We start from the raw sequence: 121,896 nt of genomic DNA, 5'->3' as shown, positions 1-121,896 counted from the left end.
CAAATGATTGCCGTCACCATACAGCACCGCACGAACAAAAGAGAGGCTGCGAGAGAAACAGAGAGAGAGTATGCTGCTTGAGTGCCGAGCTTGAATTCGTTTGTTTCAACTTCGTGTGCGTTCACTGGCGGTCGCTTTGTGTGAGCATTCACTTGTCGTTGTCGAGGATGAATGCTCAGTAACCATTCACCGTCCAAGCCATGACTCTAAAAATAGTAAAAGGGTGTTTCTGCTAGTTGTAACAACGCATGGATTTTCTTCATAACCCAGTCAGTTTTTCAAAATGGCATTTTTTGATAATTCATAAACAAAATATATTATTATTATTATTTAAATCACTTCTGCTCGGGGCCGCTCCGACGCAAATTACAAAATTCTAGATATTTTTTGCTTTCTCTCTCAATAGATTCAACGTCGCAACGTACCACGTGCATACTATTCAACTTGTATGCGTGAATGTGTACAGTTTGTTGAGTTGATAATTCAGTTGTTATAGCTAGAGTATTTCTAACGCTAAAGTAACAAACGTTGATTGCAAATTGGTGGCCTCTTTTCTTGTAAAAGCCAATCTTTGTTTTATTTTTTCATAATCAGCTACACTTTTGTTAGCGAGAGCTTGCATTTTTCTAGCCTTTGATAAGAAATAATATCTACTACGAGATCGCGAAATAGTGTTGCAGTAAGTTATCCGTTTGTATTACATTCTACTAAAAAAAACAACAGGAGTCGAACAATTAGTAGTGGTAAAATAGCGTTCTGCCACATGTTGACCCTGGCAGAATAGTTTTAAGTATAAAATTCATGCACTAACATCCGGTTTGCATCACGGAATCCGAAACAAAACGAAAAAAAGAAACCAAAAACAATTTCGCGACCTCACGCGGCAATTTGCCACAGGTTGAGAATGGTTTTAGCACTGCTTTTCAACTGGTTAAAATCACAGGAATGGCTGAGGCAGCGCAGCGTGCCGAGATAAAGCTCCTGCAGCAGCTGCAACCGCTGAAGGATGCGGGCGGCCCGGACCGGTCGCTGGCCGGTGGCCACCCGGTACAGGCGCAGGTTCAGCGAAATGCTGTCGCTGAGTTCACGCTTCAGCGCCCCCAGGCAGTCGTCCCGGGCCTGAGGGGAAGAACTTACCTGCTGCTGCTGCTCGCAGACGATGGCGGTGGCATGCAGACGTTCCGGTGGGCTCAGGTTGGACAGGATGAACCCGAGCACGTTCGGAACCGTCATCTGGAGCTGGCGGGAAAAGACGCGACTGTCGGATTTTCTGGAAAATGGAAGGAAATTACAATATACTTAATTATACACATAAAAAAAATTGGGGGTAAGAAATAAGTATCAATAGAGCAATTCTCTATGTGTAAGTCGGATTTTCATTGTATTTTATTATTCGGATGAAACTTTGTCCATCGATTCCTTAAATATCTAAAATAAAAAAGGTTTATTGCTTCATTGCTCATAAAAGTTTCCATACAAATTTGAGGCTTGAGAAACCATTTCCTGATCGATTTGTTGTCTTCGACAAAGTTGTCTAGGACTGGGACTTTTCAGAAAACGAGTACGTGGAGAAAAAAAAATCCCGTTTTTTTTCAATTTTACCTTTTAACAAAAAAAAATATTTTGACAAACTTTTTCCCCTCATTTTTTTTTTTGGTTTTGTTACGTACGTTTTTATTTTGACCAAATTATACGTTTTTGATAAAAAGTAACTGTTCGAAAGTGAAAAAATATCGAAAAAAATACAAAAATAGTTTTTGGATGCAATATTGAATTTTAAATTAGAAAAGTGCTTTTGTGAAATTTTGATAAAGCAAACCGTTCGCGAGTTATAACCATTTTTTGGTTAAATTTTGCTATAAAAAATCTAATTCTATAGAAATTTAAAACTGTGTTAATTCTTGTCCATCTCTGAGAAAATATTTTCTAATAGCTGAGCTATTTGAAAATCTGTATCTTTCGAAATATTTTTCTAATCAATTTTGTGTCTTCGGCAAAGTTTGCGAGGACTATTCAGGAAAAATGGGTGAACGGAACCTGTTTCGAGCTAGATTTCTTTTCACAAAAAAATAATTTCTTAAAATCCATATTTTTTATTTTTTTTAATGTGTTTTTTTTGTGTTTTCGAGCTAAAAATTTCATTAGGGCACAAAACCAAAAACCGCGGTTTTAGAAAATCGCATGGCAAAAAGTTGACAACTTGTTTAAATTCCTTGAAGCTTGACTAATGGTATTTTTACTGATCATTCTATAAACACATCATTATCCTCAACTCTGCTCTAATGCTTCTTAATTTATGTTGTTTCTCGCAATAAAACTCATAATTTAAAAAAAAAAATCTCGTTCTTAGGCCCTTTTAATTTTCCAACTGTTGTTTTAGGCTATATTTATTGGGCCCTTTCTAAATGCAATTTCGAAGAGAGCTGAAGGGGAACTAAAGCGCTGTCACCTGGTTGCTGTTTTGAATGATGTTTATGGGCCCTTTCATTTAGGTAGAAATAATGAGGAATTCAGTTGTAATTTTGATAATTGGTAAAGTTTTGTGATAGAATGGTGTAATTTTTTTTGCAGAAATCCTTAGTGAAAAGTAATCCAAACTTTGTTTTGAAGTGAATTCGTGTTAAGAATGTATAAAAAGTTCACTTTATAACGCAAAAAGATCCTCAACTACTTGTTTGCTATCATGTAACTAATTGTTTGCTATCAATCTGATTCTTGGAGGGCATGTAGGGAGGACTAATGAATGAAATAGTGGAATAATACCGAATGTTTACGTTTTGCAGCAAATTTGCTCTCAGTTCTTCGAGATTTTACTTTGCTACCCGGTGTTCAGCCTGTTTGCTACCGCAGCAAATGGAATTATGCACGGAAAAATCGAATCAAGTACGAAAAAATATTAAAAATTCAGAAAAAAAATGATAAATAATAAAAAATAACAAAATAAAAAAACTAACAAAATAAAAAAAATAAAAAAAAAATAAAAAATAAAAAATCAAAAATTAAAAAAAACAAAAGTTTAAAAAATACATAAGTCTAAAAAAATAAAAAGATTGAAAAAAAATATTTTAAAACCAAACTATTTAAAAAATTGGTATACATCTAGAGTTTTTTTTTTTTTTTTTGAAAAGGTCCTATAAATGGGATAGCCACAATAGGCGATAACTCAATAGGCGAGATCTCGAAAGGCGAAAATTCAAAAGGCGAAAAAGTAGACCCACCACGTTAGGCGAAATAGCTCAAAAGGCGAAATGGCTCAAATGGCGAAAAAGTATTATTTGATTAGGATTCTTCCCTTCTTTACGATAATGGAGTACAAACAATCCATCCTGCTCGTTCGTTATATTAACAGGATGGATTCAGGATTTCAGGACATTTTCCCCAACTTCTGCCACCACTGCCTGTTTGTTTACGCATTGTCTTTGTATCTTTTACATGGTTTGATTGATCTGAAGTTTTATTGTGCACGCAGAAAAATATTTTGTAGAATCAGCCTGTACGAGGTTTGATTCAACAAAATGTTTTTTGAATATAATCAACGCCGATTTTGCGTGGAAACAAACCTTGATTTTCTCAACTCCACAAAAATCTTTTGCTGTTTTGAAAAAGTTGCTTTGACGTTTAGCGTTGATTCAACAAAAATCTTGATTTTCAAATCAACAAAACGTTTTGTTGATTCAAATATGCCTTATTTTTCAGCGTGTGTGACGTTTTTGCATTTTTAATTCTCAATCTTTATCATCCGTGTATGGGCCTCGAACACACGACCTCTGGATTGGATGTCCAGTACGCTGCTAGCCGAAACTCCACTTTGCTCTTTGCTGCAAATCTATTACTGTAAAATGTGCTAAACAAAAAGTGATTTGTATCAAAAGTGAATAGAAAGAAATAATCTTCAATAACTTATTGAAAAAAAGAACGGATATATTTGAAGAAATGATTTATAAAATACATTTGACAAAAAAATACCCAAAAATTTAGAGCTTGAAAAAAATTTTAAAATTGAGAAAATATAAAATAATAAATTAAAATCTAGGCTTTATTATTACGTTCTATAATTAAATACAAATATTTAGTGTATCCCGCTTATTCCGATCGATAGGGGGAGGGTCACACTCAATGTTTACATTTGTTTAAAGGACCTTATCAAAAGAAGTCTAGAAATCAATAAATTAAAAAAAAAACAAAACAAAAATTAAGAAACTTTAAAAAAATAAAAACGACAAAACCAAAATTCAAAATGAGTCAAAACTAAAACAGATAAAAATCAATCTATTTTAAAACCATAATTTTAAATTGTAAAATTTTTGAATTTTTGAACACTTTTTCCACTATGACAGCCATCAATTGTTGATTCTCCACTTTTTTTTTAAAGGGATAAGGGAAAATCTCCATGGCATAACTTTCGCTTGGAGTTGGACGGTTTTTGGGGAGGTATATGTTCTAGGATACGCTCTAAGCAAGCGTTGCGCTCAATGGCATGATATTTTTAAGTTGTGAGATTTTGTTCATAAGACAAGCAATAGGAAGCTGCTGTAGAGATTTTTCCCGTTTATTTCAAATGAAATGTTAGTTTTTTATAAGAGTAAACTAATATTCTCTAGACGAAAAAGCCTTAAAATAACGTTATACTATGCACTCTTTACAGCTTACAATCGATTGTACATTTTTTTTTAAATTTGATCAATAATTTTTTTACCCCTAATTCTTTGTGGAAGTAGAGGAGGATACACAACAACTTTAAATAAAATGTTGCAATTTCTTTTCCATAATATCGCTGCCGGTAAGCGGGCATTGAATGGGAAGCACACACACATTGGATTGAACACTCAATTGTGGTGTCCAAATTCGGGTTCTCCTTGAAATCAAAGATTAACCAATCACTAGGCTAAATTCTAAATTTGAGCCTGATCTGACCAATGAAATCCTTTCTTTTAGCCCTTGTTATTTGCATGGGAAAAATATAAAAAAATATGAAGAAAAGCAAGTGATTCAGATCCTTCCAATTTTTAACAGAAAGATTCAAGCATTCAAGCACAACAAAGTGAAACCGGGCCACCTACCTCTGGTTCGGGAAGATGATCAGCGTCGGGAACGCGTCCATGCTGTACTCCCACCGCAGATCGTTCCGGTCGCCGTCGACGCGCACAAACTCGAGCCGGGGCAGGGCGCGCAGCAGCCGCGACACCGTCAACAGCTGCTGCGAGAGCACCCCGCAGAAGGCACAGTGCGCCGAGTAGAAGTGAACGACGACAGTCTGCGGGAGAAATTTGCATTGTTAGCTGCTTTTCTTACTTGATATTTCCAGCGTGACTTACCTTATTGGAGTTCACCACGACGTGGTGAAAGTTGTGAGCATTGATTTCCCGCACCGAATGGTGCTGATGGTGCTGAACTTGCACGCTGTCGTTAGACTGCTTGGCATCCTGCTGCTGCTGCTGCTCCTTGGAAGCCGATTCCTCGTTCGATGCCTCCCTCTGCTGTTGAGCCATCAGCTCAAGTTCGGACCGTTTGGAGTCCACCATGCGGCGGCTTTCCCGGCGCAGTTCGTGCATGCTGAACGAGTGCGTGTTGGCGAAGGAGACGTTGCTCGAGCGCCGGAAGCGGCCGTACGTCCGGTTGTAGAAGCCGTGCACCAGCTTGGCCATCGAGGCCAGGTTGATGTTGCGCCGCAGCAGGTATGAAGATTCGTCCTGGAAGAGAGTCGTGGTTGGGTTGTGTTCAAAAGGGGATTTGGTTGACCTACCTCATGATCCACAATGATGGCCACCGATTGGTTGGGCTCGTTGAGCACGTCCACGCCGAGTCGCTCGGCGAAGGCATGGTACAGGGAGCTGTCCATGCCCAGGAAGGTCAACGTTTTGTTGTACTTGCAGGATAGTCCCTTCACCAGGTCGAGATAGACTCCCGCGTTGTCTTCGCTTTCGTGGAAGAACACTTCACTATTGTCCAGCTCGTTGAGCCTCAGCAGTTCGCACTGGCGCCGCGAGTTGAACCTGCGCAGCAGCTTTGGACCGCGATAGTCCTGTTCGGCGTCCAGCATCGAACTCACTGGCTTCGAGCCTTCCTCGTCGTCGTTGTTTCGCGCACCTTCACCGTACAACCCGGAATGTTTTCGTTTTGCCCTCGCGGCAGCGCACCCTCCCCGATCTTCCCCAACTCCACCACACTCGAAGAACTTCGCATCGCACTCAATATCACAATAGCCGTTCTGGTCCGCGACGTTCTGCTTCTGCTTTCCCTCGGCAAACTTGGAAGAGTTGAGCACACTCACGAACGACACCGAAATCGCCGACGACTTGCTGCAGCCGTCCTTGGCCGCCACCGCGTCCTCCTCTTCCTGGGCCGGATGTCGCTTCAGCAGGGCGTTGCATTCCTCGCGCAACTCGCTATACAACTGCGCGCTGACGCGGCGCTGCTCGGCGATGTACTTGGTGGCCATCTCCTGAACCCAGAGGTCGCCCCGGCAGTTGTAGTACTGCATGCCCAGCTGGCGCAGCATCATGTACGCGTCCGACGAAGATGGGCCGTACAGCGAACGAGGACTGAACAGCAGCAGGACTGGGCCTTGGGCAAAATACGGCGCCAGCGAGGAAGATTTGGACGAGCCCGGTGGGGCGATCCACATCGACACCACCTGGATGTGCTTGTTGATCCAGGCGGTGACCTCGGGCGTGGTCCACGAGGTGTTCCCGTGGTATTGCTGGAAAGTAAGCAAAATTAGCAAATTTCCTTCATTCCACAGGACAACCCACTCACAATAGTTTCATTCCACAGGTACAGCTGAATCGTCGGCACTAACTCAACCCCAAACGCGTCCACCGACTCCCCGGTCACCACCCCAAACGCCACCTCCTGAAATGGATCCTTCTCCAGCCACTTGAGCGCCGTCTGATAAAATCTACTATACTGCCTCCGGTCCAAATCCGCGTCCAAAAACGCCACCACCACCGCATCCTTCCCGGTCATAAAACTCATCAAATCCCCCGGCCCCGTCATCCGATGCACCGGCTCGATCAACGACTGCACAAAGCGCGCAAGCGCCGAGTTCGTCCACGCGCCGTGAAACTGCACGGCCATCCCGTTCGGCTGGTACGCCATCAGCACCGGCCACGTTTGCACCTTGGAGTACTGCAGTCGGCACTCGCCGCCCGGTTGCCAGCAGTTGATGGCGGCAAAGTGAGCCTCGCGGTAGTATAGGCGGGCCACGTGGTCGTACACCGAGCGGGCATGCTGGCTTTCGGCGCACCACGGGGCGTAGTAAAAGACGAGCGAGAGCTCCGACTGGGAGACGCGCGTCTGGGTGGGACCGAGCGCACCCGAGGGCCAGTCGTGGACGAGGGAGCCCCGGGAGAAGAATGGTGCGGGTGGGGGGGCTTTGGAGATGCGAGGGGGGCTGTTGGAGAGGGGAGAGAGAGAAAAGTTTGTGGTTAGAATCATATTATTTAGATGATGGTATTTCGTCAAAATGCCTTTTATGTATGATGTAAAATATGCCCATTCCCATCATACTGAGCGGACCGCTCTGAGTGATGCTGGATAATCTGGAGTGTTCCTTGAAAACTACTAAAGCGAAGTACACCAACCTGTCGAGCAGCTTTTTGTGAACATTTCTGTTGAATTTGAATTTTACCAAAAGTTATTCATACTCCTTTTACAAGTATTTAAAAAAAATATTTTCCTAGTCTATTATGGTCTGACGAGAATGCACTGGTTCCATTCAATTTATATTATCGGCTGAGCTCTTTTTTCTATCAGCGCTCTTTTGTTTGTGCTGCCATTTGTGACGAAATTTTAAGCGAACATTCACGAAAAGTGGCATTTATAAGGACAGTTTCCTGGCATCACTGACTCGCCTTTACACGTTCTGCTGGTGGTGTTGGTGTCCAGTATCTTTCTTTATTTGCCTTCGCTTCTCGCTCGGTTTTCGTCAGCCTTCGACGAGAATAGGTACACTCAAACCCCGATGGTTTGACACCAACTGTTGTCAAACGAACGGGGTCACTTTTTAGTTTGACACCCCTTTTACACGGAGTTCACGCACACTATCAAACGTTTGTTTTGATAGTGTGCGTGAGCGCCATGTAAAAAGTGACAGTTAGTCACTTTTTAGTTTGACTTTGACCAACCAGCGGGGTACAAACTAAAAAAGTGTCAAACGAAAAAGTGACCAACTACCGGGGGTTGAGTGTATTGTCTGTTTCTCTCTAATCCTGTCACGACGTTCTAGCAATATTCTAGCAGAGTTCTAACAAAGGTGGATATTCTTACAGCATTCTAACAGAAATGTTTCATCGTTCTAGTAGGATTCTGGCAGAACCAGCTCCGCTAGAAAATTTCGTGCCTGGGAAGGTACGCGGCATTTCAGAATATGTCGTGGCCTTGTTGCCAGCAATTTTCTACGCTTTTAGTGCAATAGACAACCTATCTGGCAACAATGCCACGCGAATCGAAGAAGAAGATCAACAAAAAACAAAAAGCGCCGTATGACTTGCCTAGTTACATTTTTAAAAACATTAGCAAAATCACAAAAAAAAACAAGTCAAAGAGATAATGATTTACGTAGATTAACCTGCTACCACAAACCTTGATATTTTTTGGCGAATTAGCCTGGATTTAACTAAGAAACAACGAGAGTTTTATTTATTATTTATTGAAACCATTCAATCGTAGTATTTCTTAGCTTTTTTAGATAAGTGAACATACAAATTATTTCAAGGTAGCCATCAGAGATTTCGATTTTCAAATACCCTGTTTTTCCCGAGCTCAAACATTGTTTTCCGGATAGTTTTTTCATCAAAATACAATGTTTTTTTTTAATCAATGCGTACTTTTGGTATATATATTATGTTTAAGATTTCAATTTCTTATTTGTTGTAAACGAAGCCGTTTTAGATGGTTTTAAAACTAAAACCCTAATTTCTCCAGACCCTTAATTTTTTCCAAACTCAAAATCAATAAACTTTGTTTTGTTTTAGAATTCTTTGAAAAAATTCTTTGAAAATTATTTTCATTCCAAATATTTGAACATCAAAATTTAAAATTTGGGATAGAAGATAAAACAAATACCGGCATAGTTTCCAACATTTATGCATATACCCTTTAATGATTATGCAATAGGGCGACAATAAAAAAAAATCGTCATCAGGGATACCCCTTAGCTCGATTTTTGTAGCCGTTGAAATTGGTGAAAAAAAAATCTTTCCATACAAAACGTCTTCTTTAAATCGCTCATACCTCTTCAGGGTGAACTCGGATCGTTTTGCGATCTTCGATAAAGTTGTTTATCATAAAATTTGACATAAGAATCTCACACTTGACAGTGATCCGACACATTTAACGCCACCTTTTGATGGAATTTTTCTTTTCCCCATACATTTTTTCCTTTAACCGATTTGGCTCAAAATTAGCGCAGTTACTTATTTTTACCTAAAGAATCGAGGCAAACATTTTAATTTTTCTTGTCACAGTATTATTATTATTTTTTTTTTTTTGGAGGGTTGCCCTCGTCCTGTCACGTCCGTCAGTAGTCTTGTCGTACATTACAAATAGAATCAGATCTGCCAATGAATTAGTACACTTCGACCAAATAAACACTGACGCTGTATGGATCTGACTCTAGAATAAATGCAAAGTTGTGTGTTATTCATACGTCCAAAATGTTCAATTATTCATATAAGTCCAAATATTCATATGCGGATAGCTACCTAACTTGAATTGAATACAAGATTTAAAGTAACCTATCCAAAAGCTACTCTTATCTCAAATCCCCGAAATTTTAATTAATAGCCAAAAAATCTAGAACGTTTCTTTTAAAACCTGTCTGGCTTCTTTTAAAAAACAAAAAAATAGATTAACAGTTCATATTTTACAAGTCGTGAATTGAAAAAGAGACGACCATTTGATCGTCAGAATTCCAGTAGATCCTCGATTCGCAACAATGGTCGATACAATCATAATCCGACAACCGTTAGTTCAACAGATCAACGAATTTAGTCCGATATCATTTCACTATTGATTGATCGAGACTCTACGAAAATTTTGACAAATCAGAATGGTTGTTATGCTACTTGAATGAAAATCACCGATTCTGATAGAATTACTAAATTCACTGTTACTAATTTTGTCCCTAAATAACTAAATACAAAGTATAAAAAGTTGATATTTATAGTTAAAATCCTTAATTCTACAAAAACTAAATTAAAAAAAAAACCGCCTCCTAACCTGACACCCACATTAAGATAGGGAAAAATCACATATGTAGCGGTTCATTGTACAAATGTAATATTTCCACTATCGGAGAACCTCCTTGTCTCGATGACAGCTTACCGGCCATCGATTAAGCCCTGAGACTGCGTCAAAGTGGGTTCTCGTAGCATGAAGTGGTGTCCATGTGTAAAAATGGAAGCTTCAGCAATATACTGAAAACTTCGATTTTAATTCCACATCGGATCAAATCATACTCCTTGCCAAACAAGCATCAAACCTATGATACTCATTATGACAAAGCCCAGGGTGAATATCACTAAATTTTCTTCAAATTTAAAATTAAAATTTGTCAACAAAGTAACTATAAAGAGGAGGAACAAATTTTTACTATGCAAGGTTTTTTTTACTTCGAAATCCAAATACTAAACATGTTTTGTTAGGTATTTTACTGTTGAATAATAAAAAGAATGAATTCGTTCGGTATTGTAATAAGTTTACTGAATTCAAAAATCATGTGGCTAAGTAAATTTTGTAAATTTGAATCCAACTATTGATGCAAACAATTTATGGGAAAACTGCCATCTGAATAAAAATTTATTTTGAAACTTTAAAAACAAGTTCACTAGAGATAATAATGTCATAACGTAATCACTACTACTCACTCAACAGAAAAAAAAAATCCAGGGCCAAGTAGGGGAAATTCTCGTATGTTTGGCAGGTTAAGCGCTCACTCTTAACTCCATCCAATTAGCTGATTTTCACTTTGGCCAAACTATTGATAGCAACTTGCTTGCTCACTTCTTATTACTCGATTTCAGTTGAAAACGCTTTTTATGAGCTGTAATTGAATGTCAAAGTGCTGATATGGCAACATTAGAGGCACGCTGGAATTAGACTCTGTGCCCCTACCCAGTCACGAAATATTCTAGCTGGTCTGGAGCTGGTTCTGTCAGAATCCTGCAGGAATGGTGGAACATTTCTGCTAGAATGCTGTGAGAATATCCAGCTCTGTAAGAACTCTACTAGAATCCTACTACTGGGTAGCTTTAATCCATTACACAATTTCAAATTTTCCCGGATTGTTCATTTAGAACAATTAGCATGTGATATTCTTTTCAGGAATATAATATTCTTTTGGTGAAAAAAAGGCATACTGAATTAATTTAAGAGAAGTTATTCAAATTTAAACTAAACTTGTACTATTTTCCCGGTTTGGCACTCACACTCCTGAGATTCTCCTGTTTTTTTTTTTTCTCGAGGTGGCACCCATGAAATCATTTTTCTTAATAACCAAGTCAATTCAATTCGAATTCTGAAACGGAATCTACATAGAATCGTAAACGAATTCCGTTTCAAACGCAGCAACAGGGTTCGAACACGGAACCAAATCTGCAAATCTTTATTTACTTCCAAAACTACTGAATTACCGAATGGCAGAATTCTTCAAGTTGGTTGTTCTAAAAATCTGCATCTTTTTTGTCATATTTACTCTAAATACTGTCCACACTCGATTTTCCGAAGCCTCGAATATCCAATGTTTCGATTATCCGATAGTTTGTATGGTTCTCGGGAAATCGAATCATGATTTGTTTCGCTTTATTTTTGTTTTCTTACTTAAACATCAAATTTGCCCTCTGCGTCCCAATTTTTGTCAACTTTAAATAGCCATTGCATTTTTTCAGCTTTTCATCAAATTCCAAATTACATTAGCAAGTTCTTAAGCTTGCAGTTTGCAGATTTTACCTACCACACGATGTATTTTGCCTAAAAAACGCATCGCAATCACATCATCCCATGTTTACCTGACACCATGCGAAAGGTACATTTTGATCACATTTCCACTCAAAATGCAACTGCTAACTTAAAAATTCTTTATCGCAGAAGATTTCAATTTGCCCAACAAGAAAACAGTTGATTTTTGTGTAAAATCGTCCGGGGAACACGATGGTAACATTTAATTTAAAAATAAATTGCATGTATATTGAGAAAATTGCATGTAATGTTTTCAATTTCATAAAATGCACCAAAGTTTGATTCCAGTTAGAAATATGATGACACCATTCAATTTAGCGTCCAATTTACTTTAAAAATAGCTGTCGAGATTTGCTCTATAATTTTTTGTTTCCAAGATATGACCAATTGAAAATAGAGTTTTTTTTTTTTGAAAAAAAAAAACTTAAATCGCAAAACTTTGGGGCGATGCCAATTTTGGTGAAATTTGGGATACTTGCATGTTTCAAAAGTATAAACAGCTCCACAAAATTTTAGTATGATCAGAAAAGTTTATTTCGAATTGCGTGCAACCTGAGTTTACCAAATGTTTACATAATAAATATGGAAGTTGCAGAATATTCTTTTAATTTTACAAAAAAAAGTTGACAACAATCCAGCATTAATTCTCAAAAATAATTCAGTAGCCAACATTACGTCGCACACCGCCAAAGCTACCAAAATGATACGAATTGCCAGCAAAACTACCACTTGCTAGCGGTAAAAATTCTAATCAGCAGCTTACACGTAACCGAGTTAAGTCAGCAAGAAGCCAAACGAATTGCTGCACGAAACCAACACCAAAAAAAACAGGCACAATCTACTCCCCGCACCACACTCACCTGTTCTGGATGGACGCGTACGTGGTCAAAATAAGTGCCAGCACGCACAGTGCCTCCCGACCGTAGAAAATGATCATGCTAATCCGGTTGTAGCGCCGCTGATTTGGCAGAATCGGCTGACTTGGCAGCTGCTGCTGATTCTGGTCTAAATTCTCAATGTTTTGCCGCAGGTCGACCGCGTCTGGTTGCAGTCGTCGTTCCACGTTGCCTGACTCTGGCTTACTATCGACGTCGTCGTCGTCGTTGCCGGTTCGCAGGTCGTCGTCGAGTTTTGCATTATTCTGCACCTCTTTATCATCCGAAGCAGCGGCAATTTTCGTCACTTTCCGGGCTGCATTGCCAAGCTGGGGCCGGACACGAGCTGCTACTGGTGGTGCTGGACAGTAATCGGAACCGATGCTACTAAATTTGGACAAGGAACCTGTTTGCTGCTGCTGCTCTAGCCTGGTGCTGGCGGCTGATGTTTGTGTACTCATAAGGAACCGCTAGCTGCTTCTGCTGCCGTCGCTGCTGCTGCTTTTTTTGCTGATCCGTCCAGAAACAACACGTCATTACCCCCGCCGCCGCCTCCTCTGCCGTGCCACTCCAGTTCCCTCCGCGGTCAAAGTCGCGAAAACATCCACCAACACAATAATAACCCGAGGAAGCCCCCGAAATCAAAACATTGATCTTCTCCTTTTGGATGACTCTCACCGCAAATCGCTGCTTTCGCTGCACCCGGAATCAACCTAACTGCATACGGAACACGCACCAGAATTATGCACGAACGGCCATCCGGGTTTCACTTGGCCGCGATAGGTCCTAATTTAATTAAAACTGCAGTTCTAATTTCGAGAAAAAATTTCGTCCGAAAGGGGCCCAGTCAAATCAATCCGAATTCTGAAACGGAATCTAATTAGAATCGTATACAAATTCCGTTTCAAACGCAACAACCGGTTCCGTGTTCGAACCGGTTGTTGCGTTTGAATCGGAATTTGTATACGATTCTAATTAGATTTCGTTTCAGAATTCGGATTGCTTTGACTGGGGGATCGCGGAACAGGAATAAAAGTTTTTGACAGTTCGTTCAACTTGACAGGCAGAGGCCAGTGGCGTACAGACAAAAGTTGGGGCACGCAACGAAAACAGCTGATTTGCGAACCGGTTCGAAAAAGGATGGTATGCAGTGTAGCAAATTAAACTAAAATTATGTTTTGCCTGGACTCTTAAAATATAAAATTCTGGAGTTTTTTTTTGAAAATGTCCAATAAACCAAATTTTCAGTTTTTGCTTTATGGCAAAAGCAAAAAATGGAAATTTGGTTAATTGGACCTCTTAAAAAAAAAAAAAACTCCAGAATTCTACCTAAAATTCTAAATTTTCTACATTGGTCCTATAAACTATAAGACTATCTATGTTTATAAGACGTTTCCTATTAAAACTCTAGAATTTTAATATGCTGCTAAAATTTGTAAATTTAAAATTCTATACAAATAGAAAATGTTAATCCTAATTTCTTATGTTTCGAAAATTTTTACATTCAAAAATACTAAAATAACAAAATTATTATTTTCAAAAATTCTGAAATTCTAAAAAAAAGCTGAAGTTCTAAAATTTCAAAATTCTACGAGAATATTAAATTTTACAATTCTAGAGTTTTTTTGAAAAGTCATATCAACATATGAAAGACAATAGTTTATAGGACAATAAAAAAACTCTAGAATTCTGAAAATATAAAATTTTAAGACTCTACAAATCTAGAGTATTTTTTTGAAAAGGACCTCTAAGCTATTGCGTTCATACGTTTATAGGTCCTTTAAAAAAAACTCTGGAAATGTTCTACAAAGATTCTAAAATTTTGAAATTCTAATTATATAAAAACCCTGAATTCAAAAGTTCTTAATTTCTTAGTTTCAATAAAAATCAAATTAAAAAAAAACAAACTATTCAATCATTGACAAAATGTAAGAAAAACTAATACTCTGAAATTCAATCATTCTAACAATTCGACGCCAACATTTCAAAAAGCATCATGTACAAACCATGCGTTTTGAGAAAAACGCATTTGAATGTTGAGCATCCATTTTCAATTGGGTACTAAAGCCCTATGTCAATTTTTATGTGCAACGATAAAAAACACGATTAAAAACCATTTCTGATCACTTTTTTTTCATTTTAACGCAAAAATTTTTTTTGACGAGGCAACATTTTTTCGATGGATCAACTATGGTCCCCTTGGAACGAGCTGTCAAGTAGGAGCTTTTCTGTCAAGAAGGACCGCGAGGTTAATTTTTCAAAATTGATTTAAAAATCTATTTTAAACTCTTTGTGGTCGTACAAAGGGTCATTGTACTCAGAAAAATAAGCTTTATCGCTGTAAACAATAATATCAGCAATCTAAGCTTCATTTTAGGACCCAATTCCCATTTTAATATAAAAGCAAAATAAGATGTTCTAATAATAACAAACGATGAAAAACGTTGCTTTTATTCATACTTGATCATTCAAATTCAATAAAACATCATTTCCGTAATTTTATTTGAGAAAAAAAACATAACTTCTTTTGAAATCACCAACGTCTATATCACCCTGCTGTCATTGAGGAGGACGCTTTGTTATGATTCGTTTTTCTTCGCCGAATGTACATGGCGCTTTGTTCATGTTGCTTTTTTTTCGTCACGAGGTTCATGTAGTCTTTTGTTTGACAGGTTGACAGGGCTATATAAACAGGGACTGCTGATGGCAGAGATTTTGTTTATGTTACTTTATTTAAAATCATGATTAAACAGACTTTACTGAAGTAACATTTGCTCATTTTTGGTGGAGAGGTAGCTTATTAGGAGTACTTTCAGAATATGCAATAACCCAGAAAGTGTCAAAATGTACATGATGCCTTTTGAAATGTTACCGTCGAATTAAAACTCTAAAATCATAAAATTCTTGATAAAATTATAAACTTCTCAAATTCCACTAAAATAAAATTCTAAAAATGCAAGATTGAAACATTATAAAATTATTTTTTATTTTTTCTTTTTCCCCTGTCCAGGATGTCATTTTGAGTATTTTGTGTTCTACGAAAATCTTTACTTCTCTTGTTTTATGTTTTTCTTGTTTCATTTTAGTATTTTAATTTGCATTAATCTTGTTTAGTTTATGTTTGTTTCTGATTTGGTATTTGGCTTATTTTACCACCTTTTATCATAAACTTTTCCCAGTCTAGTTGGGTCATAGTCAAAAAAAAATACTGCATACCGTAAACCGGGGTGACTTTGATAGGATTTCAATTTATTTTTGGAATATTTTCCAACAGGTAAGGTTTTTCTCAAGATTATTATTTTTAAAACATGTACTGGGGTAGGCCACACAATGTCCATGCACTATTTTGGAAAAAAAAGTTTTTTCAATAGTTACGTTAAAAATTCTTAGTTTTAAATCCGGGGTGACTTTGATAGTCATAGTTTTTCTTGTTAAAATCATATTTAAGATGTTCAAACTTTATGTGTACGTTAAATGTACCATCACTAAACTGCCGTTTTACGGCGATATGATGTATACGCCATTTTGGACATTTTCAATTTTATTGTACAGTCAGATAAAGAATCTTAAAAGCTACCTCCTGACGAAAGAATTTTTCAAAAAACTGCTCTGGGGCCCATTTTATTAAGCAAACAAACAATGATGTATACGCCAATTTTACTCATCATGATGTATGTATACATTGAGAATTGATAGAAGTCAAATTCAATACTGTTTGAATGTTGATTTGTGGTTTTTGGGACCAAATCAAGACATGGCCATATTTTATTACATTATTTCGATTTAATTCTTGAGGGGACGTCCATTACGCGTCATCCATAAAGTACGTCATGTTCTGTGGGAAGAGGGGGGTTTTGAGCAAGAGTGACATTGCGTGTTAAAAGCATAGGGAAATCGTGACAAAGGGGGGTGGAGTAAATTTTGGCTGATTTTAATGTGACGTACTTAATGGATGACACCTTATCCACATCCACGTAGCCACTTTTTTGAAAATTATAGACCCACCCACCTCCCTTGCGGACAATTGTTCATGAAAAAAATGTGTTTATGGAGCGTAGACAATCGCTAAGGGAGCGTTCTTTCATTACGTAACGCAAAAAATCGGATTTTTAGACCCCCTCCTCGTAACAAAATTTCCATACAAATTTTGAATAATTTGTATGGAGCGTAACACGGCCTCTGACCCCCTCCCCCCAACTGCGTTACGTAATAAAAGAACGCTCCCTAATACCCTCCCACGTGGACAATGCATTAAGGGATCCGCTCAACTGTCAAAATAGCTGGCACAAAAAATATAGCTTGCTTTGATCGAGCAATGTATACATACATCATTGGGAAGTAAAAGTAGTGATTTTTTATTGCTATTTTTTCGGCTAAATGATGTTTGTGGTTTAAAATCGTAGAGAATAGGAAAAAACAAGAAATTTTGTAGGGGCCCCATTTTTATTGTACTTTTTAACAGTTTCTACAGAGCAGACCTTAAATTAGTCATTTTAAATTGAAAAAATGAACAAAAACAGAAAATCGTGTCTACAGCAAAATCACCTCAATGGCGTATACATCATATCGCCGTAAAACGGCAGTAAAGTAGCTGATATAGTTTCTAAGAAAAAAAATCAATGTTTTTATTTAGTTAACTAAGTTTATAAGCTTTTTAACAAAAGACATAAATTTTAGGTACAATTGTTAAAAAGTAGGAATTTTGCCTGAAATTTGTTAAAACTAGTTTTGTTTATAAAATAATCGATTTATATTGCATTTTATATTGAATTTGAAGCACGAATCACAAGTTTTCACATTTTACATGAAATTTGTCCAACTTAAATTGCCTATAAATTTGAAGATTTTTTAAAATTGTGTTTCAAAAACACATATTATTTATTATTTACAAACTTATTTAACCTTCTCCTAGTGGAAAATTAACCAAAGAATCCGAAAGTGCATTCCGTTTTCCTATTTGAAATCATTTTCATTGAGAAAATCATGACACTTTGAGAAGTTTAAAATAATGACTTTCATCAACATTTTCTTAACTATAGTTAACTAACTTTTTAAACTTTTCAAAATTTTATGAAAGGTTCTTTTTGAGGTACTTTGAACACTTCTCTACCAAGGTCAGTATGATTCTAAACCATTCCTATATCCTAAAAACGAGGAAACTAATTTTTTCGTGTTCCAAAACATGTTTTTAAAAGAAAAAGGGCACCAATTTTTGCGCGCCCAAAAAAAGATGTTCATTATTTCAAAGCAAAAAATTTTTCTCGTCTTTTGCAACCAGTTTCATTAAGATTGATGCAGGGAACCATGAGAAATAAGCGATTTTGTTCTTGAATCCAGCAGAAAGAAATACGATTTTTGGCAAGTAACCTCATTTTGGCGCCACCTACATTTGAAACACAGGCGCGCTGCAAAACCTCAATCCTTTTTAAAGATCAAAAATTGGTGGAAAAATGTTTTTTGGCAAAATTTTAGATTGAAACCCGCCTAGCGGCACAGTTGGGTTGTAGAGGGTTAAAGCTCTTAAATTCTAAAATTTTATAATCCTAAATTTCTAAGATTCTAATGTTCTTAATTACTGAAATTATATCATCCTAATGATATAATTTGGAGCAACACGAGAGAAGAGCGGATAAGCATTTTAACAATTTGAAGTGTTTTGCAAAATTTCATTTGGCTTGTGATTCGAATTCAGTTTTTTTTAATATTAGACTTTTTGTCCCCCTCTCCCTCGATTTTGACCTGAGCCGAGAAACAAAATTTTAAAACTAAAGTTTTTTTTTAAGTCCAAAGTACATGATTTTATTTTTTTGCTTTTTGGGTTTTTTTTTTAAATCGCCTTGAGCTAGGGGTATTCAAAAACTCACAAAAAAAATCTAAAGAAAATTTTGTTTATTTGACCTTTTCAAAACAAAAAAAACTCTAGAAATAAATAATGTACCAGCCTAATGTAATTGTAATGCAATATCGCTACGCCACCTGCATGTGAAAATTAAATTCTGCCTTCACCTGCTGGAACCGGTTCAACACAGCCCTGCCAACGTTTTGTCGCGTCCCGCCAACCGGTTTAGAGCAAAATGCTTCAAACTGTCAAAAAGTGTCAACAACTCGGAGGCAGCGGACGGTTCTGCTAAATTTTCCATTTAAATCAAGTTTTTGCCGTAAAATTCACTACAAATTCAACCAAAAATGTCTTATGAAACACCTCACGACGATGGCCCAGGATTTGTCGGCATTCGTTTCTGCCAGGAATGGTAAATAGAGAGTAGAAACTCGTTTCAATTTACACCCACTAAAATGGCTTTAATTTTGTACTTTCAGCAACAACATGCTTTACCCGAAGGAGGACAAAGAAAATAAGGTCCTGCTGTACGCGTGCCGGAACTGCGACTACAAACAGGAAGCGGACTCCAACTGCATTTACGTGAACAAAATTATGCACGAAATTGAGTAAGCTTTGTACAATTTTGGTTGCGAGACTTCCGGTCTAACTTTTGCTCTCCCCCTCCCTTTCAGCGAGCTGACCCACATCGTGCCGGACGTTATATCGGATCCGACGTTACCGCGAACCGAGGAGCATGCCTGCCCTAAGTGTGCCCACCGGGAGGCGGTCTTCTTCCAGGCGCAGACCCGGCGAGCCGAAGAGGAGATGAGACTGTACTACGTGTGTACGAATCCGAACTGTTGCCATCGTTGGACCGAGTAGAAAATTTGGTTGATTTTGGCAGTTGGCAGGAAAAAAACATTGGACGTGGATCATATGATAATGATCTTTATGCTTTTGTATTGATAATTGAATAAACGTTCAATAAATAACGGATTTCTTTGTAAGTGCTGAACATTATTTGTTTTTCTTTTCTTTCTGGAAATAAACACTAGCTTGATATTAAATATAAATATAAATTTTATGTCCAGTAGGTTCCTAAAGCCCGATTAAAAAAATATCCGATCACTTGTGCTTAACACATTTTGTTTAACATAATTTTACGCTACTAGGGGAAATTCTATGTGGCAGGTTAAGCACTCGCTCCTAACTCCATCCAATTTGCTGATTAAATCAAATTAAAATTATTTTCACTATTTAAACAACTTATTTTGGAAAACTTTTTAAAGAAACTTGCTTGCTCACTTTCTATTGAGCTATTTATCATTCGATTTCAGTTGAAAACGCTTTTTTTGAGCTGTAATTTAACGTTAAAGTGCTGATATGGTAACATTAGAGGCACGCTGAAAATAGATGCTGTTCCCAACAACAATGTTTAGAAACAAAAAAAAATATTTGAAAAGCCAATCAGCATAAAAATACATAAACAAATATGTTTTTAGACGTACTTTACATTTGTTTGAATGATGAATGTCAAATAAAATTGAATTGTGAAGAAATTAATGTTTAAAAATGAAAAAAATATAATAACTTACTTTCTATTCAAAAATTCGAGATCTGCTACCCCATTTTAGTTTAAGGGGTTACATACATGTATATCGGCAAAAAAGTCAGAGATAATGAGGAGCACACACTTTTACTTTTTTAAATTCTTTTTTCAGGGCATTATAATATACATTTTCAACTACTAACAAAACAAATTTGAAGATATTTGGTTGCATCATTGCCGAGATATAGCAATTTCAAGTTAGCAGTTTCTAAAAACGGGTGCCACGATATCTCAACACTGTCTTGACCAAATCGGCTCAAAATTTTGGTGAAACTCTCAAAATGTATCCCGTGTGTTTTTGATTTTTGTATTTTTTTTAAAAAGCAAATTTTAAAAATTGGCCTTCGTCATGCACACGGGATACATCTTGAGAGTCTTCACCTCAAATTTCTGCCAATTTGGTCCTTCTCATCTCGAGATATCGTGGCACCCGTAAATCAACTCGGGGTTTAGAGAAAAACGCCAACAAAGTTTGACAGCCCGCTTTGCGCATGGCAAAATTTTGAGCTTAAATCGTCTCTTACTCAGTTTAATCAAGATCATCTTTTGAGTGGATTTAACAAATATTCTGTAATATAAAATTTTGTGATTTTCTACATGTATGTAACCCCTTAATTTGAATACACTCAATACCCGGTGGTTGGTCACTTTATCGTTTTACACTTTTTTAGTTTGTACCCCGTTGGTTGGCCAAAGTCAAACTAAAAGTAACGAACTGTCACTTTTTACACGGCGCTCACGCACACTATCAAAACAAACGTTTGGTAGTGTGTGTGAACTCCGTGTAAAACAAACGTTTGGTAGTGTGTGTGAACTCCGTGTAAAAAGGGTGTCAAACTAAAAAGTGACCCCGTTCGTTTGACAACAGTTGGTGTCAAACCATCGGGGTTTGAGTGTAGTTGATTGCCTATTTAATCATAAAATGCATTTTATCAATATTTCGTCACCGCCATTTTAGATTTAAACATTTTAAATCACTTTCGCCTTGCTCTTAAGCACGACAATTAAAAATTAGACAGTGAAATTTTTTTTCGTGGTTCGATTATCCGAAGTGAGATTTCACCGAAGCCTTCGGAGAATCGAGTCTGGACTGTAACAAACCCTAACCAGTTATTTGGTTTGGTTGCATAAGAAATCAACATTTAAATTTAAATGAAACAACACACAAATTTTTTTTACTGTAATGACAAAAGTAACTTACTTTTGAATTAAAAAGTTGCCGAAATTTGCTGAAGGGAAAGTTTATTTCTTGTTTAAAAAATGAAAACTTTTACTGCTACAGTTTTTGAAAATCTCCTTACTGACTGATTTAAAAGTCTTAACTTTTAATACGACTTTCATTTACTTTTTATTTTACTTTTTCTTTCATTTTGACGTTCTCGTGCAACCGTGTACGCCTATGTTCCAAATGTAAACAAATATTTTGGTGGGTCCGGTGGTGCCTGGTGAGTCCAGAACGCGAATCAAAGCCGACCGCGGCAGCAGCCAGGACTCGGGTGCGGACACCTTCGTAAGTCAAACAGCAGCAGCAAAACGCCGGCGAAGGAGGGTGGTGCTTTGGTGGTGCTTGTGCGGGACGAGGTCGAGGGTTCGAAAAGGCCATGTCTGCAGCTTCCTGCAGGACCTGCAGCTGTTTCACGACCGGAATGGGTTAGAAGGAAGTTTGGGTGTTTTGTGATTGATTTTGTTTGTTTATGTAGGATGGGAGGTAGGAATGTGGATTCGAACCGGTTGTATTCGGTGATAGTGACCCGGGGATGGTGGTTGAAGGTCGATTCCCGCGAGGACTGGGACGAGATCATCGAGGAGATGGCGCTGCCGACGCGTTGCGTGAACAGTGAGATTGCGTTGAAGAAGAATAACATCCGATTTTTGGACAAGTACGAGAAAGGATCCGACGAAGAGGAGGACGGCAAGAAGCGGCATAATCGGAGGTGGTCAGCGCGGATGTTGCACTCGATGTCGGCGGTTCACAACACCGGTGAGTATTGAGAATGTGTGCAGTGGCTAGCCAACTTCCCTTACTTTCCATCTCTTTTAGCAACTTCCCGCCCACAAACGCTCACATCGCGACGGCGCAGCTTCAGCTGGGGACAGCGAGCATGAAAAATCTGTGTCATTGTGGAAGGAGGATGAAGTGCTCGAAATCAAATTCCGTTCCGAGGGCCGCCTCATCAACCCCGTGTTCCGGATGCGCTTCCAGGTTCTGGAACTCCCTGTCCAGGCACTTCACTTCTCAGCCGGGAAACGTCGACCACCCTTCCCGAATCAACAGCCAACTTCTCCAAACCTGTCCTGATGAAGGCCGGCAATGGACCATCCTGTTCGCTACTTTGCTGTCGCGCGTCGAAACGTCCATCCGGAACCGTCCAGCTTGGGGTCTTTGGAAGTTACCGTTAACGTACCATAATAATCGGTACAGCTTGGACTCGGATGTTAGCCAGAAGCGTTATTGTCCGTCTCTCGAAGGTACACGCCACGCGGCATTTCAGAATGTGCCGCAGACACTGTTGCCAGCGATTTTCTGCACTTTTACTGCCGTTCTACGCATAATTGTCCCATGTTCAAAAAAGTGCAACTGAGAAAAACGCGATTGAATTTTTTCGACCGATTTCTGTGTTTCTACGCATAATTGTCCCGTGGGTTCCTATTCGCCCTATGTGTCCCTAATTGCCCCAGTTAGCAGTGTATCACTCTTATTTGTGATCCTCTTGCTAAACAACAGGTAAACACGACATAATGCTACATAAAACTAATGATTCCGTATAAGAAAATACTTGGTGGGACAATTATGCGTAGAAGTTCAACGATGGGACAAACAGACTTGGTGTTGTTTTTAATGAATTTCCGAACAAAGTACCAGATTTTATGTGTTTTTCTTAAAGTACACATCAAACTAAACTTTAAAATGTCATAAAGTCAAAATCGTCCAAAACTGACATGGGACAATTATGCGTAGAACGGCAGTTTAGTGCAGTAAAAAACATACCCGGCAACAATGCCATGCAATTCGAAGAAGAAGATCAACAAAAACAAAACGCGCAGTATGGGATTTGACAGCGCGCATTTGCCGAAAGTGCGGCGCGTCGTTTCGAAGCTGGTATGCCGCGTGTCTTTTTCGGGAATACGCGCAATAAATACAATAACAACATGTTTTTTTTTAACTTACTTTTTAAAACTTTTAAAAATAAATATAAAATAAAGCACATTTTTTCTGAAATTAACACTGTATTATTAAATGTTGTTTATTCTTGCCATAAAAGGTTTCTTTTCCAATTAAAAGTAAAACACTTTTACCGATACAACGATTTTGTTCCATAAATGCATGGTAGTATCAAAAACTTTTCAACTTTTAAATTAAAAAGTTTGAACTTTCTACGAATATTCACCAACGCGAACTTTTAATCCAACGAACGATCTTTTTAAATTTAGAGTATTTTTTCTTTGTGTGAAGGATTGTAGCATTATAAATAAGTAAAGGTGTCTTGCAATATATTTCATAACATTAAATTTTAAGCAATACAAAATTTCAGGGCGAAAATAAAATACCATGGTCATTCTAAATATTATGAAGCAAGCCTGCTTTTTAAATGGTTTCCCATTGATTGCACTTTTTCTTTTTAATTTCCAACAGTGTATAAAATTACTGTTACAACTACATCAAGCAAAATCGAAGGGAGGATTTAAAAAGGCAGCGGTCAAAATTTATTTATGTCTCACATTCATTAAAAATTGTTATAAAATAAATCCGACTCCTTAGTCTTAAACTGAACTAAATTTGAATATTTGAAGCAAAAAGCTATTATTTTTTCCCAAATCTTTTCAAGTTCTGATTAAAATAATTGGAACTTCGAAATGTTAAACATTCATTTTGATTTTTTAAAGATAACATATTTAAACAAATATTTTTGCAGCATTCACCAATTTCGTTGAACCATTCTTTCTTTCGCGCGTCCTTGAACCATCGCTTCCAACGTTCTCCTCGAATCCATCGAACCTGGCCTGAAGGCCTCCCTCAACAACGACGCCGCCGTGGCATCAACCGGTCGACAAAGCGGAAGTCGTACGTTTACCCGCGACAAAAGTTGCGCCATTCTCGTCTTGCAAGTAAACCAAGCCAGCAGCGACGTTTTCCGTGGAAATCCACCATGGTGATAAACAAAAGCAAAAACCGGGTCGATAGAAGCGTCGCGACGCTGCGCGGAAGACAAATTTGGTCCAAAGTGCGCGAGACGCAGAAACCTCGATTGAAAATGCTGTTTTTTTTTCTCAAAAGAAAACAAGTTTATTATATGGCATGATTTCACCTGTTTATTTGCTGCAATTGTGAAATACATTATTTTGAGAAAAATGCCGGCATGTTTGAAATTTTTGACGAGTATTGAAACAAAAAACACATAAAATTGTTTGAAAATCTAACAACTACGTTTTTACGCCTAATAAAACCAAATCGAAAACACTTTTGTTTTCATTTTCACGTTGTCGCAGCAGCCAAACGGGCGCGCAAACCCTGTTCCCACCTTATTCCCACCCTTTTTCTCCCCCTCCTGACACTTTCACTTGGCCAACTTTGACGCGCCACGTGATTTCGTTTGAAATCCGCCTTCCCTGGGGTGGCGTGTTTTTTTCTAACGAATTTTCACAATATTTACTATTTACACGTTTGGCTCGCCAGAGGGGGAAATTCGCGTGACGACATGTGCGCGATTGTCGTCGCGGATTTGGCCCAATTTCGTTTGTTTTCGGACGAGAAAAAAAGGTGGCAATGATTAAAAGGCCAAACCCCGAAACACGATTCACGACTTAAGGCGCGACACATGACGATGCAATGGTTGCGATGGAAAAAGTGTGCAACGTCTGCAACTCTGTTTGAGGTTGCCAAAATATTAATCGCGAAAAAAAAAGGCGAATGTGTGTCTTTGTGGTGGTAATGGATAACAGTGTATTGGAACAAATACACAGTTTAGTTCTGGGAGCGTAAAATCCTCAAAACGGAACTGTTTTTAAAGGACGTAAGAAGGTTTGTAGAGGAATTGGACAACTTATGTTAAAGACTTGTTCAGCTTTGGCAGCTGAATCTTCAATATAAATATAAGCATTTAAAAAAAGTTCAATCAATGTGCAGTGACAAAACCAACATTTTCGGCACCCTCCGGAAACGACAAACCAGTTCAAAGTTGCTGCCGGATCTTTTTTCCGGTTCTCTCCCGGAAAAGATCCGGCAACAAATGTGTTTGTTTTGTCGTTTGCGGAGTGTGCTGAAAAATGTCAACAATCACTTGATGCATTCCAATATAAAACAAATTGGAACGACTGACAGCTGTCCAAAGATTGAAACTATACGTGCTCGGAAATCGTCGAACAATAGAGTTATCTACGTGCGCATGTATTGCGTGTTTGTACACGAAGGATTTTTAGGTTAAAATTTGTACCCGCCAACAAAAACAAATGGTAAGCTAGTGTGCATGAGATCCTGCATTTTTCGTGAGTCTTTTTGTAACATTTTAGGCTATTTTCTCAAAAATTTTGAACAAAACAAAAATCGTGACTTCATCACCCAACCGGCGGTCGCATGATTGTGATGCATTACGGCATGAAAGTATATCAGAATCTGCATGAAAACTGTCCTCATGCATTTTTTGCGATATAGGGGTATGACATTTTTGCCCGTTACCGACAATTATCGACATTACCGACGGCTTTTTGGTTGTATTTCACAAAAAAAACCTTAACAGAACGAGGATTGAACCACTAACTTCTTGGTTATTGATCCGACACGCTACCACCGCGCCATGGACGCTTGATGAAAAGTGAGTGAAAGAGCACCAACATATGCCTCTCTTTGGAGTGTTGCTCGGGGACGGGCCAGCGTTATATGTGTTGGTGAGAACTGCAGATCGCTGAAATGTTTACACGCGGGCAAAAATGATCTAGGGGCTTGCTGCAAAAAATGTTATAAAATATGACATTTTCTGCAGCAAATCAACTGCTGCAGATTTTGAGATATATTTTTCCTTTGGGTGCACCTTAAAATTTAATTTTTAAACATAAAAATTGAAAAATCCCATAGAAGTGGCGTGTATTTATTTTTTATATTTGAGATGGAATTGCTCTTCGCGTACGCACACTAGCGCACCATTTGGTTTTGCTGGCTGACAAAATGTAACCTCACTTTATTTTTGTCAGGGATGCCACATTTGAAGATTTTCGAGCACAGGCTCAATGCTCAAACGTTTTGTTTTGCCATGTTATTCGATGATTTTTAATTAAATGAATTACTCACGAAAAAGATAACAATGTTTTGCTTTTTTGCCAAAAACAGATTTGTAAAATATTATTTTGCCATCAAGTTAAACTCATTTGCGTTTTTGTGATGTGCCCGAAAATCTTCAAAATCTGGCATGCCTGATTTTTGTGTACGTATACGCAATACATGCGCACGTAGATTGCTCTATTGGATTGAAATGTCAACATTAGTTTGACAACTGATTTTGATGTTTGAGTGCTATTTAATTCGAACACGTTCGAAGTTGCGAGCAGTCAAATTAGCGGACATTCGAATTAACGAATCCGCGCTATAGGGACGTATAGTAGGATCAATGGTGGATTTTTAAATTATATTTGATAAAAAGATGATGTTAGAATGATAAACACATTAACCAAATTGCTTTAAAACTGAGATAAGACCCATTATCATAATATTTGAACGTTAATTAGCTTTTACAATATTTTAGATAACATCTGAAACCATGTTACACGCATTTTTACAGCTGGAAAGAATATAAATGCTTAGGCTACAGATACTGTAACACATTAGGATCCTAAATAACATTGTAATTTTTTATGCAAAACGATTTCAAAACGCCTAAAAAATATTTCTTTTTTTTTGTTTCAAAGCAAAAAAATTATAAGACGATAAAAAAAATAGCTTAATCGTTGTGAACAACAAAATCAGCAATTTAAACTTGTACGAGGTTTCCAAATGTTACTCCAGACGTTCCTTACAAAGACTCAGACTTTGATTTATCCATTAGTAACTGTATAATTTTCATAAAACCGACTACAAAGTTGCAGACTCCCTTAATGCATTTCGCATCTGAGACTGAGACTTCATTTATTGTTCACCAAGAGGCACAAACGAACGCAATGAAATCGGTTGCACTTCTCGCGATCGCGGTACTCAACGTTGCGTTGGGTGAAATCCGGGTTATTGAAGAATCGCTTGATCCACGAGCCATATGGATTCTTGAACTCCTTCAGGACATTCACCAATCAACGGAAGGAATATTGGATGTTGTTCTAAGTGAACCGTTCGACGCAACGATCGCGAAGATTTTCGGCCAGCTCCGGATCGCACTCGATCAGCTACCGATGGCGAAACATGAATCTAGGATTGGTAAAGGTGCACATTTCAAAATTCTCTTCGTTTTCGATGGGACGAACGCAAATCAACTGGCGAAAAAGTTCCGTCCGAGTCAAACAATCAAATCGGACGAGTACTTTGTGATCGTTGTTAATTCGGAGATCACCAAAACGCATCTGCTGACGATTCAAAAAACACGCTTCACCATGCTTCTGTTTGTGGACATTTCACGCGATCCTCCTCAAGTTCAGCGAGTATCACCAGTAGACCACAAGTCGACGATCTTCCCGGAGAACGCAACCTTTGCGACGATCTTCGATGATCGCGATGATTGGAGATCGCGAGAGGTTCACATCATGTTCAACCCACTGGATCCTCCGTACACCATGGAGATGGGAGGATCGCTGACCGGGCTGGACATCGAGGTGTGTCGGGCGGTGTTCAATCATGCCGGAATTCGCTACCGATTCGTGGAACGTCCTCCGATCACTTCTTCGAACTATGCCGAGTACAGATCTTCGGTGTTGAAGTACCTGGAGACCGAGCACATCGAGTTGATGGTGTCCAGTTTGGTGTTCCAAAGTCCGTTCGACGTCGAGTTGCGTGTCTTCGACAAGAAGGGGTTCTGTCTGATACTGCCGAAGAACCTGCAACGGAACGTGATCTACCACCTGGTGCATCCTTTTGAGTACAGCGTTTGGATATTGATCGTGATGATTCTTTTCTTGGATCTCCTACTGATCCGCTTCTTTCCTCTAGCGTTCCCTCACAACTTGGTCATGATCCTGCTGTTCGGAGATTCCTGTGCCGATCATCAGCAGACCCGCCCCACCCGGTACTACTGCTTCGCCTGTACCGTTCTGCTATTCCTGCTATCCGAGGCGTACCTGGCAAAGGCCATCATCTACATGACCGTAACGCGGTACACTCCGGACATGAAGACCCTGGTGGAAGTCATCGCAAGCGAGATCCAGTTCAAGCTACCGCCAGGGGGCAAACAACCGTTTGATCGCCAAAATTACGTGCACGATCGCCTCTGGCAGCAGTCGTTCGAAGTTGCGGACTTTCGTTACGACATGGTCGACAATCGGTACGGGTACATGGCTTCGTGCCGTTACGGCGAATATCTGATCGAGCGGCACGTCCGGCAGGAGATTTTGGACTTTGGCCATCGGGCTGCCAAGCGAAGGTTCTACCTGCTGGACGAGATGGTCGACTGGGAGTTTCGGTACTACGTTGCGGCGAACCATTTCACCTTCTACCGCAGGATGGAACTTGCGGTTAATTGGTTGTACGAAGCCGGACTATGGGACAGGTGGATGACGCAGTTCCGATATAATTGGGGTTACGGTGGGTTCAACCACCATTTGTGGGACGAGGACGATATATTGGCACTGGAGGATATTTTGGCGATTTGGTACCTGATGGCGATCGGGTTAGGGGTTGCCGCTGTCGTGTTTTTGTTGGAGAAGATTTGTTTCAGGGTGAAGAAGTGTGCCAGCTGCAAGGCTTGCTTTCGAAAGTAAATGTCAACTCAATGTAGAGTTGATGCAAACAAAGTTATTTATCCTCAAATTAACTATTTACTTTGGCTTTTAGTGTTGTTTGTTTTCAGGATTTAATTATAGAGCAATTATCAACGTATTTGCACATGGATTTTTCATTCCATCTATTCCAAATGTCCAAAGAAGTCATTTTGACGTATAGGCTCAAAAATACTCTGAAGCAGTGTTTTAATTGAGTGACAGAAAAAAAAAACTATCATTTGATGATTCTTGCAACAAAACATCAGAAAGTAAAGCGACCATCACTATAGCTTGAGAGATCTCTTCCAGGGTCTCGTGATTGCCAGCATGAGCATTCTTTTTCTATTACTCTGTCTCTTTTCTTCGTTCACGAACACTCGCCGAAGATTCTTTTGATTTTCAACAAATCGCAATGAAAGAACGCGAGAGGGGGATTGCAGAAACGGCCACGCATTACATCCCGTTAAACTGCGTTTGTAAATTTTGTTTTGCGGCGGCTTTTGTGGCTACGTTCTGTTGAGGGGGGATGATTGTGTTTGTGGGAATGAGAGAAAAAAAGAAAATGTCACAAGGGATTGAGTAAACATGAGATAGAGAACGATAATTCTGGAGCTTTTTTTTTTAAGTCCTATGAAGAAAATTTTATTTTTTTGCTTTTGAATAGCCCTGACTCAAGGCGGTTCTGAAGCACTCAAAAAGCAAAAAAATAAAATTTGGTTTATAGGACCATTAAAAAAACTCTAGAATTCTTTATTCTAAGAATTTCGCGACCAAAAAAAAGGGCAGTGAAAATTGGGAGATGAGATCGAAAGTTTGATATTTTTACATACCTGCTCTGAAGTAAAATGAAAATATGTAATTCGTAAAAATAGGTAATATGTAGTGGACATGAACTAGACTTACTTGGGATTGCTAAACATAAATTTAAAAAAATAAAAAAAAAATAAAAATAAATCGTAATTCGATTATCCGAATGTTTTATGAGGAGCTTCATGATTATGGGTTCAATTGGGTCCTAAAATGAAGCTTAGATTGCTGATATTATTGTTTACAGCGATAAAGCTTATTTTTCTGAGTACAATGACCCTTTGTACGTCCACAAAGAGTTTAAAATGGATTTTTAAATCAATTTGGAAAAATTAACCTCGTGGTCCTTCTTGACAGAAAAGCTCCTACTTGACAGCTCGTTCCAAGGGGACCATAGTTGATCCATCGAAAAAATGTTGTCTTGTCAATATTTTTTTTTTGCATTAAAATGAAAAAAAGTGATCAGAAATGGTTTTTAATCGTGTTTTTTACCGTTGTACATAAAAATTTACATAGGGCTTTAGTACCCAATTCCCATCTGCTTCAACCTTCCATCGGATGGGGAATTAAAACGTCGGTCCTGGCTTGGCTGTTGTTAGGCCGTTAAATCAATCCAGGTGGCGTAGATAGGTGTTTGATTAAAATAGGTATATTTCCCCTAAAACTGGGTATTTGGTACGGAACCACTAAACCCAAAAGAAGCTAAACAGAAAAAAAAATTATGACAATATTTTTACCTTTTTTTTAAAGCGATGATCAAATTTCATATTACGTGAGGAAAATTGGAAAAAAATAGTATAAATTTTAAAAATATATAAAAATATTTAAACATCTTGACAGAAAATTTAATTAGTTTTTTTCAATGTTTGACAAAATGTTCTGGAATAATCAATATCAAATGTAAAAATATTGCTATAAATGGAGATTTGCCTAAACTTTTTGCGATACTCAAATTTCCCTTTTGCTGAAAACCATAACAACAAAAAAAATTGTATCTTACTTATTTTATTAATTCTCGGATTAGTTTTCAAAAAGACGTAAGAGCCATTGGTAAACATACCCCTTTTAACACCGGTAAGCGAAGTACTTACGAAAAATCATTTTCAAAAATGCTTGAGATTGTTCATCTACACGTCCTTCAAGTGTCCTAAACTTAAAACAAATGAAATATAGTTTAAATTTGGAGAAAAACGAAAATTAGTGTCGGAGGTCACGGTGGCTCTTACGGCTCACCCGAGAATTGTACTTTTGGTGAATCCTTTGTTTAACCCTCTACTGCCCAAAGTTTTTTTTTCGAAAATTTTTATTTTTCCTGTGACCTCCTGCATTTTGAGCAACTTTTGTTCTACGAAAAACTTCACTTCTCTTGTTTAATGTTTTTCTTGTTTCATTTTTAGTATTTTAATTTGCATTTATCTTGTTTAGTTTATGTTTGTTTTTGGTAGTATTTGGCCTACTCTACCACCTCCTATCATTACATTTTGCCTATCTAATTTTTTCATGTTTTTACAGTCACATTTTCATTTTTTGCATGTTTTTCACATTTTCTGCTTTAAAATGAAACCATTATCATTTAAATTGTAAATAAATGCGTAGAGGCATAGTCTGGGGCACTAGAAAAATTACTGCATACTTCTTTTTACTTAAAATAAAGGAAATGTTAGTAAAAAACACTGCCAAAGTTGACCCCTAAAAAAATTACATTTTTAAAAACATTGGCAAAGTCACATAAAACAAGTCAAACTTCCAACCCTAAAATTTTCCAAAATTTTAAAAGTTCTTCATTCCACTGCTTTTTGAAGATCAAAATTGGTTGAAATATAGATTTTTGGCGATTTTTTAAATCGAAGCCCGTCTAGAGGCGGGGTTGGGTTGTAGAGGGTTAAAATGTGCTTTGTTTTGGAGATGTTTTAGCTAATTTAATCTCTTAAAATCTAAATATAAATGAAAGTACTGTGAAATTCCAGTGTTTTGCAATGGCATGCCACGATTTTTTATTTCGTGGTGATTATTCATTTTTATAACCTTTTTTGGGGGAATCCTGGATAAAAATTTCTTTAAAACGAACTCTTTATTTTAGCAATTTTCATGTTTATCCTTGAATTTATACTGAAATTGTTGAATCATCATTCACCGAACTTCCCTGTAGACTGAAAAATTATAAAATTCTATATCTTTTTTTTCAATTTAGACGACATAACAACGATCAAAACAAAATTTGTATAAAAACTTTCATTAGGATTCTTTAAAAAAATAGCTCATATTTCTAACAATTTATGTATATTTAATACATATTTGTGCAACAAAAATTAAATACACAGCTAAAAAAGTAGTAATCCAGCTGCTTGTAAAAGGCCTGGGTGTAATATAAATGTTGCATTATTTTATGCAATTTTATGTAATTGTACACCCTGAAATATGTAGCCCATCAGTATGGGAAACCTACTTGACCGAAATGCCAAGCTCATATCTGCGTTTATCCTTTCAGCTTTTCATCGGTCTGATGGCCGAGTGGGCTAAGGCGCCAGTACTTACTATTGATGCTGGGTTTGAATTCCGTCGGTTGCAACTTTTTTTGTGTTTGAAAATACAGTCGACTCTCTGGCTGTCGTTCTTCTCGATATCAATATTGCTCCAGCTGTCAATAAATTTTTCAGTCCCTTCAAGAAGATTGCTTTGATTTTTCATTCTATAATTTGATAACTCCCGCTCTCGACGGTCCCTTCAATATTGACAACGAGAGAGTCCACTGTATTGTACATGCAGGGTGTAATATTAAGTGTTTATTTTGACAAAGGTGATGTGCATGCTTTTGCATGCGATTTTACCATTTGATTTTTTGCTGTGTATGTTTTGAAACAGTTGGTTCAAATTGTTGATTTGACCATCTGTTTTACGGGAAATATTTGATAAAAACCGAGTTTGTTTTGTCAAATGTCGGACTGACTCTGGAGAAAAGTACTCTAGACTTCATCCTGAATCATTCAGATGCACTACATTTTATAAAAAAAATAATTTATTTGCAAATACTTTGTCATGTTTTCAACTTTGGGAAAAACTGCGATTTTTTTAAATCTAGGGATCCAGGAAATCACAATTTCTCACACTATTTCTCTTCATAATTTTTATGGCAATATAAAATGTTTAGTCAAATTCAACATGTTCCCAACGACACCCTACAGCCTGGCAAATGCGCGTCGCGACGCTCGCTTTTCCGCAAAACAAGGAACTAACCGAGAATAGCGTCCATACGGGGATGGAAATGGATTGGAGGGAGTGGGGAGACACAGCTTAAGCTGATCACGTCCTCGTAGTATTGGTGCAGCTGGGAAAAGTGGCGTCTTTTCGCGAACCTGGTTAGTTAGTTAGCGCTTGTTTTGTTGTTATTTACTTTGGCAGCGGCTTATTCAAAGTTGTTTTTTGCTTCTTTTATGGCGTTCTCCCATCATCACTCGACTTAAGTTGAGCCAATATCTGATTGTGTGAGTGTGGAAAGGGATTTTCCGATTTTCCCGCTTTTTCTTTGTATTGCAATCTGACACAGGCCAGGCCAATCGACCGGAGCCTGCTGAACAGCAGTCAGTTCACGTCGATCCTCCGAAGAGGAAAGTGAAAACTTGAAAAAGTCCTTAAGAAAAAGCGACAAAAGTCCGGAAAAGTTGTTCAACACTGCTGTCCGGGGAAGTTTTGACCCGCTTGCCAATCGAGAAGAAAAACTAGTGTGTGCGATTCTTTGTCTTACACTTGGGAATAGTTGAAAACAAAAGTGATCTTGATTAAAACGCAATTGAATTCTGAGTGACGAAATAAAAGTGATAACTGCGTGCAAATAAGTGCAGTGAAACCAAACTTAAGTGAGACTTTTTATCCAAAGTTTTGTGTTTTTAAGGCATTTTCGAGTAAGTACATTCGGTTTGTGTTGTTGGTGTTTCAATAGTTGTTTTTTATTTCACAAATCATATGTAACTAACGTATGGCTTACGAGAAAAGCGAAGATTGACAGTTCACAACAATAAAAAAAAAACGTTTGAAGACTCAACCAATCTCGCACTGCGCATTCAAATGTGGACAATTTCGGTGGTTTTTGAAAGTGTGCAGTACTTAGATCATTGGGGCAACGATTGGCTGTTTAGCCTGCGCTACGTAAGCCGAGGTAATTTAGGTTACTTATTTTAAAAAAACCGTAAACTTTCCAAATAAAAATATGTAATTTAATGGTTTGAATTTTACAATAATTTTGGAAGTATAGTGAATTTTAGAAGATTTGCCAATTTTTGTTTGTTCTAAGTATCGACAGATCCTCCAAACGCAGATATTTGACAATTAGCTTTAATGATGAAAAATCCATGCAATTTTAAAATAAAATTAAAATAAAACGCAATTTATAACATGCCAAAGTTTGAACAGTTACACAGAATGACTATCAAACTAAATAGAACAATTTTTTGTACTGTTCCCAATTTTTGTTTACTTTTAAATCGAAGCAGATTAACCTTTAATTATGTAGTCCACCTTTAAACAATATGGTCAAGAAATAGCGATTAATAGAGAAATCAAAGAATCTAAAATTGTGAAAAATCAAAACATGAAATATTGAAAAATTAGTTCAAATATCTAGAAAAATAATACATTCAATAAAATTCTAAACTTAAATTCAAAAATTTGAACAAAGTCCGTACTCGATTATCAAACAGTTCACTTCGGGTAATCGAAACATGATTTTTTTTAATTTTAATTAAAATTTGGCTCAACTATGATAAAGATTTACTAATATCCGAAGTCTCTGTAAAATCCAATCTAATCATAGAATTTTTGATAAAATTTAACATTTTTTGAATTATAGTAAAATTTTTATTTGGAACTTTAAAATTTTAGAATTTCTAAATCTTGAAACTTTGAAACATTATAAAGCCATATTTTCAAAATTTTAGAAAATTTGTTAGGATTTTAAAAATTTAGAATATTTAAATATTAGATTTTATTAATTTAAGATTTTTATAATTTTAGAATTTTGAAATTTGAGACATTTTACATGTATTAGTTGATTTTTTAATTTAAGTATTCATAAAATATAAAATCTGTTAATTTCAGAATTTTTTAATTTTTAATTTTGGAAAAAAATGATTTAAAAAAATCAATTTAAGAATTTTTCAATTTCAGAATTAAAAAATTTCAGAACTTTCAAATTTAAGAATTTCTGATTATTTTTATTGAAAATTTTAGAATTTCTAAATCTTGAAACTTTGAAATTGTAAAGACCTTTATTTTAGGTTTTTTTTAATTTTAGAATACTTAAATATTAGATTTTATTAATTTAAGAATTTTTAAAATTTAGAATTTTGAAATTTGAGACATATTACATTTTACATGTTTTTGCTGATATTTTTTTAATTCAAGTATTCAAAAATTATAAAATCTGGTAAAAATTCAGATTTTGGGATCACATTTTTTTTAAATTTTGTTATTTTTTAATTATTGAATCTTATGATTTCAGAATGTTGAAATTTATAGTTTTTGAAACCTTAGAATTTTTAAGAAGCATTTTTTTCAACTTTGGGAAACTTTAAATATAAGAAATTTTGAATTTCTGAACTATTAAATTTAAGAACTTTTAAATTTGAGAACTATTAAATTTTAGAACCTTAAATTTATAATTTTTGATTTCTTGGTTTTTTATTTTTTTTAATATTAGAATTTCTGATTTTGGAAAATTAAGGATTTTTTTAATTTTTAAATGTTAGAATTAGTAAATAATAGGAATTTAAAATTTTAAAAATTTTCAATTTTAGAATTTTTCAATTTCAGAATTTTGAAATTTTAGAATCTTTTTGAGTCCCGCCTGTGTGGATCAATGGGACCGCGCACTGGCTCACAATCCAGAGGTTGCTGGTTCGAATCCCGCGGCGGGCGCTCTGAAATTCTTTGTGTAAATATGGGTATTCGGCGCCGTCGCTCCGTGCCATACTCTAGTACACTTAGGAGCCCAGGGCGGCGAAGTCCTTGTAGTTTAAAAGGAAGACACTAGTGGTTGGTACTAGCAATGGTGACCGACAGCTATAAAGTCAACTTCGTTGCGTCGAATCGTTTTGTTTGAGAATTTTTTATTTAATAATGTTTCATTTTTAATTCATTTTTTGATGTTTTAAATTACAGACTTTTGACATTTTTTTTAATTTTTAGAATTTTAAAAGTATTGAATTTTTAAATTCAAGAAATTTTCTATTCTATATTTTTTGAATTCCATTTTCTTTTCGAATTTTTATTTTTTTCAGATTTTGGAATCAATTTTTTAAAATTTTGTAATTTTGTTATTATTGATTTTTTTAATTTCAGGATGTTGAAATTTTTAATTTTTGAAACTTTACAATTTTATAAATTCTTATTTAATTTCAAAAAATTAAAAAAAATTTAGATCTTAAATTTCTGAACTTTTAAATAAAAGAACTATTAAATTTTAGAACTATTAATTTTCGAATTTTTGATTTATTAATTCTTAAAATTTTAATTTTTTGGTTTAATAAATAATCTTAGAATTATTTTTTTCAATTTCAGAATTCTTAATTTTTCTAATTTTTATGTTTTAGAATTTTAAATTTTTCAAATTAACACTGGAACGCCCAACGCATGTCCAACTTACACGGACGCCCAAGCCTCCCAAAAAAGGTGGAACGGTAACTTCAACTCGCTGGTTCTCGGGCATAACTCAACCAATTGGGGTGATTCTTGTTTCCAGCGATTTGTAAGTTCTGCAAAGTTCTAGAATCATCTAGACATCCTAAAAAATCACTGGAAAGAAGAATCATCTTGATTGTTTGAGTTATGCCCGAGAACCATTGAGTTGAAGTTACCGTTCCAACTTTTGTGGAGCCTTGGGCGTTGGAATGTTAAAAAAATCAGAATTTTAAAAATGATTTTTATGTTTAGGAACTTTTTAGATTCAGAAATTTTAAATTTTTGAGTATTCAAATTTAAGAATTTAATTTTTTATCCTAAATTGTTTGTTGAATAATAAAATTATAGAATTCAAAATTTTAAAACATCCGAATTATTGTTTTCTAGAATTTTTTAAATTTTCCGATTTCTTCTTTAATTTGTTAGAGATTTTGTTTTTATAACTGTCAGATAATCGAATTTTGAATGAACGAATATAAAAAAAAATGATAAAATAGCATTGACTTCAAACTTAAGCTTTTTTTTATTTTAAACATAAACTTTGAAAATATTTTACAACGGCCTTATTTATAATGATAAGAATTTTTTAGCATACTTTTTTCAAAAGGTCTCTTGAAAAGATGCTCCAATTTTGACGTTTTGACCAACGGAAAAATGATTCAAAAAGTGTCAAACTAAAAAACGTCAAACGATCAGAGTTCTACTGTACGGAATCGGAATCGCGCTACACTTAACTCTCAAAAGGTCATTTCCAGGTCGACACTTCCGGGTTTATATATAACCAGACGGAGCCATTCCATCGTCTGGAGCACATCGAGACTGCAGTTATTAATCTCGCGGCTTAATTTCTCTCACTATTTTAGTGCAGTGGCACGTGATATTAGATTTTCCTCCTTTTCCCCTTCTTGCGATGGAAAACTACGGCGAAATACTGCGTTTCAGCACGCCATTTCGCACGGCGAATGGTCATTAATTTCCACCCCGCGCGCGAGGGCCACATTGTTTTCGTCAATATTGTGACAGGTTCCTGGGGTGGGACGACAATTGCGCGAGAAATTTACAAATATTATTGTTGCTTTGTGCAAGGTTTTCCTGTACAATAAGATCCCATTTGCAATTCCTGAAGAAGGTACATAAGAAACAAAAAAAAACTTAATTTATTGCGAATGTTAATCATCGGTGCTGTGAGGAAAGACTAACTGCGCACACGGCGATACCCTTTTAGGGGGGAAATAGAATTGGCCAGCGGACTTTTGTTGGCTCCTTTCCCAAAAGTCGGTGATGTTCTCTTGATATGCGATGTCAGTTCGGGACGGTCGATTTGGCAGCACATTTGTTTTGTTTTTAAAAATATCGCCGCGACAAGCTGTCTGTCCGGCTTAGAAGCGTTTGTAACAAGTTGATGAATTTGTGTTTAGCTTGACTAGTTATCTTCAGCAAATTCTAGGAACTTCTTCAAAATGTAAAAGCATCTCAGTCGACACTAGAGGTGGGCACTAAAAGAGCGAGCCATTCAAAGAGCCGATTCTTTAGAAAGAGCGAACGAGCCATGGCTCACAAAAAAGAGCCGCGGTTATTTTTGAAACTCTGGTCTTTTTGAAAGAACATTTCAATGCTTATAAACAATTAATCCCAAAATTGTCGCAAGGTTTTGTACTTCAGGATTAAAAAAACGGCAGGTTATAGATGGGATATTTTCCGAAATGTTGAGAGCTGAATCGTCATAATCGCTCATCAACATATCGTCGCCATCGTGCTAACTTGTTGTACGTGCATTTTGGGCCAAATTGAGTTAAGAACGCCATTTTGTGTAGCTCACAATGCCTCATCTTTTGACCTTCACAGATCCCCGAAATTCGATTTCAATCCTGAGATATTCAATGAAAACCAAAAAAGCTCCGAAAATTTTTGTCACTCTACGTATAAAAGAAGTTTCAATCCTGTCGTGCTATCTTGTCACTCTCTGAAAATTGATGTAAGTGCGACAAAGGGCAAAGGGATTTCAGGTCAGGATGCGTTTGACGCACGTACAAGTTAGACTACCGTAAACATTTTGAATTATAACTCGGGACACCAGCAACCAACTTCAACCAAACTTCGGGACAATGCACAGAATGGTCAGCCAAACAAAACGTGTTTGTTATTGTTTACATTGCGTGCTTTCGTTTTTGTTTATTCAAGGTCAAACATTAAAACGCGTTTTTCTCGGAACGTCAAAATGGCGGGTGCGACATGATAGCACGACGACGTCGATATATTAAAAGACTCTAAATAGCCCATATCTGAACACCACTTCAACGTTATTAAACTCATATTTTTCAGTTTGGTGTTTTTTTTTAATTCCAAGGTGAATGATTTTCTAAACAAAGTAAAAAAAACTATTCATTAACTGACTGATCGTTAATTAATCCGAATATAAATTAAAGCACTTCAAGTTGCTTAATTTGGAGAATTTTACCAAAGTATGATAAATAGCCTCAAGATGTTGGAAAATAAAATCAAATCCTCCTTCCCGATTAAACTTTAACATTTCGTCAGCTGTGTGCTATCTTGTGACATAGACCATTTTGGTCGAAAATGAATTAGTGATGACGTTTTGCTATACTTAACAAACACTACAAGATGCTTTAACCCGATTTTGGAAACTCGCTTCCGTTTCCCGGATATCGCAATACACACTTGTGACATAGACCAATTTATCATCAAAATGATTGTGCACACTTGTGACACGTCATACATGTTGTTGGAAAATGTGGAAATTTTTTCTTGTTTTTCACAAATTTATGTACACACATACTTTCTAAAGGCAATGCAACCTTTTGTTTATAAAAATATACTGATTAAGTCGATTAAACCATTGATTTGAGCTTATTTTAGTTTGTATGGGAATTCTGTGCACACTTGTGACACGTAGTACAATTTTACTTTCGAAACACACTTGTGACACGTGCTTTTCAGATTTTTGTTTACATTATTTACTGTATCTTTTAACTGGTGTAACCAAATTAGTTGAAACTTGGAGCGTTTGATAAGCGATAGTAAACGAACCGATTGCTTCAAAAAGTTTGGCTCTACCATTCATAGTTTTGAAAATATTTATCATCAAACTTTGAAAATCGATTTTCTCGAATAGTACTAAATGGTCGTTGTCACAAGATAGCACACAGCTGACGATTTGTCGAATTTATCGATTTAATCAAAATGAAGAAAAGAATTCGCAGAATATTATCTCCAAATATCTGCATTTGTTCAAGTTTGGCACAAATAAACGCAATTTCATAGAATTAAGAACAATTTTCTAATAAAATCTAGATTGAAGTTTGGGTGCCATTCAATTATTCAAACGTTTAGATATCATGACATATTGACCGTAAAGACTTATGGTTTACTAACGCATTTTCACGTTTTTAGTTTTTTTTTAATTTGATTTATACAAGTCAAATGAAAAAAACCTTGAAAAACCAAAAAATTCCATTTTTACCAAAATTTTGAAAAAGAGCGAAAAAGCCGTTCCAAAGAGCCGCTCTTTTTAATGCGCTAACGAAAATGAGCGGCTCATAAAAAAGAGCGGTTTTGCCCACCTCTAGTCGACACTATAATTGTCGTTCTCCGCTATCTCAATATTGTTCCATTTGTCAATGGTTACTTCATTCCCGTTAACTCCCGTTGAGTTGACTAATCGGAATTCTAAAACGGAATTCTATTCGAATCGTTTACGAATCCGTTTCAAACGCATCAACTAGTTCCGTGTTGAGTTGACTGGGGAATTACATATTTTGTAGCTTTCTTTTTCTGAAAATCTTATTCAGCTCGAAGGTGAATTTAATGTTTAGGTCTAGATGACTTAAAAACAAATATCTACTATAAGACTGAGCAATACTTTAGAATTTCGCAATTTTTTTCAAGTTCTTTCAACTTTTTTGATTTTTTTTGTATGTAACTTTGTTGAGGGAATCTTTGTAAAAAACCACAGGGGTGCCCTAATTTTGAATGGCGGGTCAAATTTTAAGCTCACATGAGCTTGCGGGCCAAAAGTGAAAAAGTGTTTATTAAAATGATATTAAATTAAGTTATCATGATCTATAAAACTAAAAAATACATTGATTCGCTGATTTTTTTTAGTTTCATGATCATTTTTTTTAATTTTTGGCATTTAATATTAGAGAACAGAAAATTGCATTTTTTGAGCAGTTTTGTTTAAAAAAGTGTCTAATCAATTTGATCAAATTTATAAGAATAAACAAAACCAAATGAAATCTGAAAAATATTATCCATAAGCTTTTTATTGCCTCACAAACATTTAAAATCAGGTTAGCCGCTGAAAATATGTTTTAAAGATTTTAATTACCACGAACTTGTCAAGGGGAGGGGAAGAAAATCCTAATGTCATGAATATAATTAAAATGGAAATAGGGAGCCTAATTGAATGCTCTTGTATTTTCATTAAACTTTTAATTATTATTTTGAAAAAATCAATCGTGTGACGCAAACTATGAAAATCTGTATAATTTTATATATTAACAAAGTGCAACTTTAATGATAAATCGGATTTTTCGACAATTAATCCTTCAATTTTATAAAATTTTAATCAATATTTGGTCTGCCTGAATCGGATGTTAGTCAATTAGATAATTCAGATTCCAAATGTCAATTTATATAAATGTCCACACGGAGAAAAAACAGTTCCCAAAATCGTGAACAAGCGTTCATGAAAATGGGAACCTTGAACAAAGTGTTCAAATCCCATGGTACGATTTTGTAAATCTTTTTTCTCCGTGCAACTGAGTACGATTTGCAAGGGGAAGGTTTCTAAGTGTAAAATAAGTGTGAGGTCCAGCACATAAGAAAATGGGGCGCTATTACTTTTAAATTAGTTTTAGCTATTTTATCAGTTTTCTTTTTTAGTCAAATTTGAACGTATCACAACTCATTTCCATAAATGTTTGATGAAAATTTTGAGGAATTTACATTTTCAAATACATTTAAACTTAATAATAATATCAATAATATAGATTTTTCATCAAAATATTTGTGCAGTATAATCGGGATCCAAGCATGAATAAACCATTACTTTTATATTAACAGACAATGAAAAAGTTTCACCCTCTTCAAAAAAAGTTTCACCCTCTTCAACCTAACTAAATTTAAAAAAAAATCACTTTTAGTCAAGTTTGGCACGCGGGCCATACTTTGGTCACCCCTGATTTTGCATCATTATTTTTTCAAAAAATTGTATCTTGAGAAGGGATTTTCTGATTGATTTGATATCTTCAGAAAAATTGAAGGTTATGATTAGGATTTTTTTTTGTTTTAGGGGACCAAAAAATTTTTTACGCTTAAGTTTTGGATTTTTCTTCAAACAAAATTTTAAAAATTGTTTACGGCTTTTCTGCCCACCATTGAAAAAACGGCTAATATCCACTTTTGGCAAAAACGAGATATTAGCACCAGGTGGTAGAGGATTTTCCAAAGCATCTCCTGAATCTTGAATTTCACTAAAATAATGTTTAGATTTGGCTGCCGATGCGAAAAACCAAACGGCTAATATTGCCTTAACGGAGATTTATAGACAAACACTAAAACGCGTTTTTCTCGGAATACTTGATTTGCCATAATAGCCGAATTTTCAATTATGGGCAGTTTTGCTATAAAATAACAAATATTGTAGAAGGGTCAGATTGACAAAGGTTTCATCAAATAAAATAAATTGCAAAATTTACGACGCCATATGACATCGACCAGAACCCGGCATTCGATTTTGTTTGACAACAAAGAAAAACGAGCCGAGAAAATGAGAGAAAGAGAGTAAACTTTTCCACACTACTACCGTTTGGACTTAAATCTCCATTCACACATTCAAAGCTGCTAATTTTCCTGCCCGACAAAGCCGGCTTAAATATAGATTCGCGATTTCCACAACACACACACATAGAAACACATAATGGCGTAAAGTCGACACCGATCAGATGTTCGGAAAAGCGACGAGAGTAATTCACATAATTGTTGTTGATTTTTTCTATTGTGTTTTCAGAAAATACCATAAAAATACTCATAAATTGAATGTTTAACAGTTTACCGATCTTAAATCAGTTTTTTGATTTTGATTTTTTTTTTGCTCTAATTGAATGGTTCTGAGCTTATTTTTTTGTTAGTTTTCCAACAAAAATTTTAATTTTGTTTCAATATGTCAATACTTTTTCCTCTAAATGGCCTTTCCAAGAACCACAACTCTATTTTGACTGCTTTATTTTCCTTCTCTGCGTGGCTTGCTAGTCATTCGTCTATGTTTGCACAGTGCAGACTGAGAGAAAGAAGACTCGCGCGATTTGCCAATTAGTTGAAGGAAGCAAAAAAAGATCGACTGCAAGTTTTTAGTTAAAACGCAATTTCCCATCCTACTAAACGTGGGGAAATCCTTTGTTTAATCACTTAACTGGTGCGCACGTGCCAACCCCGCTTTGCTGGCACATCCATCACAGCCGGAACCCTTGAACTGTCGTGCTGAAGAGAAAAAAAAGTCGTTTGAAGTTGCCGCCTCGCTCAGGAATCGAACCCGATCATTCTTCTCAGCAATCATGGACTCTAGAGGTCAGTGATCGTTGTCGCTGGTCGTCCAAGACGACCGCATGGAAAGTTCTACAGAATTTTCCGCTTCCTCAAGCAGTACAAATGAGGAGGAAAATTCGTTAGATAATAAATACGTGCAACACACTTTTGTGCGTTCTCAGCCCAGGATTGACGTCTGACAATGTTTTTTTTCTTCTTTCTACTTCGTGGTTTGACCGCAATTCGCGATGTGTAAAAATATCGGATTCGTAAATACACGAAAACTCAGGCTGCTCGTGATTGTCGTCACGAGATCGTGAAAAAGCGTTTTATCAGAAACAGCTGGGTGTGGCAAACAGCTGCGGCATCTGTTTGATTACAAACAATGTTTGGTTATGTAATTTATTTTGAACATTAAAACTCATCTTTTTTCTAGTTGCTTTGAGTGAAAATATTATCAAACAATAATACATAAGAAATTTGAGTAGTCTGCCATGATTTTTACCAACTTTTTCTACTGTCGATATCTCAGCAACTAATGGTCCGATTTTTAATGTTAACATATGAAATATTTGTGAAATTTTAAGATTTTTTCGAAAACAATATTTTTATTTTTTTAATCAAGACTAACATTTCAAAAAGGCGTAAATTGACTAAGAAAACATAAATTCTTCTGTTTATTAATCTTTGCATGGCAATGTCTCAGCAACTGAGGGTCGTATCAACAAAGTTCAAAAAAGCAAAATATAGAGAATTTTCTCAGCTTTTCAAAAATATTTTTATTCTAAAGTGGGCAAACATGGGCACTAATTTTAAAAAAAATGAATAACTGAGACTATTTTCAAAAAAGTTACCTAAAAATGGCAATAATTTGAAAACGGTGCACTCTATCAAAATTTCACTAAAGTAAGTTTAGATTGAAAATTCGTTTTTACATCGTATTTTTACGTATTTTTATATTTTCGATATTTTAAAATATGTTTAAGGGAACTAAAAAATACATTTGATGAGTCATAGTGCGTGATGGTGCATAGTCTGGTTTTGGAGATTTGAATTAAAAAAAAAATAATGTTTCTGGAAAATATCAAAAATCTGGACAAAAAAAAATATCAAAATTCATTTTAAAGCAATATCAAAATTGCAATCAAAAATTTCTCAAACATTTTTTTGAAAATTTAGTTTTAAGGTTTTTGAGTTTAAAAATAATTCTTGAAAAAAAAAAGCAACTCACACGAAATCGGGAAAAGTTGCCCCGACCCCTCTTCGATTTGCGTGAAACTTTGTCCTAAGGGGTAACTTTTGTCCCTGATCACGAATCCGAAGTCCGTTTTTTGATATCTCGTGACGGAGGGGCGGTACGACCCCTTCCATTTTTGAACAAAAAGAGGTGTTTTTCAATAATTTGCAGCCTGAAACGGTGATGAGATAGAAATTTGGTGTCAAAGGGACTTTTATGTAAAATTAGACGCCCGATTTGATGGCGTACTCAGAATTCCGAAAAAACGTATTTTTCATCGAAAAAAACACTAAAAAAGTTTTGAAAATTCTCCCATTTTCTGTTACTCGACTGTAAAATTTTTTGGAACATGTCATTTTATGGGAAATTTAATGTACTTTTCGAATCTACATTGACCCAGAAGGGTCATTTTTTCATTTAGAACAAAATTTTTCATTTTAAAATTTCGTGTTTTTTCTAACTTTGCAGGGTTATTTTTTAGAGTGTAACAATGTTCTACAAAGTTGTAGAGCAGACAATTACAAAAATTTTAATGTATGGACATAAGGGGTTTGCTTATCAACATCACGAGTTATCGCGATTTTACGAAAAAAAAGTTTTGAAAAAGTTACTTTTTGCGTTTCTCTTTGTTTCGTCGTCCGTGTCTGTCGCGGGTGACCATGAACGGCCATGATCGATGACGACCAACTTTTTCAAATTTTTTTTTTCGTAAAATCGCAATAACTTGTAATGTTTATAAGCAAACCCCTTATGTCTATGTATCAAAATATTTGTAATTGTCTGCTCTACAACTTTGTAAAACATTGTTACACTCTAAAAAATAACCCTGCAAAGTTAGAAAAAACACGAAATTTTAGAATGAAAAATTTTGTTCTAAATGAAAAAATGACCCTTCTGGGTCAATGTAGATTCGAAAAGTACATTAAATTTCCCATAAAATGACATGTTCCAACATTTTTTACAGTCGAGTAACAGAAAATGGGAGAATTTTTAAAACTTTTTTAGTGTTTTTTTCGATGAAAAATACGTTTTTTCGGAATTCTGAGTACGCCATCAAATCGGGCGTACAATTTTACATAAAAGTCCCTTTGACACCAAATTTCTATCTCATCACCGTTTCAGGCTGCAAATTATTGAAAAACACCTCTTTTTTCGCATGTTCAAAAATGGAAGGGGTCGTACCGCCTTTCCGTCACGAGATATCAAAAAACGGACCTCGGATTCGTGATTAGGGACAAAAGTTACCCCTTAGGACAAAGTTTCACGCAAATCGAAGAGGGGTCGGGGCAACTGCTGTGTGAGTTGGCGGAGAATTACCCAGCTAAGAATTTTATATTTTTTTTTCTCAAATTAGTAATTATATTTTATCTCTGGAACAATTCATTTTAGAATTCGAATGTAATTTAATTTGCAACTGACGATATCTTGGATATTATTGGTCCAATTTGCGGAAGTTTCTGTTTTTTTAAAGAAATTAAACCAAAGTCTTAAATGCAAGCTAAGCTTTTGAAAAGGCATTGAAAATGATAATTTTGCTTTTATTGTATTTTAAATCAAATTATAAATTTTTTGAAACTATTTATCTTGTTAACTTTTGTTGAGAAGCAACAAAATTTAAGTACTTTTCGATTGCAAATTCGATGTTGCTTTTGAAAATGATACATAATTTTTTTTCTGTCCAGATTTTTGTTATTTTCCAAAAAATATATATCTCCTAAACCAGATTTTGCACCATCACGATGCCTTTTTAAATCCCCTAAAAGAAAATTAAAAAATACGTATTTTTAGAATTCAACTTTTAGTCTTGAAAAATAAATAATTTCGGATAATCAAAACTTTTTATAATCGAACCAAGGAATTTTATTTCCGTTGTCTAATTTTTGTTTGTTGAGAATAACCCCTTAACTACGCTAATGTTATTTAAAAAAATTAAATTCAAGATGGCGGCCAATATGGCGGTGACGAAATATTGAAAAATGTATTTTATTATTTTATAGGCAAATTCAAATTTGACGAAAATGGGGTCGCAGAACTCGGAATTGATATTTAAAACAAGAAAAAGGAAAAAAACGACATTTTTCTTTTCTTTTTGCGATTCGATTATCCCAAGTCCCAGAAAAACTTTCGGATAATCGAGTCTGGACTGTTGCAGTTTATGCAACAAGTTTTAAGAATAAGATTCAGCATTTCAGCATGAGTCGTACATTTATTCAACAACGTTTATCGCGTTGGATGAATACGACGAGTGCTGAAAAACTAAAATTTTGCGATGTGTTGCTAACAACATTTTGTGCAATTCCGAAAAACGCTTTTTTAATGGAATTTTATGTCAAAAATCCATGCCTTAAGTAAACTCACCGTTCAAAACAAATAAAATATTGAAAAATGCTACTATTAAATACTAGTGCTGAAAAGTTCAACTTTTCAGCACCCATTTCAGTGCTGAAAAGTAAAACTTTTCGGAATTGGAATTGGAAGGTATTAATTTTCCATTCTGTTATTTTTGGAATTGCAAAAAACTTCTTTTGTTTGAAGGAATCCAGAAACTAACAATAGTTGCTAGTGTTTGCAAAGACTCACAAAAATAAAAAAAAATAAACGAATCTTTTTGAAAGATTGCCAAAACCCACAGAGACTTTTGAAAAACTCAACAATTATATAATTCAGAGGCGTACTAAGGCCGGGTGTCACCCGGGGCGGGCTGCCCGGTGTCACCCCTCACCCCCTCCCCCCCTCCTTCTAGGTTTAATCCCACCAAACTTATGTCACATGGTATTCTTCTTACAAACTGGAATTCTAAATAATACTCTGCAATGAGCAAAAATCTTGCAATATAAAAAAACAAATATTTTTAATAATGAAAATTATTTTTTTTTATGAAAGCAAAGACTTTTTCAAAAAGTGTTTATAATTTGATTTTTTTCTCATATGCAAATACACGTATTATAGTTGTCGAAATAATTATATCGAAGAACTAGTTCAAAAAAGAAGATATCATTCAGCTCGGCGATTTTCCTTATAAATAACAGATTTTTTTAAATGAAAAATATTCAGAAAATATGTTGTGTCATCAAATACACAATACATTATTTTTATCGTTTGATAGTGTTTACACAGAATATTCTTTTCATCAAAATCAAAATCATTTTCCTTAAAATTTAGAAAGATTAAAAATTCATACGCTCAATAAAAATATTTGAATTTCATAAATTTTTTAAGTTAAACGTTATGCTTTTTAAATGAAGCATTTATTTTCAGGAAATGGTTCGATACGAGATTGAAAAATTCATAAATTTTGAATGCTGATTAAAATTCAAATATTTATTTTGAAAAAAAAATTTTTTTTAATAATTATAAGACATGACATTTGTTCAAGCTTTATAAATCTTTTTCCAAAGGCAACAAATTTAATAAAGCAAACTGATTTGATTTAATATACATAATGTATAGCCGTAATTAAAAAACCATCTATTCCATATTTTCCAAAATCTTTGGAAGCTAAAATAATTGTCAGTTTAAACATAAAAAGAATTAGAATAAATTAAAGCTAAGCAAAATATTTTAAGCGGTTAAGGGTAGGATATTTTGAAACGTAAATTTCCCGTTGTTTTTTTTTGGACAAGACACTTTTAAGTTTTTTTTTTCTAAGAACTGCAGATCAAAAAAATATATTTGGACTTAGGGTTTCTTGAATTGAAATTTTTGACACCAGATAAACTGTAATTTCACTAGTTTTTTTTAACATTCCAACGATTGATCAACAATTAGTTTGATCAAATCTGTATTCTTTGCGATCAAAAACATCATTCCAAGTTTTTTTTTGCCCCGCGGAATTTTGGGCGATTTTTTTAAAAGCTCAAATTGCGCAAATTGAATCGAGTACTTCAAATTTCTAGGATCAATTAGACATTCTTACAAATCAAAAATCAAAAAAGAAAAAAAGAATCGTCCAAATTGATTGAATTATGCACAAGAACCAGCGAGTAGAAGTTGCCGTTGGGCGTCCGTGTAAGTTTGACATGCGTTGGGTGTTTCAGTGTTAACAAAAAACTTCAATTTGTATAATTTGTTAATCAAATAAAAATGCTCAATAATTTTCTATTAAGTTTTCAAAATAATAAAAACGAAAAAACACAAAAAGGGTGAATTTTTCAACTATCAATGAATTTTATTTCAACTAATAATTTAATTTTTATTTTTTTGCTATGAATATACTTGTTTATTTAAAAAAAAACAGTTTGTTCAAAAAATCTTGAAATGGTTTAATTTTTTTAAATACATATTTAAAAGTTTATTTTTAATTATTTTATAAATTAAAAATTGATTCCGGAAAGATTAAGAACTCGGTGATGTCTTTAAATGAGAATTGAAATGTTATTTTTTTTATTGTGCAAATATTTTTGATATTTTTGATCAATCAAAACATCAGAATTAAAAAAAGTGGTTAACACTGAATCCAAATACTTGAGACATTTTGCCTTGAATTTTCCTTGAAAAGCGTTAATTAGTTTCATTCATATTTTGTTTAATTTTGCTGAAACATTATAGAATCTTTTTTTTGTTCTTAAGACTGAAGGTAGAGGTAGATTCACCTTTCAATATTTGTCAATATATCAATATTGCCTTGACTTGAAAACACTCACAAAAAGAATGGAGTCAACATAGTTTTTTTGATTACTCTCCTCAGGTATTCAATGGATTTTCACGCATCTTTGTATTTGTAACTTTAATATTATAAAAAATCTGATTTTCAAATGAACAAATATATATATTTAATATTTAAAGCTTTATTTTAACACTGGAACACCCAACGCATGTCAAACAACTTAATTCATTTTATTTATTTAATTTCAGAAAAATAAGTATTTTTTTCATTTTTCAAGAGAGTGCCCATTTATGGAAACACTTGCAAAATTTGAAAAAATCAGACAAATAATAGTTGAGATAAAACCTTTCTGACAAAAAACATTGAGAAAAAACTTCTATTGAAAAATGAAAGGTATTTGAAAAAACATGAAAATACCTTTGTTATTTTGAATTTTAAAATTTCCAAAATCTTAAGTAAGAGAATTTCATATCTTTTCAAAACAACAAAAATGTACATACTTGGGACTGCTTTAAAAAAAATGCATTGGTCCTTTATTGCCTTTAGTATACTATATAATTATTTTGAAAGTAAAAACAAAAAAATGCTTTTGAAAGTGCTATGAGAATATCCTAATATTTTTTTAAAATCGCATTTTGTATCATACCGCCATGAATTTTTTTTGAATATTTCTTTCTTAAAATCAAAAGATGTGTTTTTGATTATCTTAAATTTACTATAATCTAAAACAAAAAAAATCGAATACAAGGATTTTCATATAATCTAGAAGCACGGCAACAATACGAGCAAAGATTGCGCATTCTGTATTTTAATGTAATTGCCGATTACTCTACCTTTTTTGATTTACGGTGCTGTTTTTCAACTAAATTGCATGTGAAAATATCAAAATGGTTTTTGTGACAAGTAGTTTAATGTTTCGTTAATTTATATTTTTAATTGATCATAATTTAGGATATTTGTTCAAATATCCAACGTTTTTGGCATGGATGCTTTTTTTTGTTTATTTCAATTATAATAGGGTTTGAAAAGGTTGTTGGGCACTCTTGCCGAGTCTTACTCTACTTACAATTTTTGTATGGACAGTTGCTAAAATTATATAGAGACTTGCAGGCTGGTCTCGCGGGCTGGTCTTAAGATTACTGTGGAATCCGGCCCATTTAGGATTCTTCTTATGAAGTTGTTTAGGAAAATGATGAATAAGTGCTTTTATAAACAAAAATAATAAAAAATATGAAATTTAATAAAAAAAAATGAGAATCTACAATTACATTTTAATACCTAATATATTTATGAGTATTCGGAAAATATTGAATAAGCATTAGCACATTTTCCAAAAAGATTCATTAAACGTTAAAAACTAAATAATATAAGTGAAGGGAAGATAATGAAAAAAATTAATTTCCTTTGTTGAAACATAGATTCTAACTATATTCAAAAAGTAAATTTTATTTATTTCAAAATCATAATTCTGTGGACCCCTTCGGATCTGCCTGACAATTTTTGAAATAAAACTTAAAACATGGCCGTTAGTGCTCGGTCAAAGGAAAGTTCGATAACACAATTTCATTGAAACAAAAATAACAAACAATAAACAAATTTAAATTAACCTGACAAATGGCGATATTTTTAAATCTATATTTTGCAAATAATATCTCGAATCATGTGTATCTATCTGAAATCAATACTATATAACAAGTAGGAGTTACAAATTTTAATCATTACAAACAAAAAAAAATGAAAATCCTAATAAATGTTGTTTAGGAAACGAATTCGGATTTTTCGTACCTATTTGAAATTGTCGTTAAATTTCCCATCAAAATTATAATTTTCATGTTAAATTCTACTACCCCAATAAAAAAAAGATGATACAATTATATTTCACATAATTTGTATGTTTATTCCTTTTCTTTTTTATCTTTTATTACTAATTATGAAATGATAAAATTTGGTACAAAAAATAGTCAAGAATCTAATTAAATACATTTTTTAAGAATTTTCAATTTTAAATATTCTCTGTCAATTTAATGAAAAAGAAAACAATGGTAACGTTAAGATTGTTTTGTATCTCTCATTATTGCCTAGTAAAGATTAAGCTGGAATATTTATTTATTGAAAAAGCGTGTGTTTTCTTCCAGTCAGATCGTTTCATTGTTTTGCAAAACATAAATTTCTCTGATGTAATTTTTCATTAAATTTATTTTTTAGATTTCTGTACAAACATATTTGTAAAACTGAAAAATAGATTACTTTCCAAAAATCTTAAGTTCGGTGAAACAAACCTTAAATTTAATTGAATTAAAGTATCGAATTGAATAACAATTATTTTTTGCACAGGAAATTTTATTAGAAGGAAATTTATGAAAAGGGATTAAGACGGACGTAAATCTTGTTAAATATAAAAATTTAAAACATTTAATTAAATCTTAAAATCATATCAAAGTAAATGTAAAGTTTTACTAAAGAATAATAAATATAATCAAATATTGTTCAAAATGTTGAACACATTTTCAAACGGATCTGCGATTGAAATTGTATCTACTGTTAGGTTATACTTTGACCTTCCTAAAAGAAATACGGTGATTTTTATATAAAATAGTTGAATACATGAATAAAAGTATATGTTCAAATAAAAAAAATCGAAAAGGAACATGGCTCTTCTTAATCGTGCACGAAAGATCGGTAAAATGTAACCAAAAAAACATAAGTCCGTTCGGTGAAACGCCGATTTCATTACTACACTTTCAGATGTAACTTCATACGTCGAAAAATGGCTTGTCTCATTTCGTAGAGTAACAATGTATGTAAGCAAAACGATATAAAATAATTTAAGTGTTGCTAACAATCAAACTCACAAAAAAATCTTCAACGGATTATTTTTTTTTTAAGTTCAAGGGCAATTTTCTCTTGCGTGTTTCGGCTCCGGGTGATGAAAGTTCGCAAGCGAAAAAGTTTTTTTTGACGACTACTCCATCCCTGATTGTCATTAAAATAATTTGCCGTTTTCTGCACCCTTCCAGTTCCAGCTTCCAGTTTTGATGGCAAAAAGTTGTTTTAATAATTTTTCAATTCAAAGTGTTTTTTATTATTTTTGCTTTCAATTGATACATTGCCGAAGAAAACAAAAATAAACCCACATTCCGAGAAAATTTAAAAAAAATCAAACTCAAGAGTGGTTTGTCACAAGAACATTTTTATGAGAAAACATTTTCCATTTAACTCTTTTTATAAGCTTGTACATTAATAATATAGGGGTGACACCCCTTACATATTAGTATCTTTATCATAATTTCTTTATTTGATGATCGGGTGTCACCCCTGAAAATTAAATTTTTGAAGTCTTCAGTCTTCATATAACATGCACTTTTACTAACTGTGAATACTTAACTTCATCATTATAAGTATACTATGTAAACATATTCTAAAACATGAGTGTTACTTTTGGGTGTCACCCCCATCTAAAATGAATGTTTCAGAAAATTTAACTCGTATGTTTTGTTTATATTAGTTAGATACTTGATGATTTTTTTATGAACATATTTTAGGTCAATTATATTTTTTTCTTCGTCCGAGTCAGGTGTCACCCCATCAGCTCGGGTGTCACCCCAAGATGGGTGACACCCGGGGCGGGCCGCCCCCGCCGCCCCCCCCTTAGTACGCCACTGATATAATTTTTAATTTTTTTAAATTATTATTCTTATGAACTTACCAGTTAAAATCGTAGAAAAAATGTTTTGTATTAAAAATAGTCCTTTTTTAGCGGTGCCAAGTATAAAAGGGTAATTCTCCGCCAACTCACACGACAGTTGCCCCGACCCTTCTTCGATTTGCGTGAAACTTTGTCCTAAGGGGTAACTTTTGTCCCTGATCACGAATCCGAGGTCCGTTTTTTGATATCTCGTGACGGAGGGGCGGTACGACCCCTTCCATTTTTGAACATGCGAAAAAAGAGGTGTTTTTCAATAATTTGCAGCCTGAAACGGTGATGAGATAGAAATTTGGTGTCAAAGGGACTTTTATGTAAAATTGTACGCCCGATTTGATGGCGTACTCAGAATTCCGAAAAAACGTATTTTTTATCGAAAAAAACACTAAAAAAGTTTTAAAAATTCTGCCATTTTCCGTTACTCGACTGTAAAACATTTTGGAACATGTCATTTTATGGAAAATTTAATGTACTTTTCGAACCTACATTGACCCAGAAGGGTCATTTTTTCATTTAGAACAAAATTTTTCATTTTAAAATTTCGTGTTTTTTCTAACTTTGCAGGGTTATTTTTAAGAGTGTAACAATGTTCTACAAAGTTGTAGAGCAGACAATTACAAAAATTTTGATATATAGACATAAGGGGTTTGCTTATAAACATCACGAGTCATTGCGATTTTACGAAAAAAAGTTTTGAAAAAGTTGGTCGTCATCGATCATGGCCGTTCATGGTCACCCGCGACAGACACGGACGACGAAACAAAGAGAAACGCAAAAAGTTACTTTTTCAAAACTTTTTTTCGTAAAATCGCGATAACTCGTGATGTTTATAAGCAAACCCCTTATGTCTATATATCAAAAATTGTGTAATTGTCTGCTCTACAACTTTGTAGAACATTGTTACACTCTAAAAAATAACCCTGCCAAGTTAGAAAAAACACGAAATTTTAAAATGAAAAATTTTGTTCTAAATGAAAAAATGACCCTTCTGGGTCAATGTAGATCCGAAAAGTACATTAAATTTCCCATAAAATGACATGTTCCAAAATTTTTTACAGTCGAGTAACGGAAAATGGGAGAATTTTTAAAACTTTTTTAGTGTTTTTTTCGATGAAAAATACGTTTTTTCGGAATTCTGAGAACGCCATCAAATCGGGCGTCTAATTTTACATAAAAGTCCCTTTGACACCAAATTTCTATCTCATCACCGTTTCAGGCTGCAAATTATTGAAAAACACCTCTTTTTCGCATGTTCAAAAATGGAAGGGGTCGTACCGCCCCTCCGTCACGAGATATCAAAAAACGGACCTCGGATTCGTAATCAGGGACAAAAGTTACCTCATAGGACAAAGTTTCACGCAAATCGAAGAGGGGTCGGGGCAACTTTTCCCGATTTCGTGTGAGTTGGTAGAGAATTACCCAAAACTGAAAGAGTTAGAATAAATTTTAACTTCCTCTTCGTAAAAATATCATAAAAGGTTTCTATGACCAGGGAAGGTATTTGCCGATGGGCCTCCAAAAAGCTTTTTAAATTTATTTTCTTCCAGTTAAGGAATTTACTATAATCATGTATGGAGCACTTATAGATATTTTACTAATGAACAACTTTGTAGAACATTGTTTTGCTCTAAACTGAATGCTGTTGACATTAGAGCGTAAACAAAAATCCCCTCACCATCGCGAGTGAGGGACGCCGATGGTGGCATTTTTAGACATTGTTTACGCTCTAGTGTCAACAGCATTCACTTTGGAACAAAACAATGTTCTACAAAATTGTCCGTTTGTTCAAAATCTACAATTGCTTCATACATCATTATAGTGAATTCTGTAACTGGAAGGAAATAAATCAAACGAGGGCTTCGCGATGGTTTTTTGCCATTTGCCTACCCTGTCTATGACATATCGACTGCACTCCTTTTCCCTTTAGTTGAAAAATATCAAATAATAACAAACAAAATATAATGTTTCCCGAAAAATCTTGGGGTTTTTGGCGAAAAATACCGTTTTTTGGAAAATTTTGAAGGTATCAGTGCATGAAATGTATGCCCGTGTTGATTTGTTTCTTCCGGAACATACCAAAATTTCCTGCAGGGAAAATGTATTTTAAGGTCATAAATCAAAATTGGTGTAAGAAAGCAGAAATCATGTTCAGCCGTATTCAATCACAGAGTTAAAAAAGTTAAAAATATAATTGTAACAACTAAACTGCCGTTCTACGCATCATTGTCCCATGTTCAAAAAAGTGCAACTGAGAAAAACGCGATTGAAATTTTTTGACCGATTTCTGTGTTTCTACGCATAATTGTCCCGTGGATTCCTATCCGCCCTATGTGTCCCTAATCGCCCCAGTTAGCAGTTTATCACCCTTATTTGTGATTCTTTTGCTATACAACAGGTAAACAAGACATAATGCTTAGTAAAACTAATGATTCCGTGTAAAAAAATACTTGGTGGGACAATTATGCGTAGAAGTTTAACGATGGGACAAACAGACTTGGTGTTGTTTTTAATGAGTTTCCGAACAAAGTACCAAATTTTACGTGTTTTTCTTAAAGTACACGTCAAACTAAACTTAAAAATGTCATAAAGTCAAAATCGTCCAAAACTGACATGGGACAATTATGCGTAGAATGGCAGTAAAGAAGAGCAAAAATATCAAAAAAACCATGCGCCTCCATCATTTTCTTCTAAGCATAACCCTTTCGGTGGAGCCGCTTGATACTTTCAAACAAAAATGTTCTAACAAAGCCATTTTTCTCCCCCGCCGCAGGTCGCGTCATCCCGATGCCGGCCGAGTGCGCGGCCAACCCGCTCCAGCGCTCGCTCGCGGACGCCATCATCCGGATGGTGCCGATGGACGAGCTGCGCATCCTGTTGGCGTGCGGGGCCAAGGTCAACGAGCAGGTCACCCAGGGCCTGCGCCCGCTGCACTACGCCGTCTGGCAGAACAACGAGCCGGCGGTGCAGCTGCTGCTGGTGCGGAACGCCGACATCAACGCGATCGACGAGGTCGGGTACAGCGCGCTGCACCTGGCCGCGGAGCACGGGTAGGGCGCGAGCGTAACTTGATGGAAGCGATTGCTTGAATAACTTCTTCCTTTTGCAGATATAATGATTTGGCCAAACAGCTGCTGGACGCGGGCTGCAAGGTTGACTACCGGGAGCCCACGGATGATCCGTACCCGCGGACGACGCTGTGCGATGAACCGCTGCGGCTGGCGTTGAGGAATCGTCACTACGAGGTCGCTCGATTGTTGCTGGAACGTGGCGCCGATCCGAACAAGCGATACTTCTTTGGATCGGAAATCAACCTGGCCACCGACGTGGAGAGTTTGGAGCTGCTGCTAAAGTTTGGTGCCAACACCGAGGCTCGGGACCGATCCGGAATTACGCCGTTGATGCGTGCAGTTCGGACCAATGGCAGCATTGACGCGGTTCTTCTGCTGCTTCAGTACGGCGCGGACGTCAACGCAATGACCGATGCACGAAACGACTACCGGACGGTTCTCCACTACGCAGTGCTTTCGGGTAGGTTATTTGAGAATTGCATTTCTGTCGAAGGTGCTCTTTAGATTATAACCTTACTTCTTTTTATCTCTTTTTGTTTGTGGGTTTCGTTGTTCTTTCGCTGTCCGTTAAACCAAACTCAGGTCTCAAACTTTTCGGTGGTACGTTCAAACGCCCCCTCCAAGTTCGACCACTCCGACCTTAAGACCTATCTTGACCTCCCTCTACTCTTAAGACCCAACTCTTACAACCTCTGACCGTACGCAAAAAACGCAACTCATACAACGAGACAACGCACGTGTGTCCGTTTTGTTCTTTTTCTTCTCATCCAGGTAATGCCTCGCTCGTAAATCTGCTCATCAAACAGGGTGCCCGGGTGGACATTCCGGCGCCACTGCCCGAACCGGATCGACCCAGTCCGCTGGATTTGGCCGTGCTGCGTGGGGATCCGACGCTGGTGAGGATCTTGCTGGAGAATGGAGCGAACGTTAACCGATGCAGTCCGATCATTGGATCACCGTTGCACGTGGCTTGTGCGGACAATATTCCGCACCGGGTGGAGATTATGAAGGTGAGCTTCGTAGTTTGGTAATTATAATATGTTTAGTTTGAAAACAACAAAAAATATCAAAAGATTTACGCCAATAATTTTGCGATTTTTTTTATTTGGCTGGAACTTTGTCCTTAAATTTCCTTTGTAAAAAAAGCAATTGGGCCCTAAAATTAAGCTAAGATTTGTGATATTATTGTTCATAACGATAAAGTTTACTTTTCTGAGTACAATGACACTTTGTACGACAGCGAGGGATTTGAAATGGATTTTTAAATCAATTTAAAAAAAAAACTTTCCGTCCCTTCTTGACTGAAAAGGTCCTACTTGACAGCTCGATCCAAGGGGATCATTGTTGATCCATCTAAAAAATGTTGTCTTGTCGATTTTTTTTTTTTTTTGCATTAACATGAAAAAAAGTGATCAGAAATGGTTTTCGATAGTGTTTTTTACCGTTGTACATAAAAATTTATGAGTTTTTTTTCACACACAAATTCCGTAAATCCGTATGAAAATCTGTATCTTTAGATGGGGCTTTTGGATCGATTTGGTGTCTTCGGCATGTCAAGATATTTTGAAAAAGGCCTGCATGAACAAATCCGATCCGAAAGCAAAAAAAAAACCTTTCAACACAAAAAATTGCCAAAATACATATTTTGATATTTTTGAAAGTTAAGCCGTTGCAAATATTTTTCAATGTTTATGTCGCCCCCCCTTCAAAAGCGGAAAATTATTTTAAAAAACTTCAAAATTTTAAAGGAAATAGACGTCTAATAAACTGAAAACGATTAGAAATGCATTTTCCTGCTTTTAAAATCATATTTAGCATGTCTGGGATCGATCAAAAATATTTTCAATTTTTGTGTAATTCCAATGTACAGCACAAAAAAAATCTCTTCATTACTTGGATATTTTAAAAACTAATGATTGTAAAACAACTGGGCAGGTGTAAAATGCATTTTAAAACACTTTTTTAATACAAATGTTGAGACCATGGCTTGGTTTTTTTTTCAATTTTTATATACATTATTTATTTTAAAAAATGCAAAGGGAGTGTTCTTTTATTACGTAACTCAGTCGGGGAGACGGGGGTCGGAGGCCGTGTTACGTTCCGTACATTTTTTTTTTAATATTTGTATGTGCATTTTGTTGCGAAAAGGGGGGGGGGGGTTATCGTTGTTGTTATTAAAAGTTGTTCGGTATCGTTTCCGTTCAAAGTTTGTTTGGCTTCGAGTGTGAGTTTTCGGTTCGAAGATCAGAAATCACCCACATATCGCCGAATGAATCTTTGCCGACTCTAGCGCGCAACCATTCACAAGAAAACAGCTGCCAGAGAGAAGAGAATCTAACAAAATACCAGCGCGACGCTCTTTTGGCCTGCGCTACCACTGTTTGCCTTCAATTTGAATTTGGCATGGTGGAATTTACTGCCAAATGTGTCTTTGATGTTGTGTTTGATTTTAAGCAGTTTAATAAATGATCTAAATCATCCGATCGCAGCCTATTTGAAGTCAGCTTTGTGCGACATAGCGTCTCTCTGAGCCATTCGCTGTACTACCCGTTTGGAGTGAGAGGTAGAGCAAAAGAGAGAGTTTGTGTGCAGGTGACAAAAGTTTAGAATGGATCAAAGCAGTTTTGCGTCGCGTTCGATTTGTGATCACGAGTGAATCGGTCTGTTTTGAGCGTTTTGAGTAAAAGTAAACAAGTTGTTTAACTAACTATGTCCTCAAATAAAAGTTGAACAAATTTTCTCAGCGTTTTGAAAATGTTTTGCTAGAGTGCTTTTCTTTTTGATGTATTTTTAAAATGCCTGAAACTTGAAAAAGTCATTTTTGATTGCATTTACTTTTTTTTAAAGCAGTACGATTCTAAAACTAGGATCGGGCTCCAAAATTTTCTGGGGTTCTTTGGCCCCACTTTTTTGTTTGGCCTTAAGGTGGCCATGGCAATTTTCGCCATTTTTTGCAAAAAAACACACTTAAAAAAAATCATGACTTTTAGCTGTCTTGGACGCAAATAAAAGGTTATTAGTTTAGCTTTAAAGAAATATTGAAAAATTCAGCCGATCGTCTGATAAGGTCATAACTCGTATGAAACATTAAAATGCCCTTTTGACGCTTATTTGATTTTATCAGATTCCTCGGGAAACATTAAAACATACTCAAAACTGGGAGGAGCTCATTAACAGGATTCCGAGAAATGATTTTTTGAAAATAAAAGCTGAATTCTTGACGCGCCAAGCGCCGATGAAAACGGAAGATAAATCAAAATTTGAACGATGATAATTGAGATAGAAAGTTAGGATATTTTCAGATGTTTTTTTTAGTATCATACGAACGTTACTCAATTAATTCCAATATTTGCTCATAATCATTTTTATTCCATTCGCAGATGCTCCTGTCGTACGGTGCCGACCCGAACGTGCGCGTCGTGGGCGACGTCGCCACCAACGCCATCCTGCGACCACCGCTAGCTGAGCTGATTGCGAGCAACGAGATCGTTACGCCGGAGGAATTGCGTCTGCTTATGAAATATGGCGCCAGAGTAAGAATACCTTTAGTTTGTTGTTTGAAGCATATTTTAACCAAAGAAATCCTTTCGCAGGTCATCCTGAAGACGCAATTCCGTGACCCGGACGGTCTGCTCAACTGTCTCTCCAGCATGGACCCGCAGTCGGACTCGTTCCGAATCGTGCTCGAAGCGGCCGAAGAGTTTGACCCGTGCATGATCCGCCGGAATCAGCAGCTCAACGACGAGCAGCGACAGCTGCTGCTGGACCGTGCCACGACCCCCGTCCCGCTGAAATCCCGCGTTCGAGCCCACTACCGGCGCCTGTTTGGCCGGCAGCTGCCCGAGTTTGTGCCCAGCCTGTTCATCCCCCGGGAACTGCAGAGCTATCTGCTGTACGAGCATAGCTTCTAAGTAGGAAAACTCGACTGACGATGACATCAAGGCTTTAAGGTACAAATTTGTCTGTAATTTTTAGAAAACGCAACCCGATAAGACTTACTCTCAGCTAGAGCTAGAAAGGTGCCCCGTAAAACGTGCACCGAAACGAACATTTTTGTAATTCCCTAATAAGATTGCAAGAAGAAAGAACGCAACTAAATGATAGATTGTTAGATTGTAATTTGTTCCACACTTTTAACAAGAAGAATCGAAACACTGCCACCACTTTTTCTGGGATTGCACGCGCAATCGCACGTGTGTGTGGCTTCATTGTCCTTTCCTGGCGAAAGAACCGGCAGAGGCCAACCTTGGCCACAATTTTGTTTTGTGATAGAATTGAACAAGCTTTTGAAACGAATCTTATGAAACCACTGATGTAACTTGTAATACAATAATTGTACGTTCAATAAATTACTTGGAATAGTGTCTCAATACAGGGAATTTCTCAAGGCAAGAATATCACAATTTATCCATAAAATAAATATAATTTTAAAATTGTTTACTTACTGCTAAAGCTTCCCATTCAAACGATGCTGGTCGCTCCCCTCAGGGCCAAATATCCCGCGGTCAAATCCATCGGGAGGCTGCGCACCGTTTGGAACTCTTCGGCGTTGTGGAACTGCAGCTTTGAATGCGGGTCTGTGTACGGCGCAATCAGACCGGAAATGTCCGAGTACTTCTTAGCTGGCACGAACGAGGGTGGCGCGTTGATGGAGGAATCTGAGCAATGTTGTAATATCTCAGGATCATGTTCATATTTCTAAGGTAGGTTACTCACAAGTCACGTCCGATTCCTTCCAGGGCAGGGTGCGCTCGAGGGCCAGAATCTGCTTCAGCGATTTCCAGGTGCGTTTCTTGTTGCCGGCGATCGGGTTCGTTTCGGCGAGGGCTTGCCGCTTGAAGATAGGTTTGGCCGGAGACTCCATGCTTATTTTACGAGAAAGAAATTCAGCACCGCTTTCTTGAGAACAATCCTAACTAATTCAAATTTATTTTTAAAATTAAATTTTAAAAGCAAAACTCGCAAAACTCAAGACCGCGATCGGCAAATCGAATGTTTACAAACAGTGTGCAGGGTTGTACACGAATAGGAAGATTAGAACCGGTTCAACCGGTTACTCACATACAAAACTTGACATGCAGGAGGCGCTGCTGTGCAACACGGACACAGAAGAACAGACAGTTGAGTAATTTTGACGAAATGATTTTTAGTTCAGTTTGTGCGCGTGAGACGGTGCCGGTGCGTAAGATTCTTGGAGGAAAAAAAAAATAAAATCTAGAGTTTTTTTTGAATAGGTCCTATAAACATATGAAAGACAATAGTTAGACAATAGGACCACCGTAATCTGGGCGAATCGGGACTTCAGTCTGAATAGGGACAGCAGTTTTTAGAGCACTTAAAGCTTTTAAATTTGGAAATGCATGTACACATTTTGTTGGTCTGAGTCTGTTCTAACCGAAACCAACCAGAAAAATCTAAATATTTTGCTCCAACATGGTTAAAACTGCTGTCCCAATTCGCCCCATGTGTCCCGATTGACCCCAGTTTACGGCATTTAAAAAAAACTCTAGAAATGAAAAAAAAAAACTCAAAAATTCAAATTCTGAAATCTAATAATTAAAAACTTAAAAATGTCATAAATTCACAATTTTTAATTTCCGAAAATCTAAAATTTTTAAATATCAGATTCTCTAATTGGGTACTAAAGCCCTATGTAAATTTTTATGTACAACGGTTTTTCATTTTAATGCAAAAAAAATTGACAAGGCAACATTTTTTCGATGGATCAACTATGGTCCCCTTGGAACGAGCTGGCATTCAAGGGTTTGGTCCCCTTGGAACGAGCTGTCAAGTAGGAACTTTTCTGTCAAGAAGGACCGCGAGGTTAATTTTTCCAAATTGATTTAAAAATCCATTTTAAACTCTTTGTGGTCGTACAAAGGGTCATTGTACTCAGAAAAATAAGCTTTTTCGCTGTAAACAATAATATCAGCAATCTAAGCTTCATTTTAGGACCCAATTCTAAAATTTTCAAATTCTAAGATTTCTAAATAGTTAAAATCATTAATTCCTAAGTTCTGAAATTCTCTAAATTACAGATAATCAGATAAATTTGAAGCATTTTTAGAGTCATGTTTTGGTAAGAGCCCCAAATATCGGGCAAAATAAATATTTGAATTTGTTCACTATTTAAATGTCAGGAAGGCAACAACCACCTAAAGATGGATTAAGTAACGTCTTTAGTTTTTGTTTTTAATGCTCTGAAAGGCATCATTCTTGATCGGCCATTTGGCGGCCATGTTTGTTTTAGAAAAACATTCAAATCTTGATTTATAACACAGTCCAACAAGATTTTGTCTCTGAGACGAGTATATGTGTTCCTAGTAGAATTTTGCCTGCTGAATCCGAATCCGGGTCCAGAATTGCTCCAAATGGTCCCAATTTTGAGATACACCCGTTTGAAATGTTAGTTTAGGCCAAAATTAGCTACTTTGTCGACTATTTTACAAAAGAACTATTGAATAAACAACTAAACCAATACAGTTTTCTTAAAGTTCACGTTTTCCCCTTTCGGAAACACCCCTGGTTTTTTAAATTTGATTGTTTCTACGCATATTTATAGCCATTTTAAAATTATATTTTCAGTTGGTTCTCATTCAAGTTTTTCCAACTTGCATGCAAGTCAAATTCTGCTGGGATATCAATAATAAAAATCAAAAATGCTTTGCAGAACGTTAAATAAGTTTGTCTCGGCAATCTTATTGATCATTTTTAATGTAATTTTGTCTGCTGAATCCATTCCCATCATTAGATTTTTTCGAAAAGGTCAGGTTTTTGAGTAAAAATAGAATTTTCGATGATTTTTTCAAAATAAAATCTATTTTATGTTAAAGTATGACTCAGAGATGGCTAAAGGTCGATGTCTCGTCAGTCTAATTGATCATTTTTAATGTATTTTTGTCTGCTGAATCCATTCCCATCATTAGATTTTTTCGAAAAGGTCAGGTTTTTGAGTAAAAATAGAATTTTCGATGATTTTTTCAAAATAAAATCGATTTAATGTTAAAGTATGACTTAGAGATGGCTAAAGGTCGATGGCTCGTCAGTCTAATTGATCATTTTTAATGTATTTTTGTCTGCTGAATCCATTCCCATCATTAGATTTTTTCGAAAAGGTCAGGGGTTTAGGGGGAGGGGTGGGTTAATCATTTCATTATTTGATTCAAACAAACGCTCATATGTGCCACCACCAGTTTATTGTATGCAACTTACACTAAAACGACTTGCGATCTGATTGTCTGCTGTAAACTGTCTCCTTATCCTCTCGCAGCAAGGTCCAGCAGTAGTCAGCTAACATGTTCGCTTCTTTTCCCTTATATCTACTTTCCATCGCAGCTAACTCTTGGTGGAACCTTTCGCCGTGTTCGTCGCTTACAGCACCCAAGTTTTCCGGAAAGAAATCAAGATGGGAATCAAGATAGTGGATCTTGAGGGACATGTTGACGCCCAGCTCCTTGTAAGAAGTGAGCAGTTTTTTCACCAACTCAGCATAGTTGTTTGCTTTATGGTTCCCTAAAAAGTTTTCGCAGACCTGCTTGAACCAGTTCCACGCCTTCAGCTCCTTGGTGTTCAGCTGGCTCGGAAACGTCTCGTCCTTCATCAGCAGTTTAATTTGCGGCCCGATGAAAACTCCTTCCTTTACCTACGCCTCATAAAGCTTTGGGAACTTCTCCTTCAAATACGCAAATCCCGGTCCAGTTCGATCCAGAGCTTTAACCCAATTTTTCATCAATCCAAGTTTGATGTGCAGGGGTGGAAGCAACACCCTGATCGGATCAACAAGAGGAGTTTGGATCACGTTTTTGTGTCCAGGAATCAAACCTTTTCTCCGTGGCCAGATCTTCTTTTTGTAGTGTTTAGCTCGATCGCGACTGTCCCACTCGCAAATGAAACAACCATGTTTCGTGAACCCCGTCTGCATACCCAGTAGCAGGCAAATCGCTTTAAGATCTCCGCAAATGTCCCACATGTGCTGGTTGTACTTAATGGCTTGAAGTAAAACATCAAAACAAGCATAAGACTCTTTCAAAGAGGACGACCACGCTACCGGTACGGACGGAAGTTTATTGCCCTTATGCAGCAGAGCTGCTTTTAGGCCTGACTTGGATCCGTCGATGAACAGACGCCATTGATCAGCTTCGTGAGAATGGCCAAGTTTCTCCATCAGTCCAGCTACGTCAACGGTTTCATGTATACCTTCGCTTCTTGTAAAAAATGGTGTAAACTCCTCATGGCAGTTCCGGAAGTAACAAATTCTTGCATCCACTGTAGTACATCGTAGTCCTTGAGCCGACTCGCCAGAAATTCAGCCTTAGATTTGGATAGCCCCACATCTCGTACCAGATCATTCAATTGTGACTGGTTTAGCTTTCCAGATGGTTCACTAGGAGGAATGAAATCGGATTGAGATTGCGAAGCAACCAGTTCGTCTTCGTCGACTTCCATCCTCTCCTCTTCAGCGACATACACTGGCAGCAGGTTTCCGGTGCTGTGGACAGCTGGTTTCACTACTGAGGTAACGTTCGGATATATTAACTTGTTTTTCGTCTTCGCCGTGATTCCTATAAAATATGAATAAATTTTTTGCTCTTGTTTTTTTTATTTAAGGCCTATGAAAAAATAATTTCATATAAAAAATAAACCTCTACATATTTGCTTACCTGCAACATTAACCAAGCAAAAATAAAAATCTGTAGCATGATTTGTTTGCTCCATCCAAATCATGGGGGTAGCAAATGGGAGTTGTCGCTTTTGTCTACCCCACGCGTAAAGAAGACTCGTACAAGAAGAACAGCAAATTCCGGGCGCCCATGGTTTCCCCAATTGAACTACTCGGCCGAAGTACGCCTCGTACAACTCTATAACGCGCGGTGTAAGTTTACGTTGTTGGGCAGTAAAAGTTAGTTCTCCGCAGATGTAACAAAATTTATCCGGAATATTAATGCAAACTCGTGGCATTGTTGAAACTTAAACGAATCGCAGAGGTGCTGCTTTCGGCAGTTGAAGCGCAAGCGTTTAGTTAAGCACAATAGATCATTTTGACGTTTCGCGCAGACGCACACCAGCGCACCATTAGGTTTTGGTGGCTTTCACCTATACAACTTAACTTTGTGTACGCTTTGGTTTCACCTTCCCCTCTCGGCAAATTTCCCCTCTTCTTAGCGCACGCTGGTTGGTTGAACAAACGTTTCCCAATCAGTCAATCGAGAGACGTGAGATTGATACATCTAAAATCACCCCCACTCTACCTTATAATTTTCGGATCGTCGACGGGCAACAAGCGAATAAGGAGGTATAGGAGAATGGGTGCAAAAAGGCGGGGCATACGTCCCCGACCTAAATCAACAAAAAGCGGCTCGGTCAGTCCCCAAAATTCATTCTGTTGCTGCACGTCGACGAGTCAACATCGGGAGCAGATGGCCTGGAGGCAAGGACACGCCAAAATATGCCAGCTAGCATGAGCGGGAGTAGATCATTGGCCACCACTTGGAGTGGCCGGAGGCCCCGGGGATGTTCCGATAAGGGGACATTTGCGGAACCATAAGAGTTGGGGCAATATGGGTATCAAGCTCTAGGGTTTGTGTGTTGTGTCTTTAACACATGGTTCAGAATGACTCTTTGTAATAAATTTTATTGTTTGCAAAATATTTCTTGAAAATTGTTCAAGGCCGAAAGTTTAACAGAGAATTGATAAAATGATTTCATATCAACCGGCCCGAAAATTTTGCCATTACGATTAGCTGAAGAAGCGTTTGAAAGTTTTAAACGTTATCAAACGTGAAAATATCATGAGACCATCTTTGAGCAAAAATAAATAGATCTCACGAAATAACTGTTTCGTGATTGATTTTGTGGCCAAGAATCGCAAATATTAAAAACTATAAAAATTTCATGTACTTTTGTGTCCGAAGTTCTTCGTCATGATGGTTATGCCTGTAGGATTACCACTGCACCTTTTTACTCATAAACCTTACCTTTTCGAAAAAATCTAATGATGGCAATGGATTCAGCAGACAAAATTACATTAAAAATGATCAATTAGACCGACGAGACATCGACCTTTAGCCATCTCTAAGTCATACTTTAACATTAAATCGATTTTATTTTGAAAAAATCATCGAAAATTTTATTTTTACTCAAAAACCTTACCTTTTAGAAAAAATCTAATGATGGCAATGGATTCAGCAGACAAAAATACATTAAAAATGATCAATTAGACTGACGAGCCATCGACCTTTAGCCATCTCTAAGTCATACTTTAACATTAAATCGATTTTATTTTGAAAAAATCATCGAACATTCTATTTTTACTCAAAAACCTGACCTTTTCGAAAAAATCTAATGATGGGAATGGATTCAGCAGACAAAAATACATTAAAAATGATCAATTAGACTGACGAGACATCGACCTTTAGCCATCTCTGAGGCATACTTTAACATTAAATCGATTTTATTTTAAAAAAAACAACGAAAATTCTATTTTTACTCAAAAACCTGACCTTTTCGAAAAAATCTAATGATGGCAATGGATTCAGCAGACAAAAATACATTAAAAATGATCAATTAGACTGACGAGACATCGACCTTTAGCCATCTCTGAGTCATACTTTAACATAAAATCGATTTTATTTTGAAAAAATCATCGAAAATTCTATTTTTACTCAAAAACCTGACCTTTTCGAAAAAATCTAATGATGGGAATGGATTCAGCAGACAAAATTACATTAAAAATGATCAATAAGATTGCCGAGACAAACTTATTTAACGTTCTGCAAAGCATTTTTGATTTTTATTATTGATATCCCAGCAGAATTTGACTTGCATGCAAGTTGGAAAAACTTGAATGAGAACCAACTGAAAATATAATTTTAAAATGGCTATAAATATGCGTAGAAACAATCAAATTTAAAAAACCAGGGGTGTTTCAGAAAGGGGAAAACGTGAACTTTAAGATACATGTATTGGTTTAGTTGTTTATTCAATAGTTCTTTTGTAAAATAGTCGACAAAGTAGCTAATTTTGGCCTAAACTAACATTTCAAACGGGTGTATCTCAAAATTGGGACCATTTGGAGCAATTCTGGACCCGGATTCGGATTCAGCAGGCAAAATTCTACTAGGAACACATATACTCGTCTCAGAGACAAGAAACATTTGATTTTTTGTTGAACTGTGTAATGTATCAATCAACAAAATGGTTTTCTTTGTGTTGTTTGTAGAAGCATTTTACATACAGTGATTAATTTTTCATTTAATCGAATTCGAAAATTGTCCAAGGAATCCGTTTTAAATATTTCCAGACATTGGTCTTAGCACTCTTTGGTCCAGACACCGTCAAAACGGCATTTGATGTTTTCATAAGAATTTTTCAAATCGCTAGATTTTTGAAACTCCAAACTATTTTTCCTTGAAAATCATACTTTCATTTGCGCCCAGACAGCTAAAATCAATTAAAATGGAGCGATGTTAAGATTTTTGGAAAAAAGTGGTTTTCGTGAAAATCGACGAAAATGGCAATTTTTGGACCACCCTAACACTGCCTAGGTCACCCTAATGACAAACAAAAGGGAACCCCCAGTCCAATTTTGAGCCAAATCGAAGCACTTTTTATTTCTTTAACTTTCATATCTAGAGTTTTTTTTTTGAAAAGGTCCTATAAACTATTGTCTTTCATATGTTTATACCGTTTATATACCGTTCATGTGATGTGAAAATGCATGGTATGTATATGTGTTAGCATATTTCAATTTCTTATCCATTTATATGCAGTGCTCACACAGTTTATGTGCAACGCATATACCGGTCAAATGCAGAGGCATTCTGAAAAAATCTATATGCAAAACTTATAGCATCTATCATGATATTTATTTCAGTGTAGGACCTACTCAAAAAAATCAAAAAACTCTAGAAATGCTGTTTATTCGTATCTCTTATTTCTTTACTTAAAAGTTACTAAATTATCTTTTTAGATTCTAGATTTAGACTTTTTTTTCTTATAACTTTGATTTTTTTTTAAATTTTGGAATTTTTTGATTTAAGATTTTTTAATCCATAATTTGTGAAAACATTTACTTTTGAATTTATTTATTTTTGAGTGTGTCGATTTCGGATTTTTAGGGTATATGACCCTATTTTGGACCTAGTACCTATTTTGGACCTATTTTTATTGATCGAGGTAGTACAGGCTTTTAAAGTACTAATTTACTGAATCCAACAAACAGAAAGTGTAAGCAGGATCGTTTTGTAGCTTACCTCTTTTTTTGATTATTTCCGCTTTTTCAGCCACTTTTTCCAATGCCATTCGTATTTCCTACCATTTTCCTAGCACATCGATTAGGTCCAAAAATTCCGGCCTCGTTGCTTATCAGATTTGGCTCGCGACACCTTGATGATTTTTTTCTGTTTTGCACTGACACCAAGCAATTTCGTCCGGTTTCCGAGCAATGTAACTGTTGTTTATTTAATTCTTTTATGTTTTTCATCACTAAACCATTGAAATAACTATTCTATTATCGAAAAAAAACTCAATTCAAAATATTTTTTCAAATCAGCCGCGTTGGATCAGTTTTTGGAGCTAATTTGCCGTCGGTTCAAGGCTATCACCAACACAAGTATAACAAGGTGTTGCCAGTTTTGTTTAAAAAAAATAGAATATAAGAAAGAAGCTTTAAAAAGCAAATGATTAACAGATATCGTCGCTAACATTTCAATAAGCGCTATGTCTCACGCAAAGCCTATGTTTATGTCGCTTTTTGAAATGTTAGTCGCTAACATTGAAAATATGTTTTTTAAATGATAAAAATGCAAATTGATGATAGAGATTTAGATGATTGTCAGGACCGATTGCAAAGTATCCCAAAATTTAAACTGATGTTGATTTATTTTTGTCTTAACATCATTATCACCAATTTAGCTGTAATGTATGTAATTTTTTTTTGAATTGCTGAACCTTTTTATTTTTATTCAGGAAAAATATGGGTCTCCTACGAAAGGCCGAATCTCAAAAGGCCGAATCCCGAAAGGCCGAAATTCAAAAAGCCGAATTACTCGAAAGGCAGAATTCTCATAAGGCCGAATCTCATAAGTCAAACCGCGCCCGAAAAGGCGGAAACGCATTTCAAACTTCGTTTGGAATGCGTTTCCGCCTTTTCGGGCGCGGTTTGCTTTTATTATTTTCATAATCCATAGTTATATAAAAAAAAATTGGTTTCGAAATAAAGAAGGCATAACTTTCTAGCATTGCTGCTAACAAAATTTTAAAGTTTTAATTTATTTGCCGCAAAAAAAATAATTATAAGTACTTGGTGACGAATGACCAAATTTCAATTATCGTCACCATAATTCAATAAACAACATAAGATTGAAACACTTTTGAAATGCTTTAATTCATTCTACTCTACTCACTTGTATGCATGGTAACAAAATGATCGGTAAAGATAAACAGAATGTACTCATTATGTACTTATTTCGCTTAAAATTACAGAAAAAAGATCACAGTTTGTTAGTTTACTGTATCTTTGAACATCATAATCAATGAAAATCGTGAAAATATGAACAAAATTCTGAATTTCATAATCATTCTGCCTTTCGAGACATTCGGCCTTTTGAGACGTTTTGCCTTCTGAGCAAAAGACAAAATTCGGCCTTTTGAATTTCGGCCTTCCGAGATTCTGCCTTTTGAGTTTCTGCCTTTTGAGGCAATCCCAAAAATATAATTCAAAATTTTGGGAAAAATTAAAATGTCAAGTTTCGATCCCTAGATTTAAAAACAACTAGTTTAAGATTTTTTTTTGAACTTTTGAATTTTAAATTGTTTGAGGTTGTAATTTTTTAACATTTGAATCTTTGAATTTGGAATTTCTCAATTCTCGATTAAATTTTCAAAAGGCCATAGGAAACCCATGAGGGATAGGTTGTTTTGAAAATTTAATCTAGAATTCTTAATTTTTTGATTTATAGATTTTTAATTGTTAAGCTTTTTAAAATTTTATGTTTTATATTTTTATTTTAAATCTTTTTTAGTTTTTAAACGCAAGAGAATGCATGGACCGATTTCATCAAAATCAAAAATTATAAAATTAATAGGTAGTTTAGTTTTTTTTTGAAATTCTAGGAAATTACTCCTAAAATAAAAAAAAAGATACCTTGTACAGCCTTAACATTTACAAAATTCGTAAGTTTATTGCTTCAAACCTAAACAAATTCAAATCGTATCATTCAAAACATTTCACATTGCTTCTTAGAAAAAAGCAAATCGTTACCAGAATCAACTGGAATAAAGAATACACCCAAACTGTAGCGTAAATTCCACCATATTCTTTCAAACTCAACTTCCGACTCCGCATACCATTCAGCGACAATACGGCGACCGAGACCGAACCCGTCGGAATCCGGGGTGGCCGTACCAGTCGTCCTTCTGCTGCCGCGGGGACCTTTGTCGGCTTCTTTCGAATGAAAGTGAACGCCGGCGGCGACGCTCCGCGGAACGGGACGGCAAGGGCGATCGGGACCGGGTGCGCCCTCGTCGCCGCGGTTCGAATGGCGACGGCGTCCGCCTTCTGCGCCGTCTCTCGCGGCGCCTTGGCTCTCGGCCCGTTCTTCTGCGCTGGATATTTCTGGAAAAGGAAGTCGCAATCAGTTGCGATTCAAAAGCGGTTCTTGAGCTCAAAGCTACCTCTCAACCAGATCCCCCTTGTAGAAGCCGGGAGTGGGCGAGTGCGGCCTGGCCGTGGTAGAAAACGCAACTCGCAACTCTCGGCTGTGCAGCTTAGTCCCGTTGCACATCTTGCGGGCGTGGTTCGCTTCCACGGCCCGCTCAAAGTACACAAATCCGAAGCACCGAGATACGTTCGTTTGTGGATCCTGCACAATCATGACCCGGTTGACCTTGCCGTACCGCTCGAACATCTCGCGCAGATCGGCTTCCCGCGTGAGGCCGCTCATGCCAAAGACTCCGAGGCAACGAGGTCCCGAATCGGTGACCAGCGGGCTCTCCGGACGGACCACCACCGACCTGCGGCGTCGAGCCGGAGGGGAAATGCGTGGGTGAAGAGGGCGGCGACTCGGGGGAGGATCGCCGGAACTTTCCCGGGCGGGGGACCAGGAGCGAGGCTGCGGAGAAAGGAGAAAATAATCGAAAAAAAAACTAAATTTTACTTAAAAGTAAAAGAAATACCATTTTCCACGCTGCAAATCCAACAAAATGCACTTTTTTGTTTTTGTTGCAACGTCTGTCAAAATGACTAAATTTACCACAGATGTTGAAAGTTAAGACAAGTTTTCGAGGAAAAAGTAGATCTGAGAAGGGAACCTTCGAAAGAAAAGGACAATAATTTTTGTTTTGAACGGTGAACTTACTTAAGGGGTTACATACATGTAAATCTGCAAAAATTTCAAGGGTTCACGCAGAAGTTTGTTGTCCGATTGTTAAAAAACGAAACATTCGTGAAATTTTCCGATCTTTTGTACACTCAGTGTGTATATTGAATAATCTAACCAACTGTATGATATAATATTCTAAAATAAAGTTACCAATAAAATATCATAAAAAATACCAATTGAAATGAACTCTAACCGGCAAAAAACTCAATGTGTTCATTCGATTTCCCAAATCAGCTGTTTTCACGAAGAGAGACATAGCAAGAGAGCCTATTCGAAAAAGTAGAGAGCTCTGAATCTCAAAGAGAGTATTTCCCTCGCTTTTCCGGAGCAAATTTCCCTCCCAAATGAAGAGAAAGCACACACGACGGTACGATTCCCTGGGCTAAGCAGCACCGGAAAGCATCGGACAGACACTCTCTTGGCAGTGCCTTCCGACTGCTGCACCCAACCGGATGTGCGACATGAAGGCATTCGACTTAAATTTTGGTCAAGAAATCGGAAAACATAAAAAAAATATATTCTCGGGTCTGGTTGGGCAGTTCTGTAAATATTTTATTAGCCATCCTGGCACCCACTTGAAGCAGGGCGTGTATGTGTGTTTGTATGTTTGTTTGTGTGCTGTTTCGAGTGTTATGACCGATGTTTTTCCTCACTCCTTCTTTGCGCCGCCGGATGACCGATGGGAAAGTTTTAGTGCTTGCTGATGCTTTCCGGAATGGCGAGAGCTTTTCCCCTTGATTATGTTGTTGTTTATGTATTACGGGGCAAACGTTTGCTTAAGGGATGTCATCGTACTAAGGGCGGGGGTAGAAGATATACGGTTTCTGTAAGAACAATATTTTCTCTCTTAGGCTGGTAAAAATTTTATTTAAAGTTTTTGAATTTTTTTTCCAAAAACTTCAAAATTTCACAGGAAATTTAACTGCAATCAGAGAAATCAATTTAAAATGCATTACCCTGCATTTAGAATCTTTTTTAGCATGTTTGGGTTGATTTAAAAATCTTTTGAATTTTTGAAAAAATCGATGTTTACTATCGCGAAAAGATTTTTTTTTTCGCTAAAATTTTTGTTTTCGTGATTTATAAACTTTTTTCATTGAAATGTTTCTACATTTTTACGCTTATTAATTTTGCTTTGCGTTGAAAAATATTCTTCGCATTTTGTGAATTTTCAAAATAATGCTTGAAATTTAAAATTCTTTTTCATAAACATGTTTCTTTCTTGATATCATATAGAATTTTATTTTTTTTGATTTTTTTACCTTGGGAAAAGTTCTATTTATACACCAAAAAAACTTCTAGGTTTAGGAAAAACATATTTCCATAAATTTATTTCACAATTTTGTTATAATATTTCTAACAATTTTAAAAATAATTTTATAAAAATCTAGTGTAATTCTCCCAAGAATGACCTTTTTTTTGGAATTTAAATATTTGTATTTTTCGAGTTGGATTCTAATATTGGAATACAAAAAGGCTATTTAAATATTGGAAAATCAGTATCTTAAAACGGATTTTCTGAACTGAAATTCCGCAAAGTTGTAGGTACAGTATGACTTCTAAACTACTCTAAAGTGATTTAGAATTTTTGAATCCAACATGGCGTAGCCGGTGATTAAACATTGAAAAAATGAATTTGGTAACTTTTAAGGGGTTACATACATGTAGAAAATCTCAAAATTTCATATTACGGCAAAATTGTTAATTCCACCAAAAAGATGATTTTCAATCACTCCTGAAAGTTTCATGAAGATATTTCATGATTCAAGTGAGTAACAGACGATTTAACCCTCTACAACAGCGACCATGTAAATCAAGTAGGCCCGGTACCCCCGTTGAGAATCGCTGCTCTACAACCTAACCCCGCCTTTAGACGGGCTTCGATCTAAAAAATCGCCAAAAATCAATTTTCCAACCGATTTTTGATCTTTCAAAAGCATTGGAAAGAAGAACTCTTAAAATTTTAGAAAATTTCAGAGTTGGAAGTTTAACTTGTTTTATGTGACTTTGCCAATGTTTTTAAAAATGTATTTTTTTTAGGGGTCAACTTTGGCTGTGTTTTTTACTAACATTTCCTTTATTTTCAGTAAAAAGAAGTATGCAGTAATTTTTGTAGTGTCCCAGACTATGCCTTTACACATTTGTTTGCAATTTAAATAATGATGGTGCCATTCTATAGCAGAAAATGTGAAAAACATGCAAAAAATTTAAAAAGTGACTGTAAAAACGTGAAAAAATTAGATAGGCGAAATGTAATTATATTAGGTGGTAGAGTAGGCCAAATACTACCAAAAACAAACATAAACTTAACAAGATAAATGCAAATTAAAATACTAAAAATGAAACAAGAAAAACATAAAACAAGAGAAGTAAAGTTTTTCGTAGAACAAAAGTTGCTCAAAATGACCTCCTGAACACGGGAAAAATAAATATTTTAGAAAAAAAAATTTGGGCAGTAGAGGGTTAAGTTTGAAATTTTGCCATGCACAAAGCGAACTGTCAAAAATTGTGAGCGTTTTTCTCTAAACACAGAGTTGATTTACGGGTGCCACGATATCTCGAGATGGGATGGACCGAATTAGCTGAAATTTGGGATGAAGACTCTCAAGACATATTCCGTGTGCATGACGAAGCCCGATTTTTAAATTTTGCTTTTTAAAAAAATACAAAAATCAAAAACTTACGATTTTTAATATGAAAAACATAAAAATATTTTTAACTTTTTAAAATAAACTTTCTGAAAATCGGCCTTCGTCATGCACACGGGATCGGTTTAACGAGTCTTCACCAAAATTTTGAGCCGATTTCGAAGCAGTGTTGAGATATCGTGGCACCCGTTTTTTGAAACTGCTAACTTCAAATAGCTGTATCTCGGTAATGACACAACCAAATGTCTACAAATTTGTTTTGTTTAAAGTTGAAAATGTATACTTCAATTCCCTGAAAACAGATTTACAAAAAATTTAAGTGTGTGCTCATACCAACCTCTGACATTTTTGCCGATTTAAATGTAGGGGAAATACACCATTTCTCAGCCTATTCCTATTATCAGCCTATCAGCACTTTGATCATGAATTACAGCTTTCTTAAAATGTTTTTGACTGTTCCAAAGTTACAAAAAGCTCAAATAAAAGTGAGCAAGCAACTCTCCATTGTTGATGTGTGTGTGTGTGTGGTCCAATCCAATACCCGCTAACCGGTAGCGAAATTATGGGAAAGTATAATTTGTATCAGGGTAATTCTCTACCAACTCACACGAAATCGGGAAAAGTTGCCCCGACCCCTCTTCGATTTGCGTGAAACTTTGTCCTAAGGGGTAACTTTTGTCCCTGATCACGAATCCGAGGTCCGTTTTTTGATATCTCGTGACGGAGGGGCGGTACGACCCCTTCCATTTTTGAACATGCGAAAAAAGAGGTGTTTTTCAATAATTTGCAGCCTGAAACGGTGATGAGATAGAAATTTGGTGTCAAAGGGACTTTTATGTAAAATTAGACGCCCGGTTTGATGGCGTACTCAGAATTCCGAAAAAAACGTATTTTTCATCGAAAAAAACACCAAAAAAGTTTTAAAAATTCTCCCATTTTCCGTTACTCGACTGTAAAAATTTTTGGAACATGTCATTTTATGGGAAATTTAATGTACTTTTCGAATCTACATTGTCCCAGAAGGGTCATTTTTTCATTTAGAACAAAATTTTTCATTTTAAAATTTCGTGTTTTTTCTAACTTTGCAGGGTTATTTTTAAGAGTGTAACAATGTTCTACAAAGTTGTAGAGCAGACAATTACAAAAATTTGGATATATAGACATAAGGGGTTTGCTTATAAACATCACAAGTTATCGCGATTTTACAAAAAAAAAGTTTTGAAAAAGTTACTTTTTGCGTTTCTCTTTGTTTCGTCGTCCGTGTCTGTCGCGGGTGACCATGAACGGCCATGATCGATGACGACCAACTTTTTCAAAACTTTTTTTCGTAAAATCGCGATAACTCGTGATGTTTATAAGCAAACCCCTTATGTCTATATATCAAAATTTTTGAAATTGTCTGCTCTACAACTTTGTAGAACATTGTTACACTCTAAAAAATAACCCTGCAAAGTTAGAAAAAACACGAAATTTTAAAATGAAAAATTTTGTTCTAAATGAAAAAATGACCCTTCTGGGACAATGTAGATTCGAAAAGTACATTAAATTTCCCATAAAATGACATGTTCCAAAAATTTTTACAGTCGAGTAACGGAAAATGGGAGAATTTTTAAATTTTTTTTAGTGTTTTTTTCGATGAAAAATACGTTTTTTCGGAATTCTGAGTACGCCATCAAATCGGGCGTCTAATTTTACATAAAAGTCCCTTTGACACCATATTTCTGTCTCATCACCGTTTCAGGCTGCAAATTATTGAAAAACACCTCTTTTTTCGCATGTTCAAAAATGGAAGGGGTCGTACCGCCCCTCCGTCACGAGATATCAAAAAACGGACCTCGGATTCGTGATCAGGGACAAAAGTTACCCCTTAGGACAAAGTTTTACGCAAATCAAAGAGGGGTCGGGGCAACTGCTGTGTGAGTTGGCGGAGATCAGACTGTGTACATGCCGAATGCTGATACAGCTTATCTCAGTCCCGGGTATTAGGTGGTGATAGCCCTCGCGCTGCTTCCAACGACCCATTTCAGAATGACAGAGCTCCTTGCGGTCCAATTCCGAGGTCGCTGGGCATTGTTCGGCCCCGCCTAAACATAGAAGCAAGCTTTTGAAGGAAACTTGATCTATATTTAGACTTCCAATCCCCTCAGGCAAATCAGGGATCAGCGCGTATTTAATATGAGAAGATAACGTGTTTCAACACTACGGATCAATTCACTGCAAGAGTGTGAACCTTCTGATGGCCGGCTGCTTAGCGTCCCAGACCACCACCAATCCAAAGGTGTGAGTTCGAATCCCACCTGATTCATTTTAGTTTTTATTCATATTCAAATTCCTGATTCCAAATTTCAAAGGTACCGACCGGGATTTGATCCCTAAACCTTCTGCTTGGGAGACAGAAGCCGTAACCATTAAGCCACGGAGCCGCTTTTAGCAAGCAACTCTCCATTGTTGATGTATCTAAAAATGACGATTTAGTAGCGGAAACTGCAAAAGTGATGAGAATTGGTCGAACGGCTTAGAGTGATTAAAATGGGTATATTTCCCCTATGTAACCCCTTAAGGCAATCAACTATTCAAATGTGACTAAAATAGGGTCGCAGAATTGCGAGCACTTTTAAGATTTTTTATGTCTTTTAGACCTCTTCATAGCCCGTTTTACCCAGGGATCTGACACGCACGCAGTTTACTGAAATCCCCGCCAGAGGCGCTGCAAATATTGTTTACGTATGGTTTTTGAATAGGTCGTATGAAATAAATACATAATTTTTGTTCCAAATCTTTTAATTGTTAGTTTTCACCTCGGTTTTAACCTTCTTTTGCATATATATGCGAGATAATAATTACAAGTGTTACTCAATTTTTTCCACATTTAACATTTATTAGATCAATAAAACAAAGTTCTACTTGGCTTCTACTTGACCATTCAAGCAAAACAACACAACACACTGAACTAAACTAAGAAAATGAATAGTTTCAGTTTCCTTGAAACAAAATAAAATTAGTATGATCCTTCCTGTCCGTTGTATTAACATGAATTACGCTTTCAGAACTCTAACTAAATTTCGGTCGAAAATGCTTTAAACTAGCTGTAACTGAACACCAAAGTGCTGATAGTGTGGCCAGCTCTACTGCGTTGTGTTTACCGCAGAGAGAGTTCTGAGAATTGATCACATTTCTCAAAATCTACAGGGGAAGAAGGATGCGTGGACATACCGTAACAAAAGCTCCGATTTATGATTGTATGTATGTATGGAGGTTTTCACAATTTTCGCGAATATATATCGAATATTTTAGGTGGTGCCAAAAAGGAGGTGGTTGTCCAAATTTGAGCTTGATCAGAAATCGTTGATTTCTAGATTAAATTTTCAAAACAACCTATCCCTCATGGGTTTCCTATGCAGATAAGACCTTTTGAAAATTTAATCTAGATTTCCATTTTGCACTATTTAAAAAAATATAAATATAAATAAAATTGATATTTTTTAACTGCTAAACCCTCATGTTTTCGCCCCAAACGAGACCATCGAAATTCAATTGCCGTACACAGGCTTCCCACTTTCCCCCCCACCGGGTAATTTGGCTCCAATTATTCCACAAGTGCACACAAACACATTTAACGGCAATTTGCATATTAATTAGAACGGGGAGAGCAGAGCACGATGCAAAAATGGTCCCATCCCCCTCCGCCCTTCCTCCCCTCTCTCCAAATTTACTCCCCTCTCAATTCAATTTGATGAAAATCACACCAGCTCCGTTTAAAAATCTGGCAAAAATTTCCAACCCATTTCCCGCCGCTGACGTGACGTCGTGCTTTTTCCCCACACCCAGATCTGTGAGGAGAGCTTTTTCCGGTCCTTGTCAGCGCAGCGTCGTTCGTTGTTCATTCATCATGATGTAGAAAATAATGAAAATTATGCAAATTTCTGGTCGTGTGCCCACCGCCGCCGATTGCAGACTGTTTGGCCATAAATTTAGTTAAAATTTGTGCGCGCAGCACCGATTTTTCGAAGGGCGCGGACCATTTCCATCCAGGTTTATTCTAATGATGGGAAACGGGGTGGGTTGACGGAATGGCATTCATGGTTTTGGAGGAACAAAAATTTGATTTTTAAATAATTGAGTTAAATTATTTAAAAAAAAAGGAAAAGAAAAAAAAAATGGTGAAAGTCACAAAATTTGAAAAATATGGGTGATAAGTGTTTAATGTTTAATGTTTAATGTTTAATGTTTAATGTTTAATGTTTAATGTTTAATGTTTAATGTTTAATGTTTAATGTTTAATGTTTAATGTTTAATGTTTAATGTTTAATGTTTAATGTTTAATGTTTAATGTTTAATGTTTAATGTTTAATGTTTAATGTTTAATGTTTAATGTTTAATGTTGAATGTTTAATGTTTAATGTTTAATGTTTAATGTTTAATGTTTAATGTTTAATGTTTAATGTTTAATGTTCGATGTCAAGGCATTATGGCGTAACGTACAAAACAAATGCAAAAAAACTACACCAATTCAATCTAATCAACAAAATATACAGTTTGAAACCTGCTTTATCGTTCCCGGATTTACCTCACATGACTCTTCCCTCCTGCTCCACGCATAAATGGACCTTTTCTGCCATTAGTGTCAAACGCGAATAAATCCTCACAATGAAACCATTAAGCCGAGCGATTTCGTTTTATTTCTATGGCAGCATCAGCCAGCAAATCCTCAATCCTAATCCATTTTTCCTCGCATGAGTTTAGTCTCTCTTTTTTTGCCCAACCACAAAAGTGAGCATCGTGTGTGTGTGCCTTCGTCCCTGTCAATTTGTGGGAATGTTTGAGTTTCACCGCGCGTGGGAGGCTGCAAATGACAGAGGTATGGTACTTCACATCATTCCGAGCGTTTTATTAAGCGTGAAATCGTTTCATTTTTTTTCCTCCGACTTTTTTTTCTCATTTTATTAGGAATGTTGCCTTTGGTGAACCGTGCCGCAAAATGGTCGTCGTTTTTATGTGAAGTATCTTATTTTTATTTAGTTGTTGATGTTTGGTGGAAACGGTGCAATTGAATTTAGAGTGCAATTGTTGGAAAAGATTGTTTTTTACAATTTATCAGTGCACTCTTAATTTACATTCACCTATTTTTTTATAAAATTTCCATGAAAAACTTTTAAATATATTTCTGAATTTATTTTGAATGTTGGGTTGATATTATTTTTTATGTAAAAATATTATTCAATTTTTTTTTGATAATCAGTTTCGACGTTTTCAAGATTTTGTAGTTTTTAGATTAATTAGATAAATTTTAATTTTTTATTTAGTTTCTTTTTTCAACAGTATTTAATCTTAAATCATGTCATATTCAATCTGTTGGTAATTGTTGGTATGAATGTGTGCTTACACGTTAATTTAAATTTCTCAAATTTCTACAGCTAACGCATTGAGATTGCTTCATTGAAACTTTATCCATCGCTAGAAATTGATACATTTCAGTGCACAATTGCCACCAATTCATCCCACTTTATTTGATAAATCGCGCTCTCACAATACAATGTTAAAAAATTAGTACTCGCTACGCGAGTATGCTATTAATTTACGTACTGTTTTTTTTTCGTTCTCCTGTTCCCATCCATCAGGCCGAAATCGGATCCCAAATGGAAACTCAATCTCGTACCGACAACGAAAATCAATTAAATCCCGACACGGGGGCCGTTCAATTACGGTAATTATCGGTGAAAGGCATTATTTTAACTGTTAAAGCATTCCCTCCCGCGTGTATCTGTGTGTGTTTGTGCTATGTGATTTAACGGTGACGATGAATGGTGAACATGACAGTCGCATTTAAATTTCCAAGTTTATTGGGGATGAGCTTTGATTGAGTTTTGTTGACTCGTGAGATATGTTAAATTAAAATAAGCATGCTATTGTTATACCAACACTGCAAATTTAAATTAAAAATGTTCAGCAAATTTGTTTAACAAAGCTAACATAATGCTCTGAACACAACAAAAAACAGCATGAACATTTTTTCCCAATAAGCCGCACCTTCATGTGTGTGTGTTGTATTTGCAATGGACATGCTTTCATTGAAAAGTGCACCATCTTTTTTTTGGTTGCAAATGTTTAACAATTGCATTTAAAAATTTCACCTCTGTGCTAATTGAAATTGCTGCTCCCGGCTTATGTGGACTTTTTTTCCACTCTCCAATATCTATTTTAGGGGTTCTCAAGCAGGACAGACTGATAATAATTAAATTATTTTGAATCCAACATAGGTCCACATTGTTCATTAGTGTTTTTTTAATTTAGACAAAAAAATAAAATAAAATAAAAATGATCAAAAATATTTTAGGTATATTTAATGGTGTCAAATTTGGCCCAGAGTCATAAAATAGCTCAAGGAACAATAATCAGCTTGTGAATCAAGGTTTTGAAAAAAGTCCCATATTCTGGGCACCCCAATGCACATAGAAAAAACACGAAATTTTGAAATGAAAATTTTTGTTCTAAATGAAATGACTCTTCTGAGTTATTGCAGATTCAAAAAGTACATTAAATTTCCCATAAAATGACATGTTTCAAAATATTTTACAGTTAAGTAACGCAAAATGGCAGGGGTTTTAAAACTTTTTTAAGTGTTTTTTTTTCGATGAAATATACGTTTTTTTCGAAATTTTGAGTACGCCATCAAATCGGGCGTCTAATTTTACATAAAAGTCCCTTTGACATCAAATTTCCATCTTGTCACCATTTCAGGCTGCAAATTATTGAAAAACATGTTTTTTGCATGTTCAAAAACTTAAAGGGTTGTACCGCCGTCCCTCAAAAAACGGACCTCGGATTCGTGATCAGGGACGAAAATTACCCTTTAAGACAACGTTTCACGAAAATCGAAGAGGGGTCGAGGCAACTGCTGTGTGAGTTGGCGGAGAATTACCCATACCATTTTTTTCGTTAGCATTCTATAACTTTGTAGAACACGAAATTTTAAAATGAAAATGTTTGATCTAAAATGAAAAAAATAGGGGAAAGTGGGGCAAGTGTAACAAGCTAAGGAAAGGCTCGTTATAACCCATCAAAAACGTTAAAAAATCTGTCGGATTTTTTTTATAATCATCTAATCTCAGGTCTTGACTAAGACTTTGATAGAACAAGTTTTAAAAAAATTCTGTTTTTTAATGTAAAAAATTGATTTTAAAAATTTTTATTTTCCGTACGTTCTTCTCAACTAGTGGGGCAAGAGGAACAATGCATGAAACAACATGTTAATTTGCTAACAATTGAACTGTTATCACTTAGATACATCAGATTAGAATGTATTTGAAACGTTTCTTTCATTTTTAAGATTAAATAACAATATTTTACTTAAAATTTGATCGTTTTACGAAAAAAAAATATTACTTAGATGAAAAAAGGAAATTTTTCATAATATCATTATATTTTGCATGGACATTTTTTTTAACAATTGTTTATCAGTTTTTTAGTACTTTTATGTATTTTTTCCCAATTAAATATGTTGTTGCAGCAATTCGTATTTTTTTCCATACTAAAAATCCATATGGTACACTTGCCCCACCTGAACAAGATTTTTTAAAAGCTCTCAACAAAAATAACCAAAAGTTAAATCATACTTTATAATAGGTGCAAGTCATTGGTAGGGACACTACTGATCTAGGAAAAATAGCATTTTGATAAAATGAGCCTAAAAACGAACCCTAAGCCTTATTTTGTACCATCCAAATATTAAAATTTTGAAAAAACTTCATTAAATCTTATGTCCCTTGGCGTTTACGTCGTTTTGGAGGTTACGTGGTAGTAGAATTGCATTGCTAGCAACAATTCCTCATACTTAAGGCTACCAACTGTACGGATTTTTTCCTTACCATACGGATTTTCGAACCTCTTCGCGGATTTTTAACAGGCCGGAATTTTTGTAGGGAATTTTACGCATAATACGGATTTGTACGGAATTTTAACAACTTTTTAATCTTTTTTGATTTGGTCGAAGCTTTTGTTAACTATAAGTTTTTATTTTTCTGTGAGTTTGATTTAAAAAGGGATATTTTTCCGGGGAATCCTCAATTCAAACTTGATTATCAATAATTCTAGAGTTTTTGAACTATTGTCTTTCATATGTTGATAGGACCTTTTAAAAAAAACTCTAGAATTGTTCTTTTAGAAATTCCTTACTATATATATTCCTTTCTAAAACTTGTGAAAACATTTGAACATTTAACAAATCTAGAGTTTTTTAAAGGTCCTATAAACTGTTGTGTTTCACATGTTATAGGACCTTTTCAATAAAAAAAACTCTGGAAAAGTGTTCGTGAAAACACTAAGAACGATATTATTCGTAAAAGCAAACTTGACATTTCGTAAACTTTTAAACGTTTAACAAAAAAAATTGAAGAACATAATGATTTGATTCAAATCACGGTTTATTTTATGAATACTTTTAAACGTGCAAGTCATAAGCACTCTGATAGCATTTTGTGAAATTTGTTAGCTGTAAAAACGACACAGTTTTATATTTTTAATTCTCAGATTTATTAAATTTAAATAACGTAAATAATTCATTGACAATTTTTGTTATACCATGGTAAAGTGTACGGATTTTTGCTCAGCAAGAGTTGGTAGCCTTACGTCATACTGATAATAATCAAAATTGTAAAAGTTACGGCCGTACGAGCGATTGTTCCTCTTGCCCCATATGGTGGTCTTGCCCCACCTTCCCCTACGCTTCTTGGTTATAGCAGATTCGTAATGTACATTAAATTTCTCCAAAAATTATACGTCCCAATATTTTGTGCAGTCAAATAACGGAAAATGGCATCATTTTCTAAACAACTGTTGTATTTTTTTTTCGATGAAAAATACATTTTTTCGGAATTCTGAGTTCGCCATGAAATCGGGCATAAAAGACTTTTTGACATCAATTTTCCAAACCATCACCAATTCAGGCTGCAAATAATCAAAAAACAAGTAATTTTTCGCAAAAATGGAAGGGGTCGTACCACCCTAACGTCACGAGATATCGAATAATGGAGCTCGGATTCACGATTAGGGACAAAAATTACCCCTCGGGACAAAGTATCACACAACATGTTTAAACCAGCTAGCCCCCAGCTAGTTTTATTGTGGTTTTGTGGAAGCATCTTGATTGCTTATTGGCTTTATTTCGGCATTCAAAGACACAGACGCTGATTAGAAGGTTTTATGCCTCGGACATAAAACCTAGTGACATTAAAAGCCAAATGGCTTCCAATCAGGTTTTATGAAAGTTTTAAGAGTGTCTTAAAAACCTGATAGCAAATGCCATGCCAAACGGTTTTATCGCATACTTCTTTAGTTAAGTGCTCAAAGCTGTCAAATGCCATTAGGCATGTTAAATGCTTTCTGAAACCCATGGCGCTAAATCGTGGTCTGATTGAATGTGATTGACCGCCATCTTTGTAGAAAAAATAGAAAAAGCAAAAAAAATTGATTAAAATTTGAAATTGAATTGAGCCACCTAATGCGAGAAATAAGCACTCAAATTAATGTAATTGCTGTCAATATCTTTCATTCCATCATCGCCATTTTTGCAAACCTAAATGGAGATGGTTTGGCAAGACGAAGAGTTATTTTGTGAATACGTATTAAATGTCATTTTTCCATAACTTCTGACTAGGTTTTAAGAAAAGTTTTATTACGGCTTTGAGGAGTTTGTTATGATTGAATTGTAAAGCCTTGAGCTCCTATGAAGGTTTTATAAATAAACATTGGGTTTTTAGAGGGATTTTTCTGGGTTCTGGGGAGGTTGTTACGATTAAGTTGTTTTAATGTAGGATTTGATAGGTTTATAGCGGTTGTAAGAGCTACGATAAAGCCTAAAACGTTACCTGTGGGGTCGGGGCCAGTTTGTCCAAAACCGGCTGAAATTTTCAAATAAAAATGGTTTCTGAGTTTCTTAGATAATATGTTTTCTTTCTATATTTTGTTTTTTTCTTAGTTTTGTATTTTTAGTTTTGTATTTTTAGTTTTTTATTTTTAGTTTGTTAGTTTGTTAGTTTATTAGTTTGTTTGTTTATTAGTTTGTTAGTTTGTTAGTTAGTTAGTTTGTTTGTCAGTTTCTAAGTTTCTTTGTTTTGTATTTTTTGTGATTAACTTATACTAATCTTACTCGTAATTTAAAACAGACCACCCCCAGCAAAATACAATGCATTGTGCTAGGAATAATCGCTTTTTCGCCGACAAAATACTTTCCCAACAAATTTGCCGAGCGCAGATCAATGTGTGGGCACATGATGTACGATTTTCTTTTTTTTTTTTGCTGGTCGTACTCGCCGATGAATTTAAATAAATTGATGCGAGTTTTTAATATCGATATGTTCGTTCGCTGGAAATTCGTTTTTCGCTTCGCCATTTTTTTTTCAGAGCGGACAATACGAATACGGTACAATTTAATTCAATTGCACGGTTTCACTATTTGGTGAAATTGTCACCAGCTTGAAGCGGGGATTAAATTTGTTTCCCCGTTTTGCATAGTTGAAAGTTGGAAAAATATTGAACAAATATTTGAATAAAAGCTCATTTCAATAATTTCCCCCATCAAATAACCCTTTCATGTGACTGTCTGACCTTAAGGAACTCAAGCTCAGGTCAAGTGACTTTGAGGGCTTGCAAATGCAAACAAATGGGGCATAAGAAGTTAGTGCTCGACACACACACATAGAGCGCATAATGTGCTGCAGTTCAGAATGAAGTGCACTTTCTCAACGACTTTCACTCAATGGGCTGCTTCACCGTCCATAATCGTCGTCGTCGGTTGGTGGCCTACAGCTGAGCAACAGGCCAAGACCGAGAGCCAATAGAGAGTTCTCCGGTGGGGTTTATTGGCGTAACGGGTTTGGTCATTAGCACGAGAATGAGGTTTGCTTAAGACATGAATCCTTTATTAGAAGCAGTTATCGAAGTCCCTTTGGAATGGAAGTGGGGGTTCATCTTGGTTTGAATTGCGGAATAGCTTTTCAACGATTGACTTGCAGAAATTTTAATGTTTTTAATTTTTTTTTACTGTTTTCAATTTCATCAAGCTACTCCAAAAAAATATTCCAAGCAAGCCAATGGCGTCCAAAAATTTCAACTGGAATCCACCGGCATGTTTCGTCCTCGTCTGAAAAAGGTTAATCGCCACCACAAAACAACACACATATTTCGAAGCATTTTCGAACTGCACCAAAGTGCGTGAGGCAAAAATACCACGCCGAAATCCTGAGCCGCCCACATTTCGTTGTATCCGAAATGTGTTACCCCGCCAAAACCAAGTGCACGCGCTTGAAAGTTTTCCCGCGGGAATGTGAATTTGTACCGCACCCAATAAAGGACACGAAATATGCTGCTGCCGGATAACAACGCTGCAACGAAATAGCAGCTGTGGCCAACGGACATTTTCAATTTTCGGCCATTATAATTTTTCGGCCAAAATCGGCAGCTGCGGGGTTTTTCGGAGGGAAATACCATGGCGAAGGTGGTGCCTGGGAATGTTTGGTAGAATGTCGTGAAAATAAGTTGGAATTATTTAAATTATTAATTAATAGCTATCAAAAAAAAAAAAAAAAAAACGAAAGTAAGCGATACATAAAAATTTTCAAGCGATTCAAACATAAATTTGAAATTTTTAACAGTGCAAAGTGTGTACTGCCCGATCGGAATTTGGTCTCAAAAATGATTGGATTGAATTGAAACAAATTGTTGCAGCTGGTTAAGCTCGCAAAACCATGCTTTTCGTTCATAACGATTTTTAACGGTGGATAAATAAAATGAATAAAATGAATAAAATGAATAAAATGAATAAAATGAATAAAATGAATAAAATGAATAAAATGAATAAAATGAATAAAATGAATAAAATGAATAAAATGATTAAAATGAATAAAATGAATAAAATGAATAAAATGAATAAAATGAATAAAATGAATAAAATGAATAAAATGAATAAAATGAATAAAATGAATAAAATGAATAAAATGAATAAAATGAATAAAATGAATAAAATGAATAAAATGAATAAAATGAATAAAATGAATAAAATGAATAAAATGAATAAAATGAATAAAATGAATAAAATGAATAAAATGAATAAAATGAATAAAATGAATAAATGAATAAAATGAATAAAATGAATAAAATGAATAAAATGAATAAAATGAATAAAATGAATAAAATGAATAAAATGAATAAAATGAATAAAATGAATAAAATGAATAAAATGAATAAAATGAATAAAATGAATAAAATGAATAAAATGAATAAAATGAATAAAATGAATAAAATGAATAAAATGAATAAAATGAATAAAATGAATAAAATGAATAAAATGAATAAAATGAATAAAATGAATAAAATGAATAAAATGAATAAAATGAATAAAATGAATAAAATGAATAAAATGAATAAAATGAATAAAATGAATAAAATGAATAAAATGAATAAAATGAATAAAATGAATAAAATGAATAAAATGAATAAAATGAATAAAATGAATAAAATGAATAAAATGAATAAAATGAATAAAATGAATAAAATGAATAAAATGAATAAAATGAATAAAATGAATAAAATGAATAAAATGAATAAAATGAATAAAATGAATAAAATGAATAAAATGAATAAAATGAATAAAATGAATAAAATGAATAAAATGAATAAAATGAATAAAATGAATAAAATGAATAAAATGAATAAAATGAATAAAATGAATAAAATGAATAAAATGAATAAAATGAATAAAATGAATAAAATGAATAAAATGAATAAAATGAATAAAATGAATAAAATGAATAAAATGAATAAAATGAATAAAATGAATAAAATGAATAAAATGAATAAAATGAATAAAATGAATAAAATGAATAAAATGAATAAAATGAATAAAATGAATAAAATGAATAAAATGAATAAAATGAATAAAATGAATAAAATGAATAAAATGAATAAAATGAATAAAATGAATAAAATGAATAAAATGAATAAAATGAATAAAATGAATAAAATGAATAAAATGAATAAAATGAATAAAATGAATAAAATGAATAAAATGAATAAAATGAATAAAATGAAAAACGAAACTATTGGCACTACGCCCCCCGGGGCATGGCCTTCCTCTAACGTGGGATTTCTGCTCCAGCGCCTCTGACGAGACAGGAGAAACCGGGACCGACGTTTTACTTCACCATCCGATAGAAGCTCAGTGGATAAGGCGGGAATCGAACCCGCGTCTCATAGCATCATTGGGAATAAAATGAATAAAATGAATAAAATGAATAAAATGAATAAAATGAATAAAATGAATAAAATGAATAAAATGAATAAAATGAATAAAATGAATAAAATGAATAAAATGAATAAAATGAATAAAATGAATAAAATGAATAAAATGAATAAAATGAATAAAATGAATAAAATGAATAAAATAAATAAAATGAATAAAATGAATAAAATGAATAAAATGAATAAAATGAATAAAATGAATAAAATGAATAAAATGAATAAAATGAATAAAATGAATAAAATGAATAAAATGAATAAAATGAATAAAATGAATAAAATGAATAAAATGAATAAAATGAATAAAATGAATAAAATGAAAAAAAATGAATACAATGAATAAAATGAATAAAATGAATAAAATGAATAAAATGAATAAAATGAATAAAATGAATAAAATGAATAAAATGAATAAAATGAATAAAATGAATAAAATGAATAAAATGAATAAAATGAATAAAATGAATAAAATGAATGAAATGAATAAAATGTATAAAATGAATAAAATGAATAAAATGAATAAAATGAATAAAATGAATAAAATGAATAAAATGAATAAAATGAATAAAATGAATAAAATGAATAAAATGAATAAAATGAATAAAATGAATAAAATGAATAAAATGAATGAAATAAATAAAATGAATAAAATTAATAAAATGAATAAAATAAAATGAATAAAATGAATGAAATGAATAAAATGAATAAAATGAATAATATGAATAAAATGAATAAAATGAATAAAATGAATAAAATGAATAAAATGAATAAAATTAATAAAATGAATAAAATGAATAAAATGAATAAAATGAATAAAATGAATAAAATGAATAAAATGAATAAAATGAATAAAATGAATAAAATGAATAAAATGAATAAAATGAATAAAATGAATAAAATGAATAAAATGAATAAAATGAATAAAATGAATAAAATGAATAAAATGAATAAAATGAATAAAATGAATAAAATGAATAAAATGAATAAAATGAATAAAATGAATAAATGAATAAAATGAATAAAATGAATAAAATGAATAAAATGAATAAAATGAATAAAATGAATAAAATGAATAAAATGAATAAAATGAATAAAATGAATAAAATGAATAAAATGAATAAAATGAATAAAATGAATAAAATGAATAAAATGAATAAAATGAATAAAATGAATAAAATGAATAAAATGAATAAAATGAATAAAATGAATAAAATGAATAAAATGAATAAAATGAATAAAATGAATAAAATGAATAAAATGAATAAAATGAATAAAATGAATAAAATGAATAAAATGAATAAAATGAATAAAATGAATAAAATGAATAAAATGAATAAAATGAATAAAATGAATAAAATGAATAAAATGAATAAAATGAATAAAATGAATAAAATGAATAAAATGAATAAAATGAATAAAATGAATAAAATGAATAAAATGAATAAAATGAATAAATGAATAAAATGTATAAAAAGAATAAAATGAATAAAATGAATAAAATGAATAAAATGAATAAATGAATAAATGAATAAAATGAATAAAATGAATAAAATGAATAAAATGAATAAAATGAATAAAATGAATAAAATGAATAAAATGAATAAAATGAATAAAATGAATAAAATGAATAAAATGAATAAAATGAATAAAATGAATAAAATGAATAAAATGAATAAAATGAATAAAATGAATAAAATGAATAAAATGAATAAAATGAATAAAATGAATAAAATGAATAAAATGAATAAAATGAATAAAATGAATAAAATGAATAAAATGAATAAAATGAATAAAATGAATAAAATGAATAAAATGAATAAAATGAATAAAATGAATAAAATGAATAAAATGAATAAAATGAATAAAATGAATAAAATGAATAAAATGAATAAAATGAATAAAATGAATAAAATGAATAAAATGAATAAAATGAATAAAATGAATAAAATGAATAAAATGAATAAAATGAATAAAATGAATAAAATGAATAAAATGAATAAAATGAATAAAATGAATAAAATGAATAAAATGAATAAAATGAATAAAATGAATAAAATGAATAAAATGAATAAAATGAATAAAATGAATAAAATGAATAAAATGAATAAAATGAATAAAATGAATAAAATGAATAAAATGAATAAAATGAATAAAATGAATAAAATGAATAAAATGAATAAAATGAATAAAATGAATAAAATGAATAAAATGAATAAAATGAATAAAATTAATAAAATGAATAAAATGAATAAAATGAATAAAATGAATAAAATGAATAAAATGAATCAAATGAATAAAATGAATAAAATGAATAAAATGAATAAAATGAATAAAATGAATAAAATGAATAAAATGAATAAAATGAATAAAATGAATAAAATGAATAAAATGAATAAAATGAATAAAATGAATAAAATGAATAAAATGAATAAAATGAATAAAATGAATTAAATGAATTAAATGAATTAAATGAATAAAATGAATAAAATGAATTAAATGAATAAAATGAATAAAATGAATAAAATGAATAAAATGAATAAAATGAATAAAATGAATAAAATGAATAAAATGAATAAAATGAATAAAATGAATTAAATGAATAAAATGAATAAAATGAATAAAATGAATAAAATGAATAAAATGAATAAAATGAATAAAATGAATAAAATGAATAAAATGAATAAAATGAATAAAATGAATAAAATGAATAAAATGAATAAAATGAATAAAATGAATAAAATGAATAAAATGAATAAAATGAATAAAATGAATAAAATGAATAAAATGAATAAAATGAATAAAATGAATAAAATGAATAAAATGAATAAAATGAATAAAATGAATAAAATGAATAAAATGAATAAAATGAATAAAATGAATAAAATGAATAAAATGAATAAAATGAATAAAATGAATAAAATGAATAAAATGAATAAAATGAATAAAATGAATAAAATGAATAAAATGAATAAAATGAATAAAATGAATAAAATGAATAAAATGAATAAAATGAATAAAATGAATAAAATGAATAAAATGAATAAAATGAATAAAATGAATAAAATGAATAAAATGAATAAAATGAATAAAATGAATAAAATGAATAAAATGAATAAAATGAATAAAATGAATAAAATGAATAAAATGAATAAAATGAATAAAATGAATAAAATGAATAAAATGAATAAAATGAATAAAATGAATAAAATGAATAAAATGAATAAAATGAATAAAATGAATAAAATGAATAAAATGAATAAAATGAATAAAATGAATAAAATGAATAAAATGAATAAAATGAATAAAATGAATAAAATGAATAAAATGAATAAAATGAATAAAATGAATAAAATGAATAAAATGAATAAAATGAATAAAATGAATAAAATGAATAAAATGAATAAATGAATAAAATGAATAAAATGAATAAAATGAATAAAATGAATAAAATGAATAAAATGAATAAAATGAATAAAATGAATAAAATGAATAAAATGAATAAAATGAATAAAATGAATAAAATGAATAAAATGAATAAAATGAATAAAATGAATAAAATGAATAAAATGAATAAAATGAATAAAATGAATAAAATGAATAAAATGAATAAAATGAATAAAATGAATAAAATGAATAAAATGAATAAAATGAATAAAATGAATAAAATGAATAAAATGAATAAAATGAATAAAATGAATAAAATGAATAAAATGAATAAAATGAATAAATGAATAAAATGAATAAAATGAATAAAATGAATAAAATGAATAAAATGAATAAATGAATAAAATGAATAAAATGAATAAAATGAATAAAATGAATAAAATGAATAAAATGAATAAAATGAATAAAATGAATAAAATGAATAAAATGAATAAAATGAATAAAATGAATAAAATGAATAAAATGAATAAAATGAATAAAATGAATAAAATGAATAAAATGAATAAAATGAATAAAATGAATAAAATGAATAAAATGAATAAAATGAATAAAATGAATAAAATGAATAAAATGAATAAAATGAATAAAATGAATAAAATGAATAAAATGAATAAAATGAATAAAATGAATAAAATGAATAAAATGAATAAAATGAATAAAATGAATAAAATGAATAAAATGAATAAAATGAATAAAATGAATAAAATGAATAAAATGAATAAAATGAATAAAATGAATAAAATGAATAAAATGAATAAAATGAATAAAATGAATAAAATGAATAAAATGAATAAAATGAATAAAATGAATAAAATGAATAAAATGAATAAAATGAATAAAATGAATAAAATGAATAAAATGAATAAAATGAATAAAATGAATAAAATGAATAAAATGAATAAAATGAATAAAATGAATAAAATGAATAAAATGAATAAAATGAATAAAATGAATAAAATGAATAAAATGAATAAAATGAATAAAATGAATAAAATGAATAAAATGAATAAAATGAATAAAATGAATAAAATGAATAAAATGAATAAAATGAATAAAATGAATAAAATGAATAAAATGAATAAAATGAATAAAATGAATAAAATGAATAAAATGAATAAAATGAATAAAATGAATAAAATGAATAAAATGAATAAAATGAATAAAATGAATAAAATGAATTAAATGAATAAAATGAATAAAATGAATAAAATGAATAAAATGAATAAAATGAATTAAATGAATAAAATGAATAAAATGAATAAAATGAATAAAATGAATGAAATAAATAAAATGAATAAAATTAATAAAATGAATAAAATAAAATGAATAAAATGAATGAAATGAATAAAATGAATAAAATGAATAAAATGAATAAAATGAATAAAATGAATAAAATGAATAAAATGAATAAAATGAATAAAATGAATAAAATGAATAAAATGAATAAAATGAATAAAATGAATAAAATGAATAAAATGAATAAAATGAATAAAATGAATAAAATGAATAAAATGAATAAAATGAATAAAATGAATAAAATGAATAAAATGAATAAAATGAATAAAATGAATAAAATGAATAAAATGAATAAAATGAATAAAATGAATAAAATGAATAAAATGAATAAAATGAATAAAATGAATAAAATGAATAAAGTGAATAAAATGAACAAAATGAATAAAATGAATAAAATTAATAAAATTAATAAAATTAATAAAATGAATAAAATGAATTAAATGAATTAAATGAATCAAATGAATCAAATGAATAAAATGAATAAAATGAATAAAATGAATAAAATGAATAAAATGAATAAAATGAATAAAATGAATAAAATGAATAAAATGAATAAAATGAATAAAATGAATAAAATGAATAAAATGAATAAAATGAATAAAATGAATAAAATGAATAAAATGAATAAAATGAATAAAATGAATAAAATGAATAAAATGAATAAAATGAATAAAATGAATAAAATGAATAAAATGAATAAAATGAATAAAATGAATAAAATGAATAAAATGAATAAATGAATAAAATGAATAAAATGAATAAAATGAATAAAATGAATAAAATGAATAAAATGAATAAAATGAATAAAATGAATAAAATGAATAAAATGAATAAAATGAATAAAATGATAAATGAATAAATGAATAAAATGAATAAAATGAATAAAATGAATAAAATGAATAAAATGAATAAAATGAATAAAATGAATAAAATGAATAAAATGAATAAAATGAATAAAATGAATAAAATGAATAAAATGAATAAAATGAATAAAATGAATAAAATGAATAAAATGAATAAAATGAATAAAATGAATAAAATGAATAAAATGAATAAAATGAATAAAATGAATAAAATGAATAAAATGAATAAAATGAATAAAATGAATAAAATGAATAAAATGAATAAAATGAATAAAATGAATAAAATGAATAAAATGAATAAAATGAATAAAATGAATAAAATGAATAAAATGAATAAAATGAATAAAATGAATAAAATGAATAAAATGAATAAAATGAATAAAATGAATAAAATGAATAAAATGAATAAAATGAATAAAATGAATAAAATGAATAAAATGAATAAAATGAATAAAATGAATAAAATGAATAAAATGAATAAAATGAATAAAATGAATAAAATGAATAAAATGAATAAAATGAATAAAATGAATAAAATGAATAAAATGAATAAAATGAATAAAATGAATAAAATGAATAAAATGAATAAAATGAATAAAATGAATAAAATGAATAAAATGAATAAAATGAATAAAATGAATAAAATGAATAAAATGAATAAAATGAATAAAATGAATAAAATGAATAAAATGAATAAAATGAATAAAAATGTAAAAATATAAAAATGTAAAAATGTAAAAATGTAAAAATGTAAAAATGTAAAAATGTAAAAATGTAAAAATGTAAAAATGTAAAAATGTAAAAATGTAAAAATGTAAAAATGTAAAAATGTAAAAATGTAAAAATGTAAAAATGTAAAAATGTAAAAATGTAAAAATGTAAAAATGTAAAAATGTAAAAATGTAAAAATGTAAAAATGTAAAAATGTAAAAATGTAAAAATGTAAAAATGTAAAATGTAAAAATGTAAAAATGTAAAAATGTAAAAATGTAAAAATGTAAAAATGTAAAAATGTAAAAATGTAAAAATGTAAAAATGTAAAAATGTAAAAATGTAAAAATGTAAAAATGTAAAATGTAAAAATGTAAAAATGTAAAAATGTAAAAATGTAAAAATGTAAAAATGTAAAAATGTAAAAATGTAAAAATGTAAAAATGTAAAAATGTAAAAATGTAAAAATGTAAAAATGTAAAAATGTAAAAATGTAAAAATGTAAAAATGTAAAAATGTAAAAATGTAAAAATGTAAAATGTAAAAATGTAAAAATGTAAAAATGTAAAAATGTAAAAATGTAAAAATGTAAAAATGTAAAAATGTAAAAATGTAAAAATGTAAAATGTAAAAATGTAAAAATAAAAAAATGAAAAAATTAAAAAATGTAAAAATGTAAAAATGTAAAAATGTAAAAATGTAAAAATGTAAAAATGTAAAAATGTAAAAATGTAAAAATGTAAAAATGTAAAAATGTAAAAATGTAAAAATGTAAAAATGTAAAAATGTAAAAATGTAAAAATGTAAAATGTAAAAATGTAAAAATGTAAAAATGTAAAAATGTAAAAATGTAAAAATGTAAAAATGTAAAAATGTAAAAATGTAAAAATGTAAAAATGTAAAAATGTAAAAATGTAAAAATGTAAAAATGTAAAAATGTAAAAATGTAAAAATGTAAAAATGTAAAAATGTAAAAATGTAAAAATGTAAAAATGTAAAAATGTAAAAATGTAAAAATGTAAAAATGTAAAAATGTAAAAATGTAAAAATGTAAAAATGTAAAAATGTAAAAATGTAAAAATGTAAAAATGTAAAAATGTAAAAATGTAAAAATGTAAAAAATGTAAAAATGTAAAAATGTAAAAATGTAAAAATGTAAAAATGTAAAAATGTAAAAATGTAAAAATGTAAAAATGTAAAAATGTAAAAATGTAAAAATGTAAAAATGTAAAAATGTAAAAATGTAAAAATGTAAAAATGTAAAAATGTAAAAATGTAAAAATGTAAAAATGTAAAAATGTAAAAATGTAAAAATGTAAAAATGTAAAAATGTAAAAATGTAAAAATGTAAAAATGTAAAAATGTAAAAATGTAAAAATGTAAAAATGTAAAAATGTAAAATGTAAAAATGTAAAAATGTAAAAATGTAAAAATGTAAAAATGTAAAAATGTAAAAATGTAAAAATGTAAAAATGTAAAAATGTAAAAATGTAAAAATGTAAAAATGTAAAAATGTAAAAATGTAAAAATGTAAAAATGTAAAAATGTAAAAATGTAAAAATGTAAAAATGTAAAAATGTAAAAATGTAAAAATGTAAAAATGTAAAAATGTAAAAAATGTAAAAATGTAAAAATGTAAAAATGTAAAAATGTAAAAATGTAAAAATGTAAAAATGTAAAAATGTAAAAATGTAAAAATGTAAAAATGTAAAAATGTAAAAATGTAAAAATGTAAAAATGTAAAATTGTAAAAATGTAAAAATGTAAAAATGTAAAAATGTAAAAATGTAAAAATGTAAAAATGTAAAAATGTAAAAATGTAAAAATGTAAAAATGTAAAAATGTAAAAATGTAAAAATGTAAAAATGTAAAAATGTAAAAATGTAAAAATGTAAAAATGTAAAAATGTAAAAATGTAAAAATGTAAAAATGTAAAAATGTAAAAATGTAAAAATGTAAAAATGTAAAAATGTAAAAATGTAAAAATGTAAAAATGTAAAAATGTAAAATGTAAAAATGTAAAAATGTAAAAATCTAAAAATGTAAAAATGTAAAAATGTAAAAATGTAAAAATGTAAAAATGTAAAAATGTAAAAATGTAAAAATGTAAAAATGTAAAAATGTAAAAATGTAAAAATGTAAAAATGTAAAAATGTAAAAATGTAAAAATGTAAAAATGTAAAAATGTAAAAATGTAAAAATGTAAAAATGTAAAAATGTAAAAATGTAAAAATGTAAAAACGAAAAATGTAAAAATGTAAAAATGTAAAAATGTAAAAATGTAAAAATGTAAAAATGTAAAAATGTAGAAATGTAAAAATGTAAAAATGTAAAAATGTAAAAATGTAAAAATGTAAAAATGTAAAAATGTAAAAATGTAAAAATGTAAAAATGTAAAAATGTAAAAATGTAAAAATGTAAAAATGTAAAAATGTGAAAATGTAAAAATGTAAAAATGTAAAAATGTAAAAATGTAAAAATGTAAAAATGTAAAAATGTAAAAATGTAAAAATGTAAAAATGTAAAAATGTAAAAATGTAAAAATGTAAAAATGTAAAAATGTAAAAATGTAAAAATGTAAAAATGTAAAAATGTAAAAATGTAAAATGTAAAAATGTAAAAATGTAAAAATGTAAAAATGTAAAAATGTAAAAATGTAAAAATGTAAAAATGTAAAAATGTAAAAATGTAAAAATGTAAAAATGTAAAAATGTAAAAATGTAAAAATGTAAAAATGTAAAAATGTAAAAATGTAAAAATGTAAAAATGTAAAAATGTAAAAATGTAAAAATGTAAAAATGTAAAAATGTAAAAATGTAAAAATGTAAAAATGTAAAAATGTAAAAATGTAAAAATGTAAAAATGTAAAAATGTAAAAATGTAAAAATGTAAAAATGTAAAAATGTAAAAATGTAAAAATGTAAAAATGTAAAAATGTAAAAATGTAAAAATGTAAAAATGTAAAAATGTAAAAATGTAAAAATGTAAAAATGTAAAAATGTAAAAATGTAAAAATGTAAAAATGTAAAAATGTAAAAATGTAAAAATGTAAAAATGTAAAAATGTAAAAATGTAAAAATGTAAAAATGTAAAAATGTAAAAATGTAAAAATGTAAAAATGTAAAAATGTAAAAATGTAAAAATGTAAAAATGTAAAAATGTAAAGATGTAAAAATGTAAAAATGTAAAAATGTATAAATGTAAAAATGTAAAAATGTAAAAATGTAAAAATGTAAAAATGTAAAAAATGTTACAAAAGATTGATAAATCAATTAAGGAAAAACTCAATTACCTTATTATGACTGAACTAACTTTCCGATTTTCTCCCAAATTCCAGAATCATTTCCAGCTACTTCCGCCATTGTTTTCCCACAGTAAAATTAAATTATAATCCCCTCCAAAAACAACTTCTTCTTCCGGTAGCATCTCTACCCGTTGACTCGTTCCGATTGTTCGCGTCCTTTTCCCTCCGAAAACCAAAAACTTATTGTTCAGCGCAGTTTTCGTTTGCAAATTCGCAAAACTATTTATCGCCATTGCCGGCCAAAAGTTCCAACCGCCACCCATTTTCCGTGTCCGGTAAGTTATAAAACTAAACGAACAAACCAACTGCCAACTGCTCGAAAGTACACAAACACACAGACAAGAAGACATCATTATCAGACACACACACACACAGAGTCAAACAATGGCACACCAACAACAAACGATAAAATGGAAAATGAAACGAACGACGGTCGCCCGCTGGAAAATTAACTTCTGTCCTCATCCCCCAGCGTTGCAAAGAGAGAGGAACCGGGAAAATGCGTCCACTTTATCGGCATTTTCCGGAAGTACAACTGTGCTACTGGCGGGTGTGTGGTACTGTTTTGCAAAACTATTCCAAATACCGGAAAAAGAGAGTTGTTTGGAGGAGAAGGGGTGTTTGGGAAAAGCTCTGTAGTTTGTTTTAAGCTTTTTAATGAGATTTATACGACTCCGTTAATGGCCCTTTTGGAGGCAGCACCGGTCGGTTGACGATACATTTATCAAATTTAATTAGTTGCCGGGTCTTTTTGCAGTGGGAGTGTTTAAAGTACCTCAATGTTTTATTTGCAGCTAAATTTATTGTTTAATTTTGGTGAAGACTCCCGTACATGCACTTCGTGTTTCCAGGAAAACGTGTCGCAATTTTTTGGTCAATTGTACAATGTACTTGTATGTAACTCCTTAGGGAACGGGAAAATAAGTTTGTTTTGGAACAATAAATTACTTGGTCAAGTTCAAGAAAATAAAAAAATCCTAAAAACTCCAATAGATTTGCGTTGAAATGAAAGAACATGACATTTTACGATAATTCGAAATTTGTTCGCAGAAAAAGCAGCAGCAACCATTCGTGCTTTTTACCACTCTTCATTTCTTCAACTTTTTCTCCGTCGGTTTGTTCGGTTTGTGCTTTTGTTCCGCACCGACAAGCTCATCACGTCACGTTCGCCCGGCCGTCGGTGCCAGAGCTTTTAGAAGCGTCGTCGTCGTCTTGCTTTCACTCTGCTGCGCCCCCGTTGATCTCGGCCAGTTGTCCGTTCATCGGAATCCCATCTGGTCCGCGTGGACGATTATTTTCTTTGGTTCTGGCTTTTTTTTGCTTTTCCTCTGATGGTGACTGTTGAAATGCTGTCAGATCGTGTCGTCGGTGACGTGACGTGATGGAAAGAACACACAAAGCAAACAGCAATGTGGAGCAAAAAAAAAACAATGGCAAAAATGAACTAAAATCCATCCACCTGCAAATGTAGAGGAAGGTTTCATAACGTCCTATGATGATATGCATGCAGGATTGCGCTTTAACAGTTTTGTAATGAAATTGTTTAAATAATGGTCATTCAAATTTCAAATTCATTTCAAATTAATTTCAAATTAATTTCAAATTCATTTCAAATTTATTTCAAATTCATTTCATATTAATTTCAAATTCATTTCAAATTCATTTCAAATTCATTTCAAATTCATTTCAAATTCATTTCAAATTCATTTCAAATTCATTTCAAATTCATTTCAAATTCATTTCAAATTCATTTCAAATTCATTTCAAATTCATTTCAAATTCATTTCAAATTCATTTCAAATTCATTTCAAATTAATTTCAAATTCATTTCAAATTCATTTCAAATTCATTTCAAATTCATTTCAAATTCATTTCAAATTCATTTCAAATTCATTTCAAATTCATTTTTATTCAAATCATTTTTTAAATTCATTTCAAACATTTCAAATTCATTTCAAATTCATTTCAAATTCATTTCAAATTCATTTCAAATTCATTTCAAATTCATTTCAAATTCATTTCAAATTCTTTTCAAATTCTTTTCAAATTCTTTTCAAATTCTTTTCAAATTCTTTTCAAATTCTTTTCAAATTCTTTTCAAATTCTTTTCAAATTCTTTTCAAATTCTTTTCAAATTCTTTTCAAATTCTTTTCAAATTCTTTTCAAATTCTTTTCAAATTCTTTTCAAATTCTTTTCAAATTCTTTTCAAATTCTTTTCAAATTCTTTTCAAATTCTTTTCCAATTCTTTTTAAATTCTCTTCAAATTCTCCTCAAATTCTTTCTTTCTACCAACTCACACGAAATCGGGAAAAGTTGCCCCGACCCCTCTTCGATTTGCGTGAAACTTTGTCCTAAAGGAACTTTTGTCCCTGATCACGAATCCGAGGTCCGTTTTTTGATATCTCGTGACGGAGGGGCGGTACGACCCCTTCCATTTGTGAACATGCGAAAAAAGAGGTGTTTTTCAATAATTTGCAGCCTGAAACGGTGATGCGATAGAAATTTGGTGTCAAAGGGACTTTTATGTAAAATTAAACGCCCGATTTGATGGCGTACTCAGAATTCCGAAAAAAACGTATTTTTCATTGAAAAAAACACTAAAAAAGTTTTAAAAATTCTCCCATTTTCCGTTACTCGACTATAAAAATTTTTGGAACATGTCATTTTATGGGAAATTTAATGTACTTTTCGAATCTACATTGACCCAGAAGGGTCATTTTTTCATTTGGAACAAATTTGTTTTTTCTAACTTTGCAGGGTTATTTTTTAGAGTGTAACAATGTTCTACAAAGTTGTAGACCAGACAATTACAAAAATTTTGATATATAGACATAAGGGGTTTGCTTATAAACATCACGAGTTATCGCGATTTTACGAAAAAAAGTTTTGAAAAAGTTACTTTTTGCGTTTCTCTTTGTTTCGTCGTCCGTGTCTGTCGCGGGTGACCATGAACGGCCATGATCGATGACGACCAACTTTTTCAAAACTTTTTTTCGTAAAATCGCAATAACTCGTGATGTTTTTAAGCAAACCCCTTATGTCTATATATCAAAATTTTTGTAATTTTCTGCTCTACAACTTTGTAGAACATTGTTACACTCTAAAAAATAACCCTGCAAAGTTAGAAAAAACACGAAATTTTAAAATGAAAAATTTTGTTCTAAATGAAAAAATGACCCTTCTGGGTCAATGTAGATTCGAAAAGTACATTAAATTTCCCATAAAATGACATGTTCCAAAATTTTTTACAGTCGAGTAACGGAAAATGGGAGAATTTTTAAAACTTTTTTAGTGTTTTTTTCGATGAAAAATACGTTTTTTCGGAATTCTGAGTACGCCATCAAATCGGGCGTCTAATTTTACATAAATGTCCCTTTGACACCAAATTTCTATCTCATCACCTTTTCAGGCTGCAAATTATTGAAAAACACCTCTTTTTTCGCATGTTCAAAAATGGAAGGGGTCGTACCGCCCCTCCGTCACGAGATATAAAAAAACGGACCTCGGATTCGTGATCAGGGACAAAAGTTACCCCTTAGGACAAAGTTTCACGCAAATCGAAGAGGGGTCGGGGCAACTGCTGTGTGAGTTGGCGGAGAATTACCCCTTTTCAAATTCTTTTCAAATTCTTTTCAAATTCTTTTCAAATTCTTTTCGAAGTCCTTTCAAATTCTTTTCAAATTCTTTTCCAATTCTTTTAAAATTCTCTTCAAATTCTCTTCAAATTCTTTTCAAATTCTTTTCAAATTCTTTTCAAATTCTTTTCAAATTCTTTTCAAATTCTTTTCAAATTCTTTTCAAATTCTTTTCAAATTCTTTTCAAATTCTTTTCGAAGTCCTTTCAAATTCTTTTCAAATTCTTTTCAAATTCTTTTCAAATTCTTTTCAATTTTTTTTCAAATTCTTTTCAAATTCTTTTCAAATTCTTTTCAAATTCTTTTCAAATTCTTTTCAAATTCTTTTCAAATTCTTTTCAAATTCTTTTCAAATTCTTTTCAAATTCTTTTCAAATTCATTTCAAATTCTTTTCAAATTCTTTACAAATTCTTTTCAAATTCTTTTCAAATTCTTTTCAAATTCTTTTCAAATTCTTTTCGAAGTCCTTTCAAATTCTTTTCAAATTCTTTTCCAATTCTTTTAAAATTCTCTTCAAATTCTCTTCAAATTCTTTTCAAATTCTTTTCAAATTCTTTTCAAATTCTTTTCAAATTCTTTTCAAATTCTTTTCAAATTCTTTTCAAATTCTTTTCAAATTCTTTTCGAAGTCCTTTCAAATTCTTTTCAAATTCTTTTCAAATTCTTTTCAAATTCTTTTCCAATTCTTTTAAAATTCTCTTCAAATTCTCTTCAAATTCTTTTCAAATTCTTTTCGAATTCTTTTCAAATTCTTTTCGAATTCTTTTCAAATACTTTTCGAATTCTTTTCAAATTCTTCTGAAATTCTTTTGATTTTTTTGAAATTCTTTTGAAATTCTTTTAAATTTTTTTTTCAAATTCTTTTCAAATTTATTTTAAATTCAAATTTACCATCAGTCGGGGTGACATTACTGTTAATGAAACTCAATTCTGATTGAAGTTTTCTATTCTAAACGTGTTAAGAAAATTTTGCTGGATGAAATTACGATCCTTGAACAAATCCTATCATGTAATTTTATTGGAAATGTAATGTCCTTTTCGAATCTGCAACAACCCAGAAGGGTAATTTTTTCATGTTTGAATTTTTTGTTTAGGCCGTTCCAAATATTTTTCAAAGCTTATGTCGCCCCCCCCTTCAGAGTCGGCCTGAATAATCAGGGGGCAAACTTTTTTTTTTTCGGAAAACGCAAAATTTAAGTTAAATCAACCGACAACCACTTAAAATGCACTTTCCTGCGTTTTTAATCATATTTAGCATATTTGAACTCCTTTGAAGACATTTCAAATTTTTATAAAATACCAATGAACAGTCCCACGAAAGTTTTTTTTTTGTGAAAAAAAAAATCCGTCAATACATCGATATTTTTTAAAACTAATGATAGGAAAGCAACTGGACGCGTGTAAAATGCATTTTAAAAAACTTTTTTCATCCAAGTATTGAAATCTAGGCTTGTAATTGATTTTTTTATTCTTTTGATATTCAATAAAATTTTCAGTTATTATTTTTTAAACCACACCGGAATGAAAAAAAGAATTAAATAAGTTACGGAAATTGCTTTCCGCATAATTGATCGACGCCATCAACATCGTCAGCACAGCCGGCAACAGTAACCCAAACTGCGAACAAAGCTAAACTTCGTTTACCTCGCCGCGATTAAAGCAACCCAGTCAAATCAATCCGAGTTCTGAAACGGAATCTAATTAGAATCGTACGCAAATTCCGTTTCAAACGCAACAACCGGTTCGAACACGGAACCGGTTGTTGCGTTTGAAACGGAATTTGTATACGATTCTAATTAGATTCCGTTTCAGAATTCGGATTGAGTTAACTGGGAAGTAGCTCGATTAATGCTCAGTAAGCAAAACCTCAGTACCTCGTGTGTGAGGCTCTGGGGGACTTTTCGATCACAATAAAATCAGAACGTTTTGGACAGTCAAACTCAACACTTTGGAGTAATTAATTAAGAGAAAACCACCCTTTCATAATGGACGTTTTATAACTAATAAATAAATCAAAATAATTTAAATTCAATATTACCAGAAATAATCATACGACATTGTGAAATCATGTTCTTAAAATGCGAAAAAAAGAACCGATTCGGTTGGATGGAGCAAGGGAAAACATCAAGAAAATCGCTTTTCGAAAGAAAAGTGCGCTGTCTTTGACAGGTTTTGCTTGCAGAGAGCTTGGGAGGGGAGGGGGCAGAGAGTAGAGCTAAATGGCGAACGCAAAGAGACTTTTGATGCCCCACCCTTGTTCGGAACGGACAGATGACGAGAGCTATTCCATCGCGTTGGCCGGCTTCGAGTGCGACTGAAGTGGGACTTTTCTGCTGTTTTTTTTTATGACAAAGCGCTGATGAACTTTGGAACGATTTTTTTCGATTCGAAAAATTAGTTTTTATTGCGAGGGTAAACGAATTGGCGATGATCTCTGGTGGGTGATTTTTGACAATAAGCCATTACATTTTGTTTTTGAGGTGAAGTATCATTTTTGTTCAAATTAATCGTTGAGATTTTGGGAATTTGATTTGTGAAATGATGCGAATGGTATTTTTCTCATTTCGAATAGTTCAATAGCTCCGGTAACAAATTGGACACCAAAAAGCGCCAGAAACCCGCACGTACCTATCTTTGTTTTACGTTGACAACAAATACAAAAGTGTGGAAAACCGCTAGTAACCACAAAACTATTTCATCTCTGATTGGTTGGGAAACTTCGATTGGGTTGGCCAATCTAGTTGATCGGAAAACAGAAGCACCACCAATAGATCAACTCGGAGGGAGGTAGAGAGGGGAAAGTTGAGCTCAACTACTTCATCAACTTGGTATCTATGTTTTCCTCTCTGTAACTGTGTTGGCTAGTCGGTTTGGAAATCCATTTGTAGGAAAGGAAATTCCATACAATAACCATTGTAAACAGAAAAAACGCAATTGAGGAATTCGATATTATTGAAAAATAAGAAGCAGCTTTGGATGTCAACGAGTTGAAAATGATTTTGCTGAATTATTTCAAATATTATTTTTTTAATTTTCAGAATTAAAAAATCCTCCTTTTGCCCAAAGCGCGTTCCATCGCCATAAACTGCAGGGTCAAACAATCCCGGAACGCAGTTGGACGACGACGACAACGGATGATGGAAAGTGTGCCAAGCCAGGACTCAATTTCCGGCCCCTCGGCGAGAACAGCTGCCGCTACTGCAGACTCCCTGGCTCGAACAACTATTCCCGTTTGTTTCGAATCCGTGGAACAGGGGCAGGGACCAGCTGCACATGTTCGTACCATTAATTGATCAATTTGTGGGCAGCACTTGCATGGCTCCGGCTGGGTTCTGATGGATTTGGACCACCGAGTTGATGGTTGTCGGTTCTGACAGCAATTATGCCTTCCGTGGTGGATGATTGCTGTTGATGAGTTACTTCAGAAGTGCCATTGTTCAGGAAAACCATTTACTGGTGGGTCAACGTTTCGGCTCACTTTGACGTTTTCCTAAGGGGTCATTTAACCTTTTTAATCTTCAAATTGACCAAACCAAAGTTCTGATTATAAACGTTTACCACCTCTGACAAAACCAAATTTACTTTGAACTTGATAATTACTCCGAATCCCCCTCAAAATTCCACCAAACGCGATTGAAACAATATTTGCCGATCTAAACCGACTCATTAACGTCGGTGACAGCTTCGCCAGTGTCATTTAATGCGGCTCCCAAAGGTCAATATTGACTTTCCCGGTTTTAATCTAGTGTCATCAGCTAATGAGCATTCATGATTGATTTATGCCATGTTTGTGTGTCTGTGACAATTCGAAAAACGGACGCCACACCTGGCGAAGGTAAATATCACCGAACGTGGCAGCACTGTTAATCTTTTCGCCGCAAATACCGCGGCTATAAACGGGAGTTTATGTTAGAGAACACGCTTGTTGAAGAGGACTCAAAAAAAAAAACACTTTTTGTTTCAATTATTCATAAATTAAACGGTGTTAGTTAATCTAATAGTTTTGTTTGCTTTCAAAAATGCTTAAAACTTTTATATTTTTTATGGCAACCAATTCTAATCGTGTACACTAAATATCTGCTAAAGCTTTGATGCCTACTAAACTCAGCATTTGGCTCAAACATTGCCCCCTCATTTGTTTGGCCATTTAATTAGCTTTATTTATAGCGGGGCAAATTATACAGAACCAGCTTTCTGTTTCCAATTTTAAATAAAAAAAATCGAGCTCCCTCACACTTCGCGCAACCTGTTTGGTCGCGGCAAACAAATTAATTTAAATGTCGCTTCCCGGATTGGTCCCCAGGTTGCATTTTCCGGTTTAACCGTTTAAAATTGGTGCCAGTTGGGATGCGTGGCAATTTAAAACCAAAAATCGTCCAATCGGATGGAAAAACAATTAATATGTGCAAGGGCAGCTATTTCCCTGGGTGACCGGTTTAATGCGTTAAAATAAAAGTATTGTTGACCTTTGAGTTTAATCTTTGATTTTTGGCCACAATTAAAATTACAGAACGCTTTTTACATCATTTTACTTTATGATCCTCACTAAACAATTCACATTTTTTTTTATTTCGGCATGTAATTCTGTTTTTAAAAATAGGACCAACTCAAAACAAAACTAAATAAAATAATGGTTCAAGCCTAATTTTCAAAAAAAATAAAAAATAACAAAAGATATCACAAAATGCTTTAAGCGTTATTTCAAGCATGATTTTGACAAAAAATTTCAAAATTATAATGAATTGTTGAACTTATTTTTTCCCCATTATGTCTTTTTCGATCTGTGATCTCAAAATTTAAAATTAAGCAATTCATTCCGATTCCTGGAATGAATTTTATTTGTGTTTCTTGATTATGTTCAAACTTTTTGAGGCCTTCCCTATAACAAAAGAAGCAATTTTGTGTGAAGCCATCTGGGTAATTCTCTACCAACTCACACGAAATCGGGAAAAGTTGCACCGACCCCTCTTCGATTTGCGTGAAACTTTGTCCTAAGGGGTAGCTTTTGTCCCTGATCACGAATCCGTGGTCCGTTTTTTGATATCTCGTGACGGAGGGGCGGTACGACCCCTTCCATTTTTGAACATGCGAAAAAGAGGTGTTTTTCAATAATTTGCAGCCTGAAACGGTGATGAGATAGAAATTTGGTGTCAAAGGGACTTTTATGTAAAATTAGACGCCCGATTTGATGGCGTACTCAGAATTCCGAAAAAACGTATTTTTCATCGAAAAAAACACTTAAATTTTTTTAAAAATTCTCCCATTTTCCGTTACTCGACTGTATTTTTTTTTTGGAACATGTCATTTTATGGGAAATTTAATGTACTTTTCAAATCTACATTGACCCAGAAGGGTCATTTTTTCATTTAAAACAAAAAATTTCATTTTAAAATTTCGTGTTTTTTCTAACTTTGCAGGGTTATTTTTTAGAGTATAACAATGTTCTACAATGTTGTAGAGCAGACAATTACAAAAATTTTGATATGTAGACATAAGGGGTTTGCTTATAAACATCACGTGTTATCGCGATTTTACGAAAAAAAGTTTTGAAAAAGTTACTTTTTGCGTTTCTCTTTGTTTCGTCGTCCGTGTCTGTCGCGGGTGACCATGAACGGCCATGATCAAAGACGACCAACTTTTTCAAAACTTTTTTTTCGTAAAATCGCGATAACTCGTGATGTTTATAAGCAAACCTTCTTATGTCTATATATCAAAATTTTTGTAATTGTCTGCTCTACAACATTGTAGAACATTGTTACACTCTAAAAAATAACCCTGCAAAGTTAGAAAAAACACGAAATTTTAAAATGAAAAATTTTGTTCTAAATGAAAAAATGACCCTTCTGGGTCAATGTAGATTCGAAAAGTACATTAAATTTCCCATAAAATGACATGTTCCAAATTTTTTTACAGTCGAGTAACGGAAAATGGGAGAATTTTTAAAACTTTTTTAGTGTTTTTTTCGATGAAAAATACGTTTTTTCGGAATTCTGAGTATCGGGCGTCTAATTTTACATAAAAGTCCCTTTGACACAAAATTTCTATCTCATCACCGTTTCAGGCTGCAAATTATTGAAAAACACCTCTTTTTTCGCATGTTCAAAAATAGAAGGGGTCGTACCGCCCCTCCGTCACGAGATATCAAAAAACGGACCTCGGATTCGTGGTCAGGGACAAAAGTTACCCCTTTGGACAAAGTTTCACGCAAATCGAAGAGGGGTCGGGGCTACTGCTGTGTGAGTTGGCGGAGAATTACCCATCTGTATCTTTGGATGAAATTTTCTGATCGATTTGGAGTCCTAGGCAATGTCTTGGGTATTGATGAAGGCTATTTAGAAAAAAACACGTTTTTCTGTATTTTTTTTAATTTTTTTTTATATTTATGTTTTAATGGACAAAAACTTAGAACTTTGAGTAAAGTAAAAAAGGTGCCGATTTATGATTAAGGTTTTAATGTGAAATTAATGTTGCATTCGAATTGTACCCTACAGAAATTTTGATAAAGTGCACCGTTTTTGAGAATTTTATCAAAATGCCACAATAATTTGACAATATGTTTGAATTAAATTTTACTTATTCTTAAATCCTTTTTTCGGTACTGAAGTTTTAACTTTTTTTTTTAATTATTTTCGAGTAATACTTGGTTTTGGTTGCGTTTTTTTTAATTTCATCTTAATTTGCATATTTCATTATGTATTATAAATTTAAGACTTTTTTCGATAAGGCCTTTGCAAATATTTTTTGAAGTTTATGTCCCTCGATTCTGATCAAAGTCGAGGGAGGAGGGGGCAAAAAAAAAAAATGAAATTACAGACCACGGTGTCAACATTTCAATGAAAAAAGTGTTTTAATAGTAGTTTATGCAACAAGTTGCAAAAAGAGGATTTTTTCAGCACGAGTCGTACCTCGTTGGATAAATACGAAGAGTGCTGGAAAAATCAAGTTTTGCAACGAGTTCCATACAAATTTTTCATGTATTTTTTCAATAAATCGTTTAAACAATTTTTTTTTAAAAGTGTTACTTTTCGAAACATGTGCTGAAAAGTTAAACTTAACAAAAGTAGAACTTTTCGGTATTTATTTTGTAATGTGTTGCTATTCGATTCTGTTATTTTTGGTACAGAAAAGCAAGCTATTTCGTCGTTCAAGAATGACAGGAAAAGTAAGTAGTTTCACGACGGAATTGCAAAAAATGTATTATACACTTTCCGGTTGTTTAGCAATCATTAATTTCCAAAATGTCTAAGTATTGACGAAAATTTTATTTTTGCGAGAAATTTTGTTTTGCGGTGCTGTACATTGTAATTTAACAAATCTCAGTTGATAGGACTTCTATTTCCATTGAAATTTCGATGATTTTCGAAAATTTATTTTTGTTGCCTCTGGGGGGTATAGTTTAAAGGCATAAATTATAACTGTTTTTGATTCTCTTGATTTGAACATTGAAAAATTTGTTCAGGAAGGATTTTCATATAAAATCGTTACATGACCCATTTTTATGTTATTTAACCTCATTTCAGGTGGAAAGGATGCTTGTTTACATCCCTATTGGACTAGAGGACAAATTAATAAGAAATTGAAATTGCAAAATTTTCACGAAAAAAACAAACTTAAAGTGAATTTATCCTGAAATTATTGTCAAGTTTTTTTTATTGATTTTTTGTCTGATTATGCGTCTAAAATTAAACTATACTCAACCCCCGGTGGTTGGTCACTTTTTCGGTTGACACTTTTTTGGTTTGTACCCTGTTGGTTGATCAAAGTCAAACTAAAAAGTGACGATCTGTCACTTTTTACACGGCGCTCACGCACACTATCAAAACAAACGTTTGGTAGTGTGTGTGAACTCCGTGTAAAAGGGGTGTCAAACTAAAAAGTGACCCCGTTCGTTTGATAACAGTTGGTGTCAAACCATCCGGGTTTGAGTGTATTTCTTTGCCCATTTTTTTAAGTTTAAAAAATATATGAACATAAATTGCTGTTGCTAGGCCAAAAGTTTATATTATTGATTCTCAGAAAAATATCAAATAAATAATAATTTCAAAATAGTGTTTATGCACAAATAAACGTTTTGTGGAACAATGTGAAGTAAAATAAAATGTTAAAAATCTTTTTGATACCATTTTTGTGTAGACAACTATCAATTTTGTATGGACGAACCAAAGGCGCAAAATGGCTTTTATTCGTGTTATAAAGTTATTGCAAATGAAAAAAAAAATCTAATATCATCATGTTCTATATCGTAAGCTAGGCAATCAAAAAACCTTCCAAACGAGTCTAAAACAACCTGTCTCAAGTTATATTCACTTAAGTGATGTTTATGTACTTTTTGGAAGCCAGATATCATTTATCGTTATAGGTTATTGAAAGACCTTCTAAACTAGTCTGCAATTTTGAAGATCTGGAAGTTATATTTTTGTACCAATAACCAAATTTCATGTTGCATGTCCATTATTTCTGGATTTTTTGTGTGACCAATTTTTTGGTTAGTAGTGAGGAAGGCACCAACCACATAAGTGGATTATTTAATTTGTTTATTGTTAAAAAAGGTTCAAACTCTTATTTTCTGATAGTTCGCTAAAACTGTTTTTCCCGAGCTGCTCATGTTAATCCCGGTCACGTACCAGCCCTGTCCGGAGCACGATCAAGATGTTGAACGGGCAATTAGGAGAAGTAGAGCCGTAAAAAAGCACTGTCTTTGACAAGCGTGACCCCGTGGATGAATGCCACTTCGGGGATGAATCGTTTGTTTAACGGTCGAATTCAATGGTGCGAAAAGTGGGACAATTCCATCCCACAGTGAGCTAGATGAATTTCAACTAAACCGAAGCAGAAACAAAAAAAAAATCCATGTTTCCACAAATCAATCTGTAAAGCAATGTTTCCACTCGATTGATCTTACTTTGCAAACATTCTTCCTCCTCCCCTCCTGGAATGAAATGCAGTCGACCATTCCTCGGGAGGGACAAAAAATGCCACACTCGATCCGCAGTTTTTCCGCGCGCTTTTCACTTCGCCATTTTTTTTTATCAAATAAGTCCTGTTCAGCTGACCATGAAATATGTCCCGTTCCCGCAGCCCGCAGAATTTATGTTTTGCCAGTCCGGCCAGACTGGGCTAGAATTCGAACGAACTGTTCGAACCACAGAGTCGGAAGGGCGAGAGAGGGCGAAAATGTCCTTTTTTACATCTCGCCGGCTACATTGCAGAGGGAGCTGTAAGCTGGATTTTTCTCCCCGGTGGTTCTGAACGCGCGAGTGTCATCATTGGAGTACATCGATAAATTTGCGTCCACTGCAGCAGTCAGGTGCTTCTGGGTGGGAAACCTGTATTTTTTTTATCTGGGAAAATATTCACGTGGATGGTTTTGAACTGCTGGAGCAGAGCACGTCAAACGATCTGTAATCTGGCTTTTGTATTCTGGTAATGGACCATAGATGCAGAAATGATGCTCGAGCACTTTGTTTGCATGAGTTTGTAATTATTGGTTGGTTTTAGCAAATTAATGGCAATGGGTCATTACATTTAAAACACTTTCTATGTATGTCCATTAATTTTGTCTACACAGAAAAAAATATGGTTGGCAGATTTTATGTAAACAAAGTTTAAGCTTTTGATGAATTTTTATCAGGTTCACATTTTTCACATGTTTAAGGTAAAATTACTCAAAAAAGAAGTAATATTAAACCAACCAAATTTTCAACCTTCCAAAATTCAACTTTTTTTTCTGTGTATAGAAGAAGTCTTGGTCTCTAATCACGAATTCGAGCGGATTTTGTTATGATGAGAAAACCATAATAAACTCTTATTCTTTATAGTTTACACACGGATAGAAATCCTGTATGCAAATCCGGTAAATATGTGTTGTCGAATTCAACCACATAGAAATGTTTCCAATATCGTCAACTTTTTTTTCGATTTTGAACAACAATGTTATCGATTTTAAAACATTTGCAGCGAAATCGAGAAAAATATGTTCGATTTTGAAAACATTTCAGTGTTTACGAATTGAAAAATGTAGAGTTACCGGATTAGCTTACATCATCTTTACCTCTCTTGTTTAATATGTTTCTTGTTTAATTTTTAGTATTTAAATTTGCATTGGTTTTATTTAGTTTATGTTTGTTTATGTTTCTGATAGTATGTGGCTTACTTTATCACCTCGTATCATTACCTTTTGTCTATCTAGTTTTTTCATGTTTTACTGTCACTTTTTCAATTTATTGCTTGCTCTTCTAATTTTCTTCTATAAAACGATACCAATATCATTTAAATTGTAATAAATTGCTGAAAATGCTTTGAGGCAAAGTCTGGTATACTACAAAAATTACTGCTTACTTATTTTCACAAAATATAGGGGAAATGTAAGTAAGAAACACACCCAAAGTTGATCACAGAAAAATAAAAAAAATTAAAACATTGGACAAGTCACACATCCAACCTTATAATTTTCTAAAATTTTAAGAGTTATCTTTTTCCATGCTTTTTAAGGATCAAGAATTTGTTGAAAAACGGATTTTTGGCGTTTTTTTAGATCGAAGTCCGCATAGAGGCGTTGTTGGGTTGTAGAGGGTTATATGTACTTCAAAATGGTATCAAAATGTCTTACTTTTCAATACAAGTTGAACTTTTAAGCACTCAAATGGATCCTCATCAAAAGGGCTTTTAAGTACTATGTTTAAGCGATGAAAGGTAGGCCATTTATCATTACCAATGGGTAAGTGAATTTTCACGCTCGAAAATGGCAATATTCACGGGGACCAACATTCCACAACACCTTATTTCACGGAAATTTCACGGAACGTGAAAATAGTTAAATTAGATTTCAAAATCTTGTGTTAAAATTAGAAATTACTTTGTATACTGTGTGTTTTTTTATTCCACACTGTTCGCTATTCAACAATAAATTTTCTTCACTCTTTTTCAATCTTTTTCATGACAATAGAAAATTACAAGATTCCGAGGTTTTTTTTTAATTGACTGTTTTTTTTTCTTGATTAGCAAACATTATTTTTAATTCATTGTTTTTTCAGCCTTGTAAGATTGTAATAAACATGACATTATCTGCCGAACAGAACAAAAGCAATGATTAAGAATAACATTTCTAAAACTGACTTGAGGCTAGGATTGTTTTTTAAATTTAAATAATCTTGTTAATCTTTCAATTTCTACGGGCACCATCAAACCAAATCATCAAAATTCGTAAAAATATATGCGACTCAGAAAAAATCAATATTGTTAAAAAAATCAGATTGAATGAAATAAAATTAATTTTATTTTGAATAAACTATGTAACAATCATCTGATTTTATTTGTCTTCCGCCTTCAACATACTTACATTAATAAACTTGCAATATCGTAGTCAAATTGTGTCTGTACAATCTGTACTGCATCTATTGAAAGCCACAAGAATGTTGGCTATTATTCGATCGCAATCAATTTCAACTAATCACAATATTGACTTAAAAGTTTTGATTGAAAACTCAAAATCAAACCATCCACATTAACGACCCCCGGGTCTTTTGTGGTCTCTGTTGCAAGTTTCTGCTCGAACCTAGGAGTCCGAAGGCTTGAATGGGGAGAGCACCCAAACCTCTTTCTACTCCAAGGAACCTTCCACCCCAGTGTTTGAACTGACGACCTTTGGATTGCGAGTCCAACCGCCGCCAACGATTCCACCGGAGTAGGCTTGGTTTGGTGTGTTGTTTGTACTTATGGCATGGAGACGACTCCTACACCTGAAATGACTTAACGGCCTAACAACCAAGGCCGGGACCGACATTTTACTTCCTCATCCGATGGAAGGTTGGAGCAGATGGGAATCGAACCCAGAATCATCCGCTTACAAAGCGGACAGCGTAACCATTCGGCCACGCACTGCCACTTGATTGAAAACTAGAAAATTTAAAAACAATAGCATAGATAAAGTATGTGTTAAAAAAAGTAGATATTATGATAACAAGATTCCGAGGTTTTTTTTAATGAGCTTTTTTTTCATTTTCTTGATTTAGAATTAATTCCATGGTAATTACTATAACAATTTTTAATTAATGGCTTCATTTAAATTTTTGAAATAGTTTATGTTTGGCTATTCAATTGAAAATTAACTAGTATAGTTTACATAAAACACCGATAATTAAATTTATTAAAATTTAGTAATCTCCTCATAGCTGAAGAAGAATTTTTTTATACAATTATTCTAATATAATATCAATTTCATAAGTGAATCGACAAAATTGGATGAAATTTTGATGGTTAACATCCTAAGAAAACCAAAACTGATTGAAGTAGGTGAAAAAATGTATGGTTGTGGATATTTATATTTTTTTTATAGAGTTACTCACTGCCCCTGATCGCATAAATGTCCCATATACATTTTCATCGTTTTTGAGTTATTGATGCCGTTTGGTTCAAAATCGTGTGCTCTTTCAGAAGAGCCTACAACATCCAGTACTTTGTTCTAGAAATCAGGAGGAAATCCAGTTTTTCGCGAAAACTTAAAACACGTACCGTAAACTGGGGTCAATCGGGACAAATGGGGCGAATTGGGACAGCAGTTTTAAGCATGTTGGAGCACAATATTTTGATTTTTCTGGTTGGTTTCGGTTAGAACAGACTCAGGCCAACAAAATGTGTACATCCATTTCCAAATTTACAAGCTTTAAGTTCTCTAAAAACTACTGTCCCTATTCAGACTGTAGTCCCGATTCACCCCAGATTACGGTAACCTTATGTGTGGGACAAACTACAAATGCGTTTTTCTCAGCTTGCTGTTTTTGCATATAGAACATTTATGCGAACATGGGCAGCTCAGGAGTAACATTGGGCGTTAGAGGGTTAATTGAATTGAAATAAAATGTGCTTAGAAAATTGTATGTGCAGATGACAGTATGAAATTTGTTAGTTGTCAATTTAATCTTTGATAACAAGATAGTTTTTTTGTTCACAGCTGAGAAGATTTGCGTCCTTTTTCGTACAATTTCCAATTCCATTCCCGGTGTCACGTCACCCAAATTCACCCCTCGGTCGACAAGATTGCGACAGTTTGCAGCGCAATTCATCGGTCATCCACGCGTGAAACGTCAACCCCTCACCGTCCGGAATCCGTCCGCCCGTCACGTTCCGGCGTTTGATTGATGTGTGTTGTTTGGTGTAGAGTTTGCGCCCATTTTCTTTGTTTAGGAGAGCCGGCCGCCGAGGCTAAACGGCAATCCATTTTGGCCTGGCCTTGGGGAGGTACTTATTATTCTGGTCACAATTTGGTATCGGAACCGGAGACGTCTTTCTTCCGGGAGCGCACCGATATTGACCTGTGAACAGTGGGGCCTTTTGGGTGTAGCTTGTGCGTTGCTTTGGGGGCTTGAATTACGTTTTTCGGGTGGAAATTGATGTCTCAATCGGTGAGAATTGCTCGCTTCAAGTCGATGATAAATTGATTTTTCTTCTTTCCGGCAGAGGCTTTCGCAGAGATTGGCTTAAGTTACTGAAGTGTAGTGAAAGGAATTGGTGGAATGATTTATCGTTTTATGGTACGAGAATAGAACTTGTTTCATGTCTTATGAATATCTTTATGAAATGTTCGTGATCTGGTAGGTCTTTGTATGAAAAGTTGTTCAGCTTCGATTTAAACTGTTAGTAAATATTTGCCCACTCAATTACCTCCACGATATATTTTTCCGGATATTCCCTCCAATGAAATACAGGCCCTCCTCGAAAAGTATATAGACCGTGGTTTTCTCGGCAGCATTTAATTAATTAAACCCCATTTGCATAACCGTTTGAGCAAGCATCATTTCGTGTTTCACTTGTTTCCGCATCGTTCTCAGTTGGAGTTTTTCCAGCCTCCCCTTCAACGCTTTTCACCACAATATGCAACGCAGAAAAGCTGCCTTGAAATGTGATCGTAAAAGTGTCTCACGTCAATTAAACCGCGTGTTGTGCGCGGGTAGAACAGCTTTCCTTAATCAGTATTGTTCGGTGGAGAAAAAGTTTTCCCCTCCGCTTCCTTCTTTGGAATGTAGTTTTGAGAGAAATTCATTCGGCACCCCACTCACGATTCGTACACGCGGTTTGCTTGATTCCGACCAACCGGATAATGTGGTTTGTTTGTCACCGGTGCGATTTGGCCGTGACGGGATGGGTTGTTGGAAAAATTTCATAATTTTCAACAAATAAAAGTTGCTTTTATATTATTCCTCATAATAAAGAAACCGTGACTATTGATTTATGTGATTTTTTTCTTGGGAAATAGGCTTTTTACTCCAATTAAGTTTAAAACTCATTTCCAATTGAGAGTATTATCGTTTAACTTGAGAAAAAACTTTAAATGTTAGTTCATAACAGTTTATTAAAACACTTCAATAGTGCTTAAATCATATTATTTAGCCCACCTTAAATATAAGTGGTGATTTCACAGAACCTGATTTTTCTTTTTACTCAAAAAGTTGAGAACATTTTACACAAATTTTCTTTTCAATAGTTTCCAAGATATGATCGAATTGAGGGTCAATTTAAGATAATTCCTAGAAAAACTAATTTTTGATAATTTTTATTCTTTGTAGGCATAAAAGCCTATTCAGGTTGTATTGGGGTTTTCAGAACAAACATAAAGCCAGTAAGTTTAAAATGGTTGTGTTTCCTAATATCATAAATTGCCAAAAACTAAACTTCTGTCATACCCTATATTTCAAAAGTTAAAATTTTTTGTCACAGAAACATATCAAAAAATTAAAAAATGAAGAGGTCTCGTTTGTCAAAATCAAATTCTTTATAAAAAAAATCTTCAAAAAATGAGTATTTTTTAAAGAGTGACGAAGATTAGTCGTAGCAACTTTTTTTTCACGCATTTTTTTAAGGTAAAAACCACATTTTTCAAAATTTGAGAAAAATATTAAGAAGTTTCAAAAATCTAGATGAACATTTGAAAAAGTCGTATGAAAACATAAAATGGCGTTTTGACCGTGTCTGGACCAAAGAGCCTATGTCTTAAAACAAAATTATCGGATTCCTCGGAAAAAATCACATAATATTTAAAAAAAATTGGCGATGTCAAACCGTACGTTTCCGAGTTATGATTTTTTGAAAATGAAAACTGAGTTTTTCGACGCGCCACGCGCATAAACAGGAAAGAGGTTCAAAAATCATTGCCGTTTCCTGTTAAATAACTGTAAAAAATTCAGCGATATGATATTTAATGAGAAAATGAATGTACAATTTGAATCTGCAATTATCTAATGAGATAATTTTTCTATTAAGAACAAAACATGTTTTAAGAAACTTTGCAGTGTTATTCTCAAGTGTGTAAAAATGCATCTTGAGTTATCATAGTTTAACGTTTCTTATCGTAAAAGTAATGATTTTGGCTATCTAAAATAATCTTAGGATTCAACAAATTTCAGCGTATTTAAGGACACTTAAACAATTTGTTCCTCTGGGTGTTGTTAAAAATCGAATTGCAATACACTGAAATTTTTTTTATTTATTTGATAATTGAAACAATTTCTTGAGAGATTCTTTATATATATTTTACCGCCAACAAAAACTTTCCTTGACAAAATATGTTACAAAATATTAAAAATATTTTGCAGTTTCAAAAAATATAAAACATTTTATTCAACAGCTTTTTGAACAACATATTTGAGGTTGTTTTTGAGTCAAATTTTAAAGGTTGTTGTGAGGATTTTTATAGCAATTCAGGCTAATTTAGTTTAATTTTGAAACAACTTATACAATTTCAAATAAACCTTCAAAATGTATACACTTCGAACGTGTAAACTTTATGGATCAAGTTCTCCTCTTTTTTATTTTAATTTTGATTCAATTATTGATAAGTAGTGGAAAAATACATTGTAAAAACTGCAATTTTTTACACTTTTTGAGTTTTTTTTTTCAAAATTAGCCCAACACGGGTCCCCCACAGACCGTTATTATGAAAAAAAAATTTCCACCCAAACCAATGATTGGACATGGTTCCTGGGACCATTCTGCACCTCTGGGCCGAGTTTCAAAATATTTGCCGGCAGAAATTTCGAATACGGTCAGTTTTAGTGTTTTGAGTAGAAATTAAGGGGAAATCGCATGTAAAATGCGTAGGAAAAGATCAAAGTTTCAATGTTTTAACTCCAAAACATTACTGGTCATGGTTTTAAATTGTACTAACATGTAGCAAAATGATACAAAAACGATTTACAGCACTGACTTAGCCGGATTAAGCCTAAGTCAAGTGACTTAAGTATATTATTTACAAGTTTATACCTTAATATTTAAAAAAAAAGTCCTACATCAAGAAATTTTAAGTCAAGGAAAACTAGATTGCACCAAAATAACTTATAATGGGGTGACTTTGAGCCAAGGGGTGACATTGTACCAACAAACGCATAAAGATTGCTTTGATAAGCTTGAATTTTATGTCAATTTTTTTATTTGTAGACGGATTAATTTGGTCTATATATGTAACCAAAAAACAATTTGATGATATTGCTACGCAAATCTGCTTATTCTGTTTGATAAAGCCTGTTGATTTAAAATAAAATTAATTAAAATAAATTTAAAATCTCCCGGAATCCTCCAAATTTGAAAACGATGCTCACATTTTTTAGTTCTGAATCAATTCCTACTGAAATCAAATAAAACAATCAAAATATAAGGGCAAACTTTTGTATGACATTGCAATTAGAAGAAAATTGTTCTTTTTTGTTTTAAACCGTTTACAAATTTCAAGCTTACGAATGAAATGCGGAGAGTACTTCAGCTATCATTTATCTCATATATTTTTGTTGTCCTGTGTAATGATTATAATAAGCAAAAGTTTAATGACACAACTTCCCACAGGATTGATATTTCAAACCAACCAATTATTGTCCAACATTGCACTTATCGTCAAAAAATAAAAAAATAACATTTTATAATTGATTAAATTAATGTTGATATGATACACTCATAGTTAGAATTCAATAGAACATATTGTTGATCATCAAGAACGTTCACTAATCTGCCCATAATTGAAAATTCGGCTATTATGCCAAATCAAGTATTCCGAGAAAAACGCGTTTTTGTGTTTGTCACAAAATCTCCGTCAAGGCAATTTCCCATAAGAGTGGCATATTAGCCGTTTGGTTTTTCTTATCGGCAGCCAAGTCTAAACATTATTTCAGTAAAATTCAAGGTCCAGAAGATGCGTTGGAACGTCCTCTACCAGCTGGTGCTAATATCTCGTTTTTGCCAAAAGTGGATATTAGCCGTTTTTTCAATGGTGGGCAGTAATAATGTTTTCTTCAAAACAAAACCTACCTCTGCCCAATCTGAAAACACAATCAATCTTTTAACATGCTTGGCATATCTTATGAAAACATGAAAATAGTACAGTTAAATATCAAATCAAATCAAATTGTTCGCTCTACAACAATACCAGCCCAACTGGGGTGAGAGGCAACCACGTTTAACACTCCACTACCGAACCCGGTATAGTCGAATATGTACAGGCGACGTAAGTTTTCAATGTGACATGTGTCCTAAAACTCTTGTCGGGGTCAAACGATAAGGCTTATGAAACTAAAGCTTTATTTATATTTTAGTTTTTCGTACTTATTGGACTTTTTATGGCAGAGGACAACATTATCTAAAAAAAATGTTTGAAACGATTTCCATTTGCAATTCAAGCTTATCGAGCTTGTTGTTAAGCCATCTGGCTATTATAAAATAGTAAAATTTGGTACAATGTCACCCCTTGGCTCAAAGTCACCCCATTATAAGTTATTTTGGTGCAATCTAGTTTGTATTGACGAGTCCACGAGCAAAGCATACCCATCTCGCATCGACCTCACCAATCTGCCTGAAATTTTCAGGGGTTGTTTGTACATATAAAACTAGCATCTGGCCAAAATATGAGCACTCTAGGTCAACGGGAAGTGGGGCAAATCGGGACACAAAGTTTGAAAGTTCAAAAACGTCTAAAATCTTAAAAAGGCTATAACTTAAGCAAAATTCAATTTATTTTCAAAATTCAAAATGCATCTGAAAGGACTTAAAAAATGCAACAAAATGCAGGGTAGAGCATCCCAATTGGTTTAATCTAAAGGGAGTTATTGGCATTTTAGTGAAAAAATAGCATAATTTTCAAACTCAAATAAAAAAGTGTTCCATCCAGATATCAACTCGGTTCGTCCTGCAGCTTGTAGGGGACATCTGGGACTACCATCTGAGACTGAGAACGCTTTGGGTAAGGCAGTTTAACATATTAAATAGACACTTTTACTTTTAGTGAATTTTTTGGTTGTAAATTTTAGCTCGGGGGACCCCTTAGATCCCATTTTCTGGTGATAATTTTATCATATTCGTGTTCCTGAGACAATTTTACAATAGAAACATGCATAAAAATGTTTATTTTGATCCATTTTAACCCTTTAAAAAATAAAAGTTAAAAAAAATCTTCAATTCACATTTATTGAAAATCAAGCTCGTTTCCAAGGATACTAGATGACACCAGAAAAAAGCAGCTTTTTAATTTTTGTTAACTTTTATTTTTTAAAGGGTTAAAATGGATCAAAATAAACATTTTTATGCATGTTTTTATTGTGAAATTGTCTCAGGAACACGAATATGATAAAATTATCACCAGAAAATGGGATCTAAGGGGTCCCCCGAGCAAAAAATTACAACCTAAAAATTCACTAAAAGTAAAAGTGTCTATTTAATATGTTACACTGCCTTACCCAAAGCGTTCTCAGTCTCAGATGGTAGTCCCAGATGTCCCCTACAAGCTGCAGGTCGAACCGAGTTGATATCTGGATGGAACACTTTTTTATTTGAGTTTGAAAATTATGCTATTTTTTCACTAAAATGCCAATAACTCCCTTTAGATTAAACCAATTGGGATGCTCTACCCTGCATTTTGTTGCATTTTTTAAGCCCTTTCAGATGCATTTTGAATTTTGAAAATAAATTGAATTTTGCCTAAGTTATAGCCTTTTTAAGATTTTTGACGTTTTTGAACCTTCAAACTTTGTGTCCCGATTTGCCCCACTTCCCGTTGACCTAGAGTGCTCATATTTTGGCCAGATGCTAGTTTTATATGTACAAACAACCCCTGAAAATTTCAGGCAGATTGGTGAGGTCCAAACGACGTCCCATACAAAGGGGTATGCCCTGTTCGTGGACTCGCTCTTAAAATTTCTTGATGTAGGACTTTTTTTTTAAATATTATGGTATAAACTTGTAAATAATATACTTAATTCACTTGACTTAGGCTTAATCCGGCTAATTCAGTGCTGTAAATCGTTTTTGTATCATTTTGCTACATGTTAGTACAATTTAAAACCATGACCAGTAATGTTTTGGAGTTAAAACATTGAAACTTTGATCTTTTCCTACGCATTTTACATGCAATTTCCCCTTAATTGCTACTCAAAACACTAAAACTGACCGTATTCAAAATTTGTGCCAGCAAATATTTTGAAACTCGGCCCAGAGGTGCAAAATGGTCCCAGGAACCATGTCCAATCATTGGTTTGGGTGGATTTTTTTTTCATAATAACGGTCTCTGGGGGACCTGTGGCCCAAAACTCAAGGGGATAAACAATTTTTTTTTCAAAAACAGCTGAAATCAATTTAAAATGCATTCTCCTTTGTTTAGAATCATTTTAGCATGTTTGAGATAGTTCAAAAATCATTTGAATATTTTTGAATTTTTGATTCACAGTAATTTTTTATTTTCGTCAAATCTTACTTTTTCGAAAACTCGTTGAACTAGAGTAAAATGCGTTTAAATTACTTTTATCTTTTAAATGATTAAACCATGGCTTCAATTTTTATATATTTATTTAGTTTTGTTGTTCCCCTCTTCGACCCCGGCCAGAGCCGAAGGTCAACAACTTTGAAATACACTTGCATCAGCCTAATTATTCTTTATTGTGCAACAACAATTGATTTTCTAAAGTCAATATGCTCACGATTTTTTACCTTGTAATTAAACCACTGCAAGTTTCTAAGTATGAGTGAGACCTCAATAACGACATGTTTTCCCAAAATTTTGAAGATTCATAAGCTTTTTTTTAGTATATTTAGAGTATCGAGAGTGACATTTGAAAAGGGTGTAAGTTATTGAAATTATTTCGTGTCTCGTATTTTAAGGGTTTGATTCATGGAAATTTAAGAATTTTTCTTCAAAGTTTTATCCAAGATTCCAAAAAAGATTCTAGAGTTTTTTTTAAAAAGGTCCTTTAAGCTATTGTCCCAAAACAACCCCACCTAACAATTCTTTTCATTGCAGCATCCTTCAGACAAACGAGGCGAGTTTGATCCTCGTCCCCGCGCTTCATCTTGGCGAGAACAAGTCACACACACTTCTCTCTCTGGAACGGCTCAACAAGCACGCGAGAACAACGTCTCTCATTAGTGAGGGGGAGGAAAATGAACACAAGAAGGAACGCGAGTTTTCTGCCCCAGAACAGATCGAGGGGGTGAAATGGCAGCAATTTGGGAGGGAAATAAAAATTTAGTGCATCAGGTTGAGATAAAAGAAAGGAAGAAGGGGAAGGGAGGAGGGGTGTTGCACTCGGCAAGAGGTCCTTCACGTTCTTCTGGTTTTGCTCGAAACTTTTGCTCTTTGGATCCCCACTTCTTTTTTCCTAATGGGATGATGCAGGAAGTCACGCGGAATAATTAAGCAGTGAAATTAATTTTTGCTACGCCCCGTCTTGCGAAGCAAGGAAAACCTTGAAGGAAAAAAAGAAAAAGGGAGCTTTTGAAACTTGAGAGGGGGAAAAAGGAAAGAAATGTGCCTGTTTGTCGTTCTTTTTATTTTTGATTTCCGATGCAAACAAATAAAAAGAAAAGGGTTGTGCGATCTCTCTTTTGAGGGAATGGCACCCTAACCTGCTCAGGTGCAAATCAATTAATTTCTGATTGAACTGATTTATACACAAATATTCGACCTGGAAAACAACTGGACCATGAACTCGATACGAGTTCAAAGTTTTAATGATCCTTTACTTGGACTAAGTTTTTAATTAGGACCAGAAAAAAAGAGAGCAAAATGATAACTTATTTAACACAGGTTAAATTGGCTATTGATAGGAGATTTGAACTATTAGCAAGTATTTTAATAAAGCAGAACTCAAGCTTGAAGTATTTTTTTAACTCGCTGCTTTACAATCCAGAGCTTCCGGAGCTTCTGCTTGAGCAATTTAATTAAACCATACACTTGTGCTCGAGCTCTGGTGCAATTTTCAGTTGAATAAGTTTAAGCATAAATTCGCCCATAATACTCCTCTGCACAATCCTTTGAAATATGCAAAGAAATTAACCAGATTACAGCGCCAAATGAAGTTGTCAAGAACCATGTAAGGCACTCCCCCTTCTGGACTAAGGGCACAATTCGTTGCTGTCATGCTTGCTTGGCAAATTTGATTAGAAATTGATTTGAAGATGTCTTTTAGGGAAAATAATTTAACTGCGTTAAATTTGTATGAGTTTTCAAAAATATAAAAAAATGAATTCTGACGGCATAGCACGCCAGCCAACGTGTGCAATTT

The 121,896-nt window shown here is 33.4% G+C and overlaps 8 protein-coding genes across 11 annotated transcripts; 4 read left to right on the top strand and 4 right to left on the bottom strand.

Annotated features, from left to right (window-relative positions):
* Window positions 1-296: 296 nt before the first annotated feature.
* LOC120415976 (thioredoxin domain-containing protein 11) lies at window positions 297-13,669 on the bottom strand. Its single transcript, XM_039577626.2, has 6 exons — window positions 12,819-13,669; window positions 6,757-7,393; window positions 5,744-6,700; window positions 5,316-5,690; window positions 5,061-5,254; window positions 297-1,270 (listed from the first exon to the last, which is right to left on the bottom strand). The coding sequence occupies exons 1-6, from the start codon at window positions 13,292-13,294 to the stop codon at window positions 877-879; spliced, it is 3,033 nt and encodes a 1,010-aa protein (XP_039433560.1). The 5' UTR covers window positions 13,295-13,669; the 3' UTR covers window positions 297-876.
* Window positions 13,670-18,904: 5,235 nt separating this feature from the next.
* On the top strand, window positions 18,905-19,669 carry LOC120415999 (DNA-directed RNA polymerase II subunit RPB9). The gene is made up of 3 exons (XM_039577654.2): window positions 18,905-19,084; window positions 19,152-19,280; window positions 19,347-19,669. The coding sequence occupies exons 1-3, from the start codon at window positions 19,020-19,022 to the stop codon at window positions 19,534-19,536; spliced, it is 384 nt and encodes a 127-aa protein (XP_039433588.1). The 5' UTR covers window positions 18,905-19,019; the 3' UTR covers window positions 19,537-19,669.
* A 2,016-nt stretch (window positions 19,670-21,685) lies between these two features.
* On the top strand, window positions 21,686-23,396 carry LOC128093051 (AT-rich interactive domain-containing protein 2-like). Its single transcript, XM_052708521.1, has 2 exons — window positions 21,686-22,244; window positions 22,305-23,396. Exons 1-2 carry the CDS (start codon window positions 21,965-21,967, stop codon window positions 22,367-22,369), a joined length of 345 nt encoding a protein of 114 aa, XP_052564481.1. The 5' UTR covers window positions 21,686-21,964; the 3' UTR covers window positions 22,370-23,396.
* Window positions 23,397-27,409: 4,013 nt separating this feature from the next.
* On the top strand, window positions 27,410-29,152 carry LOC120415993 (uncharacterized). Its single transcript, XM_039577646.1, has one exon. It carries the CDS (start codon window positions 27,410-27,412, stop codon window positions 29,150-29,152), a length of 1,743 nt encoding a protein of 580 aa, XP_039433580.1.
* Window positions 29,153-33,540: 4,388 nt separating this feature from the next.
* LOC120415981 (ankyrin-1-like) lies at window positions 33,541-60,159 on the top strand. Of its 4 annotated transcripts, none has more exons than XM_039577638.2 (7): window positions 33,541-33,858; window positions 55,494-55,770; window positions 55,830-56,251; window positions 56,374-56,391; window positions 56,563-56,801; window positions 59,172-59,324; window positions 59,385-60,159. In XM_039577638.2, exons 2-7 carry the CDS (start codon window positions 55,508-55,510, stop codon window positions 59,700-59,702), a joined length of 1,413 nt encoding a protein of 470 aa, XP_039433572.1. In that variant the 5' UTR covers window positions 33,541-33,858; window positions 55,494-55,507; the 3' UTR covers window positions 59,703-60,159. The 4 variants fall into 4 exon arrangements, with proteins under 4 accessions (XP_039433572.1, XP_039433569.1, XP_039433570.1 ...); XM_039577635.2 differs by lacking the exon at window positions 33,541-33,858 and adding an exon at window positions 33,885-34,112; XM_039577637.2 differs by lacking the exon at window positions 33,541-33,858 and adding an exon at window positions 42,944-43,219.
* Window positions 59,773-60,808, bottom strand: LOC120415983 (INO80 complex subunit C). Its single transcript, XM_039577639.2, has 2 exons — window positions 60,508-60,808; window positions 59,773-60,449 (listed from the first exon to the last, which is right to left on the bottom strand). The coding sequence occupies exons 1-2, from the start codon at window positions 60,653-60,655 to the stop codon at window positions 60,253-60,255; spliced, it is 345 nt and encodes a 114-aa protein (XP_039433573.1). The 5' UTR covers window positions 60,656-60,808; the 3' UTR covers window positions 59,773-60,252.
* A 1,259-nt stretch (window positions 60,809-62,067) lies between these two features.
* On the bottom strand, window positions 62,068-63,967 carry LOC128092860 (uncharacterized). The gene has a single exon (XM_052707839.1). It carries the CDS (start codon window positions 63,389-63,391, stop codon window positions 63,005-63,007), a length of 387 nt encoding a protein of 128 aa, XP_052563799.1. The 5' UTR covers window positions 63,392-63,967; the 3' UTR covers window positions 62,068-63,004.
* A 5,973-nt stretch (window positions 63,968-69,940) lies between these two features.
* On the bottom strand, window positions 69,941-71,046 carry LOC120415980 (transformer-2 protein homolog alpha-like). Its single transcript, XM_039577634.2, has 3 exons — window positions 70,966-71,046; window positions 70,465-70,901; window positions 69,941-70,405 (listed from the first exon to the last, which is right to left on the bottom strand). The coding sequence occupies exons 1-3, from the start codon at window positions 70,966-70,968 to the stop codon at window positions 70,141-70,143; spliced, it is 705 nt and encodes a 234-aa protein (XP_039433568.1). The 5' UTR covers window positions 70,969-71,046; the 3' UTR covers window positions 69,941-70,140.
* Window positions 71,047-121,896: the final 50,850 nt, after the last annotated feature.

Source organism: Culex pipiens, chromosome 2, assembly GCF_016801865.2.
Source record: "Culex pipiens pallens isolate TS chromosome 2, TS_CPP_V2, whole genome shotgun sequence".
Taxonomy (NCBI): domain Eukaryota; kingdom Metazoa; phylum Arthropoda; class Insecta; order Diptera; family Culicidae; genus Culex; species Culex pipiens.
The sequence above is the reverse complement of the archived record's forward strand: the minus strand, read 5'-3'. Positions and strand labels throughout refer to the sequence as shown.

Excerpts from the sequence above, each read along its gene's own strand:
- LOC120415983 (XM_039577639.2), bottom strand. The coding sequence starts at position 60,655 with ATGGAGTCTCCGGCCAAACCTATCTTCAAGCGGCAAGCCCTCGCCGAA. Across the intron at positions 60,450-60,507 it reads GAAGGAATCGGACGTGACTT|ATTCCTCCATCAACGCGCCA; the intron begins GTGAGTAACCTA and ends AACATTGCTCAG.
- LOC120415981 (XM_039577635.2), top strand. The coding sequence starts at position 34,022 with ATGTGGACAATTTCGGTGGTTTTTGAAAGTGTGCAGTACTTAGATCAT. Across the intron at positions 34,113-55,493 it reads CCTGCGCTACGTAAGCCGAG|GTCGCGTCATCCCGATGCCG; the intron begins GTAATTTAGGTT and ends CCCCCGCCGCAG. Across the intron at positions 56,802-59,171 it reads ACCGGGTGGAGATTATGAAG|ATGCTCCTGTCGTACGGTGC; the intron begins GTGAGCTTCGTA and ends TTCCATTCGCAG.
- LOC120415999 (XM_039577654.2), top strand. The coding sequence starts at position 19,020 with ATGTCTTATGAAACACCTCACGACGATGGCCCAGGATTTGTCGGCATT. Across the intron at positions 19,085-19,151 it reads ATTCGTTTCTGCCAGGAATG|CAACAACATGCTTTACCCGA; the intron begins GTAAATAGAGAG and ends TTGTACTTTCAG. Across the intron at positions 19,281-19,346 it reads AAAATTATGCACGAAATTGA|CGAGCTGACCCACATCGTGC; the intron begins GTAAGCTTTGTA and ends CCTCCCTTTCAG.
- LOC128092860 (XM_052707839.1), bottom strand. The coding sequence starts at position 63,391 with ATGAAGGACGAGACGTTTCCGAGCCAGCTGAACACCAAGGAGCTGAAG.
- LOC120415993 (XM_039577646.1), top strand. The coding sequence starts at position 27,410 with ATGAAATCGGTTGCACTTCTCGCGATCGCGGTACTCAACGTTGCGTTG.
- LOC128093051 (XM_052708521.1), top strand. The coding sequence starts at position 21,965 with ATGGGAGGTAGGAATGTGGATTCGAACCGGTTGTATTCGGTGATAGTG. Across the intron at positions 22,245-22,304 it reads GTCGGCGGTTCACAACACCG|CAACTTCCCGCCCACAAACG; the intron begins GTGAGTATTGAG and ends CATCTCTTTTAG.
- LOC120415976 (XM_039577626.2), bottom strand. The coding sequence starts at position 13,294 with ATGAGTACACAAACATCAGCCGCCAGCACCAGGCTAGAGCAGCAGCAG. Across the intron at positions 7,394-12,818 it reads TACGCGTCCATCCAGAACAG|CCCCCCTCGCATCTCCAAAG; the intron begins GTGAGTGTGGTG and ends CCTCTCCAACAG. Across the intron at positions 5,691-5,743 it reads CCATCATTGTGGATCATGAG|GACGAATCTTCATACCTGCT; the intron begins GTAGGTCAACCA and ends ACTCTCTTCCAG.
- LOC120415980 (XM_039577634.2), bottom strand. Across the intron at positions 70,406-70,464 it reads AAGGGGGATCTGGTTGAGAG|AAATATCCAGCGCAGAAGAA; the intron begins GTAGCTTTGAGC and ends TTCCTTTTCCAG.